Source organism: Mirounga leonina, unplaced genomic scaffold (genome assembly GCF_011800145.1).
Source record: "Mirounga leonina isolate KUSES-001 unplaced genomic scaffold, KU_Mleo_1.0 Mir_53, whole genome shotgun sequence".
Lineage (NCBI taxonomy): Eukaryota > Metazoa > Chordata > Mammalia > Carnivora > Phocidae > Mirounga > Mirounga leonina.
This window is the reverse complement of record NW_023270807.1, coordinates 75,968,163-76,112,341: the sequence shown is the minus strand read 5'-3', so window position 1 is coordinate 76,112,341 and position 144,179 is coordinate 75,968,163. Positions and strand designations below refer to the sequence as shown.

General features: G+C 36.7%; 2 protein-coding genes across 5 annotated transcripts; one reads left to right on the top strand and one right to left on the bottom strand.

Moving 5' to 3' along the window:
* The first annotated feature begins 36,879 nt into the window (after positions 1-36,879).
* SERINC1 (serine incorporator 1) lies at positions 36,880-72,666 on the top strand. 2 transcript variants are annotated; one of them, XM_034990481.1, is made up of 10 exons: positions 36,880-36,996; positions 54,043-54,204; positions 57,261-57,430; positions 64,099-64,178; positions 64,420-64,557; positions 66,530-66,699; positions 66,810-66,900; positions 68,785-68,929; positions 69,039-69,269; positions 71,091-72,666. In XM_034990481.1, exons 1-10 carry the CDS (start codon positions 36,958-36,960, stop codon positions 71,224-71,226), a joined length of 1,362 nt encoding a protein of 453 aa, XP_034846372.1. In that variant the 5' UTR covers positions 36,880-36,957; the 3' UTR covers positions 71,227-72,666. The 2 variants fall into 2 exon arrangements, with proteins under 2 accessions (XP_034846372.1, XP_034846373.1); XM_034990482.1 differs by lacking the exon at positions 36,880-36,996 and adding an exon at positions 55,964-56,004 and having other exon boundaries at positions 54,115-54,204; positions 71,091-71,316.
* A 2,925-nt stretch (positions 72,667-75,591) lies between these two features.
* Positions 75,592-110,589, bottom strand: HSF2 (heat shock transcription factor 2). Of its 3 annotated transcripts, none has more exons than XM_034990479.1 (13): positions 110,394-110,588; positions 96,807-96,915; positions 96,542-96,669; positions 95,614-95,738; positions 93,598-93,673; positions 90,401-90,462; positions 89,387-89,474; positions 87,681-87,829; positions 87,026-87,265; positions 86,311-86,416; positions 81,864-81,917; positions 78,791-78,875; positions 75,592-75,908 (listed from the first exon to the last, which is right to left on the bottom strand). In XM_034990479.1, exons 1-13 carry the CDS (start codon positions 110,484-110,486, stop codon positions 75,904-75,906), a joined length of 1,320 nt encoding a protein of 439 aa, XP_034846370.1. In that variant the 5' UTR covers positions 110,487-110,588; the 3' UTR covers positions 75,592-75,903. The 3 variants fall into 3 exon arrangements, with proteins under 3 accessions (XP_034846370.1, XP_034846371.1, XP_034846369.1); XM_034990480.1 differs by lacking the exon at positions 75,592-75,908 and adding an exon at positions 77,340-78,350 and having other exon boundaries at positions 110,394-110,589; XM_034990478.1 differs by lacking the exons at positions 75,592-75,908; positions 81,864-81,917 and adding an exon at positions 77,340-78,350.
* Between the last annotated feature and the right edge of the window lie 33,590 nt (positions 110,590-144,179).

The window sequence follows — 144,179 nt, the reverse complement described above, 5'->3', positions numbered from 1 at the left end:
CTGCTGAAACATAGAAGATAAAATTAAAAAATGAACCAGTGAAAGAGAAATAAATTTAAAATTAATAAAGACAAATTTATAGATATAGAAGATGAAGAGGGTGGGATCAAGCAACTATGATTGGAACCTTCAAAGAAAAAGCTAAAATAATGAAATATAACAAATAGTTAATCACATAATTTGTAAAAAATGTTATAGTTGTTATTCTGGAATGAACATAGTAATTACTTGAGACTGAGTTTAGGGGGACTAAGATGACTGCAGGACTTTTCATATCTGAAATATGATCCAAAATGATGAAACCAGATCAAGATTTCTTCCATTGCCACAGGAAGAAGTAGCATCATGACTAGACAAAAATAAAGTGCTTTATTTCTAACTTTATATGTTCAATCTATCAGTTACATTTTTATGTGTGTCTCTGAATATATTCTGTCTAGAAGAGAACCATAAACTGGCACTAGAGGTTGCTGCTAGGGAAAGAAATTTGTTGGGGATTTGGAGGACTAAAGTGGAAGAGAGGCTTAATTTTGGTGACCAACATTTACTGCCACACAAAAAAAAGAAAAGGCAAGAAAGATGTAGGGCAATATCCAAACCTTATACTGAATCAATCCATACTGCTCAAGTGTACTCATTTTTAATTCATGATAAAGAAGACATCAACAGATCCAGTTAAGGATTCCATCCTCAGGCACATTTCAGTCAGCTGAGGATTTCTTTCACCACCCTTCAGGTCAGAAACCTGAACTTGTTCTTTTGTTTTAACATTGCCTTTGATGTTTCCGCTATTAACTAACCATTCTCTGCTCTCTTCAGGCTTTGACTTGGAAGTGTGTTAACCACCCCTTCGTTTCTTAATTTGTTTCTTGTTTGCTATGTGCACTTCCCTTGGATTCTAATTTCTGTATTCCAGTCACATACTACTGATTTTATCCTGAATCTTAATCATTCCAGAGAATTTAATGTTGTTGTTATTGCTGATACTTCTGCTTTTTACCTGGAGGATGATGCTACTTTGAAAAATTAGTTTGTTCTAATATTTTAACCCAAACCCCCCAAATAAATACTTTATGGATGACTATCTGTTCTATTTGTAAAGTAAGATTCTAATTTTCCTTTGGGAAATAAATTCAGTGCATAGATTCTTACTTAGAACTCTTATTTATATCCCATGTAATAGATTAATCCAGTTTTCCTATTTTGTCTCATTTTATTCTCAATGGAAATATAAACCACCTAGTTACCATGTTCTGAAAAAGAGTATATTTGAACAGTGTGTCCCCAAGCCTAATCCATGAGATGTGATATATGTTAATTGTTTTGTTTTATTTTGTTTCAGGAGACAGAAAATCCTGAGGTTGTATAAATTAAACACTGGCTTAATAGGTTTAGCACAGGATTTCTCAAAGCCTTTAAAAAATAATGTGTGCTGTGAATCTCTAACAGAGAAAGCACTTATTTGAAAAAGATCTCTTTACTTTGGCCCCCCTTTTATTTCAGTATTCTCCCTTCTTAACAGAACTACATCAAATCTTCCCATAACAATTCCTCAGTATTTTCCAAAAATTAAATCATATGTATTCTTTGAAGTTGTCCATATTCCAAGAATTGATGGGAATGATTCTCAGTTAAGATATAGAGCTGGACTCTGACTTCTAAGGCACAATCCTACATCTTTTAGCAAATACAGGGACTGAACACATGAAATTATTTTATATGATTTAGTTTGTTTGTATCGATTAGGTTTTAGGTATTTGATAAAGGCATTTTTTTTTACCTCAGATATTTATTTAAAAGTGTATGAATATGGGGGGAGGGGCAAGATGGCAGAGGAATAGGAGATCTAAATTTCATCTGGTCCCAGGAATTCAGCTAGATAGTTACCAAACCATTCAGAACACCTACAAACTCAACAGGAGATGGAAGAAAAGAATAGCTGCAATTCTATGAACAGAAAAGCAACCACTTTCTGGAAGGTAGGACGTGGAGAGAAGTTAATCTGAGGCGATATTTGGGAAGATAGACCATGGGGGGAGGGAGCCTCCATCAGGTGGCTACTGGCACATAATAGAACAGCAGAGCACAAAATCAGAATTTTTAGAAGTCTGCTCCGCTGAGGGACGTTGCTCCAGTGGTGAAGCAGGGGGGTGGAATCCTTGCTGGGACAGTGTCTCAGGACCCTCGGGATCACAGAAAGACCTGGGGTGCCTGAGTGTGGCAGAGCTCCCAGGTATCAGAGTAGGGAAGCCAGCTGCAAAGACAGAGCTGAGGAGTAGACTCTCACCTCGGGGTTGCCCTAAACTGTGATTGGGGCACAGTCGGGCCACTACTCTTCGAGCCAGGACCCAACAAGCAGCAGATCCGGGAAGACTCCCCTTCTTCCCCCCGGGAGGAGTGGCGGGAGAGCACACCGCAGGAATCTGCTGGGTTTGGAGACTCCAAACAAGGTTGTGTGCAAAGGCATTTGAGAATCACTGCAACAGGCCCCTCCCCCAGAAGATCAGCAGGAACATCCAGCCAAGACCAAGTTTACTTATCAATGAGAATGGCAAAACCCCAGCACTAGGGGAATATAGCACATAGAATTCATGGCTTTTTTCCCATGGTGCTTTAGTCTTTCAAAGTTAATTTTTAAAATTTTCTTTATTTTTTTCTTTTTCTTTTTTTTAGTTGAATTTTTCTTCTTTCCTTTTTCAACCAACATCTTATCAATTCCATTTTTTTTTTAATTTTATTATGTTATGTTAGTCACCATACAATACATCATTAGTTTTTGATGTGGTGATCCACGATCCATTGTTTTCGTATAACACCCAGTGCTCCATGCAGTACATGCCCTCCTTAATACCCATCACTGGGCTAACCAATCCCTCCTCCCCCCTCCCCTCTAAAACCCTGCTTGTTTCTCAGAGTCCATAGTCTCTCATGGTTCATCTCTCCCTCCAATTCCCACCCCCTCATTTTTCCCTTCCTTCTCCTAATGTCCTCCATGCTATTCCTTATGTTCCACAAATAAGTGAAACCATATGATAATTGACTTTCTCTGCTTGACTTATTTCACTTAGCATAATCTCCTCCAGTCCCATCCATGTTGATGTAAAAGTTGGGTATTCATCCTTTCTGATGGCTGAGTAATATTCCATTGTATATATGGACCACATCTTCTTTATCCATTCATCTGTTGAAGGGCATCTCGGCTCTTTCCACAGTGTGGCTATTGCGGACATTGCTGCTATGAACATTGGGGTGCATATGGCCCTTCTTTTCACTACATCTGTGTCTTTGGGGTAAATATCCAGGAGTGCAATTGCTGGGTCATAGGGTAGCTCTATTTTTAAATTTTTGAGGAACCTCCACACTGTTTTCCAAAGTGGCTGTACCAACTTGCCGTCCCACCAACAGTGGAAGAGGGTTCCCCTTTCTCCACAACCTCTCCAACATTTGTTGTTTCTTTCCCTGTCCATTTTGGCCATTCTAACTGGTGTAAGGTGGTATCTCAGTGTGGTTTTGATTTGGATTTCCCTGATGGCTAATGATGATGAACATTTTTTCATGTGTCTGTTAGCCATTTGTATGACTTCTTCAGAGAACTGTCTGTTCATCTCTTCTGCCCACTTTTTGACTTGATTATTTGTTTTTTGGGTGTTGAGTTTGAGAAGTTCTTTATAGATCTTGGATACCAGCCCTTTATCTGTAGTGTCATTTGCAAATATCTTCTCCCATTCTGTGGGCTGCCTCTCTGTTTTGTTGACTGTTTCCTTTGCTGTGCAGAAGCTTTTTATCTTGATGAAGTCGCAAAAGTTTATGTTTGCTTTTGTTTCACTAGCTTTTGGAGATGTATCTTGAAAGAAGTTGCTGTGGGCAATGTCAAAGAGGTTATTTGCCTATGTTCTCCTATAGGATTTTGATGGATTCCTGTCTCACATTGAGGTCTTTCATCCACTTTGAGTTTATCTTTGTGAATGGTGTTAGAGAATGGTCGAGTTTCATTCTTCTGCATGTGGCTGTCCAATTTTCCCAGCACCATTTATTGAAGAGACTGTCTTTTTTCCATTGCATGTTTTTTCCTGCTTTGTCAAAAATTATTTGACAATAGAGTTGAGGGTCCACATCTGGGTTCTCTATTCTGTTCCATTGGTCTATATGTCTGTTTTTGTGCCAGCACCATGCTGTCTTGGTGATCACAGCTTCGTAATATAGCTTGAAATTGGGCAACGTGATGCCCCCAGCTTTGTTTTTCTTTTTCAACATTTCCTTGGTGATTCGGGGTCTTTTCTGATTCCATACAAATTTTAGGATTGTCTATTCCAGCACTTTGAAAAATGTCATTGGAATTTTGATCGGGATGGCATTGAAGGTATAGATTGCTCTGGGTAGCATAGACATTTTAACAATGTTTATTTTTCCGATCCATGAGCATGGAATATTTTTCCATCTTTTTGTGTCTTCTTCAATTTCTTTCATGAGTGTTTTGTAGTTCCTAGAGTATAGATCTTTTACCTCTTTGGTTAGGTTTATTCCGAGGTATCTTACGGTTTTTGGTGCTATTGTAAATGGAATCGTTTCTCTAATTTCTCTTTCTACAGTTGCATTGTTAGTGTATAAGAAAGCAACTGATTTCTGTGCATTGATTTTGTATCCTGCCACATTACTGAATTGCTGTATGAGTTCTAGTAATTTGGGGGTGGAGTCTTTTGGGTTTTCCACATAAAGTATCATGTCGTCTGCGAAAAGAGAGAGTTTGACTTCTTCTTTGCCAGTTTGAATACCTTTTATTTCTTTTTGTTGTCTGATTGCTGTTGCTAGGACTTCTAGTACTATGTTGAACAACAGTGGTGAGAGTGGGCACCTTTGATGTGTTCCTGATCTTAAGGGAAAGGCTCTCAGCTTTTCCCCATTGAGGATGATATTCGCTGTGGGTTTGTCATAGATGGATTTTATGAGCTTGAGGAATGTTCCCTCTATCCCTATACTCTGGAGAGTTTTAATCAGGAAAGGATGTTGTATTTTGTCAAATGCTTTTTCTGCATCAATTGAGAGGACTATATGGTTCTTCTCTCTCCTCTTATTAATGTGTTCTTTCACATTGATTGATTTGTGAATGTTGAACCACCCTTGCATCCCGGGGATAAATCCCACTTGGTCATGGTGGATGATCCTTTTAATGTATTGTTGGATCCTATTAGCTAGGATTTTGTTGAGGATTTTGGAATCCATATTCATCAGGGATATCGGTCTGAAATTCTCCTTTTTGATAGGATCTTTGCCTAGTTTGGGGATTAAGGTAATGTTGGCCTCACAGAATGAGTTTGGAAGTTTTCCTTCTGTTTCTGTTTTTAGAAACAGCTTCAGTAGAATAGGTATTATTTCTTCTTTGAATGTTTGGTAGAATTCCCCAGGGAATCCATCAGGCCCTGGACTCTTGTTTTTTGGGAGGTTTTTGATCACTGCTTCAATCTCGTTACTGGTTATTGGCCTATTCACGTTGTCAACTTCTTCTTGTTTCAGTCCTGGTAGCTTATAGGTTTCCAGGATGGCCTCCATTACATCCAGATTGCTCAGTTTATTGGCATATAGTTGTTGATAATAATTTCTAATAATTGTTTCTATTTTCTTGGTGTTAGTCATGATCTCTCCCCTGTCATTCATAATTTTATTAATCGGGGTCCTTTCTCTTTTCTTTTGGATAAGTCTGGCCAGTGGTTTATCGATCTTATTAATTCTTTCAAAGAACCAACTTCTAGTTTTGTTGATCTGATCTACTGTGTTTCTGGTTTCCAATTCATTGATTTCTGTTCTAATTTTAATTATTTCTCTTCTAATGCATGGCTTAGGCATCGTTTGTTGCTTTTTCTCTAGTTTTTTAAGGTGTAAAGTTAGTTGGTGAATTCAGGATTTTTCTATTTTTTTGAGTGAGGCTTGGATGGCTATGTATTTCCCCCTTAGGACCGCCTTTGCAGTATCCCATAGGTTTTGGACCAATGTGTTTTCATTCTCATTGATTTCCATGAATTGTTCAAGTTCTTCTTTGATTTCCTGGTTGACCCAAACATTATTGAGCAGAGTGGTCTTTAGCTTCCAAGTGTTTGAATTTCTGCCAAATTTTTTCTTGTGATTGAGTTCCAGTTTTAAAGCATTGTGGTCTGAAAATATGCAGGGAATAATCTCAAACTTTTGGTATTGGTTGAGACCTGATTTGTGACCCAATATGTGGTCTATTCTGGAGAAAGTTCCATGTGCGCTCAAGAAGAATGAGTATTCTGTTGTTTTAGGGTGGAACATTCTGTAAATATCTATGAGGTCCATCTGGTCCAATGTATCATTCAAAGCTCTTGTTTCCTTGTTGATTTTCTGCTTAGATGATCTGTCCATTGCTGAGAGTGGAGTATTGAGGTCTCCTACAATTAACGTATTGTTATCAATATGACTCTTTATTTTGGTTAACAGTTGGCTTATGTAGATGGCTGCTCCCATGTTGGGGGCATAGATATTTACAATTGTTAGATCTTCTTGTTGGATAGACCCTTTAAGAATGATATAGTGTCCTTCTGTGTCTCTAATTACAGACTTTAGTTTAAAATCTAATTTGTCTGATATAAGAATTGCTACCCCAGCTTTCTTTTGAGGTCCGCTGGCATGGAAGATGGATCTCCATCCCTTCACTTTCAGTCTGGATGTACCTTTAGGTTCAAAATGAGTCTCTTGTAGGCAGCATATGGATGGGTCCTGTCTTTTTATCCAATCTGCAACCCTGTGCCATTTTATGGGAGCGTTTAGGCCATTCACGTTGAGAGTGATTATTGAAAGATATGAATTAATTGTCATCATGTTGCCTGTGAAGACATTGTTTTTATAGATTGTCCCTGTAAATTTCTGTTGTATATCACTCTTGGGGTCTTTCTCCTTTTATAGAACCCCCCTTAATATTTCTTTTTTTTTTTCTTTTAAAGATTTATTTATTTATTTGAGAGAGAGAGAATGAGAGACAGAGAGCACGAGAGGGAAGAGGGCAGAGGGAGAAGCAGACCCCCTGCTGAGCAGGGAGCCCGATGCGGGACTCGATCCCGGGACTCCAGGATCATGACCTGAGCCGAAGGCAGTCGCTCAACCGACTGAGCCACCCAGGCGCCCCCCCCTTAATATTTCTTGCAGGGCCGGCTTAGTGGTCACATATTCTTTCAGTTTCTGCCAGTCATGGAAGCTCTGCATCTCTCCGTCCATTCTAAATGATAGCTTTGCCGGATAAAGTATTCTTGGCTGCATGTTCTTCTCATTTAGTACCCTGAATATATCTTGCCAGGCCTTTCTGGCTTGCCAGGTCTCTGTGGATAGGTCTGACATTATTCTGATGTTCCTCCCTCTGTACGTAAGGAATCTCTTCCCCCTAACTGCCCTTAAGATGGTTTCCTTGGGTCTAAGATTTGCAAGTTTTACTATTACATGCCAGGGTGTTGGCCTGTTTTCCTTGATCTTGGGAGGGGTCCTCTCTGCCTCTAGGATGAGAATGTTTGTTTCATTCCCCAGATTAGGGAAGTTCTCAGCCACGATTTGCTCAAATACATCTTCTAGTCCTCTCTCTCTCTCCACTCCCTCCGGGATTCCAATTATTCTGACATTGGAATGCTTCATGGTGTCACTTATTTCTCTGATTCTATTTTCATGGATTCTGAGTTGTTTTTCCCTGGCCTCCTCTTTTCCCTTTTGATCTATTATATTGTCTTCCAGGTTGCTTATTCGCTCTTCTGCCTCAGTTACCCTAGCTGTTAGATTATCTAGATTGGATTGGATCTCATAGCATTTTTAAGTTCTGCCAATTCACCTTTCATTTCTGCCCTTAGAGACTCTATGTTGCCATTAATTGATTTCTCCATTCTAGCCATTGTCTTCACAATTGCTAGCCTGAATTCCATCTCCGACATCTTGGTTATATCTGCATCCATTTGTAAATCTGCAGCATAAGTCATAATCTCTGAGTCTTTTCTATTTTGGGGGCTCCTCCTAGTCATTCTGTTGATGGGTGTTTGAGGGAATGTATAGAGTCCAAATTATTGACCAGAACCCAAATAAGATGCACCTATTTTGTAGGGACCTTAGGGTTGCTGGCCTCTTGTTTTCCCAGCCTGTCTTCTGTAGGAGGGGCCTGCCACGCTGTTACTCAGGCAATCCTGTTTGGGTGGAGTTGCCCTGCCCCCCTGTGGCGGGGGATGGGCTCAGCGGGAATCAGTTTTTGGGGCTTTTGTTCTCTGGCAGCTTTCCCTGGTGGCTTTCCGTGTCTCTTCCATGAGTCAGAGCAGAAGAGACCATTTCCAACCCTCTGCCTCAGAGCAGAGAGACCGCAGTCTGTTCTTCAGTGAGCTCTCCAGGCCACACTGTCTCTGTTTCTGTCCGTGCTGCTATAAACTGCAGCATCCTAGGTTGTGCGCCCCTCCACAGCGCCCCCAGTCCTGCCTCCAGATCAGGGCACGTCTCTACCATTTGTGCTTCTAAAACCACCAGCCGCTCCCCGTTCACCCACGCGACCCCACCACTCTGGGTTTCCACCCCAGTGGCTGCCCTAAAGTCCTTTCCCTGCCGCTACAGTTCTGTGAGTCTATGCCCATCCCCAGCACGTGAGGCTGTCACTCACGGGCGGTGTAGGATCCCCACGGCCAGGCACCCTCCCACTGCCGTTTATCCTCCGATATCTGCCCGCGGAATCATGGCTCCCCACTTCCTACCTCGAAACCAACCGCCTACAATATTCTGCTTGTAGAGATCCAGATCTTCTTACATCTCAGGCTGGTTTCGTGGGTGCTCAGAGTGGTCTGGTAGATATCCAGCTCAATTCCGGGGACCAGTGGAAATAGGGTCCCCTACTCTTCCACCATCTTTCCCCCCTCCATTATCAATTCCATTTTTAAAATCTTTTTTAATTTTCATTTTTACAGTCATATTCTATCTTTCATTGTATTTAACCTTAATTTTGGATATATATGTTTTTCTTTCTTTAAAATTTTGGGATACAGTTTCTTCTAACAAGCCAAAATATACCCTAAATCTAGTGTATGACTTTGTCCTAATCTCCTGCATGATCACATTCTCTGTTTTCTTTTAATATTTTTTCATTCTTTTTTCAACCAACTTTTTGTCAATTCCTTTTTTAAAATCTTTTTAAATTATCATCTTTACAGTCACATTCCATCCCTTCATCCTATTTATCCTTATTTTTGTATATATAAATTTTTCTTTCTTTAAAATTTTGGGAGGCTATTTCTTCTAACAGACCAAAATACACCCAAAATCTAGTGTGTGACTCTGTTCTATTCACCAGCTTGATCATATTCTTTTTTTTTTTTTCCTTTCTTTTCCCCTGTTTTCAGGTCTCTTCTGATTTGTTTAGAAGATTTGTTATTTTTCTGGGATCATTGTTACCCTTTTAGCATCTTGTTCTCTCATTCATCTATTCTCCTCTGGACAAAATGACAAGACAAAAAAACTCACTTCAAAAAAAGAATAAGAGATAGTACCAACTGCCAGGAACCTAATCAATACAGACATTATTAAGATGTCAGCACTAGAGTTCAGAATGATGATTATAAAGACACTAGCTGGCTTGTAAAAAAGCATAGAAGATACTATAGAATCCCTTTTTGGAGAAATAAAAGAACTAAAATCTAACCTAAAGTCAAAATCAAAAAGGCTATTAATGAGGTGCAATAAAAAATGGAGGCTCTAACTGCTAGGATAAATGAGGCAGAAGAGAGAATTAGTGATAATAGAAGACCAAATGATGGAGAATAAAGAAGCTGAGAAAAAGACAGATAAACAACGACTGGATCATGAGAGGAGAATTAGAGAGATAAGTGATACCTTAAAGTGAAACAACATTAGAATAATTGGGATCCCAGAAGAAGAAGAAAGAGAGAGGGGAAGAAGGTATATTGGAGCCAATTATAGCTTAGAATTTCCCTAATTTGGGGAAGAAAACAGGCATCAAAATCCAGGAGGCAAAGAGAAACCCCCTCAAAATCAATAAAAATAGGTCAACACCCCAAGATCTAATAGTAAAACTCACAGGTCTCAGGGACAAAGAAAATTCTGAAAGCAGCTCGGGACAAGAGGTCTGTAACCTACAATGGTAGAACCATTAGATTGGCAGCAGACCTATCCACAGAGACCTGGCAGGCCAGAAAGGACTGGCATGATATATTCAGAGCACTAAACAAGAAAAACATGCAGCCAAGAATACTATATCCAGCTAGGCTGTCATTGAAAATAGAAGGAGAGATAAAAAGCTTCCAGGACAAACAAAAACTAAAGGAATTTGCAAACACAAAACCAGCCCTACAAGAAATATTGAAAGGGGTCCTCTAAGCAAAGAGAGAGCCTAAGAGTAACATAGACCAGAAAGGAACACAGACAATATACAGTAACACTCACCTTACAGGCAATACAAAGGCAGTAGATTCATATCTTTCAATTGTTACCCTGAATGTAAATGGGCTAAATGCCCCAATCAAAAGACACAGGCTATCAGATTGGATAAAAAAAACAAGACCCATCGATATGCTGTCTGCAAGAGACTCATTTTAGACCCAAAGACACCCGCAGATTGAAAGTGAGGGGGTGGAAAACCATTTACCATGCTAAAGGACACCAAAAGAAAGCTGGGGTGGCAATCCTTATATCAGACAAATTAGATTTTAAACCAAGGACTGTAATAAGAGATGAGGAAGGACACTATATCATACTTAAAGGGTCTATCCAACAAGAAGATCTAACAATTGTAAATATCTATGCCCCTAACATGAGAGCAGCCACTTATATAAGCCAATTAATAACAAAAGCAAAGAAACACATTGACAACAATACAATAATAGTGGGGGACTTTAACACCCCCCTCACTGAAATGGTCAGATCATCTTAACAAAAGATCAACAAGGAAATAAAGACTTTAAATGATACACTGGACCAGATGGACTTCACAGATATATTCAGAACATTCCATCCCAAAGCAACAGAATACACATTCTTCTCTAGTGCCCATGGAACATTCTCCAGAATAGATCACATCCTAGGTCACAAATCAGGTCTCAACTGGTACCAAAAGATTGGGATCATTCCCTGCATATTTTCGGACCACAGTGCTTTGAAACTAGAACTCAATCACAAGAGGAAAGTCGGAAAGAACTCAAATACATGGAGGCTAAAGAGCATCCTACTAAAGAATGAATGGGTCAACCAGGAAATTAAAGAAGAATTTAAACATGAAATGAAAACACAACTGTTCACAATCTTTCGGATGCAGCAGAGGTAGTCCTAAGAGGAAAGTATATAGCAATACAAGCCTTTCTCAAGAAACAAGAAAGGTCTCAAATACACAACCTAACACTACACCTAAAGGAGCTGGAGAAAGAAGAGCAAATAAAGCCTAAACCCAGCAGGAGAAGAGAAATAATAAAGATCAGAGCAGAAATCAATGAAATAGAAACCAAAAGAACAGAACAGATCAATGAAACTAGGAACTGGTTCTTCGAAAGAATAAAATTGATAAACCCCTGGCCAGACTTATCAAAAAGAAAAGAGAAAGGACCCAAATAAATAAAATCATGAATGAAAGAGGAGAGATCACAACCAACACCAAAGAAATACAATTATAAGAACATAATATGAGCAACTATATGCCAGCAAATTGGATAATCTGGAAGAAATGGATGCATTGCTAGAGATGTATCAACTACCAAAACTGAACCAGGAAGAAATAGAAAACCTGAACAGACCCATAACCATTAAGGAAATTGAAGCAGTAATCAAAACTCTCCCAACAAACAAAAGCCCAGGGCCAAATGGCTTCGCAGGGGAATTCTACCAAACATTTAAAGAAGAATTAATACCTATTCTTCTGAAACTGTTCCAAAAAATAGAAATGGAAGGAAAACTTCTAAACTCATTTTATGAGACCAGCATTACCTTGATCCCAAAACCAGACAAAGACTCCATCAAAAAGGAGAACTACAGAACAATATCCCTGATGAACATGGATGCAAAAATTCTCACCAAAATACTAGCCAATAGGATCCAATCGTACATTAAAAGGATTATTCACTACGACCAAATGGGATTTATTCCTGGGCTGCAAGGTTGGTTCATTAATAAAAGAAAGAACAAGAACCATATGATCCTTTCAATAGATGCAGAAAAAGCATTTGACAAAGTACAGCATCCTTTCTTAATTAAAACTCTTCACAGTGTAGGGAGAGAGGGTACATACCTCAATATCATAAAAGCCATCTATGAAAAACCCACAGAGAATATCATTCTCAATGGGGAAAAACTGGGAGCTTTTTTGCTAAGGTCAGGAACACAGCGGGAATGTCCACTATCACCACTGCTATTCAACATACTACTGGAAGTCCTAGCCTCAGCAATCAGCAACAAAAAGAAATAAAAGCCATCCGAATCAGCAAAGAAGAAGTCAAACTCTCACTCTTTGCAGATGACATGATACTTTATGTGAAAAACCCAAAAGACTCCACCCCAAAACTGCTAGAACTCATACAGGAATTCAGTCAAGTGGCAGGATATAAAATCAATGCACATAAATCAGTTGCATTTCTACACCAACAAGACAGAAGAAAGAGAAATTAAGGAGTCAATCCTATTTACAATTGCACCCCAAAGCATAAGATACCTAGGAATAAATCTAATCAAAGAGGCAAAGAATCTGTACTCAGAAAACTATAGAATACTCATGAAAGAAATTGAGGAAGACACAAAGAAATGGAAAAACGTGCCATGCTCATGGATTGGAAGAACAAATATTGTAAAAATGTCTATGCTACCTAGAGCAATCTACACATTTAATGCAATCCCTATCAAAATACCATCAACTTTTTTCAAAGAAATGGAACAAATAATCCTAAAATTTGTATGGAACCAAAAAAGACCCCAAATAGCCAGAGGAATGTTGAAAAAGAAAAGCAAAGCTGATAGCATCATAATTCTGGACTTCAAGCTCTATTACAAAGCTGTAATCATCAAGACAATATGGTACTGGCACAAAAACAGACACATAGATCAATGGAACAGAATAGAGAGCCCAGAAATGGACCCTCAACTCTATGGTCAACTCCGACAAAGAAGGAAAGAATGTCCAGTGGAAAAAAGACAGTCTCTTCAACAAATGGTGTTGGGAAAATTGGACAGCCACATGCAGAAGAATGAAATTGGACCATTTCCTTACACCACACACAAAAATAGACTCCAAATGGATGAAAGACCTCAATGTGAGACAGGAATCCATCAAAATCCTAGAGGAGAACAAAGGCAGCAAACTCTTCGACCTCAGCTGTAGCAACTTCTTCCCAGACACATCGCCAAAGGCAAGGGAAGCAAGGGCAAAAATGAACTATTGGGACTTCATCAAGATAAAAAGCTTTTGTACAGCAAAGGAAACAGTCAACAAAACCAAAAGACAACTGACAGAATGGGAGAAAATATTTGCAAATGACATACCAGATAAAGGGCTAGTATCCAAAATCTTTAAAGAACTTATCAAACTCAACACCCAAAGAACAAATAATCCAATCAAGAAATGGGCAGAAGGTATGAGCAGACATTTCTGCAAAGAAGACATCCAAATGTCCAACAGACACATGAAAAAATGTTCAACATCGCTTGGCATCAGGGAAATCCAATCAAAACCTCAATGAGATACCACCTCACACCAGTCAGAATGGCTAAAATTAACAAGTCAGGAAACGACAGATGTTGGCGAGGATATGGAGAAAGCAGAACCCTCCTACACTGTTGGTGGGAATGCAAGCTGGTGCAGCCACTCTGGAAATCAGTATGGAGGTTCCTCAAAAAGTTGAAAATAGAGCTACCCTACGAGCCAGCAATTGCACTACTGGGTATTTACCCCCAAGATACAAATGTAGTCATCCAAAGGGGCACCTGCACCCCAATGTCCACAATAGCCAAACTATGGAAAGAGCCTAGATGTCCATCAACAGATGAATGGATAAAGAAGATGTGGTATATATATATAATGAAATATTATGTAGCCATCAAAAAAGATGAAATCTTGCCATTTGCAATGACGTGGATGGAACTAGAGGGTATTATGCTAAGCAAAATAAGTCAATCAGAGAAAGACAAGTATCATATGATCTCACTGATATGAGGAATTTGAGAAACAAGACAGAGGATCATAGGGGAAAGGAGGGAAAAATGAAACAAGATGAAACTGGAGAGGGAGACAACCCATAAGAGACTCAAGACTTAATCTCAGGAAACAAACTGAGGGTTGCTGGAGTGGAGGGGGGTGGGAGGGATGGGGTTGCTGGATGATGGACACTGGGGAGGGTATATACTATGGTGAGCGTTGTGAATTGTGTAAGACTGGTGAATCACAGACCTGTAACCCTGAAACAAATAATACATTATATGTTAATTTTTAAAAAATGTAAATTAAAAAAATGTATGAATATGTTTGCCACAGAAATGTCATGTGGAAAACATTCAAGGCACAAGGAAATGCATTGATTCATTCAGTAATTATTAACTAAGTCCCTGCTCAGTGTAGGGCACTAAGCTGATGATGGTAGTAAAACTACAAGGAGGATGAGGTGTGTTTCAGAGAGAACCAGTATGAGATAAGGCCCTAGAGAGGAAAGAGTTCAATGTCTCAAGAGAAATAAATAAAAGGGAGAATGTTGTGGTTCTGTGTGGCAGAGGGCCAGGGGCTGTTAAAGAGAAGTTGTGAGTCATGGTACTGTCCATCTTAATCATTTGTTTAAATCTTAAATATTTAAATATTTAAAATTTACCTCAGCCTAGCAATATTCAGTAGATCTTTCTATTTTTATTTTTTAAAGATTTATTTGTTTATTTTAGGGGGCAGGGGGGGAAGGGGGAGAGGGAGAGAAGACGACTCCCCACTGAGTGCAGAGTCCCCTGCAGGGCTTTATCCCGTGACCCTGAGATGCTTAACCTACTGAGCCACCCAGGCCCCAGATCTTTCTCTTTAGATCATAAATACTTGTTTAAGACTGGAAACTTCTTGAAGGTAGAGATAATCTCTTAATCATTTTCAATTCCTCCAAGTACTGGCACATTTAAATCCCAGCCAGTGAACATTCACAACATTGTCTCAACCATATCCTCAGCGGTCTGGGCATGCACTGTTCCTGGTATTAATGTATGTCTGTGAGTAGAGGTCATTTACAGTTCTGAATTTCAATGAAATAAATATAAATCTGACATAAATATAACCATTGAGCACTATTAATGACAGCAGAGTCAAATATGTAGGATCAAATTCTCAATAATAATACAGGATTTATTAACAGGTAAGTAGTTATTTAGTAGCTACCTGAAGTTCTGCCACTTACTAGCTGGGTATCCTTAGGCAAGTCACTTGATTTCTCCAGGCTTCAGATTTCTCATCTGCAAAATATAATACTATTTTCCTTATAGAGTTGTGATAAGGATTAAATGAGTCAATACATGTAAATACTTATAACAGCTTGCATACAGTACAAGTTTTGTATTATTATTATTATTAATGATGGTGATGATGATGATGTTAAGAGTCATGTAGTAACTAGGTGATTATTTTTCCTATCCTGGAATAAATGTCTGTGCCTCCAAACTGAACATGAAACCAATGAACTAACTTGGAAAATGGATAAACAGTCAACTAAAATATTCTTGTTGACTTTTACTTTTTAAATGGAATGTCATTCAAGAGTGTCAGCTCTCTTAAATTGATACTCATGTTTTAAAGTAAATATATATTATAAGTATATCAGAGTCATCAATGGACAAAAAAAAATTGCTTCTGATAATTCAAACACTGCCTAGATAGATTATTAAAAAGAAAACAAATCTGGTAATAATTTAAAACCACAATTCATGTCAAAACTGTAAGATTTTTAAAGTGCATCTATTCTAGAGTACTACATCACCTTGCCTTGGGCAGGACTAAACCTTACTACTGCTGAGAGACAATATACACAATCTCTTTTAAATTGCAGGCTATTTTGCACTCCATATATTTCTCCTCTACCCCAGGACATAATCAATAACCTTATAAAATAAGTCAGGATTCTTAATCTTAAACATTCCGACCCAAGTCCCAACTCTTTCAGTGTGTAGTTTCAAGATAAAATTTAAACATCAATATAGAATAAAACTCTTATTTGGAACTGAAATATTAATTTAAACATAAATATACACAGAATCAATAACCTATTTTTAAAGAGATAGTCAGCTGTTCTACTTTCTCAGACAAAACGTTGGTTATATTTATATAAAAGCAACCATAGTTATTGGTTGGCATAAATAATGCCTACACAAATCTCTCAAGCATTACAATGCCTGCTGTTTATGAAGCCTACATTCTGGCTTTACATACAAAAGCAAGATCAAGCTGTGAAAGTCAAAAGAATTTATGACATTTTTCCACTACTAGAGACTACAGAAGAAGGTATTATTGAAGAAGCACTGAAGAGCTCTTAAAGATTCAAAAATCAATCCATTTGCAGCTAACTGTTGGCTGCAGGCATTTATGGAAGAGGGAACAAATGCACTAGAAAAATCTTATTTTTACTTAGAAGTAAAGACCAAATTAAAAATCCTCTGGTAGTTTGGGGAACAACAAATGACAAATTTTAAAAAATGACAAATAAGATGTGCCTGTAATGATGGAATTATTTGCAATCACACTATAGGTGAGGTGTTTTATTTTTTATTCACTTACATAATACTCACAATCAAACCTTATCCTTTCAGTTCAGTTTGTTTTTCTATTTCTCTCCTCAGTGACTGGAAGCATCTCATGGGTTTTGTTGTTAAAAGCAATCATATTTTCTGTAAGACTTGCTGCCTTCTCCACATCTTTTAATTCCAATTCTCTATGTCAGGACTCATACCACCTGGAAAAGAGGATGAATTGAATGCCGTGAACCTTTAAATTAGCTTGATATTTCTGGGGCGCCTGGGTGGCTCAGTCATTAAGCATCTGCCTTAAGCTCAGGTCATGATCCCGGGGTCCTGGGATCGAGCCCCACATCAGGCTCCCTGCTCAGCGGGAAGCCTGCTTCTCTCTCTCCCACTCCCCCTGCTTGTGTTCCCTCTCTCACTGTGTCTCTCTCTGTCAATAAAATCTTTAAAAAATAAAAAATAAAAAATAAATTAGCTTGATATTTCTAAAAACTAAGAGGAAAAGTTTTTAAATTCTTCAAGGTTGCAAGGTATTTCTTTTTTTTTTTCAAGGTATTCCTTAATTAAAATTCATAGCATACCATATTTCTTGTTTTCTAAATGTTATAATTTGTGGCAACATTTATTTCTGGCTTTTTAAATTAAATTCTAACACAAGCCATCAATTCCAAGTTTTGTTTCCAGGATAGTCACTTATTCTACCCTCTCATGTATAAAAGAGGTCAAATGTTTTCAGGTCCCATTTATTAGACAAGGGAAGTTTTGTTGAGATATTTCATTATAATATATCAGCTTTATTTCTGTAACTGAGGAAGAACAAAATCAAAAACAAAATTTTGCTTTGTGAACTAGAGTTCAGCTTAATATTGTTTTACATTAAAGCCATTATATTACCTGGAATTTGGAGGAAGGGGATAAGAAGTAGGAAGGAAACCCCAAGAGATTTTCTCAATAGATAGTATTATAGATTGCTTTTCTCTAGATTCGTTAATGTTCTAAAATTTAGTAGTTGTTATTCATTTAGGACTGTCAACATACTTGCTTGTCTTTTTTCATAGAAAATAATCATCAATCTGGGAAAAATAAATATGATTTCCAGATTTTGATATTATAGATTATTTCCAAGAAAATAATTTTGAGAAGTATCAGAAATTTTGAGTCTCCTGAAGAAATACTTTCATAGCTGGATCAAAAAAAAGGTGAGGGATGCCTGGGTGGCTCAGATGGTTAAGTGTCTGCCTTCAGCTCAGGTCATGATTCCAGGGTCCTGGGATGGAGTCCCACATGGGCTCCTTGCTCAGCGGGGAGCCCACTTCTCCCTCTCCCTCTGCCTGCCTCTCCCCCTGCTCTGCTCTCTTTCTCTCTCTCTGACAAATAAATAAACAAAATCTTTTTAAAAAGGTGAAAAAGGGACCTTAAGTAACTACTCACAGTCATCCAAATCCTCTTTCACTTATTTCCCCCTGCTATGAAATTCACTCTTAAATTCATTCATTTATAAATATTTACTGAATGTACACTATGTGCAAAGGCATGCCCAGTACCATCAAAGCATATAAAATAATCTATGACCTTATGAAATTTACACTATATGGGGCATTCAAGGAGGGATGAGTCATGGAAAGAAAACCAAAGGGAACTATCAAATTCATTTCACACCAGCTCCATAATTTATTAATTAAAATAACATTTATTTAAAAACACTTCCTATGTAAAAAGCATGCTTTCATTTTGCAAATAGAGTAAATTGCATAGGTATCATGTGATTAAATTTTGAGTATAGTGTTTGAGGCACGGTGAAGACCACACATTATTTAAATGTGGTAACAGTATGCTTCTTCCGAGGTGACCTTAAGGAAACAAACCAGATTATTCATTAAAATTTTCATGTAAATACTTTGCAAATGTGTTATTTATTTTTCAATAAATTAAAAGAGGGCTGCCTGGGTGGCTCAGTCATTAAGAGTCTGCCTTCGGCTCAGGTCATGATCCCAGGGTCCTTGGATCGAGCCCCGCATCGGGCTCCCTGCTCCGTGGGAAGCCTGGTTCTCCCTCTCCCATTCCCCCTGCTTGTGTCCCCTCTCTTGCTGTGTCTCTCTCTGTCAAATAAATAAAATCTTTAAAAAATAATATTAAAATATTTTCTTAAAAGATTAGGTTACTTTCCATAGACAACAATTATAAAAGATTAAGGAGAATAAAAATTCATTAATCAAAAAATGACAAACTCTACAGTTATTGCCAAAATCAGAGCACCTGTGCTAGGCTGAATAGTGGCCCCTCCAAAGAGGGACACATCCTAATTTCTAGAATCTGTGAATATGTCACCTTATAAAGCAAAGGGGACTTTGCAGGTATAATTAAGATAAAGATATAGAAGTGGAAAATTAGCCTGGATTATCCAGGTGGGCTCAATGTAATCACAAGGGTCCTTATAAAATAAAGAGGGAGGCAGAAAAATAAGAAAGAGATATGACAACACAAGCAGAGGTCAAAGTGATAAGCATCTATAGGCCAAAGAATGTGAGTAGCCTCTAAAGCTAGAAAAAGCAAGGAAATGGATTCTCCCCAAAACTTCCAGAAAGAATGCAGTCCTGCCAACACCTTGATTTTAGCCCAAAGAGACTTATTTTGGACTTCTGACCCACAAAACCAGAAGATAATAAATTTGTGTTGCTTTAGGCCACTGGGTTTGTGCTAATTTGCTACAGCAGCAATAGAAAAATAATTATAGCACCTTTTGAGCATTTACTATGTGCAACTACACATTTTAAATGTATTATATCATTTAATCATCCAAAGAGCTCTATAGAGTAGATACTGGAGTGACATCACCAAGGTGGTGTCATAGGTCAATTTTCTCACCAGAATAATAACTATTCAAAAACAAAATACCACTGAGACTATCCTAGAACAGGAAAGTGAGACTCAAGCACCCCTTGCACCGCAGAGACCGAGACAGACTGCATTACAAGGGTAAGAGAAGCAGCTACATGTTGACCACACTGCCCCTACACCAGGCCAGTGCAGCACCACATGAAAATGTCTCTTCTGGGTCTCCAATTCTTTTAGTGGGAAAAGAGAACACACAGGGGACAACCAGCTTCCCCACAACATTGTGGATTGTTTTGTGGGAGCCTCTACTCTGATCTTGCCCCAGGGGGATTGCAGGGGAATTTGCAGGGCTCAATCACTGAGAATTTGACTGTGACAGAGAAGGGAGGATGGGCCTGTAACAACCAGCATAGGGATCTTGGCAGACTGAGTTCATACCTGCAGTGCACAGGTACTAATCCAAACAGTAGTTTTGCTCATCTATAGAACCAAGTCAGGGATACACTCAGATCAAGGAACTCAGTGAGGTGCATATATGCCTGGTTTGGATCCTCAAACAAGAAGTTTTGCTGGCCCTAGAGCCTAGTTTGCCCACACCTAGGCAAAAAGCTGAGTGACACACCACCCACTGTGGAGAGGGTCTCTTGGCCACATCTGACCAGAAGGGCTGATGAGAACACCTGGAATCTGTGTGGCCCCCTGATGCTTGAGATGACAGAAATGTAGGCAGAGCCAATTGTTTTCAGAGCAGACAGTGGGCCTGTTTGGCCAGGGAACTTGGGGCATGAGTCACCTTGAGTTAGGACAACAAAGAGCTTTACCAGCTTTAAAGCTCCTTCTCCCACTGCACTTAAGCAGAGAAACTAATTCATAGCCCCATTCATTACTGACTACGGCCTCAGTCTTCCTGACCAAGGAACCCAACAAAAACATTCAGGAAGCTGTGAAGCCCATTCAACAGCTCTGCTTATAGTAGCACTTAAACAGAAAGCATAGCATGTGACCTTCTCCATCTGCAGAGCAAAACCAGGTGCCTCATCTGGCCAGAGAATTCAATGAACAATCTTGCTTGATTTGGGTCCCCAAACAAAGAGCTGCACAGGCCCTGGGACCTATCCTGCTGTCCTGAAACCCAAATAAGCTGACTTGTGAAGAACTGTTGTTGCCAAAACAAACCTGTAAAATCTAGAAGAGGAACCCAATTACTCAAATGCACAGATAGCAATATAAAGAATCAAGGATCACAAAAAACTAAAAACAAACAAACAAACAAACAACAACAGAAAAACAGGTAAACCATCAAAGGAAACTAACATAGCTCTAATAACTGATCTTAAAGAAATAGAGATCTATGAACTGTCAGACAAAAAATTCCAAATAATCCTCTTAAAGTTTAGTGAACTACAAGAACACACAGACAACTAAATGAAATTAGGAAAACAATGCATGAACAAAACAAGAAGTTCAACAAAGCAACAGAAGCCATCCAAAAAAAAAAAAAACCTAGAAATCCTAGAGTTGAAAAATAAAATAATTGAACTGAAGAATTCAGTAGAGAATTTCAAAAGCAGACTTGACCATGCAGAAGAATAAATCAGTGACCTGGAAATAATACATTAGAAATTACCCAGTCAGAGGAACAAAAAGAAAAAAGGATGAAAAAGAGTGAAGGTCTATGAGACCTATAGGATGTAATAAAAAGAAACAATATTCACATTATGAGAATTCCAGAAGGGAAAGAGAAAGAGAAAGGCACAGAAAGTATATTTGAAGCAATAATGGCTAAAAACTTCCCAAACCTGAGGATAGAAATAAACATCAAGATCCATGAGGCCCAAAGGACTCCAAATAGGTAGAACCTAAATAGGGTTACATTAAGACAAATTATAATTAAATTGTCAAAAGTCAAAGACAAGAAAGACTTTTAAAAGCAGCAAGAGAAAAGAGAAGTTACATACAAGGGAAACCCCACAAGACTATAGGTGGATTTCTCAAAAGAAACATTCCAAGCTAGTAGAGTATAGGATGACATTTTCAATACATTGAAAGAAAAAAATCAAGCAAGAATACTGCAACTGGCAAAGCTTTCTTTCAGAAATGAAGGAGGGATAAAAACTTTCCAGAACAAACAAAAGCCGAGGGAGCTCATTATCACTAGACCTGCCTTTTAAGAAATGCTAAAGGGAGTTCTTTGAGTGGAAATAAAAAGATGCTAATTAACATCATAAAAATATAAAAAGATAATCTTAAACTCACTGGTATCTTAAATATATAGTAAAAATAGATTCTGTAATTTGGTAGTGGTGGCACATAATACACTTACAATCTAGTTTAAAAAATAAACATCACAGGGGTGCATCGGTGGCTCACTCAGTTAAGCATCTGACTTTTGATTTTGGCTCAGATCATGATCTTAGGATTGTGATATTGAGCCCCACATCAGGTTCTGCACTAAGCACAGGGCCTGCTTAAGCTTCTCTCTCTCCCTCTTCTTCTGCCCCTGCTCCCACTTGCACTTGCACTCTCTCTCTCTCTCTCTCCAAGTAAATAAATAAATAAATAAATAAATAAATAAATAAATAAATAAATGTAACCATAACTACAATAATCTTATTATTTACACAATATAAAAAATATGTAAATTGTAACACCAACAGCCTAAAATGTGAGGGGAAGAAGAAGCAAAAGTGTAAAGTTTAGGGACTGTTTTGAAGTTGTTATCAGGTTAAAATAGGGTATCATAATTTTGAGGTGTTTTATGTAAGCCCCATGGTAACCACAAGGGAAAAACCTTTACCAATGACACAAAAGAACATGATAAAGAAGTTAAAGATACTGATACCAAAAGACATCAAAACATGAAAAAAGACAGCAGGATAAAAAACAAGAAAAAATGAATCTACAAAACAACCAGAAAACAATAAAATGGCAATAGTAAGTCCTTATCTACCAATAATTACTTTAATGTAAATAGATTAAATTCTCTAATCAAAAAAGAATGGCTGAGGGGCGCCTGCGTGGCTCAGTCGGTTAAGCATCTGCCTTCAGCTCAAGTCATGATCCTGGGGTCCTGTGATCGAGCCCCACTTCAGGCTCCCTGCTCAGGGGGAGTCTGCTTCTCTCTCTCCTTCCCCTCTGTGTGTGTGCTCTCTCTCTTTCTCTAGTTCTCACTCTCTCTCAAATAAATTAAAAAAAAAAAAACAAAAACAAAAACAGAATGGCTGAGTGAATTAAAAAGAAAAACAAAAAAACCAAGATCCAACCATATGCTGTCTATAGGAGATTCACCTTAGCTTTAAAAGCACACAGACTGAAAGTTAAGGTATAGAAAGTCATTTCAAGCAAATGGTAATAACAACAAAACAGGGTTAGCTATACTTACAACAGACAAATAAACTTTAAACTAAGTATGATAAAAAGAAATAAAGAAGGGCATTATATAATGATAAAGGGTCAATAATAAGACATAACAATGGTAAAAATGTATGTTCCCAATATTGGAGCACCTAAATATATAAAACAAAATTAATAGATCTAAAAGGAAAAATGAATGGTAATACAATAATAGTTGAGGATTTTAATCCCCAACTCTCAACAATGGATAGGTCATACAGACAGAGAATTAATAAAGAAAATAGAAGATCGGAACAACACTATAGACCAAATGGATCTAACAGACATATACAAAACATTCTGTCCAACAATAACAGAATACATATTTTTTTCAAGAACACATGGAACATTTTCTAGGATAGACTATATGTTAGGCCACAAAAACAGGCAAATTCAAGAAGACTGAAATCATACCAAGTATCTTATCTGACCACAATGGCATGAAGCTAGAAATTAACTGCAAGAGAAAAATTGGAAAATACATGAACATAGAAATTATGAATAACTAGTGGATCAAAGAAGAAATTAAAGGGGTAATATAAATGTTTCTTGAGACAAACAAAAATGGAAAACCAACATTTCAGAACTTATGGGATGCAGCAAAAGCAGCTCTAAGAGGGAAGTTCATAGAAATAAGTGCCTACAATAAGAAGCAAAAAAGATCCCAAATAAGGCACCTAACTCTATGCCTTAAGGAACTAGAAAAAGAACAACAACCTGAGCCCAAAGTTAGCAGAAGAAAGGAAATGATAAAGATGAGAATAGAAATAAATTAAATAGAGAACAGAAAAACAATAGAAAAGATTAACCAAACTAAGGGTTAGTTCTTTAAAAAGATAAAATTGAGAAAGCTAGACTAACCAAGGCTAAAAAAAGAAAGGACCTAAATCAATAAACATAAACGAAAAAGGAGACATTACAACTGATACCACAGAAATACAAAGGATCATTAGAGGCTACTATGAACAACTATATACCAACAAACTAGACGATCTAAAAGAAATGGAGGGGCACCTGGGTGGCTCAGTCAGTTAAGCATCCAACTCTTGATTTCTGCTCAGGTCATGATCTCAGAGTCATGAGATTGAGCCCTGCCCTGAGCTCCATGCTGGGTGAGGAGCCTGCTTAAGATTCACTCTCTCGGGCGCCTGGGTGGCTCAGTCGTTAAGCATCTGCCTTCGGCTCAGATCATGATCCCAGGGTCCTGGGATTGAGTCCCACATCAGGCTTCCCACTCTGCGGGAAGCCTGCTTCTCCCTCTCCCACTCCCCCTGCTTGTGTTCCTGCTCTCGCTATGTCTCTCTCTGTTAAATAAATAAAATCTTTAAAAAAAAAAAAAAGATTCACTCTCTCTCTGTCCCCACCCCACACTATCTTCTCTCTCTCTCTAAAAAAAGAAGAAAGAAAGAAAAAGAAAGAAAGAAAGAAAGAAAGAAAGAAAGAAAGAAAGAAAGAAAGAAAGAAAAAAAGAAATGGAAAAGTTCTCAGAAACACATATCACTTACCAAGACTGAATCAGGAAGAAATAGAAAATCTGAATAGACCAATTATACCATTTAACAAGAAATTAACACCAATCTTTCTCAAATTCTCCAAAACAACTGACGAAAAGAATCATATAATTATCACAATAGATACCAAAAAAGCATTTGACAAAATTTAACATCCATTCATGATAAAAAAAAAAAAAACAACTCTTCACAAATTAGGCATAGAAGGAATATATCTCAACATAATGGTCATATAAGACAAACCCATAGCTAAACTCATACTCAATGGTGAAAGGTTGAAAACTTTTCTTCTAAGATCAGGAATAAGACAAGGGTGACCATTCTCATCACTCCTCTTCAACATAGTACTAGAAGTCCTAGCTGGAGCAATCAGCCATGAAAAAGAAATAAAATGTATCAGAATTGGAAAGGAAGAAGTAAAATTTTCTCTATTTGCTGATGACATGATTTTATATGTGGAAAACCTGAAGACTCAGTCAAAAATCTCTTAGATCTAATCAGTGAATTCAGTAATGTTGCAAGATACAAAATTAGCATACAAAATTCAGTAGAAGTTCTAAACACTAACAACAAATTTTATGAAAAAAAAGTTAAGAAACCAATCCCACTTACAATAACATCAAAAACAATAAAATACTTAGAAATAAATTTAACCAAGGAGGTGAAAGATCTCTACTCTGAAAACTACAAGAGACATTAATGAAAGAAATTGAAGAAGACACAAATAAATGAAAAGCTATCCCACGTTCATGGATTGCAAGCATTAATATTGTTAAAATGTCAATTCTACCAAAAGCCATCTATAGATTCAATGTAATAACTTCCAAGATTCCAATGGCATTTTTTTACAGAATTAGAAAAAAACACTCTTAAAATTTATATAGAACCACAAAAGATCCTGAATAGCCAAAGAAATCCTGAGAAAGAAGAACAAAGCAGGAGGCATCACACTTCCTGATTTCAAGCTACTTATCCTATAAAACTATAGCAATTAGAACAGTATAGTTATGTTGTAAAAACAGACAAATATATCAGTGCAACAGAACTGAGAACCTAGAAATAAAACCTAAGCATATGTGGTCAACTAATATTTGACACAGAAGCCAAGAATATTCAATGGAGAAAAGACAGTCTGTTCAATAAATTGTGCTGGGATAACTGGATATACAATGTAAAACAATGAAACTAGATCTTACCTTACACCACTCACAAGAATTAACTTGAAATGGATTAAAGACTTAAATGTAAAATCTAAAATCATGAAACTACTAGAAGAAAACACAGGAATAAAGCTTCTTGACATGGGTCTTGGTAATGATATTTTGGATATGACATCCAAAACACAAACAACAAAGCAAAAAATAAACTACATCAGACTAAAAAGCTTTATACACCAAATAAAACAATCAAAAAAGTGAAAAGACAACCTACAGAATGGGAAAAAATATTTGCAAACCATATATCCAAAATATATAAAGAACTCCTATAACTCAATAACAAAAAAACAAAAAACAAAAACAAAAAATAATCCAATTAAAACATGAGCAAAGGACCTGAACATTTATCCAAAGAAGATATATGAAAGGCCAACAGGTACATTAAAAATTCTCAACATCACTAATCATTAGGAAAATGCAAACTAAAACCACAATGTGATATTACCTCATGCCTAGTAAATGGCCAACATCAAAAGGACAAGGGATAACAAATGCTGGTGTGGATGTGGAACACTTGTGCCGTGTTGGTGGGATTGTAAATTGGTACAGTCACTATGTAAATAGTATGGAGGATCCTCAAAAAATTTAAAAAGTAGAACTATAATCCAGCAATTCTACTTCTGGGAATATATCCAAAGGAAATGAAAACACTAACTCAAAAGATATCTACACCATTCTTACTTACATGGAATCTAAACAAAACAAAACAAACAAACAAACAAAAAACCCACCACACCAAATTCATATGAGTTTCTATGAGATCAGACTTGCAGTTACCAGAGGCAAAGGATTGGGGATGAAGAATTGGAAGAAGTTGGTCAAAAGGTACAGACTTCCAATTATAAAATAAAAAAGTACTAGGGATGTAATGTACAACATGATGACTGTAGCTAACACTGCTGTATGATACATAGGAAAGTTATGAGGATAGTAAATCCTAAGAGTTCTCATCACAAAGAATTTTTTTCTTTCTTTTTTCTTCTCTCTTTCCTTTATATTGTACCTATATAAGATGGTGGGTGTTAGCTGAACTTATTATGGTAATATTGTTTCACAATATATGTAAATCAAACCATCATGCTGTAGGCCTTAAACTTGTATAGTGATGTATGTCAATTATTTCTCAATAAAACTAGAAAAGAGTAGTTACTATAATTATCCCAGTTTCATATATCAGAGGACTAAGGCAAAACTGTTTAAGCAATTTGCCAAAGATACTGAACTCTGAATCATCACTAGGTTTCCTCCTGCCTAAGCAAGATAATATATACACATGAAGGATACCCAAGTAGTAGCAATTTTACTATTGAAGAGTTCTACTAAAGCTAATAGTTTCCTTAAATTTTATTTTGTACCTTGATGAGAATTTTCTAAGTTTATAATATTACAGATTTGAATGATTACTTGAATTTCATAATAAATTAGTGACCTTTCTTTATTTGTGATGACTGTATTCCATTTCTAACATTTTCCATTTGTTTCACTTCTGGGAATTCTCATTTTTTTCATTGAAAACTTTTTCTAGAAATGAAAAAAAAATATTCTCTAGCATATATATTGGTACTCCTGTTTAAATACTAGGTAAACTTTATCAAACATAATATAAAACACCCACAGATTTACCTTCTATTTGTCCATACACAAGTAGAGAAAGTACCTGTGAATATATTAGAAATTATCATTTATAACTAATTATCATACAACATAATTTTGATTATTCCTAACAATAAGTATGTATTTAACTTATTTTATTATATCTTTTATTTGGTTGAACAATAAAATGTGCTTTTATATTTACTATTTATAATATATACTCTATTTAGTACTACCTTCTCTTCAAAACAAAAAAAGAAAGAAAAAAAGAAATATTATATGATGCCCTTTTTCATGTGTCTGTCTTTATTTCCAAAAGGTTTATAGAACAATTAAAAAACCAAGTTCAATGCAGTTTTGCTCATGCATAAATGAGAAAGACATATGTTAGGTTTATATTGCTAAATGTCAGAGATATATTTCCAAAGGAGTTAAAAGTGAAATACTATACCCTTAAACTTGACATTAAGATATCTGATGTTAGATTACATGAAAGTAATAGTTTTTTATATTACTAAAAGGCTAACTTTACCAGTCATATATTGCAGAAAGAATAACAGGATGTTTCTCTTACACTGCAGAATAAGAACTGTCAGCTAAGATCCAATTGCAATAATTATTACTGATGAGGATGCAAAAAACAGAAATAGCATTACTTGCTTACAGATCACAGGTGGATTGTGGGTTACTAGAAGCAACAAAAATTACATTTCCAGGTGAATAGCAAACTTGCTAGGGAAATGTCGCTGAGAAATGAATAGGTTCACTCACTGTAATCTTATTCACACAAAACGATATTGCCTGAGCTGAATTGCTAATTTTTATAGTTATATCTATACATGTAATTATTTATAAACGTTTTAAAAACTAAATTCTAAATGAATGCATTTTTTTATGCTCAGGAATGTTACTGGTCACATATTTTGAGAGTGTTCTCTCTAAATAAAATGTGTATTTATTCATTCAACTAGCTTTATTGATTGTTTATCACAGGCATAACACTTTTTTTAGCCTGAGGATACAAAAATGCCTAAAATAGTCACTGCTCTCAAAGAAGGCTAGTATGGTTGGGAGATAAAAGCACAACAGAATAACAACAAGTAACGCAGGTAACAGTAAGATATATGTAGGCATGCAAAACTGCTCAGGCCACATAGATAGTAGATAAATCGTCATACTTAATATTAGAGATTAGCCAAGGAAAGGAGTGTCTGTCAGGGAGATTTCTTGCAGGAGCTGCACCTGACTATTAGCTGATGAGTTGGTATCAGCTATATAAAAGCTTTTATGAGAAATGGTGCTGGGAATACTTCTGGTAGAAATACGTACAGAAGCAAAGACAGGAAGATAAAAAAGTTCATGGCATGTTGGGTAAACTCCAAGCAGTGTGCAGTGACTTAAGCGTAAAATAAAACACAAGTCACAACAGTGGACTTTCAGTTCTAAGATGGAAGTGGAAATTGACATTTTGCTCATTCTATTCCTGGAAGTCATCCAAATTAAATGAGGAGAAAGAAAAACAAAAATACAATCTAATTCTCAAAGTAAAATCAGGGGACAGCTAAATCCTAGGTGAAACTGAAAAAAAGGCTGACAAAAATTACTAGAGAAGAGATGGGGATACATTCAAGAGGAAGAAAAGAGAGGATGCCTTGGATGTAGATCCCCAAAAGAACCAGCAAAATCCACTTCCCAGTGGATGAGGGCACACTTTGATGTGAAAAACTAAATTCCTTATTTGCAATCATGAAAACCAATAGTAGACAATGGTTATAATGTTTCTCTGGGGCTATTTTGGGTATGAAAAGCAGAGGTAGGGTTATCTAAGGATCATGAAAATAAGGTCATATCTGTAGATAGGAAGCTGTGGTAGCAAAAGAACACAGAAGAAAAATAAAAGAGAAACTTTTGTGGGGTGGTAGGGGATAGAAATAATTTCCCACTGACTAAGGAGAAATAAAATATAAATAACACTCCTCATACTGCCCCCCCCCCCAAAAAAAATCCTAGGTCAAAAGAAAATTTCAGATAGGGTGGAACATGGTGCTGGCCATTTCTCCACATCAATCTCCTTTAATCACCAAGTCCAGGACTAAACTCATCATTTAAAGATGAGAAATTAAAATATTATAAGCATAGGATCTATATAAGAATATTATCAGGAATGATGAGAAAAGGAAGAAGAAAAATAGCAGATGATTATAAACCAGAAAAACAATACCATGCAGCAAATAAAATAGTCAACCATGATCTTAAAGATGCAAACTGACTTCTATGAAGCAATAGATCAAAGCAAGGACAGAGAAAAGAACTCAGGGAAGAAATGAGGAAATAATAGGAAGAGAGAAATGTTAATAGCAGAGGTAAGGCACTAGGTGGTAGAAGCTGAACAACATAAAACAAAGAGTTTAAAATGATTAGAAAGAAGATAATATGTATGGAAGGCAGGCAAGAGAGCCAACATATAAATAATTGGTGTTCCAGTAGAAGAAAAACAAAGTAATGGAAATAAGCAAATAATTTACAATTATATTTCAAGACAACTTTCTTGAAAAAATTAAATCTGAATTTTCCCATGAAAGGTTTCCCCATGCTCCAGAGAAACCTGACTCAGAATGTTCAATACCAAGATATATCCTAATGAAGTCACTGGACTTGGAATTAATAAAACAACACTTTGGAGATGAAGGCTAAAAAAATTAGGTTACTTATAAGAGGAAAAAAAAAATCAGACTGAGTTCAGACTTCTCCACAGAAACATTTAATTAACAATTGATACACACCTAAAAATATCCTTACAAAGAGAGAAAGTGATCCAGTAGTTTTATTTCTAGGCAAACTATTATACAAATACAAAGGCAAAAACAATTTAAAACAAGGAAGAACTCAAGGAATCTTCTTTTGAGAGTCCTTTCTTGGAGAATCCACAGAGAAGAACCTCACTAACTGAAAGATAACTTAAGAAACTACAGCAAAATACTGGAGTGAACACTGACTATATTTTACTATAGAACTAGTATTAAAATAAACAGAGCTGAGGCGGTCAGAAGAGAACATAAATGTTATATGCCCTCATGCCTTAGAAATAGCAAAATAACAAAAACTGAGGCAAGAGGATGAGGGAAGAAGTGTAAGAATGTTGATTGCTTCAGTTAAAACAGCAAATGATATCATTTAAAGCAAATCAAAAGAAAGTAGGAATAGTTATATAAATATCAGAGAAGGTGAATATTGGTATGATACAGCAGAATGAAGAAGGATTCAGTGTAATTAAAAAGTTATAATTGAAAAAGTTAATATAACCATAAACTTGAACATATCAAAGAAATACCTAACCACAAAGTAAAAACTATGAGAAATGCAAGAAAAAAGTGATTTAAAAACTTAATTATGGTGGGAGATTCAGCAGACCCCACTTACAACTGGATTTTTCCAGCAAATAAAAAATAAGGACAAAGGAATTAAATAATAGATATAATAACCCTAACTTAATAGATTTATGGATCTTTAAATTCCTCTAATAGATAATATACTTTTTCCTTTTCATGTCAGTATAACATCTAGAAAAACCAATCAGATGCTTGGTCATAAACTGAAAAAATAAACCAATAACATAAGCCAATAACATTAGAAAAGTTATAAGCCAATAATATTTGAAAAGTCTATTTGGAAACTAAGTAATATCATTACGGCTGAAAACATTCATATCAAAAAGGGAATTTTAAAGGAAATCATAACCTTTATATAATGCAGTGAAAGGGAGAACTTTCATACTATATCTACGAGAAATGGAAAATATTACTCAGGGAAAAATCTATTGCTTTAAATGTCTTCACTATTAAAATAAAATTATGAATAATAAAAGACATGTATTCATACTGGGAAATGTAAAATATTTGTAGAAAGAATAAATAATTGAAAAATGAAGAAATGGAAAGACAGGAGACTGGAGACATAGGCAGATGAGCTACATGGCACCTTCAACTTTATTCTTTAGACCAGGAATAAAAATGCAAATGACTTCAGAGTAATATTCATGCTTGAAGCAAATGCAACACATGAGACATTGTGAAGCCCACCGAGCAGGGGAAATTAAATATCTTTACCTCACCTAAAGATATTTAATTCTTTTGTTTTTCCTAACCACTTTGCAATTGTTTAAGTATTAGATATTATTGGTTATCCATCCAAAAGCCATTGTCTCCATTGTTCTTGACTACAGAGTAGAGCTGCCAGGTCTGACTGTTCAGGATAGGTACCACCATACAGGGGTTCCTCAACTAAGGAGGCATGATTTATAGCATACAAATTTTTATTAATAGGAACATATTTATTGTAGTATAAATATTATTGACTCTAGTGATGAGCAATTTGGATAATTATTTTCTACTATATTCTAATGAAGTATCTTATCCTACTAACTTTGTTTAAACTAATTTCAAATTGATGAGAATAAATGTCTATCTTAACAGAGTTGATATATATTATACTACTTCAATTTATGCAAGAGAAATGTTTCCAATAACTGAATATCCTTGGTGTGACTGCTCTTAAAATACTACATTATATTTAGCACTAGTTCCAAATACCTTTACAGCTTTCAGAATTTTTCTCTATATATTTATACTTATGCAAATATATAAATATATTTATGTAATATTATTTGCCAGTGGAGTCTTCTCAAAATTAAAAATTATTAATGACTAGTTAAGGTGTACAATGTCACAGGAAAGACTTTTGGACCTAGCAATCATTTCTACAGAAAACGAGATTGAAGCAAGTAAGCTTTGGCTCTCAAAAGAATTTTATTTCCTAGAAAAGAAGATGGGTAGTTATTTTATAGAAAATTAGTATCCTGGGGCACCTGGGTGGCTCAGTTAGTTAAGCATCCAACTCTTGATTTCAGCTCAGGTCATGATCTCAGGGTCCTGGGATCAAGCCCTATGTTGTGCTCGTGCTCAGCACAGTCTGCTTGAGATTCTCTTTCTCCCTCTCCCTCCTTCCCCCCTGTCCTCTAAATAAATAAATAAATAAATAAATAAATAAATAAATAAATAAAATATTTTTTAAAAATTTAGTATCCTACTGACTTAAGTTCCTAAATATTGTGAATAAAAATTCACATTTTCTATTTATTTATAGAAAACGGTATTTTAACTTTAATTTTTATTATTGAGAAGTTATACACTGAATTTTAAAAGTTTGCTTGAGAATGAAGCAGCTTCTAGATTTGAGGTGGCTTGGTAACAGAACTTTAATTTTGTTCAGGTTTGATCCAAGGTTATGTTCTTCAGGGCTCTATGTGGGAATGCTGATGAGTAAATCTATCATGGTATCTCCACTTCCTTTCTCAAGAATTGTTTAAAACAATTCTGATCTTGAGGCTGAAGAAGAATCTGATGGCAGGTGGGCAGGGCTTCTGGAAAATGCTTTCCTTCCTTGTCGAAAAGAGATGTTTGGTAAGGTGTAAAAGGAGGGTGCAGAGAATTTCTCTTTCTTTCAAAATTATCATACTTAAGTGCTTAAATCAAGCAATCCTAGAACTGCTCTGCCTCCAGGATAGATTCTAAATGCCTCCATTCTCACCTCCTGAAATGGGGTATTTGGTAAGATTTTAAAAAGAAACAAACATTCTCTTAACAAAATAATGCATGGGAGTTGTACTTTAATAAATTAGGTGAAAATTAAAAAACAGCAACCAAAAAAAAACCTCGGTTAGAATGAAGTCGGGAGGCCAGCAGGGGGGGCTCTTACACCTAGCACCAGTTATCAATTGCACACCCAACAGAAGAGATGGACCTTGCAAGTCCAAACTACTTTACTATCCCATCCAGAGAAAGGAAGATTTCTTCTTGCCCTGGCAACAGCCTAGCCAATGAAAAGCCACGATACTTCAAACTCCCAATTTACTCCAATGGACTTTAGGTTTATAACAGTCCCTCCCAACTATCCCCTTTCCTCTACACTCCTTTCCTTTGTTCTCCATACCTGGCTATGGTTTTGCTGCGGCTTGCTTGTCCTGGATTGCAGTTCTCTGCTATTCCTGAATAAACCCTTCTCTTGCTGACAAAATAACTGCAAGTTTTATTTTCAAGGTTAACAGTTAATACAAATTATAAAAAGGGCCTGTTTTGTCTTGTGGTTATTTACTTAGCAGGACCTGAAGCCCTTACCCTATTCTACCTTCAGTTCTATTGAGGAGAAAATTAGATGGAAACATTTGAGAGCCAGACAGAGGGTTTCAAAGATTAAGACACTATGGGGGTGGGGGGAGTTATTAAAGAAAAAGAAAACAAAAGAACAGTCCCTAATATCTAGAAGTAGTAGCTAATATTTATTTAGCACTTACCATGAGCCTGACACCTTTCTGTGCACTTTGCTTGTTTTCATTTAATTAACACAGCAACATTATGAAGAAGGTACTGTTACTCTCCCATCTTAAAGTTGAGGAATCTAAAGCACAAAAAATGAAATTTGCCCAAGATTACACAGCTAATTTGAGGTGGAGGTAGCATTTAAGCACAGGCATCCTTACTCCAGATTTAAGCATGTCTCTAAACACTTCTCTTTACTGACATTTAATCCAAGGTTGTGTCTATATGGAGATTCAATGGGAAAAGTCCATCTTCTGGACTCTATTTGTATGAGAGAGCTCCCTTTTTAAAGCATAATTTTCATGTTGTTATATTAGCCAACTCTTTGTTTTTCTTACTAAAGACTAACATTTGGGATTGCTGAACTGTGGTGCAGTGTCTAACCATGCCTGAATCAAAGCATTAGCCTAAATAATTATAAGAACTTAACAATTACCCTTCTTACAGTCTCTCAGATTTGATTTTTATGCAAAAATAATTAGATGAAACCAATTCAATGTCTGAAGTAAATTATAAACGTGGCTCACCTTATATTTCTGTTGGAAAGTGATGATTTAAACATTGCCTTAATAACATATTTAATAAGAATTCAAAAATCTGATAAATGCCTAAATAGAAATAGTTGGCCCCTTTCTACAGCATAATAACATTTTTTGGTGAATGATTGCTTGATTTTAATAGTTCTTCAATATATGATAACATTGTATTTTATCAACTCCTATGTGAGGTCAATAAATCCTTAACATATTTTAGCTAATTGTCCTTCAGAAGCAAAATGTTTTAGAAATGTCATTAGCCTTTCTTCAAGTAGTCACTCTAAATGATTATAAAATAGTATATTAAACACTGGAAACATTTTAATTCTCTACCCACTTCATTATTTACATGGTGAATATTTGCTTTTTTCCCTTGAATTTATATATGTTCTGCCTGAAATAAATATTATACTTTTGTATTCATCTACTTCACTGGTATAGACATATCTGGTTGTCATGGGAATTACCAATTTACATTTGGGGGAAAAAAAAACCTGTGTGGAAAGAAAATTGTTCATAGACTATCTTAATATTAAGGTAATAAATTAGGAGAATGTTTTACCTTTATTGTATATTGATTTTTATTTAAAAAAATCAAAATCTGTCTTCACTAACAAAAGCATGTCTTTAAGCAGGATACGGCCTCTTCCAATTCTAAGTTTATACTGACCCCTATAGGTATTTTGTCCTAATCTTTTCCTGGCTTATTCTTATAGAACATATGTTAAAATATTTAAACATGTTTACATTTAGAATTTAATTATGTTAGGATTAAAGTCATAACATACTTTTCATAGATCCTTTCTCTCCTTGTATTGTACAATATAAACTATGCATAAATTTTATTCATCCTTTAAGACAATCTATTTTGGGGGAAACTAGCTCGTATTGATTGTCTACAATAGGCTTACACTGTGCTATAATTTATAGGACCATGTGATATTATTTAATCCTCTCAACTCTTTAAGGTTGAAATATTACTAACAAGGATTCTGAGATTCTGAGAAGTCAAGTACCTTACTAAAGGTATTTTCACAACTTAGATTGAAAGCAGAATTTAAAATGCAGAACTTGAAAGGACAGGTGTGTCTATGACATTAACAATCGAAGTGAGAAGTTAAAAACTAAGTCAATAGTTTCTCCCCACTTGATAATTTTTCCAGTGTTAAGTTTTTTAGATCCATATTAAGGACTTGTAATTCTACAACATTTCTCTTTGGATATCTACCTCAATCGTATATCTTTGTTAAAATGACTTAAGTAGAACCATTTTAAAATGGAGCCAGAGCAGCCATTTCAGGGGAAATGGTTTTCACATCCAGTTTCTTGAAACTTTGAACTTGGCCAAACCATCAACATTCAAGAAGTCAGCAAGCAGGAGAATATTCTGTTTAGAAAAAGTGAACTTTTGCCTAGTGATCACTTCACCTGACCAATCAATGAGTGCAAATCCAGCCCTACTCGTCAGCACCAATGAACTTTTCTTTAAAACTATTTACCCAATCTTCCTCTTTTTTTCCCCATGAAAATCCTGTCAACCTCCTGAAATCTGGACACTATTTGGGATTCTACTTAAAACTGTGTACCTGAATTGCAATTCTTTGATTCCAGTTAAACGCTTTGCTTCTTGAACTAGTTTCTTGTTTTCAGGCTGACATCTTCAACTCCAACGGCAATGTAAGTTACTTTAAATTTTGCATCTCATCACTCTTGGTTTTTAAGCTTGCATTTTCACGTGCTGAGGGGTAACATTTCTGAGACTTCAAGTTCAACATGTCCAAACTAAACCCACTGTCTTTTACTGAATTCCATTCCTTCATTTTTGCTACTTACCATTTAATGGTCACAGTTCTAGATTCCTAGGTGTTACCTCACCTTCACCCATCTAATTTTTGTAAACTTAAATTATTAATGACAATGACTATTTCTAAGTTATTTCTGTGCACCAAACTGTTCTCCCAGAATATCTTTTATAAAAGAACTACAAGTTTGTGTACATTCCCTGGAGATGATCATTATCACTTAATTTGCAAGGATTCCAAATGTCTCCTGAACAGCTCATAACGTTCAATAAAACCAATGCTATATTTAAGTTTTTATAATCAGTATGTCTTTTTTACCTAATTAAAATTTTTTAACGTGCAAACTTCCCGTAACATCTTAATTGGGCAAGAAATGAAAATGCGTGTCAACAACAAAGAAGTGATAAAAAGAACTGTAAGTACCCAAACGAATGGAAATACCCCAATAAACTTGTCCCAGGCAGTGGCCTACAGGAATACCTGGGAATGTAAGTGGGGTGGAAAAGGACGCAAAAGTGTAAAAACGAGAAGTAAGTGGATGAACGGATGAACATTGAGAAAAAGAAGGCAATCCTCCAAAGCCGTCAGAAATTCTTCTAATAGACGAGGACAAAATCATCAACCACCACCTCAGCCTCTACTAAACCCAAATTCTAATAAACATTAAGTAATGGTGAGTTTTTCTCACATCGTTTCCTTAATGTGGCAAACTACGGTCAGGCTGCATTAGCCAGAAATTTCCGCCGGGGTGTTAGAGAGCTCCGCTCCGAAACCTGCCTCAAATTCCAAGAACGCGCACGCGCAATCTCAACACGACACCCTCCCCCACCCCACCCAACATGGGCCTCAAAGGAAGTGACGCAAAGCTGAGGGGCGGGGTGGGCTATGCGCCGGAAGTGGCTCGCAGATAGTAAATAAGGCCCGAAAGGGTGGAGAGGTGCTGTCTCCATCTTGTCGCCAGCGGCTGCTCCTGCGACGTTGCCGAGATGGGGAACGTCTTGGGACTGTGCTCCATGGCGAGCTGGGTAAGGAGGTTTTTAGTGACCTTCAGGGTGCTAAGCATAGGAGGCGAAGGAGAAGGGAACCCGAGCCGGGCTGGATGCAGTGCGTCGGTAACTTGGTACCCCACCCAACAGGGAGTGCCTTCCGTCCCCATTTTCTCCCTATCTCCCGTGGTCATGCCAACTCAGCTTTAGGGCCCTGAGTCTTGCTAAGAGCTGACAGCCGTGGCCGTGAGGAGCAGTGGAGATGGAAAGAAAACCCTGATGGGAGAAGCAAAGACAAGACAGCTGTAGTTTCCCTCCCCCAACCGTGTTTCGTGAGTAGCTTTCGTGAAAGCTACTCCATATTCTTCCAAGTCCCTTTTTGTTGTTGTTTTTTTCCTGTGTCTGCGTAGGCCGTCTCTAGAGAGGTTTTAGGCCCATTCCGTGGAGTACCCCATCTCTTCTCGTCCTGTTGCCAGCGACCTCAGAGTCTGCAGCACTGTCATCCTGGGAGGCATGTTGGCCTCTTTGTTCTGTCGGGCTGACTGCACTTAAACGCCCGCTATTTGGGACAGCCTGGCGGTAATATTTACTAATATTAGTAAATATTAGCTCTGTGGCTGGGTCCTCGACCTTCATGCTATGAAGAAATTACTGTATTTCTCAAGCAATAATATATGTATCTGTAAAAGCTGGTCAGTTCAATGGTATTACAAATCTTGTATCTTGACAAAAGTATGCTTCTGTAAACTGAAATTTCATGTTTAATTAGGTGTAGGTTGCATTTTAATTAGATAGCGTCTTTAGAGTGATACCATTTTTCATTATAGTGGTACAATTTCTTTATTCAGGTGGTGCAAATAAACTTCAGTTTAAGATAAGCCCCCCAAAATAGACAACATATTAACATTACAGTTAATAAAGTTATTTGTAATTTTGGGCGAGGTATTTGGGTTAAAATCATATTTCTTTAATCCATGATTTATAAATTCCACTTCTAACGCTTGTCTGATTTCCCAAATGACTCCATCATATACAGGAGTCAGAATTTTTATTATTTTACATACCTCACTTTTTTTAGAAAGTTCTGATATTGCTTGAACTGTGTTAAATTTTAATAAAATAATACCTGGAGGTTGTTACTTCAGAGATCATTCTCTTGATTATATCTCTTCTTGTAGTTGGACATGGAAACCAAGTATTTTTAATCTCAGTAAGAAAGTGGAGAATCCACTTGAGTCTGTTTAATACAAAAGAGGCACAGTGTAATAAATGTATTACAAAATAATAAATGTTAAAACATTGCTTTCATTTTTTTGGGGGGGAATGTGTGATTTGTGAAGTCAGATTTTGTCCATTTATCAAGTAGGCATGTTCTTTGTATATAGTAAAGACTTAAAAGGAGGGATTCATGTTTCCAGTTTTGTTCTCTCCAGAACCATGGTGAACACCTTTTTTGCCACAAGAATAATTATGGCTGGGGGGGAGAGGGTGTTAAGGATTTTTTAAATATATATGTGTTTTTTTATTTATTATTATTTTTTAAAGATTTTATTTATTTGTCAGCACAAGCAGGGGGAGCGGCAGGCAGAGCAGGCAGAGGGAGAAGCAGGCTCCCCGCTGAGCTAGGAGCCCGATGCAGGACAGGATTCCAGGACCCTGGGATCATGACCTGAGCTGAAGGCAGACATTTAACTGACTGAGCCACCCAGGCATCCCTATATTTATGTGTTTTAAATCAGAAAATCGCTTTAGTGAACAATATGGAAAATTATATTCCTATTAAAGTTCTTACAACTTAGTTCTTCAGCTTTATTAATAGACTAGAAAACTGATCAAATTGACACTGCATTTTAGTCACTGTTAATAACAAGGTATATTGGAAAGGTAGTAACAAGGAGGCAATTTTCTTATCCTCCAATAATTAGATCTCTGGCAGATAGACTAGGTGGCCAAGGTTGATCTTGTGTGCTAGATTATTGTGGCCGGTCTAGGAATTGACTCTGTAGTATGCAGTTCTAGTCATATTTTCCCCTTTCCTTCTTGGTACTTCTGTCTCCGTGAACTGTTCGATTTTGGTGTAGTTTGTTAGCAGCTGAAGGGGACGTTGCCTTGTAATATATGTCCATTTTTTCAACAGTCTTAATAGTCAGTATGTTTATTTACTTAAAGGTTTTGACAAATTCAAAACTTACTCAAATTTTCAAAAGTATTCAAGTCATTAAATTAGAACAGTTAAACCACATTTAAACAAATCTTATTTTTTACTCAGGTTTTTTGAGGCTTAATCTATTTCTGTAAAGTTTTTTTTCTGATTTATAAAACAGCTGTAGAAAATTTCTGAACTAGGAAAACACATAAAAGAAAAAATACATGTAGTACTGTTGTGCATTGGAGTTTTAATTTTTGAGCTTCTTTGCTAAGTGGCCTAGAATTAGATTGATCATAAATCTTGGTTCATGCGGCTGTCTCTTTGATCAGTGATTACATTAACCACTTAAATATCTGGATCTCCCACCTAATCCTGTAACTACATTACCAGAAATTTATGCCTACTTCAGTGCTTTCACCCCAATCTCAACAATGATATTAATTACTAGAATTGATTTTTTTGAATTATTGGGCTTTATATACAATAACTATCCCCTTTTTTTTGTCCAAGATACTTAATATACTTAAGAAGAAAGAGCTAGTGATTACTGCCTACCTATTTTGTGTCAGCCTCTGCTAGATTTTTATTTTTTAGTACAATGACTTGTCTTTGCAGAAATGATTCATAGGCACTGAACAGTCAAGCATAGCAGAGTACAAAGTTAAAATGTCACAAAAAAAATGCCACCACCAATAACATTCCTTCTCTCAATGTATATATACATGCATGGATGAATGGACAAAAATATATTTTAGGAATGGTAGCATGCTAAACATGTATTTTTAAACAAAGCATTAAATCTATTTTTTCCTGAGTTTAACAAAAGGAAAATAAAAATAAAGGAGCTGTTGAATGTTAAACATTTCTTCATCAGGAGAGTTTCCTAAAAAGATTCATCTAAGGAGATGTTTCTATAGCAGTGGTTCTCAACTGGGCACATTTGGCAATGTCTGCAGGCATTTTTTGCTGTCCATTTTGGGGTAAGAGGTGCTAATAGCATCTAGTAAGTAAAGGCCAGAGATACTACTAAACATTTTACACTGTACAGGATGGCCCCCAGCAACAAAGAATTTTTTGATCCAAGATGTCAGTAGTGCCAGGCTTGAGAAATTCTACTTCATCCTCTTCAATTGGCCAGAGCAAAAAATGAATGAAATAGTCTTATATATAATAGAGTAGACTGTTATATATATAATATGTAATAGACTGCTATAAATAGCAGTCTTAACTGCTCTTTAAAAAAGCTTTTAACGAATTCTATCTTTATCTCTACCTTCTGCCTCAGGGAGGCTACCTGGTGCCACCAGTTCTTGATCTGTTTGGGAATTCTACAAATTTTATTGCTTAACTTTTCCTTTGATGGCTTATAATTCAACTTTTTAGGCCTTAAAAGGTCAAAAAGAACAGGAGAAAAAATCCAGAAGTCTGACCTTTTAAGTTTATTCCTAAGTTTGTTCATTTTAAGTGTACTCCTAATTCCTTTATTTTTTTTTATTTTATTGGGAGCGTGGGTAAATTCACATATTTAGTCTGCCATCTTTAACCAGAATCTCTTTGTATATGTGTTATTTTTTATATGTGACCATTGTGTTTTATAACCATAATTATTCTAGTTGTTTAGTCTTAGAACTAAACAAGTCATTCTTGAAGTGTGTTTCATGGACCCTGTAGCATCAGCATACCAGGAGACTTACTGGAAACACTGACTAAGGCCCAGCACTCTGTTTTAATAAGCCCTCCAGGGGCGCCTGGGTGGCTCAGTCGTTAAGCGTCTGCCTTCAGCTCAGGTCATGATCCCAGGGTCCTGGGATCGAGTCCTGCTCCGGTCTCCCTGCTCCGTGGGAAGACTGCTGTTCCCTCTCCGACTCCCCCTGCTTGTGTTCCTGCTCTCGCTATCTCTCAGTCTGTCAAATAAATAAACTCTTGGAAAAAAAAAAAAAAAAAAAGCCCTCCAAGTGATTCCGATACCCGCTACATTTTGAGAACCACTGCTCTACACTTTAAGTGGTTTCAAACCTCAAAGCACTTTTTATTTTTTTTATTTTATTATTATTATTATTTTTTAAAGATTTTATTTATTTATTTGACAGAGAGAGACACAGCGAGAGAGGGAACACAAGCAGGGGGAGTGGGAGAGGGAGAAGCAGGCTTCCCGCGGAGCAGGGAGCCCGACGCGGGGCTCGATCCCAGGACCCTGGGACCATGACCTGAGCAGAAGGCAGACACTTAACGACTGAGCCACCCAGGCACCCCCTCAAAGCACTTTTTAACCATGGCTTCTCCCAGTTTTTTTTTTTTTTTTTAACTTAATGTCCTCTCCTAATTGACTAAGTTTTATAATCCTGATAGATTTTTGAAGAATTCATGGATGCTGAAATATTTATAAATTCTTTTATATATAAAACTATCTTTTACATTTCTGAGAGGCATTGTTTACCAGTTTAATAATATACCCATTTCCTTCAGAACTTAATAGTCTTTTCTATGAATCCTGTTTTGTCTAACACTGTGGTATCCACTCCCTCCCAACACATCTCACATGTTCTATTGACTTGTTTCCTCTGCCTGGATATCTGAAGAGTTTTTACTTCTCTTTGAAATTAACCAAATATGTCTGACTTTAAATCTTTTATCACATTTTTCATCTTTTGGGGCACCTGGGTTAAGTGTCTGCCTTTTGCTCAGGTCATGAGCCCAGGGTCCTGGGATTGGGCCCGGTGTCGGGCTCCCTGCTCGGTGGGGAGTCTGCTTCTCCCTCTGCCTCTCCCCTGGCTTGTGCCTCTCTCACTCACTCTCTCTCAAATAAATAAAATCTTTAAAAAACAAAAAAGAAAGAAAGAAAATAGTGTTCTTTTAGAAATACAGATTCACTTCTTCCTCTAAGGAAGTTTTTCTTGGATTCTATCTTTGAATGTCCTTTTTGTTTATTTAGAGGATTCTCTATTTTAAGGACACCAGTTAACCTTCATAATACATTGTCTTTGTTTTCCTTACATATTATTTTTCCATATTTTTGTCATTTTTTTAGTTGATATAATTTACCTGAAATTCACACTTTGTAATATACAGGTCTGTGAATTTTGAGAAATCCTTTAGTTATGTAACAGCTACAGAACAGTTAGCACCTTAAATTATGTCATCCTAATTCTTGGCAACCCCTGTTTTTTCTGTCTCCAGGGTTCGTTCTTTCCAGAAAGGCATATGAATAAATCATACAAAATATGGCCTTTTGAGTTTGGCTTTTTTTACTGAATATAATTCATTGAGATTTATTCATGTTGTGTGTATTAGTGGTTTGTTCCTTTTTATTTTTGTATAGTATTCCATTGCTTGGATAAACCACAACTTACTATCCATGCATCAGGTGAAGGGCATTTCCAGATTTTGGTGATAAAAATAGCTATAAGCATTCCATAAAGGTACCACAAAGGTTTTTTGTGTGACTCTTAAGTTCTCTTTTGCTTAGGTAAAATATCTAGCAGTGGAATTGCTGAGTAATATGACAAGCATACATTTGACTTGTAAGAAACTAGCAAGCTGGTTTCCAAGATAGCTGTACCAGTTTTCAATCCCAACAAAGAGAGTTGTTAGTACTTGGTATTATGAGTTTATTTGATTTTAGCCATTCTAACGTGTGTGTGGTGGTTATCTCATTATGCTTTCAGTGTGCATTTCCTTAGTAACTGATGATATTGAGCACTTTTTCATGCACTTATTTGCCATCCATATATTTTCTTTCTTAAAATGTTCAAATAATTTGCCCAGTTTTTATTTTGGTTGGTTGGTTTTCTTAAGTTTTAAAAATTCCTTATATATTCTCAGTACAAATCATTTATCAGCTACCTGATTCCCATATATTTTTTTCAAGTCTGTGGCTTATCTTAATTCTCTTCAGGGTGTCTTTCAAATTGCAGAAGTTCTTAATTTTGATGGGACCTAGTTTATCAATTTTCTTTCTTCTGTGGGTCATGCTTTTCATATTGTATCTAAGAAATCCTCAGTTAATTTTGATATATGGTTTGATTGTGGCTTAAGGTTCTTTTTTTTTTTTTTTTTTAAGATTTTATTATTTTATTAGATAGCAGGAGTATGGGAGAGGGAGATGCTGAGCAGGGAGCCTGACCTGGGGCTCGATCCCAGGACTCTGGGATCATGACCTAAGCCAAATGTAGACGCTTAACCTACTGAGCCACCCAGGCGCCCCTTAGGGTTCTTCCAGTTATTTCAGTACTGTTTATTAAAGAGATTGTCCTTCCCATGTTGATTTGCTTTGGCACTTTAATCAAAAACCCTTTTACCATATTTATGTAAGTCTATTCTGAACTTTATTCTGTTTCATCTATTTGTGCCTATACTGTTGCCTAAACCCACCCTATTTTGATTACTGTGGCTTTAAAATTAATCTTGAAGTTAGGTAGTGTTGTCTTCCAGTATTGTTGTTTTTCAAAATTCTTTGGGCTATTCTAGTTCCCTCACCTTTCCATATAAATTTTTAAAGCAACTGGTTTATTTCTACCAGCCTCCTACTGGGATTGTGATTGGAATGTGGTTGACTCTATAGACAAGTTTGGAAAGAATTGACATCTTAAAATATTGAGTATTCAATTTATGAGCTCAGTTTTCCTTGCCATTTAAGTCTGATTTGTTTCATCATTGTTTTCTAATTTTCATCATTTGGGATCTAGTACATATTTTGTTAGATTTATACTTTAGTATTTTTGTTGGTTTAATTTCTTTTTTGTTGGTATGCAGGATTATGATTAATATGTGTATAATGACTTTGTATCCTGGGACCTTGTTAAACTCCCTTGTAAATCTAGTAGCATTTTGTAAGTTTTTTGGCATTTTCCATGTAAACAATTATTTGTGAATGGAAAAGTTAACTTTTCCCCTTGCTGTGTATATTTCTTTTCTTTTTCTTGTCTTGTTGTATTGACTAGAATCTCTAGTGTGAAGTTAAGTATCTGTGATGAGAGCAGATATCTTTGCCTTATTTTGAATCTTAGGGGAAATAGACTTTAACCATGAAGTATGGACGGCAGCTGTAGATTTCTTGTAAATGCACTTTATCAAGTTGAGGATAATTGTGTTCTTTCTTTGCAGAAAGTTTTGTTAGATTTATCATGAATGGCTATCGAATTTTGTCAAGTGATTTTCCAGCATCCGTTGAGATGACTGTAAATGATTTTTCTTTAGTCTGTGAATATGGTGAATTGCATTGGTTGATTTTCAAAAGTTCAATCAGCCTTACTTTCCCTGACTAAGCCCTACTTGGTCACAGTGTTTTATATCCTTTTATTTTATTTTATTTTATTTTATTTATCTGTAAGAGAGCAAGCGCACAAGCAGGGGGAGCTGCAGGCAGAGGGAGAAGCAGGCTTCCTGCTGAGCAAGGAGCCCAATGGGGGACTCCATCGCAGACCCTGGGACCTTGAGCTGAGCCAAAAGCAGACGCTTAACCAACTGAGCCATCCAGGCATCCCATATAGCCTTTATTTTTAAAGGCTTTTTTTTAGGGGACCTGGGTGGCTCAACTGTCTGACTCTTGATTTCTGCTCAGGTCATGATCTCAGGGTCATGAGATTGAGCCCCATGTGGGGCTCTGCACTAAGCATGGAGTCTGCTTAAGATTCTGTCCCTCTCCCTCTGTCCCTCCCCCCCCCCCACTTGAACACTCATGTTCTCTCACTTAAAAAGGGGGGGGGGGCTTTCTTTAGAGTAGTTTTAGGTTCATAGAGAATTGAAAGATAACAAAGATTTCCCATATATCCCCTGAATCTACACATGGATAGTCTCCTTCCTTATCAACATCCCCCACTAGAGTGGTACATTTGTTACAATTAATGAACCTGTGTTGACACATCATAATCATCCAAAGTCTGTAGGTTACATTATGGTTCACTCTTGGTGTTGGACATTCTGTGAGTTTGGGCAAGTGTATAATGACATGTAGCCACCATTATAGTAGCATACAGAATATTTTCACTGCCCTTTTTACTCTGTGCCTTGCCTATTCATTCCTGTACCCACTCCAGCCACTGATCTTACTGTCTCCACAGTTTTGCCTTTTCCAGAATTTCATAGTCAAAATCATACAAGATGTAGTCTTTTCACATTGCCTTCTTTCAGTTAGTAATACCCATTTAAGGTTTCTCCATGTCTTTTCATGGCCTGAGAACTCCTTTGTTTTCAGCACTAATGTACCATTATTTAGATGTACCACAGTTTATTTGTTCATTCACCTACTAAAGGACATCTTGGTTGCTTCCAAGTTTGGGCAGTTAGGAATAAAGCTGCTATAAACATCCATGTGCAGGCTTTTTGTGTATATGAGTTTTAATATGCATTTTCCATATGCATATGAAATATGTGGAACAGTTTTTCATATGCTTATTTGCCGTCTATATATCGAATTTGGTGAGGTGTCTGTTGACCCATTTTTTAATCTGATTGTTTCTTATTGTGTTTTAAGAGTTCTCTGTGTGTTTTGGATAACAGTCCTTTATGATCAGGTGTGTTTTTTGCAAATATTTTCACACAGTCGGCCTTCCTTTTCATTATTTTGATGTTGACCTTTGCAGAGCAGAATTTTTTAAATTTTAATGAATATCAGTTTATCAGTTATATTTTTGTGAATCATGCTTTTGATGTTGTATCTGAAAAGTCATTGCCACACCCAAAGTCATTTAGATTTTTTCCTGTGTTATCTTGTACTGGTTTATGGTTTTAGGATTTACATTTAGGTTTAAAATCCATTTCGAATTAACTTTGGGAAAGGGTGTGAGATCTGTGTCTGTATGTCTAGATTCATTTTTCTGCATATGAATGCTCAGTTGTTAACAGTACTATTTGTTCAAAAGACCATCTTTGTTTCATTGAATTGCCTTTGCACCTTTGTCAAAGATTAGTTGATGGCATTTATGTGGGGGCTATTTGTGGGCTCACTATTCTTTCTGTTCCTTTGATTTGTCTTTTCTTTTTGACAGTACCATAGTGACCTGTTATTGTTGCTTTATAAGTCTGAAGTCCAGGGACACCTGGGTGGCTCAGTTGGTTAAGCGTCTGCCTTCGGCTCAGGTCATGTTCCCAGCGTCCTGAGATCGAGTCCCACATCGGGTTCCTAGCTCAGTGGGAAGCCTGCTTCTCTCTCTGCCTGCTGCTCTCCCTGCTTGTGCACTCACACGCTCTCTCTGTCTCTCTCTCTCTCTCTCGCAAATAAATAAAATCTTTTACTGAGGGTTGCTGGAGTGGGGGGTGGGGTGGGAGGGATGGGGTGACTGGGTGATAGACACTGGGGAGGGTAGGTGCTCTGGTAAGCGCTGTGAATTGTGCAAGACTGTTGAATCTCAGATCTGTACCTCTGAAACAAATAATGCAATATATGTTAAGAAAAAAAAAAAGAAGAAGAAGGTAGCGGGAGGGGAAGAATGAAGCGGGGGAAATTGGAGGGGTAGACGAACCATGATAGACGATGGACTCTGAAAAACAAACTGAGGGTTCTAGAGGGGAGGGGGGTGGGAGGATGGGTTAGCCTGGTGGTGGGTATTGAGGAGGGCACATTCTGCATGGAGCACTGGGTGTTATGCACAAACAATGAATCATGGAACACTTCATCTAAAACTAATGATGTAATGTATGGGGATTAACATAAGAATAAAAAAATTTAAAAAAAAATAAAATAAAATATTTTAAAAAAAAGTCTTAAGTCTGATAGTGTCAATCCTTCAACTTTGTTCTTCTTCAATATCATATTGGCTATTCTGGGTCTTTTGTCTCTCCATATGAATTTTAGAATCAGTGTCAATATCTACACAATAACTTGCTGGGGTTTTGATTGGGATTGCATTGAATCTATAGGTCAGGCTTGAGGGATTGACATCTTAACAACACTGAGTCTTCCTAATCCATGAATGTGGAATATCTGTTCATTTATTTAGTTCTTTTTTTTTTTTTTAAGATTTTATTTATATTTGTCAGAGAGAGCTCAAGCAGGAGGAGTGGTAGACAGAGGGAGAAGCAGGCTCTCTGATGAGCCAAGAGACCGATGCAGGACTCGATCTCAGGACCTGGGATCATGACCTGGGCTGAAGACAAACACTTAACTGACTGAGCCACCCAGGCATCCCTGTTTAGTTCTTTTATTTTGCTTATCAGAATTTTGTGTTTTTTCTCATATTGATCTTGTATGTACTCTGTTAAATTGATACTTAAGTATTTTGGGGTTTTTGTTTGTTTTTGGATGCTAACATAAATGGTAATGTATTTTTAATTTCAAGTTTTACTTTTTCATTGCTGATGTATAGGAAAGCAGTTGACTTCTGTCTGTTAACCTTGTATCCTGCAGCCCTGCTATAATTACTTATTAGTTCTAAGATTTTGTGGGGGTTGTTTTGGTCACTTCTTTTGAAATTTCCATGTAGATGATAATGCCATCTGTGAATGAAGATAATTTTATTTCTTCCTTCCCAATGCATATACCTTTTATTTTCTTTTCTTGTCTTAGTGCAGTAGCTAGAACTTCCAGTACAGTGTTGAAAAGGAAGGATGAGAGGAAACATCCTTGCTTTGTACCTGATATTAATTGGGAAGGCTTCAAGTTTCTCACCATTAAATGTGATAACTGTAGGTGTTTTGTTGGTTTTATTAATCAAGTTGAGGGAGTTCCCCTCTATTCCTAGTTTGAGAGTTTTTATCATGAATGAGGTTGGATTTTGTCAAATATGTTTTCTGGGCATCTACTGATATCATCTTTGTGGACATTAACTGATTTTTTGAATGTTGAACCATTCTTGTATATCAGGGATAAAACCTACTTGGTCATAGTATATAATTTTCATATATTGTTGGATTTGATATGCTAGTATTTCGTTGAGGATTTATGCATCTGTGTTTATGAGAGCTGTTGATTTGTAGTTTTCATTTTTTATAATGTCTTTGGTCTAGTTATATTGTTAAAAGTAATGCTGGTCTCATAAAATGAGTTAGGCAGTCTTCTCTGCTTCTGTCCTCTGAAAGAGATTTCAGAGCACCGGTATTTTGTTTCTTTAAATGTTTAGTAGAGTTCACCAGTGAACTCATCTGGGTCTGGTGCTTTCTGTTTTGGAAGGTTATTAATTATTGACTCAATTTCTTCAACAGATACTGGCTTATTCACATTGCCTATTTCTTGTTGTGTGAGTTTTGGCAGCTTGTGTCTCTCAAGGAATTGATTCGTTTTATCTAGGTTTTCAAATCTGTGGACTGTTGACAATATTGTTTTATTATCCTTTTGATAATAACGTTGTGGTGAGGTATTGAGAAAGGAGAAGTGTTCCACAACCCTATGATTAGGTCTTAGTCATTTATTGAACCTGTGTCTCTGGACTGTGAACTCACAAGTGTCTCTCGGGCTTTTTTTTCCTCCTAGGTGGAAGAGGATGGCTAATTTGGGCTGGAATTGAGTATTTCCCTTTCCCTGCATTATTGTGACACTGATAATACCCCAGCAGGTTAGGGTCTGCTTAACTAGTTTCTCCTTAGCGTAGGCATTGTAAAGAACAGAGTGTTCTGGGTATATTTTTAAATGGTTCCTTTTCCCCTCTGCTGCAAGAAGCATGAAGGAATTTCCACAGTAAGTTCCAGCAATTCTTCAGTTAAAGTTTAGGTTCTCCTTCCTGGGCGTTGGTTCCTAAGTTGACTTCCACTTGGGATTCTCTGCTCTGGTAAGGCACGGCTCCCTGTATTTGCCTATCTGTCTCCAGTCTGGGGGCAGTGATTTACCCCGTATCCTAATCTCTCCTATGGATCCTAAAAGAGTTTTTGATATTTTACTCTGTTCAGCTTTTTACAGGTGAGGACAAGAGTGGTGACTGCCATGCTTCTTGCATGGGCAAACATGTACTAGAAGTCTTCATATATTTTTTACGTTATTGATTTTGAATTGACAAGATACTAGAAAATTATGTTCATGAAGGATATTGGTCTGTTCTTCTATAATGTTTTTGGCTGTAGTGTCAAAGTAATTCTGGCCCACTAGAAAAGAGTTCTGAAGTGTTTTGCCTCTTCAGTTTTAAGTGCTTAATAGAACTCACCCAGTGAAACCATCTATGCCTGGGAAGGTTTGTAACTACAAATTTAATTTTTTAAAATAGTTATAGGGCTACTCTGTGTGATATATATATATATATATATATATATATATATTTTTTTTTTTTTTTAAGATTTTATTTTTAAGTAATCTTTACACCCAACATGGAGCTTGAACTCACAACCCTGAGATCAAGAGTCACATGCTTTACCGACTGAGCCAACCAGGCTCCAACATTATATATATTTTTTATTGAATGATTTCTGGCAGTGTGGGTTTTTCATAGAGTTTGTCCATTTTACCTAAGGAATTAAATAAAATTGTTCATACTTATCCCTTACAGTTTTTTAATGCTTCTAGGATCTGTATTGGTGTCTCTTCACATTTCCATAATTCATGATTGTGTGTTTACTCTTGCTCTTTTGCACTTTTATATCCTGATCAGTCTCTTTCTCAGTTGTAATGGTCTTCTAAAACTGGTTTCACTGATTTTCTTGTTCTGCTTTTTACTTCCTTGATTTCTCTTCTTTGTTATTTTCTTTATTTTTTGTTTAATTTGCTTATTTGATTTTTTTAAGGTAGAAGTTCAGATTGTTGATTTGAAATCTTTATTTTTGTCTAATCATTTGATACTGTAAATTTCACAAATGTGACATTATTTTCATTTTGTATAATTTCCTTTTGATATCTTTTCCCTGTGGATTGATTAGAAGTCTGTTAAAATTTAGTTTCCAGATGTTTTTTCTGTTACTGATGTCTAAATTCCATTGTGGGCCAAGAATACATGGTGGTCGTTTGATTTGAGACATTTTGTATGTTTATTGCAATTTGAGATTTGTCTTATGGCCAAGAATATGGTCTGTTTTGGTTAAGTGTTCTGTGCATTCTGGAAAACAGTTTGTGCTCTGCTCTGTTTAGATTGAGTATTCCCTAAATGTCACTTAGGCACAATTAATTGATAATATACAAATTTTCTATATCCTTACTGATTTTTGTTTTGCTACTTAATGAGAGAATATAAATGTGAATTTGTTATATTCAGTTTTATTAGTTTCCCCTAATGCATTTTGAAGTTCTCTTACTAAATGTAGAAACATTTAGGATTATAGGTCTCCTCCATGAATATCTCCATGTATGTCCCCTTTTCATTATGAAGTGTTCCTCCTTAACCCTAGTAGAATTCTTTGCTCTGAAATCTATTTTGTCTGGTACTGCTATAGCATGGTATTTGTTTTTTCTTTCTTTCACTTTTAACCTATTTGCATTTTTTTTTTCCTATTTATTTATTTGACAGAGAGAGACACAGTGAAAGAGGGAACACAAGCAGGGGGAGAGGGAGAGGGAGAAGCAGACTCCCAGCTGAGCAGGGAGCCCAGTGCGGGGCTCGATCCCAGGACCCTGGGATCATGACCTGAGCCGAAGGCAGACGCCTAACGACTGAGCCACCCAGGCGCCCCAACCTATTTGCATTTTTATGTTTAAGTAGGATTCTTGTAGAAGAGATAGAATTGGATTTATCTAACAGTCTCTGCCTTTTCATTGGAAGTGTTTATGCCATTTACATTTAGTGTGATTATTACGTTTGGGCTTAAATCAACCATCTTTCTATTTTCTGTTTGTCCTATTATCCCTTTTGTGTAGTTTTTTTTCCCCCCTTATTTTGCATTAATTGGCCATTTTTAGTATTCTTTTATTTCCATTGGCTTACTAGCTATACTTCTTGAGTTTCTCAGAGGTCACTTTAGGGTGTATAGTATTCATTTTTAACTTACTACAATCTGTCTTCATGTCCAGTCATACCACTTATTTATAATATTAGAACCTCGCATTAGTGTATAGTTGAATGTCTTCAATGTCTCCTCTTACATACTATTTGCAATCACCATATTTTTTTTCCACCTTCGTTATAACATAGGCCCACAATACATTGCTATTATTTTTGCTTTAAAAGGATAATTATCAGAAGGGCACGTGTTGTGATGAGCACTGGGTGTTATATGCAACTAATGAATGATTGAACACTACATCAAAAACTAATGATTTACTATACAGTGGCTAAGTGAACATAATAAAAAAAGGATAATTATCCTTTAAAGGATTTCCTTATATTTTGCCATTTCCATTGTTCTTCATTCCGTTTGTATAGATAGCTGTCTGGTATAACCTTCCTTCTGTTTGAAGGATTTCCTTCTAACATTTCTGGTAGTTTAGGTCTGCTAGTTTGGGATTCTTGTGTTCTTTTTATGTCTGAAAATGGTTTTATTTTGCATTAGTTTTTGAAAGAGACTTTCACTGAGCATAAAATTTTATCATTTGGGTTTTTTTAAGTGCTTACTTTTGGCTTGCAGTTTTTTAATTAAAATTGATACCTTTCCTTGTTTCTTTTTATATAATATGCCTTAATATTTCTGCCTGCTTTTTAAAGATTTTTCTGCTTATGGTTGTTTTTAAGCAGTTTGTGATGTGAGTTGGTGTGGTTTCCATGTTTTTTTTTGCTAGAATTTCATTGAGCTTCTTGAATCTGGGAATTTATAACCTTGATTAAATATGGGAACATTTTGACAATTATTTCCTCAGTAGGACTCTTCTGGTCATCTCCTCTTTTGAGAGTTCCAATTTCATTTACATTAGGCTGCTTCAAATTGTCTACACTGATCTTCTGTTCATTTTTGTCCTAGCATTTTTGTCGCATTTCTTTTGCTGTGTTTTTGGGCTCATTAATCTTTTTTGCGGTGTCTTAGTATTTTTTGGTTTAGTTACTTTATTTTTCATTTCTACAGGTTTGGTATAGATCTTTTATGTTAATCTTCCATGGCTCTCCTTAACATGCTGATGGTTTTTTTTAATCTTGAGAGTATGAAATATAGTTAAAATAACACTTTTATGCCATTATCTGTAATTAAGTCATCTGTGTTATTGGGTTGATTTTGATTTATTTTTCCATTAAAGCTTGTATTTTTCTACTTTCTTGCATAACTATCAAATTTTTATTAGATGTCAGACATTGTAAATTTTACCTTGATGGATGTATTTTAAAAAGATGATATTCTTGGGCAAAGGTGAGTTACTTGAAGAAAATTTGACCTTTTTGATGTTTCCTTTATGTTTTGTTAAGTGAGGCTGGAGCAGCCTTTAATCTTATGGCTGATTTTTTTTCTAAGCAATAGCCTATAACTCACTGCCTCCTGGATTACAAGGTTTTTCCACTATGGCTGGTGGCAATACCAACTCTTCCTACTCCTTGGGTATTTTATTCAAATGCTTGCCATGATCAGTGCTTTGCTGAAGATTCAAGTTGAAGCCTCTGCAGATTTCCAGAGCTCACTTTGTAGCTTTCTTCTCTCCAGGATTCTGCCCTGTAAACTCTAGCTGCCTTTACTTCTCTCAGTGACCAACTCTGTTCCAGCTCCCAGCTATCTCCTTAATTCGGGTGGACTGCTGGCCTTTGCTTAGATCCTCTCCCTATATTGGAAGCTCTCCCCAGGCAGAAAGATGGGTCAGTCATGGAGCTCACATCGTTTCCTCTCTCAGAAATTACTGTCCTGCATTTCCTGTTGTTAATTGTCTGAAAAACCATTGTTTTGTTTAATTTTTTTCATTGATGAAGGCAGTAGGATATGTCTGGTCACTATTAACTGCATCTTGACCTAAGTTTATAATAATTATCTCAAGCTTTTTTCTGTTAGTAGTTTTATTTTCAGCCGTGTCTGTTTTGTTCCTTGATAATTATTAAGTTTGACTTTCTCTTTTCATTATCTTATTTTATTCTTTTCCCATTTCATTTTTTAACTTTTCATTTGCTTTTTGTTATATTTCTGTAGTTCAGGTGAAGCACTTGTACAGAATTTCCTTTTCTTACTGAGTTATGTTTTGTTTCAGACTGGATTCTTCAAATGTCTCTTCCTCACCCTTTTTTTTTTTTTCCTTCCCTCTGAGGGTTGTGCTCGCTTATTTATTTATTTATCTATTTATTATTTATTTATTATGCATGCTAGAGTTATGTTTGCATAGTTGCCATGACTTTTTTTCTTTCTTTCTTAAGTTTAGTATAAACAGCTTTGTTCCTGTAGTATATTGGTTACTATGGTGTGTATGACTGCTACCATACTCCCTTCCCTTGGTTTCTGAGACTTTTCCCCCAGAGCTATCACTGTAAGACTGGAATATCCTAGTCTGTCCAGCTTTCTGAAGTCTGACAGTATGAGGGAGCTCAGCCTAGGTTATGGTGAGTCCTTGTGAGAACCTTAACGCTTAACCTTTCTGAACTATTGGCAGATTGCTTTATCAACGTTCATCTCTCCTGGTGAGGGAATTATCTTGTTCCCCTAGTGTAGTTTACTGTGGAGTTCCACTGGAGAAAGTTAGCTAGCCTGAGTTTTTCACTTTTTTCACTACCACCATCTCAGAAGAGGAAAAGATAAGGATGCCAGTTCCCTTCTTTTTCTCTTCTGGGGTGTTTGAGAATTCTCAGAATTTTGTGAATTCACCAGTATCATATTTGGGGGCTAAAGGACAGGAGCCAGAGATGGGCTTGTTATTATTCCAAGGTTTTTTCTTTGTTTGTTTTTGCTGAACTCTTTGCTGCTGGTAATTTTTTTTTTTTACTTTGTTATTTTAACTGATTTGATTTATTTTAACTGATTTAGAGGTCAAGCGCTTTTATGTTTGACTTTGGTCCATCTTTACACAGAAAGTACTAAGTTTTATTTGTGAATAATTATTGTGAACCAAATAGATTTTGTTCCTTGGTAATTGCTTTAACTTCAGTCCTGGGTTGTTTGTTTTGTTTTGTTTTGTTTTGTTTGAGTGGATGAAACAAATTTTCAGTATCATTTTAAACTATACTGATTTTTAATACTCTTTTTCCCAGATTCCATGTTTATGTGGCAGTGCCCCATGTTTGCTGTGTCGATGCTGTCCTAGTGGAAACAACTCTACTGTAACTAGATTGATCTATGCACTTTTCCTGCTTGTTGGAGTGTGTGTAGCTTGTGTAATGTTGATACCGGGAATGGAAGAACAACTGAATAAGGTTAGTTTTGTTTTTGTTTTTTTTTTTAATTGATCAACTGAACCTATAATGAGTATGCTTAAAACCGATTGTTGGGTTTTGGAAATTGTAATGTACAAAGTAAGATAACATGTAATTCCAGTTTTAGTAATCCTCATAATCTTTTAGGAAAGAAAGAATATAAGACTTACATAAGCTTAACTTTTCTGATGGTGGTACAGATAATATGCTGTGGTAATGAAAAATAAGTAATTCTAACCAGTTAAATGTCAGAACTCAGTAGGTCTCATGGAAAAAGCAACATTCTAAGAATGAGTAGAATTTTTGTATGCAGAGATTGAAAAATAGGAAGCAAAATGAGGATAAAGAGCTTGTTGAGCGGAATACGTATGCTTTAGGAAGACTGATCTGATAATTAGAAGTCAAGTAGTTAAATGTGGAGGCTCTTTTAATCGTGTAATCAAGAACTGTATAGGGGGCCTGCAATAACTTTTCTGAATATAGAATTAACTGAATCTGGATTTAAATATTGGCAGTGATAGAATCATACATAATACCCAGGTTCTGGTTTTAGACAATTAGCAGGAAACTGTTACTGTTAACCGGGGAGGGGAGGTGTTTTATTTTTTAAAAAAAAATTTCAGGGAGTCAGGTTGTAAAAGGAGATGGATGATTCATTTAGTTTATAAAACATTGACTTAGGGATAGTGCACTACATACATGTGTGAGAAAGTGTGTGTATCTAACAGGAAGTAGAAAACACGGTATGTAACAAAAAAGAAATCCTAGCTAGAGGTGTTTTGGGAATGGAGATGAAAGTTGAAACCATGGCAGCATATGCTGAAGAAGACCATTCAAAGTGTGAAGACTGTAACTTTGACAAAAGCTGTTATTGAAAGGGGTTGCTAGAGAAAAGGGAACCTCAGAAGGAACAATGAAAAAGGGTGAAACAAGTGAATGCCCTATTGTGCAGACCTTAGGAAGAAAGTATTTGACAGCCAGTACATCATTAGTGTCTTGAAAAAGTGATTTCTTTAGAGTGCTGGGATCAGAAGTAGGAGAATCAAACAACCGTGAGGAAATGTATCCAGTAGGTATAAACTGCTGATTTGAGAATTTATGTAACAAAGATGGTAGTCTTAGAGGGCAGCTGAGTTAAGGAAAGGATTTTTTAGGATGAGATTTAATCATTTATATTTTGAGAGGGGTTAAAGATATGGGCTTTAATCTGTATGAGGGAGGGAGGGAGAAGGTGATCAAGAGAAGGTATAGAAGTTGGCTTTCCACCAAGACAAAACAAATGACAACAGATAATTTGAGATTGAGAAAGAATATGGCAGTTGACTTCCATTTTAAAGCACAGTATCTGCTCGATGTTGGCTTTGGGGTAAGGAAAATGAGATTATTATGATTGTGAAAGTAACTGGCATTGCACATGGTAGTTGTGGATGACCAGTTAATGTTACTCAAGTCCTTGGGTATAAGCAAAAGACATACTTGTATGGTTTTGTCATGGATCCAGTTGACCATGGTTATAAATAGTTTAGTTGGTGGATATTAATTCTCAACACCAAATATTTCTGCTTCTCTGCTTTCTGAAGGTCATCAATGGTTTGCATTTCCTAAAGTGCTGTGAGATGTAGGGCCATGTCTCTAGTACTTACTGATCAGTGATTTGTGAGTTGAAGAAATACACATCAGCGTCTGCTTACTGATACAAAATTTCCTTTTTTATCTGTCACAACATGTACATCATTTGAAATGGTGGCTTCCCCAACAGCCTGGACTCCTGAAATGACTATCAGAATCAGTTCTGTACAGGTACAACAGGAAGAACTATGCCTTCGCTGTTTTAAGCCACTGATATTTGGGGGTTGTTACTGAACTAGCCTAACCTGACTAAACTAGGTGGTTGAATTAACTTAATGATGGGAATTCTCCAGGTGTGTCCTGCTCTCATACAAGGGAGTGGGATAATTAAGGATGCCTAGTTGAGTACATGTTGCAAGTGAGTATAGGTAAGTACATACTGCCATAGGGCTTAAACTGGGTTGGAAAGGTGAGATTTAAGTGAGACCAGGAAAGGGTTATAGACCATGTAGGAACTAGCAGAAGGAAGTAGTGCCTCCCCATTAGCTTAAATACAATTGTAAGTTCTTGGTTTTAAAGGCACAAATTGTCATATTTTGGCATATCTGTTTGCTTTAACATTTTCTAGAGGAAATAATTCATCCTCATATGTAGGAGTAGTGTATGTAGTTCTGAGGACTACTCCCATTTGTTTCACTAAAGGTTTTTTGTTTTGTCTTGTTTTGTTTTTTTGTGTTCTGATTCCAGTGTGACTTTCTGTAATGGCCATCAGTCTTTTTCAGATTTGTAAGTTAAAAATAAAATCAGTGCCAGCTATTTGTTAATCCAAATCCATTCATTATCAGAAATAACACTTGTAGGGATGCCTGGGTGGCTCAGTCAGTTAAGCATCTGCCTTCAGCTCAGGTCATGATCCCAGGGTCCTGGGATGGAGTCCCACATCCGGCTCCTTGCTCAGAGGGGAGCCTGCTTCTCCCTCTCCATCTGCCTCTTCCCTCTGCTCATTCTCTCTCTCTCTGACATACATAAATTCTTAAAAAAAAAAAAAAAATAACACTTGTAGAATAAGACCTCAAAACTCAAAATATATTTAGGTCACATTGGCTTTGAGAAGCCATCATTGTCCTCTTCAGTATTTAGAAGCTGACTTACTATGTAATTTCTTAAGCTTTTATTGATTGTATTTCTCTCTTATACAGGTAATTCAGCATATCACAGGAGAATGCAAGTTTTAGAAAATTTAGAATAAGTCTGCAGGTCAGAATAAACATCCAGTTTTGGATCAGCATTTGTAGTTTATCATGGGCTCAAAGTAAAAAGAGAGTTAAATGTCTATCTGAGGAAAATGTTCCAGACTTACCTTGCTTACATATTCAGCATAAACTGTAAAGCAAATTTCTGTTTTCTAAACCTTAAACTATTTGATTACCTAGAACTTTCATTTTTACTTGAAAAAATTCTACATCATAAACTCTCTGTTTTTCTAGATTCCTGGATTTTGTGAAAATGAAAAAGGCATTGTTCCTTGTAATATTTTGGTTGGCTATAAAGCTGTGTACCGTCTGTGCTTTGGCTTGGCTATGTTCTATCTTCTCCTCTCTCTCCTAATGATCAAAGTGAAGAGCAGCAGTGATCCAAGAGCTGCAGTGCATAATGGGTATGTCTTTGAATAATACAAAAGTCTGGGTAGCCTTTTCTCCGTTATTTTGAGTTTGTCTAAAGAAACTAAAATAGTTACGCAATTTGCAGGTTTATTTTGTTATTCATGAATGACCAGGTAAAAATATAGTCTTGTCTCTACTGAGAATATCAGATTTTAGAAATATAAATATTAAATAGTAGCCTTGGGTTACTTATTGGTATAATCTCTGGTGCATGATGTTTTATAGTTCATCATAAAAAGAGGATCAACCGGGGCACCTGAGCGCCACAGTCAGTTGAGCATCCAACTCTTGGTTTTGGCGCAGGTCATGATCTCAGGGTGAGATTTAGCCCCACCTCGGGCTCCACACTCAGTGTGGAGTCTGCTTGAGATTCTCTCTCCCTCTCGCTCTGTCCATCCTGCTTGTGCATTCTCTCTAAATAAATTAATTTAAAAAAAAGGGTCTACCATATCTGTTAACTAATAACGAGGAACTCATTCCTCCTCCTCTTAGCTCTTGGTAGATCAGTCTTACTACATGAAACTGAACTTGGTTACTTAGACCCACAGTGCAACCAAAATGAATAACTAATCCTCAGCAGGGTGATTGATTGTCTAAATGGTTGGTTGTACTAGACAATCTAGAAAGAAACTTCAGGGTCCCTTTTATTAATATCCCTTAATGTAGAGCATCACTTCTGGTACTTAATTTGAATGTTCTGAGTTTTATCTGTTCTTTTTTCCCCATAATTAAATAAAATTTTTTTTGAGTATCTGCTATTGCTTATTTATTATTATGCTACCGAAGACAGGAAGGATGAACAAGTCAAATACAAATATTAGTGAAAAATATGCTGTGACCAGTTGATTTGTTTTGTCCTTGTAGTCATTGGTATTTGTTTATTTGCACTTTTACAAATATATTTATTAAATGTATTTTTAAACACTTCTCAAAATGCATCACAGAATGACTGTGACAATTATTCCCTGAGATAACACTCTAGTCAAAGTAGCATGCATGTAGCACTCTTAAGCACACATGTAACATCTTCGTTACATGTGTTTTCTTTTTAATTGAGATAAAATTAACATATAACATTGTAGATTTAGCATATACAAAGTGTTGATTTCATACATTTGTATATTGCAGTGTGATCGCCATTGTAGGGGAAGCCAACACCTCAGTCATGTCACATAGTTATTATTTCTTTCTTGTGATGAGAATAGTTAGCAACTTTGAAGTCTGTAGTACAGTTTTGCTGCTTATAATCACTCTGCTGTGCATTAGATCTCCAGGACTTATTTACTGGTTGCAAGTTTGTTCCTCTTAATGACATCTTCCAGTTCCGCCCCCCCCCCATGTACCCCATACTCTGGTAACCATTTTATTCTCAATTTTTACAAGCTTGGCTTTTTTAGATTGCACATATGAGTGATACCATACGGTATTTGTTTTTCTTTGTCTGGCTTATCTCAGCGCAATGCTTTTGCAGTTCATCTATGTCCTTGCAAATGGCAGGGTTTGCTTCTTTCTCGTGGCTGTATAACATTCCATTGTGTATCTGTACCACAGTTTCTTCATTCATTGACACACACTTAGGTGGTTTTCATATCTTGTGTATTGTGAATAATGCTGTAGTAAACATGGGAGAGCAGGCATCTTTCTGGTATCCTGTTTCCATTTCCTTTGGATATAAAACTAGAAGTGGAACTGCTAGATCATATGATAGTTTCTATTTTTAATTTTTTGAGGAACCTTTATACTGTTTTTCATAGTGGCTGAACTAGTTTCCATTCCCACCAACCGTGCACAAGGGTTTCCTTTTCACGCATCCTTGTCAACCCTTGTTACTTCTTGTCTTCTTAATGATAGCCATTTCATTTTAATAGGTGTGAGATGATACCTCATAATGGCTTTGATTTACATTTCCTAGATGATTAGTGATATTGAGCACCTTTTCATATACCTGTTGGCCATTCGTATGACTTCTCTGGAAAAATATCTGAGTTCCTTTGCCCATCTTTTAATTGGATTTTCTGTTTCTTCTTGATTTAGTCTTGATAGGTTGTACGTTTTTAAGAATTTATCCTTATCTTCTGGTTATCCAATTTGTTGACATACAATCCTTCAAGCAGTTTCTTATGAATGTATATATTTTCATAGTATCAGTTGTAATGTCTTCTCTTTTGTTTCTGATTTTGAGTATTCTTTTTTTTTTTTTTAGTCTAGCCAAAGGTTTGTCAGTTTTGTTTATCTTTTTGAAATACCAGCTCTTAGTTTCATTGATCTATGTTTTTTCTGTTCTGAAGCATGTTTATTTCCACTCTGATCTTTGTTATTTCCCTGCTTCTGCTAACTTTGGCCCTCTTTTTTCTGGTCTTTGAGGTATACAGTTAAGGTTATTAGAGATCTTTCTGTTTTCTTAATATATGCATTTATCACTATATATACTTCCTCTAAGAACTGCTTTTGCAGCGTCCTGTATGTTTTATTTATTACGTTGTGTTTCTGTTTTCATTTGTTTAAGAGATAATTTCTCTTTTGATTTCTTTGATCTCTTGGTTTTGCAGGAATGGGTTGTTTAGTTTCCACATGCTTGGAAATTTTCCAGGTTTCCTTTTGTTGATTCTAGTTTCATTCTGTTGTAGTTGGAAAAAATACTTGGTATGATTTCAGTCTTCTTAAATTTGAAAAGACTTTTTTGGGTCCTATCATATAATCTGTTCATACTGGAGAGTGCACTTAAGAAGAATGTATATTCTGTTGCTGTTGGATGGAATGTTCTATATATGTGTTAGGTCCATTTGGCCTAACATATGGTTCAAATCCAGCATTTCCTTGTTGATTTTCTGTCTGGAGGATTTATCCATTGCTGAAAGTGTGGGGTACTGAAGTCTACTACTGTTTAACATCTGTTAGTATTTGCTTAATATATTTCAGCGTTCCGATGTTGGGTTATATTTACAATTTATGTATTTACGATTGTTGTATCTTTGTGGAGAATTGAGTTGGCCCCTTTATCATTATATAACAGCTTTCTTTGTCTCTTGTTACCTTTTTTTTTTTTTTTTTAAGATTTTATTTATTTGTCAGAGCACAAGCAGGCAGAGCAGGCAGAGGGAGAAGCAGGCTTCCCGCTGAGCAGGGAGCCTGATGCAGGGCTCGATCCCAGGACGCTGGGATCATGACCTGAGCCAAAGGTAGACACTTAACCGGCTGAGCCACCCAGGCATCCCATTGTTACCTTTTTTGTCTTAAAGTTTTTTTTGTTTGATATAGGTATGCTAACCCCACTTTCTTTTGCTTTCCAATTGCATGGAATATCCTTTATTATCCCTTCATTTAGAGCCTGTGAGTGTCCTTAAATCTGAAGTGGGTCTTGTATGCAGCATATAGTTGGGTCTTGGTTTTTTATCCATCTAGCCACACCATGCCTTTTGATTGGTAAATTTAGTATATACACATTTAGGGTAATTATTGATATGTAAGGCCTTAGTAATGTTCTTATTCATTGCTTTCTGGTGGTTCTGTATTTCCATTGTTTCTTTTTTCCTCCATTTCTGCCTGCTTTTGTAAATTGGTGTTCTCTGGTTCTTTTGTTTCCCTTTTTTCTTTTGTGAATCTACTGTAGGTTTTTACTTTGTGGTTACTGTGAGGCTTACATAAAACATCTTTTAGATAAAACAGTCCATTTTAAGCTGATAGCAACTTAACTCCAATTGTATACAAAAGCTCTTATCCATTTACTCCTTCCCTTTTGTAGTTTTGATGTCACAGTTTACCACTTTTTATATTATGTATTAACCTAGTATAGTTTTTTAATACTTCTTATTAAGCTTTATAGTTAAATATTAACATGTCATCATATTATAGAATTAGTTTCCTAGATCTTACTGTATATTTTCACCAGTCTGTTACATACTTTCATACGTTTTCATGTTACTAATTAGCATCTTTTCATTCAAGCTTGAACTTTGACCATTTTTTGCAAGGTAGGTCTATTAGTGGTGAACTCAGCTTTTATTTATCTGGGAAAGTCTTTATTTCTCTTTCATATCTGAAGGATGACTCTGGTAAATAGAGTATTCTTGGCTGGCAGTTTTTTTCTTCCACAACTTGGAATGTGTCATTCCCCTCTCTCCTGGCCTGTAGAATTTCTGCTGAGAAATCCACTGATAGCTTAGTGGGAGATCATTTGTAGATTAAGATCCTTTTTTCTCTGGCTGCTTTTAAGATTCTCTCTTTTTCTTCCATCTTTCACAGTTTGTGTTTTAGAGAAGGTCTTTTGCATGGAGATAATAGCATAATCTATTTAGAGTTGTGAACTCAGGTGTATAATACTTCCCAAGCTTGGGAAATTCTCCGTTATTTCTTTAAATAAACTTTGCCCCCTTCTTTCTTTCTCTCTCCTCTGGAACGCTAATTATTCTAATGTTCAGATACCATAGATCAAATGGGCTTTCTTCACTCTTTTTCATTCTTTTTTCCTCTGTTCACTGCTATCGGGTTATTTCAAAATTTGTGTTCTCTAGGTTGCTGATTCTGTCCTACATTTGATCTACCCTGCTGCAAGTGCTCGTTTGCATTTTTCATTTCTTTCATCAAATTCTTCGGCTCCAGATGTTGGTTCATTTTTTATGGTTTCTGGCTTTGCTAAATTTCTTGTTTTGTTCATGTATTTTTTTTTTCCCGATTTTGTCTTTTTGTGTTTTCTGGTAGCTCATTGAGTTTCCTTAAAGCAGCTGTTTTCTTTATTCACTAGATTGCAAGATTCCGTGCTTTTGAGCTCAGTTGTTGGATTATCATCTTTTGGTGTTGGAATGTTTTCTTGTTTTCATGTTCCCTGTAGTTTTGTGTTGTTGCTTGAGGTAGCAGATATCTCAGGTCTCTACTGGTTGCCCTCAGATGGGGTATACTCTTCTTGATCCTATTAATATATGTCTGGGGTTCTCTTTGATCTTGTATTTATACACTTGCTGCACACTTCTTGCTCCCTTTTGTGGAAGAAATCTTAAGATTTTATGACTTCTCTGCTTCTTAAAACTCACCTTACTGGCTACTGGAACTCTTTTTGTTTCCAGGTGGCGGCAGTACGGCTCAAGTTTGTGGTTTCTCCCTTATCTACAGATCATGGAGCACTCTTATTACTGGATTGGCTCTTTCTGCCACACTTGGGAGCACAAAGAACTGGCGGCCCAGTGGGAGGTGTGGGTTTAGTACTCCAGGTGTTTGGGGTCCCACATAGCCAGCGGAGATATCCTTCGCTGAGGATCTCCCAGAGACTTGTGAACATACTTCCTGCTTAAGTCCTGAATGTAGTTGGCAGAAACTGTGTTCCTTTAATGCTTTTTGACATTCTTAGCTGCTGCTTTCTGCATCTCCTATCTCCCCTTAGTCATGGAGGTCCTGCCTCAGTAATCTGGGTACTTCTGGAAAGAAATGGGTTTCTCCAGAATTGTCCCACAGAGTTGGGGTAGCTGTCACTCACAGCTCTCATTTTGCCCCATGGGAGAGGTTGCTGCCAGATTGTGTCCATACTGTATTGCCGTGGTGTAGGGGCAGTGCTGACAGAGTTCCTCTTCTCTCTGCTGACTGAAACTCATCTCCCCACCCCAACCCCCGATACACACACACGCCATGCAGGAATCTTACCTCAGAAGGGCTAGACTTCTATAAAGTGTCTCCAGTTCATGGGTATTTGCCCACGTCGGCACTGTAGGTTTTCCCCAACTGGGAGAGTCTGGGAGGGGTTAGGGAAGTTTATTGGTTCTGCAGCCCATACCAAAGTCTGTCTGCCTATCACCAAATACACAGGTGTGGAAGACTTTTCCTGGGTCTCTTGGCAAATGTTTCTGGATCTCACATCTTCCACAGAGGCACTTCTGTTGATGGATGCCTAATTAGTTGTTAAAAACAGGGGAACCAAAAAATAGGGACTTTCGCCATCAAGCTGCTGATGTCCTAAAAGCTGGGTTTTTTGTTATCATCACAGTTTTTTTTTTTTTTTTTAGATTTTATTTATTTATTTGAGAGAGCGAGAATGAGAGAGAGTACATGAGAGGGGGAGGGTTATCATCACAGTTTTGGATGGAGCATTTATCATGTGTTTGTAAAACTATTCATTTGTACAGTGCACCTTATATTGTCACATATTACCCCATTCTTATTTTTAATTTCTTCTTATTCATGTAAAATTGACATACAGTGTGTTAACATTAGTTTCAGGTGTACAATATAATGATACAACAATTCTTTATATTTCTCAGCATTCATCAAGAGACGTGTACTCTTAATCCCTTTTATCTATTTCACCCACCTCCCCTCTGGCATCCACTAGTTTGTTCTCTGTATTTAAAGTCTGGGGGTTTTTTTTGTTTGTCTTTTCTTTGTTCATTTGTTTTCTTCCTTAAATTCCACATATGAGTGAAATCATATGGTATTTGTGTTTCTCTGACTTATTTCACTTAGCATTATACCCATTCATTATTTAAAATCAACCTGTGAATAGAGAACTGATATTCTCATTTTCTCATAGTGAATTAGTTATAAATCTGTCTTTTCCTAAAACTGTCCTAAACAGTCACATAAACTGTGTTTTTTCAGATGCTCTTAAATGATTTCATATATGAAACTATTTGTTGAGTGAATATTTATTAGTAAACTATATTTCTATTTCTTTTAGATTTTGGTTCTTTAAATTTGCTGCAGCGATTGCTATTATTATTGGGGCTTTCTTCATTCCAGAAGGAACTTTTACAACTGGTAATAAATCTTTTCTTAATTGTGTGATGTTGATGTTTTATAAAGAAACCGACATAATTGTTACCTGGGACTGTAACACTACTTGTTTTATTTTGTTTTATTATTATTATTTTTTTTAACCGCAGTTGGCAAAATCAAGGCATTTGTGTAAAACTACTCTCCCTTTCATGTATTGTATGAAGATGAAGTAATAAAAAGTGAACCAGCCACTCAATTGTATGTGTTTTTTTCTTTCTTTCAGTGTGGTTTTATGTAGGCATGGCAGGTGCCTTTTGCTTCATCCTCATACAGCTAGTCTTACTTATTGATTTTGCCCATTCATGGAATGAATCATGGGTTGAAAAAATGGAAGAAGGGAACTCAAGATGTTGGTATGCAGGTAAGCTTTTGTCTTACAAAGCATCTTCAAGATAGATGAACTCTGAAGGTGAGAACATATATGTAGACTATAGGGAAATCAAGATTTTTATGATGTAAGTTTTTGTGAAGAGGTGTTTACTTGAAAAGTTTGTGAGTGGCATCTTATCACATTGTGTCAACAACTTTACTTGTTGAGATAGCTTTTAGGGAATCAATTAGAACATACCCAAGAGCCAGGAAATAATCCAAAATACCTTGAATGGCTAAAACAGATGTTGCAAAGGCTACTGCTGACAGTATGTACTTTTTACAGCCTAATTTCCTATTCTAGAGCAGGTTAAAAATATTAAAGGGACTAGGACTGCTAGAAATAAACAGTGGCATTCATAAACATCAGCATGCAGAAAAAATATGAAAAGCAACTCTAGAACATTTCATTTTATATAAGTAGAAAGATGCCTTTTTGTGTCAGTAACACATAAGGGGATTCTTGTAGTAGTGTGACTGTTTGATTTGTATGATGAGCTTGAGTCCAGTGGTTATACTGCAGAACAGGGATCAGAATTCATTGGCTTGCCCCAGATGATGAAAAGGAGGGAAGAGACTTGGGTTAAGTGCATAGTCAGTCCTTGTGCAAACAGAACTGTAATGAAGACCCTAATTAAGGTGTGCATAGCTGCTGCTCAGTTTCATATAGTAGTTGCCTTGTGGAAATGTGGGCTCAGTATTGCTTAAATTTTTTTCTGATTTCTTTCAAAAGAAGCCATAAATCTAAATTTTTATGTGAAATGATCTGAGTTTCAGCTAAATATTTTCAATCAGATTGAAAGGTATATCCATTGTTATCTGCTAGTCTGGTATTTCTCTCACAGCTAGTTTGTGGTATTTGATCTCGGTGGTTAAAATAGAGTTTAGTATTCAGGGCGCCTGGGTGGCTCAGATGGTTGAGCGTCTGCCTTCGGCTCAGGTCATGATCCCAGGGTCCTGGGATCGAGTCCCGCATCGGGCTTCCCGCTCCTTGGGAGCCTGCTTCTCCCTCTGTTTCTCTCTGTCTCTCATGAATAAATAAATAAAATCTTTAAAAAAAAAAAGAAAGAAAAGAAAAATAACACTAAAAAAAAAAAAAATAGAGTTTAGTATTCAAAGAAATAAGCTTTAGTCATTTGGGAAATTCACTTTTATAGAACACCTCGTTCTTTAATGCACATCTAATGCAAGAGTTTCTGTTTTGTTCCCTGCTGTATCACCAGTGCTTAGAACTTTGTAGGCATTTAATAAATATTTGTTGGGTGGATCCCGTCAGGCACATCTGCATAAACACCTGTATACTGAGCACATATTAGCACAAAAACAAACACATTGTATGTGTTTTAATTTACCTAGAAGAAACTTGGGTTGTCTTATTAAATAATAATGATTTACTGTTACATAATAAGATATTTTTAAAAGATAATTAGTTAAGGGGTGCCTGGGTGGCTCATTCAGCTATGCGTTGGGACTCTTGATCTCATCTCAGGTCTTGATCTCGTGGTTGTGAGTTCAAGCCCTGTGTTGGGCTCCACACTAGGCATGGAGACTACTTAAAAAAAATATTTTTAAATAAAAAATAAAGATAATTAGTTAATGCAGAAAAGCATTGTTTAGTGGGCTTAGCATTAAGTAAGTTTCCTTTTATTTTTCTGTATTTTGAAAATTATGGCTAATGTATGTGAATGTGTTTGTAATGGAGCTGTTACTATTAATAAAATATTTAATATGTCACCTAACTTACTGTCCTTGAAAATACTATAGTGAGCTATGTGTGAAGACTATAAAATCACTGTGATAAAGTTCAGAAATATTCTTCTCTGCTTTTATAGCCTGCATAATGCTGACAATGGTAGTTGCTTAAAATACATTTTGAATAAAATGATTGTTTTTAAAATGGGCCCTATGCCTAATTCCTAATATTCGTGATAAATTCTAATTGTCCAATTATATTTCTTTCACAGCATTGTTATCAGCTACAGCTCTGAATTATCTGCTGTCTTTAGTTGCTATCGTCCTGTTCTTTGTTTATTATACTCATCCAGCCAGTTGTTCAGAAAATAAAGCATTCATCAGTGTCAACATGCTCCTCTGCCTTGGTGCCTCTGTAATGTCTATACTGCCAAAAATCCAAGTATGATCTTTATAGCATTAGTTTTTATGAAACTTCCATTTTTCTAAGTTTTCCCTAAATCTTGAATGATGTCAGAATATTTATTCGTCTTGCTTAATTTTTCTTTGTAGGAATCACAACCAAGATCTGGTTTGTTACAGTCTTCAGTAATCACAGTCTACACAATGTATTTGACATGGTCTGCCATGACCAATGAACCGGGTATGTTTTGTTTGCTTGGGTTCTTTTTAATGAATTCTACAACTTTTTTTTTTTCAAAGATGGTCATTTTGAGAAATTAAGCTATTTAAAAAATAAGCCTCTAGGGGTGCCTGGGTGGCTTAGTGGGTTAAGCATCTGGCTCTTGATTATGGCTCAGGTCATTGATCTCATGGATCCTGAGATCATCCCTGGTCACTCAGCAGAGAGTCTGCTTAAGATCCTTTCTCTCCCTCGGATCCTCTCCCCCCCCCACCCCCACCTCCCACCCAATGCTCTCTTGCTCTTGCTTTCTTTTCTAAAGTAAATCTTTAAAAAAGAAAAATAAGCCTCTAGAGGAATAAACAGTATGGAAATAATACCATTTTCATGTTTGATGTACTGCTATGTATTTTTTCACTTTGTTTCTTTCACTAATAAATTATAAGAAATTAATGTGAAAGTTATAACAAATACACCTAATTTGTACAGTCGTATTTATGATAGTATATATAGAAAGAAAAGCTATTAAAATGCTCCTTGATTCATTGTTAAGCAGTATAGTTTGTTTTTGTTTTTGTTTTTTTACTAATTAAGATATTTTTGTCTGTGAGTACCTTGCAAGTGAACGTAATTGGGCTTTCTAATGAATCTGTAGGCCAGTTACACTGCATTCCATGAGATTAGAAGCCAATATATATCATTTGGGGTGAAACAAATTAGCGAGAAATTACTGATTTTGAAAAGAAAATGTTCCCTTTCACTTAAGAAAATTATGAAATGTCATCTGAATCTGATTTCAAGTTTATAAACTCAGTAGGTACTTTATGAATAGTTGGAGGAAAGCTGTTTTTATTTTTTTTTATTTTTATTTATTTTTTTTAAAGATTTTATTTATTTGAGAGAGAGAGAATGAGAGACAGAGAGCATGAGAGGGAGGAGGGTCAGAGGGAGAAGCAGACTCCCTGCCAAGCAGGGAGCCCGACGCAGGACTCGATCCCGGGACTCCAGGATCATGACCCGAGCCAAAGGCAGTCGCTTAACCAACTGAGCCACCCAGGCGCCCCAGGAAAGCTGTTTTTAGTATTAAATAAAGATTATTTTTGTTCAGGTGTTAAGTGGTTAGAAAAAAAAAATTTTATTAATTTGCTTTAGAGCTTACTCTTAATCTGAATAGCTCTAAGATAAGAATCATTTTTTTTTTCTTGTTTGTTTTTTCCCCTAATTAAGGATCGTTTCATTAATAAGATGGTAGTTGATATATCTGGCTTTGTGGGAGAGAAAAACATTTGGGTACTTCAGTGAATACAAACCTTACTTTTTCTTACGAAAGTTAAACAATACGGATTCGGTCATTAAGAGTTATTTGGACATTTCCACAAAGCATTTGTTAAAATTCTAGTAACTGGTAATTTTATGTATAAGCTACCTTGCTTACATAGCAACATACTTTGACAAGTTTATAAATTTCGTAAAGTCACTGTTGTTCTCTTACAACGTATATTAGGAAAAGCCACTGTATTTTCGTTTAGAACACCTGAATTTTATTCCTAAGTGTACTAGAGTTTTATTATACTTAGGAGAGCTCATCTAAATTTCACCTATTTCTTGATCAGTAGAAAGCTTAATAATATCTCAGTTCTCGAGGTTTAAAATGACATTACTTGTTTTTTCTGGGCACTTCTATAAAATTAGCAGTATGATGTTTAAAAGGTCTCATTATCAATAAATACAGGTTGTTTCAAAGTATTTTTTTCTTATATTTGTACCTTTTTCCTGGAAAATTTTTTGAATATGCAAGGCCATAAAGAGTTAAAAAAAAAAAAAAAAAACTAACTAGGCCCCCCAAAATAAATTATTTTTTATACTAGTTCTCACATTTTAATTTGACCTTAATTTACATTACAGAAACAAACTGCAACCCAAGTCTACTAAGCATAATTGGGTACAATACAACAAGCACTGTTCCAAAGGAGGGGCAGTCTGTCCAGTGGTGGCATGCTCAAGGAATTATAGGACTGATCCTCTTTTTATTGTGTGTGTTTTATTCAAGGTAAGAAAAATTGTGGATTTTTTTTTTTAACAAGAAATCTAGCCATTCATTTAAAAATCATTTTTTTTAAATACCCTTTTTCTTTCTTCCTTAACTGTCTTTTATGCAGCATCCGTACTTCGAACAACAGTCAGGTTAATAAATTGACTCTAACAAGTGATGAATCAACATTAATAGAAGATGGTGGAGCCAGAAGTGATGGATCACTGGAGGATGGAGATGATGCTCATCGAGCTGTAGATAATGAAAGGGATGGTGTTACTTATAGTTATTCCTTCTTTCACTTCATGCTTTTCTTGGCTTCACTCTATATCATGATGACCCTTACCAACTGGTACAGGTAATTATATTTCATGTGCATGTGGAAATTTTGATGCTTTTCATGATTGCATTGCAAAGCATGTGGTATGAAGTACTTTTTATCCTCCAGTGTATTCCAAAATTTACATCTAAATGAATAATGAGATCAGTATGAGAAATGCAGACTTTCCTTCCTTGCTTTGGCATTAATATTGAAATACTTCCAAATCTTGAAGAAATTAAAATCGGAAGCTTCATGAAATTAACACATTTTTTACAGAAATACCATGTTAATAGTTGATTGAACACAATGCTTTATTTTTTTGACACTGTAACCAATCCCTGACATGGTGTAAGATAAATTATCTTTTTCTCTGTTTTGTTCAAACTATTGTTAAAAGCACTTAAGTTTTCAGAATTGAGAAATACATTAATGTAGATTAATATAAAGAATATGGCTACTCTAAAATTGGATCCTTAGAACTCTCCATAGCTGTAATTTATGCTTTTTTATCACTTTACAATTTATAAATCTTTTTCTGGTAATAGGAAAGTAGTTATTTTGTTTTCAAAAAATTTCTAATTTTGTCAAAATGGTTACTGAGAGATCCAATTTAAGATTCAAGTTGAACTATATGGTTTGGAAAGTTCTGTTTTTAATAATTTTTAAGCAGAATACCCTTCACAACTTGTAAGAGGACTTTGAATATCAGAAAAAGATGTAGAAAAAAGATTATTCTTCATTTTAAGAGCAGACTTTACTGGCATTTACTATTGAAAAATAAGTATTTTTTAAAATTCCTACACTGCAGCATATTAAGTGATAAGAATCCATGTAGTGTTCAGTAATTCACAGCTTTGGCTGTCAGATAATATTAAACGTTAAGACTTCAGATTGGGGCACCTGGCTGGCTCAGAGGAGCATGTGACTCTTGATCTCAGGGTTGTGAGTTTGAGCCCCATGGTGGGTATAAAGATTACTTAAAAACCTTAAAAAAAAAAACCCAAAACTTTAGATGAAAAATATTTTTGGTATGTTTCATTTGCACAAAAAGTAGGTAAATTTGGGATGTATTCTGAATCTCTTAAATCTGAAAAGGCTGAAGGTGGGAGAGCAGTTCCCATATATATACACTTTGAACAGATTATACTTTCTAGAGAGGATAGGATTGAGAAGTCTTTTTCAATCCCTTTTCCCCGGGGGGGAGAAGCAGGCTCCCTGCTGAGGAAGGAGCCCGATGCGGGACTCGATCCCAGGACCCTGGGATCATGACCTGAGCCGAAGGCAGACGTTTAACCGACTGAGCCACCCAGGCGTCCCTAGGATTGATAAGTCTTTTTATAACAGTATCTTACTTATCCAGGCATCACACTCCATTTCTCTGCTATCTCTGACTACTAAGCCAAAAATACAGGTTCCCCCCTACTTTGTTATAGTTTGTATTACGCTACTTCATTTTTCTGACTTATATTAGTACCTGCTTTTGTTAACTGAAGAAACCCAAAGAGAAATTTTGCTTTTAAGAAAAAAGCCATTTACCTTACTCACGTAGGTATTTTGTAAAAGCAGAGTGGCCTAACAAACTTTCAGAAAGTGAGGACCTGTACATAAAGAGCCTCTGAGTATTAGTAAAAGGGCTACTTCAGAGGCCAATGTCCTTTACTCTTTTAAAGGAAACTGATTTTTACCTTCACATTAGCTATTAAAGTAGTATGGCAAGTAGGGCAACAGATTAGCTCAGCAATTGTGTATCTGTAATCACAAACTGTATACAAAGAACACCTTTGAAGTAAAGCTAAATAAGTAGCATGATAGCTGATAATCCAACCCTTTCCCTTTCATTTTTTTCTTAAATTTTAGGTACGAGCCTTCTCGTGAGATGAAGAGTCAGTGGACAGCGGTGTGGGTGAAAATCTCTTCTAGCTGGATTGGCATTGTGCTGTATGTTTGGACACTAGTGGCACCACTTGTTCTTACAAATCGTGATTTTGATTGAACGGGACTTCTGGCATGAAAGTCCCACTTTGATCATTGCTTGAGATTAACAGTATTCCCAACTTTTGTAAAGTTGTGTATGTGTGTGCTTCCCATGTAACTTCTCCAGTGTTCTGGCATGAATTAGATTTTATCGCTTGCCATTTTATTCATTGTATTCTTGCCATGCACATTGATACGTGTGTTAGAATGAATTACAAAGGGAGAGATTTAGGAGTCTGGTGGTGAGTTAGGAAAAGTGGACATTGTTAGGTTTATCCTTAGCTCTGTGCCTGTGAAATTAAGAGTAAAAACAAAACTGACAGTTTGATTTTTAAATTGTGCTAGTCCCTAAGCTGTTTTAGAAAGTATAAAAGGAAATGTATGGCTGCCTTTTGAAATATTTGATGCCTTGCCCTACAAGAGACTGCAAAGAACATGGCTGTTGTAAAATTGTATAAACAAGTTGTCTGAAAAATCTTTTCAGGTTTTTCCCTTGATGTGAAGATAAGGAATGTATACAGGTAGGGAGTGTTTGATGGACAACAGTGTAAATTATGATGGAGATTAAGAGACAGAGGCTTCATAGAAAGATTGGTGGTGGTGGGTTACTAATTTGAATACCCAGTTAGGCTGTAATCTTCCCTGGGTAGGGATGGCCTTTCATACCAACATACCAACTTTGTTTTAGCCGTTACAAACACTTGCAAAAGTATAGGTTCAATGGAGATGTTAGGAACTCTGAAGGATTTAGACAAAGCTTTTGAAAAATTCAGGTAATCATGGGTTAGAAGGGGCACTTTGAAAGTTCATTTTGAAAATCAAAGGTGGTAAACTTGACAGGACGAAACTGTAATATACTAAGCCTCAGGAGATACTTAGGTAAAATCTAGTCCAATCCTTCATTTTAAAAATGAAGAAAACTGTAGCTAATCAGTGACCAACCTGGGAAATCCCAAGTTTCCCCAAAATAGCTGGCATTCTTTTGGCATTCTAACTTATATTCAAAATCCATGCATAATAGGTTATACACCTCATTAGTGGTGGATAATTTGTTATGTGATTTGCTGGTGTCCAGCTTGCCTTCTACCCATAAACTGAGGCCAGGAGAATGATGGAATGCTATAGAATATAAACTGCTTATAGTACACTCTACAGTTCAGAAGAGGTTTAAAATGCTTTTGTATTTGCTGCCATCTAATTGAAATATAGTTTATTATAATTACAATTGTTCAACCTGAAAATCAAGCAGTATGACAGTTAACTTAGAAACTTAGTTACTTGTACATGTTATTAGTGTCTTAATCTTAAAAATCTACATTTGCTTCTTTTAAGGTATTTATTAATGTAAATGAGAACAATTCAACTTAAACTTAATTCCCCAACTTTATTCTGTGTGTTGATACTGTGTTCCATCATTTTGAATGGCTGTTCTATCTCCAAATAAATGAATTGAGAGAAAGTGTGTGGTGTATTAATTCTTTAGCAACTCAAATTTAGGTGGCTGTAATACTCAGACCTACTTTTTTTCTCTGTGTATGAAAGAACCTGCTGAAACAGGGTTAACTGTCCATTTGTGTGCTGAAAACCTGAATTGTTTTAAAGGTGGCAGTTACACCCTTTTGGTCCTCTGTAAGTAACCCCTGAAATTGGATCTCAGGTAATTAAAGTGACGTTGTCCTAAAGAGCCTTTAGTAGATGGGCCAGTTTAGTTTGGAGAATATTTTTAATTCATTTGATAAATATTCTATATCTGTGTCCTGTAGGCATTTTTCCTAAGTTGCAAATGGATGCTTTCTGACACAAGATGACATAAAAAAGTCCCTTAACAACAAAAAGTAGTAATGAAGTACTCTATTCCATATGAGTTAGCAAGGGTTAGTGTACTTTATTCAATAATTTAAAATGGTATGATTTCTCCAATATTACAGGCAAGACAATGGCTATGGGCATTTACTCAGAAAAGTCTTATGTTTACACAATCTGTACAAGAACGTTCATTGCTTTATTTGCAATAGCCCAAGCTGGAAACATCCCAAAAGTCCTTCAACTGGTGAATGTTTAAACACACAGTGGTACATCTATACCATGGACTACTAAACAATAAAAGAATGAACTTTTGGTACACAAACAACTTGACTGGATCTCCAAGGAAGTATGCAACTGTATTAAAAAGCCAATCCCAAAAGGTCACATAGAGTATCATTACATTTATTATAATATGCTTTCAGTGATGAAAATAAAGAATCAGTGGTTCTTTGGAACCAGGGATTAGAAGAATCCTTGTGGGTGGGTTAAATGATTAGTTCTGTAAGAAACTGCCATCTTCCAGTGTTTTCACACTATCAATGTATGAACCATTTGGTTTCTTTGCATCCTTGCCAGCATTTGGGGTCACTAATTTTAGCAATTCTGATAGGAATACTGTGTTACCTCATTCTGGTTTTATTTTTTTTTTAAGCAGAGCAGGAAGTAAAGACGGGGGCGGGGAGAGGGAGAAGCAGGCTTCCCACTGAGGAAGGAGCCCGATGCAGGGATCGATCCCAGGACCCCGAGATCATGACCTGAGCTGAAGGCAGACCCCCCTCATTGTGGTTTTAATTTGCCTTTCCCAAATGGCTAATGATGTTGAGTATCTCTTCATTTGCTTTTTTGCCATCTATAGGTCCTCAGTAAAATATCCGTGCCTTTTGGCAATTTTGTAACTGGATGGTTTTTTATTGTAATTTGTTGAGTTTTGAGTTAATATATTCTAGATACACATCTTTTATCAGATAAATGGTTTGCAAATATTTTCTCCTAGTCTATCTTTGTCTTTCCATCTGAACAGGGTCTTTTGCAGAGCAAAAGTGCTTAATTTTGATGAGCTTCAATTTATCAATTTTTAAAAGACCTAACGTTTTTTCTCTGTTGTAGTTCCTTTATATTAAACTTGTCACTACTTGGCCAGCTCAACACACTTTTTAGTACTGCCCTGTAACAGCTCTGAAAGCATCCCCATTTACTGGGCAGATGCTCCATTCTTACACCCTTGATATTCTGTGTTCTAAGATGTAAAATAAAGAGAAATTTTTGTTCCTTACTAGGATTCTCCAGAGAAAAAACCAGTAGGATAAATAAATGGTGAAAATGGCACTTCACCCCTGTGGTCTTTCTTACCCCAAACCCATTAACTCCTGTCTAATCATGGGAAAACATGAAATCCAAATGAAGGTCACTCTACAAAATATGATGCCAGTACTCAGGACTGTAAAGGTCTGGTTTATTTGTATTGTAGTTAGTCTGTTTGATACCAATTTCATGAAATTTGTTCATTTTATGGCCTAATATACAACCAATTCTCAAAAAATATTTCATATGTGCTTGAAATGAATATTTAGGCTCTTAATTTTTTTTTTTAATTTGAAGATTTTTATTTATTTGAGAGAGAGAGCATGAGATGGGGGAGGGTCAGAGGGAGAAGCAGACTCCCTGCTGAGCAGGGAGCTCGACGTGGGACTCGATCCTGGAACTCCAGAATCATGACCTGAGCTGAAGGCAGTCACTTAACTGACTGAGCCACCCAGGCACCCTAGGCTCTAATTCTTAAACGTAACATTCTATGTATGTTCATCACAATGAATATCATTTTGTCATCTTCCCAGTCTGAAGACTTTTCACATTTAAGCCTTTTATCACTTGAGTATACCATCCCTATGAAAAACAAGGTGACACACCCTAAGGGAACATACAGCTGTCCTACGTGATTTCTGGTGGCAATACTTATAACCGCCCCCCCCCTTAAGTGAAAGAAAGTTATAAAGCGGATGAAGATGGGGGAGCAGTCTCAAAATTAATGGTCTTCATACTGTGGTACTTGTTTTCCAGACAGTACAGAGACTTCCTCTGGTAAACAAGAGTTTTTAGAGATATCAGTTTCCAGATCTTCAATTTCCTTATTACTCCTTCCTGAACTTGGATCTGCCTGAAAAGATGCCTTAAGGACATCAAGGCATCGTCCCTCTTAGCAATTACTTCCCACATTTAACAAAGATGTACCTCTTACACATTCTAAATCTTATCAAGGCACTTCGGATAAAATCTCCAACACCCAATAAAGACAAAATTTTAAATACTGGTGAGAAAGAATGACACTAGGGGGAAAAAAATCCTGTTGCAATTTAGGTAGTTTCTATTTTTTCACTTTCAAGGAATCAAAAGATGATCTAATTAAGTCACCAGCTGGTAAGTCATTAAAAAATAAAATAGTTCTAGTATATAATTCTGAAGGAGTTCAAAGGACTGAGTGATAGTGCTGTAACAAAATTCCATTTTTTTTTAATTATAAAGTTTTTAAGAGTTGTACACTTATGAAAACAAAAAGGAATGAAACTGATGCTCTTACAGTGATAACCTTCACCCTCAGATACAAAAAAATTGGAGAAGTACTCTTCCCCCTGCACCGAGACCTGTTCACTAAAAATGTTATTTCTGATAAAATTTTACTGTTTAATGTCTGCTAGAATTTGAGTATTAGCGAACACTAAGATCAACCCCCCAAAAAAAAAAAATCCAAAGGCAGAACATAGTTTATTCTCCACTCACCTGAAGTCTACAATAGGTGTCCAAGATTGATGGTGGCTCTCTTCTAAGCAGTGATTCGGGAAGCCAAATTTCTTCCTTCTTGTGTGTATACTCAGAAGCCACATACTCCTCTGCATCAGGCTAGTGGAGGGGTAAAAGAGCAAGGAGGATTGCAGAGGGGAGGTTTTCACAGACCAGACCTGGAAGTTCTGTACATCACTTCCAATTTATTTATCAGAATTCAGTTACACAGCCACCCTGTTTACGAGTAGAAATAATCTAACTGCATGACAGAGAAAATGGTTTGGATAATTATACTGTTTTGATGAACTGTGTGTAATTGGCCACAAACTTCTTTAATGCTTAGAATCTTAAGGTTATAGGAAACAATTTCAAATTTAGTTGCAGAGAAGTGTGACAGTATCTTTGATGTATAACTTTCACACATAATAAAAGTAGGATAAAATTCTTGGGAGAAGTGGAATGGATGATGACGGATATCAAATCAATATGGTATTTAGATTCCTTTAGATACATTTTAAAAAGCATATAACTATTTTTAAACTAACAATTTTATTTTTAAGTGGTAGTATTAACAATACCCTAAATTCCTTCCAACTAAAGATGAAAATTTTTAAATTCAACTTAAAAAAGTACTAGAAGGTATTAAATTTTTCAAGATTTTTACAAGACTTCTAAAGCCCCAAAATGTCCCCCAGGAGAAGAAACTTAATCATATTCCACCACACTGAAGAAGAGAAGGGAATAATCTCTAAAGTTCTCTCTCTCAGCCTCTAAATTCTTGTTCTCACTTTAACAACCTCTAGGAAAGTGACCTCTATAGCTTATGTAGAAACTAACTTCTGGGGACTTGAATTAGTTCACCAAGATGCCACTGTCAGAGCCAAATGTTTTAAGATCTGCGAAGGAAGGGTTTCCTCTCTCTCTCTCTCTCTCTCTCTCTCTCTCTGCTAGGCTTTACTTTGAATATTTACATCATAGTAAGAGAAATTCCAGGATATAGAGAGACAGAATATGGCCAAGAGGAAGGCAAAATTTGTAATTACTCATTAAATGGCCCTATAAAATATTCAGATATAAACTGCTCTGCTTCCAGCCTTCTGCCTGAAGGTAGAATTCAACTTGATAAAAGAGGGGCCTGCCTTGCATTATGCCTCTATAAGCCTACTGAGCAACTATTCCAAAGGGAGGAAGTGTTACTGTTTCATCTTCTCTAGGGGCAAAAATTACAGGTCTCTGGGCGGCATCCAATGATAATGTTATCTCATTTGGGACAATGAGAGGCATACTTCTCTTAGTCCTTTATTAGAAATATAGAAAGCAAGCCAATATAATTTTTAACACAGAAGAACTTTAAAACACATTAAGTTTAGAGACCTCTATGTTCCTTCCTTCTTGTAATACACAGTCTATCTTGAGATGAGGCACAAAGATCTTGATGTGACTCAATAATGGACAACAGACAGTTTACAATTAAAGTCTACTTCCTATAAAAAGGAAAAATTTTTACATGTGGTGTCACCTCTAAAGAAGACACATAACAGACACTAGTACGCAACATTCATTATATTTATTTTACTAAATAGTATGGTTCAAAAAAAACACAAACAAATCAGAAAACTTTTACTTAAAACTAGTCCAACGAGATGGATGGGGCTGACACCATCCCATCCCCCTTCTTTTTATGTGTATGGAGCTGGAGCCCTATCTGACAGCAAGCACTCATGTATACTTTGCCTTTCCTTTGAACATGAATGAACTTCTCTAAACAAGAGAGACAAATGAAGTTTTACAAGATACAGGCACTTTATGTTCCCAGTTTTAAAAATAAGCCAAGTGAAAAATATTTGATAAAAGTAACTGGAACAGACAAAGGTTTAAGAGTTTTACCATTAGTTCTAGTGACTTACACTCAATGCAAACAGACAGCATCAAACAAGTAAAACAAACAAAAGTTTAACTGGGGTTAATGGGCATATATGTAAAAAAGAAATCCAAGTTACTACAACTGGAGAAAAATGGCCATTTGAAGCCAACTTAAAGATAATGCCAACAATGTGCATTAAATTCTGTGTACCTACGTAGCCGAGTAACATCTGAAAGCTTTGCAAGAGTGTGTAAGTGAGAAAAGCAAAAGGTGCTTTTGATTCCACAGTATCTGATTAAACAAAACAAAGCAATTTACAAAAAAAAGTACCAAATGATACTTTAAAATAAATAGTTCATCATTTTGATGAATATATACATGTAGAGTCCACTTCTTGGGGATTTAGCTATCTAAAAGTGGCATATCACTATCCAGAGGTGCAGGAGCAAGTTCACATAAATAAAACAGTGTGGCTTCACTAGCTTCGGCTTCAGTCAATGGCTCCAGGCGAACAAGCTTACTCTGGGTTGGCTCTGGATCTAGGCTGCTATCCAGAAGCTCATCAACTTCTATGGGTTTATCTACAGAGGACATAACTTCTGATGATGCTGTACTCCCCTGTTCAACAGTAGAAGCAGGGTTCCCATCGAGGAATGCAAGAAGTGGAAAGGCAGTGTACTGGATAAGCTGCTTATCTATAATAAAGATTAGAAAAATGCTCTTTTATCACCAGCTTTTACAGAGTTCAAGCTGAAGGTGGAAAAAATGGAAACAGCTGTGCATATATGCAATCACGACCCTTATACACCCAAACAAGAGATATGATACTTTGTGTCAGTAAATTTTAAAATGTACTAGTCAGAAGAGTTAAGTCTTTTATTCAACAACTAAGAGAGTTCTTTCAGTTCTCCTAAAGTTAAATTAAAAAAAAAAAAAAAACTTAAAGAACTAGTACCTCACCAATTTAATTTTTTCTATAAGCTGAAACCTTGATACATTATGCATAGAACTGAGAACAGTACATTCTGTGTTCAATTGTTAAGTATGGCAAAGACTTTTCTTGGCTCACATTAGTTTCTATGTAGTACTCTTAATTTTAAAAATCTGTAAAAGCTAATACTACATTTATACCTACCTGTTTTGGGTTTAGATTTTCTTCCCTCTTCTGAAACTGGCTGAACTACATTGTTCTTGGTAGTTTCTAATCCTTTATTCTCAGACTAAAAGAGAAAAAATAATATAAAAAATACTTGTTTCACATTTTATATATTCCTAAAAATAGCAAAAAATTAAAAAAAAAAAACTGGTACAGTATGTGAATATTGGTATATTATCTGAAATAAAGGGGAAAGGGGAGCACCAGGAAAGATGAACTAGAGAGAGAAAGAGATTTGAATAGGTAAGACTGGTTAAGACCGGTTAAGAAAACTATTGCTATCATCAGTGGCTGAAACAAAGAACCTAAACTAGGATGACAGTTAAATATGAAAAGAGGGGGCATTTCAAAAGAACAGACAGAATTTGTTACAGGTAAAAGATGGGAATGAATCAAAGATGGCTGGTTTCAATCTTTAATCAATTAAACGCAAACAGTTTTGATTAAAAGTGTGTATTATTCATTTCTCTTCACTCACAAACAGAATACTTAGCATAAGTGAACATATTTAGAGTAGCTCAGGATGACATGGTGATATCCTTAAAACTATTATTTCTGTATTTGGAAGCCTCAAAGTGGAGGTGAAGTTTCTTCAATTCCTTTTTGAGACCCTTTCAAGTTCTTTTCTGTCATTTAAATTGCTTCTTTGAACCAGTCTTCTCTCCTCACATCTGATTGTAAAGGGGATTAAACCTTTAATGCTGTTTAGTTCTTCAGTGCTCTTTTCAAAGATGTTCAAACTGAGGTGCTGAGGTTCACAATTTTCCCTAAATAGCTTTAAGTCCCAGACACTTGCATGCTCGTTAAGTATATACGGTGTAAAAAACATACTAATTCCTATGATTCCCCTGATATTCATCATAAAATGAAGCAGTGCAAGTTTCCAGATTCAGAAATAATGGCCCCAAGATATAATAAACTAAACCTTTCCAAAAATGTACATAAAAACATTTCTGATTTAGCAATCGCAATAAACAAACATTAATGCAATAATACCATCATTATTTTTTACTTTTTAAAATAGGCAGTTTTCAAGGATGCCACTGTTATTCTAAAACATATGAGAACCAGGATGACAAAGGGGATTCATCTCCCGTACAAATTCTTATTCATTAGTAGTGACCACTTAGATGGCTCTACTACTAAAGAGTACAAGTATCCTGATTTATTAGAAAAAAAGTGTTGTAATCTATGTTAATACAATACTTGTCATGAGCAAGGGAATGACAGCTGATGTGCCAATTATTTGAAAACATTAATCTAGATTTTAGAACTATAATGAAAAGTCATTTTCTTTTTATAGCACTATAGAACAATATGCAATTTGCTGTTTAACTGCTATTCCTGAAAACTGTAATAATTAAGCTATTGGTTTTGGAATAGAGAGGATAATCCAAGAATAAAGAATGATTCAATGTGTAGCAATAAACAGTGTAGCACATTCACTAAATGAATGCATGATATGGGTTCATTTACCTTAAGACCTAACATTTAATAATACCATATTTACTGAAACCCAGTGTGTTGAGGTGATCCATAGAAACTTACAATATAAATCCAGGCAAACTGTGGTCCACACGCCAAATTCAGCATGCTGCCTGTTTTTGTAAATAAAGTTTTACTGAAGCACAGCCACACTCGTTCTTTTACGTATTGTCTACGGCTGCTGTTGCACTACAATTACAGTGTTAAGTAGCTGTGACAGAGAACATATGGCCTGCAAAACTCAAAGTGTTTACCAACTGGCCTTTTTATAAAAAGTATGCTAACCCGATAAAAATTATCCAAATATTCGGGTCGCCTGGGTGGCTCAGTCGTTAAGCGTCTGCTTTCGGCTCAGGTCATGATCCCAGGGTCCTGGGATCGAGCCCCGCATCGGGCTCCCCGCTCTGCAGGAGGCCTGCTTCTCCCTCTCCCACTCCCCCGCTTGTGTTCCCTCTCTCGCTGTGTCTCTCTCTGTCAAATAAATAAATAAAATCTTAAAAAAAAAAATTTCAGGTGTTATTTACTTAAAAAAAAAATCCAAATATTCAATGTATAATCAACTTGTTAATTCAAAAACTCACAAATTCTTTCAACTCTAAGTTACCCAGGCTGGAAATTTGAGTATGTAGAAAATCTGGTCAGGCTATCCTCACACATGACATTAGAAAAATTCTACCCCCTCACTCTAATCACTTATATCTAAGTGTTCATTTTTAGACAACAAAGAACAAAAACCAAAATAAAATTTTAAATTCACTAATCTAGAACCTGTACAAATTTCAGAGGACTTGATTTACACCTTTGTATTCAATAAAAAAATAGGATTGAACAGTTTGGTATAAATGCAAGATAAACAGAGTATACACCTATTGTAAAAACACCTATCGTATAAGCTATATACAAAGTAATAGAATGATTCTAATCACTTGCTCTTAACAATGTCAGATTGTCCTTATTACTCATTAAAAACCAGTTCTAAAGAATTTCCTGTCAACATTTGCTAATCCCAACTGGAACTAGGAAAATAACAAAACCATTACTTTAAAAAAAAAAAGTCCAAAATCCATACTTCATCATTTCAACTTGCCGTACCTACAATTAGTACAAATTAGTTCAAATCCCTGAGCTTTTATGGCATGCTAATAAAATGAAGGAACTTATTTAAGAATATGGGTACCAGTGAATTTCCAATAAAAAATGCTGAGCTGCTTATCGAAGGAGTAAGAATGTAAACTGAAGCACATAAAACATGAAGAAATAATATTTTAATAATTTATTTCAGTGATACACCTGAACATGCCAAGTTTAAGTCAGCTGATCTCCCAGCACTTTGAGGGCTCATTTCGTACTGATAGTTAATCAAACAGTTGCCTGAAGAACTGGGCAATGACTCACCCCATAACCAAAAGCTATTTTTTCATCTAGAATTTTACTATCTTGATCACACATATAAGGTAAGAATACAAAATGCTTTTTGTAACTGGGAGTGATACTGCTCTCTACTTACTAGGACTTTTTTTCAGATTCTTACAGCTATGGGTCCTGAGCAACATGAATTAAAACTTACTTTTGTATTATTGATGTAATCTGTGGGATTCATCTGCACAGAACTAGTGAAAAGCTGAAAGACCAAACAAGAAAGATGATAAGTTTAAAAAATATTAAAAAAGAATTAACTGTGTGTTCAAAATTTTTATACAGCCATGTTGGGTGAAGAGATGTAGCTCCTGCACTAGGAAGTTTTCATACAGTAAAACAGTTTGAAAGAGAAAAGCAGGAAAGCAGAAAGAAAAACATACAAAAGCGGAGCAAGCTAGCCCATGCATCAGCTGCTGAAAGAATTTCTCTATAAAACACTGAGGCAAATCACTTAAGACAAAGAGTGGTTTGCCCAACTTCTCCTCTCCTTCATTTCCTTATTATTTCCTCTCTAAATGCCTTTGGCTTTAAGTGGCACCCAGGACCAAGTTCCTAGCCCTGACAGTAAGCCTTCACTGCTAATTATGTGAGAAATTTATAGAATCTGCTCTATGACGGTGGCTCCTAAATTACACCTCAAACAGAGCCCTCTGACCAAATGGCATACCTCCTTGTTGGTTTTCACCTCACCTAGCAACAGAAGACGTAAATGCTAAGACCACTGCTTACTGCATGCCTCAGTCCAGCCAGTTTACAGACATAACTTTTAAGTCATAAGCTTCATTCATTCCGTAAGGATTTATTGAGCATCTAAGAAATAACTGATATCATGAAGAATACAAGATGAAGACACTATTCCTGCTCTCTAGGAGCTTACAATCTAAAAGAAAAGAACAATACCAAATAGCAGTATATCAGATACAATCCATTATTATAATACTAATGGATGGTGGGCGTCAAAAGTACTAAGAAGAAAAAGGAGAAAATCGTGTGTGTGCATGGATGCACGCGCACGCACACGCACACACACAAAGATGAAACAAAAAGTCTTGATGAAGCTATCCAACACATATCAGTCACTGAAGAATGGTTAGGACTTGGAAAGGAGAGAATGGAGGGAAGAATAAGTTATAACATTAGCAATAATAGAGAAGGAATGATTGGGGGGAGGGGAGGTAAGTTCTAGCAGTAGACAAGATGATCAGTCCAAATAACATAAAAGTTCTGAGTTGAATAGTAAGTTATATGTGTAAAGTTCAAGAAGTAAAGCCAAGGCCGGTCAGAGCATAAGGCCACATTCTGTCAGCAGTAAGAGCCTTGGAAAAGGCCTGAGCAAGGAAATACAGTGATGAAAGCATTTTAGGAGAATGAACACACCAAATGGTTACCAGGCTAGAACGAAATGCAGATAGATCACTCCTCCACAGTCTCTAGACATTTGATTCCTCTCCTTAAAGTTCCATTTTCAAAAAAAAAAGTTCCACTTTCATGATAGCCCTAAAAATATCCCCAGCTCTTTTCTTTTGTTAATTTCCCCCCTTTCATACTATCTACTAATCCATGAAAAGGAAGAGACTCAGATCCTTTAGAGTAGATAGCTTACATGACCGCCAATCTAATCTCTGCCAAGTTCAGCTTGTCACTGCCTCTGAGACCTGACCAGATTTTGTCCCTACTGAAAGTGGTATCTGTAGAGTATAAGCTCCTCACTCCTTCTTTGCCCCATCCAATGTCACCCACTAAATCAGGGATAATGGGGCGCCTGGGTGGCTCAGTCGTTAAGCATCTGCCTTTGGCTCGGGTCATGATCCCAGAGTTCTGGGATCGAGCCTTCCATCGGGCTCCCTGCTCGGCGGGAGGCCTGCTTCTCCTTCTCCCACTCCCCCTGCTTGTGTTCCCTCTCTCGCTGGGTCTCTCTCTGTCAAATAAATAAATAAAATCTTTAAAAAACAGTAATAATAAATCAGGGATACCTTCACAGAAGATGCACAGTGTGAAGCAGAAAAAAGTAGACCATACATGAGGAGTTGACACAGTTGGTTGAATCCTAAAGCCAGGCCTCTCCTGCTGACTCTACAGTCACTTAGAACTGAACTCTGCAGAGAACCCATGAACTCAGCATACCTATTCATGTTCTTACCATCTTTGCCATCTCAGAGAACAAGGCAACCTATGGGTGATTTTTACAATCAGCATAATTCAAGGATGAAATAATGAAGGTCTTAGATGAGGGAGGCAACAGAAAGGGATGATCTGTGAGTGCTATTTTTGAAAATACACAGGACTTGATGAACAGTGAGCTAAAGATAAGGAAACCAAAATGACTCAGTGATTACCCTCCTGGAAGTCTGATACCACTACAGAAAATAAGAAAGCTGAGAAGTGTAGCTCATTTAGAGAACAAAGAGAAGTTTGGGGTTAAACACAAATAATCTAAGGCAAGATCTTAACTGATGATCCCAAAGGCATGGAATTAGAATTCAAGCGAAGTTTACTTTAAAAAACTATTAAGAGCTGGAGATATAAATTTGAGAGCAATCCTATAAGCCAAAATCCCTTCACAGAGGAAGGATAGAAAAAGAAGAGACATAGAATAAAAAGATAAAAGAATGGGTACCTTGGGGGGGTACTCACAGATAGGAAACAGGAAAAAGAAAAGCTCTTAGAGTAAACAGAGAATAGTTAGGAAGACAGGAAAAAAAACAAAGAAGTTCAGTGCCTCTAAAATCAACAGAAGTTCCACTGTCAAAAATAACCAGTATTAAAAATAATAGCACTAATTATTTATAATCCCCACAAGAGCCCTTCATATTAGGTATTAGCCACATTTAACAAATGGGGAAACTAGGCAAGAGAAGTGAACTTTCCCAAGGTTAAATAGCTAGTAAGTGACATGAGCCAAATGAAACCCAAATCTGTCAATTCAAAACAAACCTACTAGCCCAACGGCTTGATTTTTTAAAAAACTGTAGCCTACTCACTATGGATAAACCAAGGCAGCACAGGCTTACAGTAAATAAGCAAGACAATGCAGGGTTTCAAAAGAAATATAGAGTAAAAATAAACTAACAAAGCCACTCATTCCTAAAGTTTTGTAGTACAAGAATTAGAGAAGCAAAATGGTAAATGATCAGAGCAACACATCAAATGTTTAAGATGGAGATCTGTATTCACTGAAGCGAGATGGGAAAGGTCAAGGACAGAGACAGAAAAACAGAGAGGCAGAGGGCAGGTGTACAAATAAGCTTAAAAGAGAAAGTAAGCACTTCCTCTAAGAAAAAAGAAGATGAGATTCCACAGCTTATGAGAAAACCAGGGCATGGTGATTATCCTCTGTGAATAGGGAAGAGTGGGCTAGATCAGGTCTTGAGGACAGACAAGTATAAATGTTCCAAGGTTAAATTAAAATAATCTAATTGAAGACTGAAAGGATTTGTAGAGGATCAGAATTACAGAATTTTATTTCCTTCTTATGACCTAAGGGACAGCTATTCTAAAAGGTCCCTCAATTCAGGGTGGGGACAAAGACTGACAGAATCAAGAAGGGCTGACGAATTACTATTAACAAATTAAAGTAGGTCATTAACATGGATGTTGAATTCACTTAGGATGATAACATAGGCCAGTATGGAAAGGAAATCTTCAAAGAAAGTGAAATACATCCTGTAATATACTGATGATTTGGAAAGGATAATCAAATCATGGATATTGACAAAGACTGAGAGGCAGATGGGTAAGGTGGTAAATAAGACTGAAGAGTAGGAAAGGACTAATTCCTTTTAGCCTCACTGAGAAGCTCTTAAAAGGACAAGACTACAGAATATTTTGATGTGAGAGAGCTGCATTTTAAGGCAGAAAATGCAAAAAAAAAAAAAAAAAAAAAAAGGAGCAACAAAACTTTTCAGGATAGAGAAACATATTTACAACAGAAAATGGAAATCATGGAGAGAACAATATTCATCTGGATGGGACCATTCATCTGGATGGGACTAAGCCACATAAGGGAGAGAGGAGTGGTAGGAGCAAGAGGGAAGAGAGCAAGAAAGATAGTGCCAGAAATGGCAGATAAGGATTCACAGTGCAGATTAACACTGGAGTCATGTTCATGTAGGTGGTGGTGGGGACTGGAACAGAATAACCTTAGGACTCAGGACATAAAACTTTTAAAAATATAGCAAATATAATAAAATATAATTCATTTGAGTGGAAAACATTAATTCCCAAAGTATCAAAAAGTGTCTCCATGCTGTTTCCTGCCCAAGTAACTCTATTACTTAATTTCCACCAATTTCTATTCAGTGACAATTTATTCTAGAGCAAAACAAATACGGCAACAAGTCCAGAGAAGACCTGGATTTAGTAGTAGTGTTGAACAGAATTGATACGTTGCTATAGGAGGATTAACTGAATTGCTATTCAGAAATGGGTAGTGATCACTGTCCTGAACCCATCTGCTCATTGTTTCTGATAAACAAAATCATTTAAAAAAAGAAAATGCAAAAACATGAGAATACAAAAAATGATGTACTGATTTATAAACAATATACGTAAATACACAAACTGCCAGTACAGCAAAGATTATTCAAAGTACCTACATCAACCAGGAGATCTGGGTCTATGCTAAACTGTCTTCCTGACAGCATGGCTTGGAAGTCCTCTAAGCTGCAATCAATACTGTCAAGATAATCCAACAGCTCAACCCTGAGGAAAATAAGATTAAAAAAATATATCAAATATTAGGTTTCCTTGTTTTTACATTTAAAATCACATTACAAAATTCTTAACCTTAAGAGATCCTATTCAGTATTTGAGATTCCTGAAAATGTGGTTAACTGAGAACTCACAGCCTTTATACAAAACTTTAGTATTTATAGAAAATAGATTGTGCAACACGGTCTGATTTATCTTTTCTCCTCTACACTATAAATTATAAAATGTTTAACTTATTACTGATTAATGCTACTAATTTCTGGTTTCCTTATCCTATAAAGTAAGTCCCTTAGTGGAGATTATGTTATTCCACAGTCCTGATAAAAACACAAAATACACATACACACACGCTTTATGGACATTTAAAACAAGTATCTCATTAAAGAAATCTAAGGAATTGCCAAGAAAATCTCAAGACTGCTCCTGGGATGATTAAATCCTTCTCAAAAAAACATTTGCAGAGCTCAGCCCTGACCAAAAGAAAGAAAGATAGATTACATGGGTTCATAACCTGAAAGGAAGATCATTCAAAGAGAACAGAACATGTGAAGTAAACAAAGAAAGCAAATAAACTCAGATAACATCTACATGAGCACTCACTTTCCCAGAAGATTGATGTTATCATTTAAAATGGAATCCATCATGGTCACAGGATCTTCTGTGGTCAGACTAGATGAGCCATTTAGCTGGACAGCACTAGACATAAGAGGACTGGTGCCATCACTGCCTGAACTTAGGGATTCTCTGGCTGGTTCATTCTGATCTCCACTCTGAATGACAGGTGCATACTCATCTTCATTGTCATCTTCAACAATGACAATATCAGGGTACTGGCTACAGCTAAATCAGCAATATGAGAAAGAACCAATTACATTTTCAAATGCATTCAATAAATTCATTCTGTCCATTCATTCTCCATGGAAGCTTTCTCCCCAAAACGCATATTAAAAAGCTTAAATTTCCTTGGGTGAGTAGCTTAACCACAAATATTGATTCATCCTGTGATACGAGACCACAAAGGATGAATTAAAGATGTTTAACTCCAAAACTAAAAAATCAGAATTCTCATTACTTTTTGTTGGAAGTCTTTTTGCTGAGGGGAGAACATCTGGTTAAATAATTTGGCTTTTTCAGTTTAATAATCCAAATATGAGTTACAGAGTAGTTTATCATACAGTGAAGTGGTTTTGAACTTAGCTCTTTGATAACAAAAGTAACCAATATTTTCACAAATTTTACTTCATAATTTCCTTACTTGGAGGGATCAGATATAACATCCTCATTAGTTTCTGGAATAACTGGGATATTTTCTTCATCTGCGTTATCATCAGTTACATCATAAATAATGATGTCATCTGAAATCCGCTCCCTTGCCTTTAAACCTTCAGTCCTACTGTGTGGAACCTAAAAAAAATCAGAGAAAAAATATATCAAAAATTGAAATTATACTGACTACCAAACAATATACCATTTAAAAAGTGCTAATTGGAGACCCATAGTTTACTAAATGTTAAGGAAACAATTTAGCTATGTCCTCTGCCCTAAGAGGACTCACAGTAATTGGTATTCGTATGAATTCACAAAGGTATGAGGTGTGTTGCTTTATTCTACTTAACTATTTCTTTTACTGTAAGGAATCTTGAAGGTGGCATGCCTCAGAATGATTCCATGGAAAGATCTTCACATTTTAAAGTATTTTTTATATCCAAAGGGTTAAAAAAAAAAAGTCTTAAAACTTCACCAGGAATTTCATGCATAACCAGATGGCCACTGTGCTGATGAGAATAAACCGTATGTCAAATAGTGAAGCTACTCTATTTGACATATGGTTTATTCTTTCTTATTAAATGCTTTCATTAATAGGAAATGCTTTCATTAATAGAAAAAAAAACTATTACAAGTATTCCACAGTTAAAAGTCAGCCTGAATTTTTAGCAATAATTTTTTTTTATTCTGCCACAGATATATTCAGATCATAGGTACCTAAATAAAAAAATATTCAATTCGCTAAAGCAAATTAAACTATTATAATGCAAAAATCCATAAATCTCAACAGTAGATAAATCTGAGGTAAAATATGTAAAGGACTTAAAAATATATAAATCCAGTTAAATTAAGAAATCTTCACCCATTTACATTGAGTCTTCAATCCTAAAAACACAATAGTTAGGTAAACTTACTTAGAAACAGTAGTGGGAAGAAAAACCTGGTATTAACTCTGATTTGCTCAAGAAAAAAATCTTGGTACTTTAATAACAAATCTGAAGCAGTATTTGGAATGTAGCAATGACAATCATCTATTAAAAGAAGTGTAGACTCTGGACTGAACTGATTTGCCAACTGTGTAAGTTTGACAAATGATCCAGAGAGTCCACGACAAAAATAAAGGTAAACAAAAATGTTTTGCAACTGCTAAAAAGTCTAAGTCTACGCAGTTTATAATAAAAGTTGGAAACAACTTAAAATAACCAATGGAAAAATGCGTAGTTACATTATCATAATATTCAATTGATATCAGGTAGTAGTTCAGATGATCTAAATCTGTTTAAATCTCAAAAGCAAAACCAAATGAAAAAGTCACAATGCAAAATGGTATCACTTATATGAAGTATGAGATACACAGAAAACAATACAAATACTGTTCATGAATTCACACATATAAAATGACCATGGGGATGATAAATACTAATTCAAGATAATGATTATCTAGGAGAGACTGAAGAGGCAAAAAACAAACTTGGGAACAGGCAACTAAAACAATTATATTTGTAATAGTTTATTTCTTAAAATAATCTAAAGCAAATAATAAAATGTCATGATTAGATAAAACTGGAGCATGAGCACTTAGATTATTATTCACTGAACTTTGAATGCAAATTTTGAATGCATGAAATACTGCATATTGTAATAAAAACTGGTCTGAGATAACAAATATAAAATAGAATTTAAACAAAAAATTACTTTATGATGGTGATTATCAGCTGGTTCTTTGACTATATGCTGAAACAGATTCTTCTTTTGGGCTCCATTAGTGTTTAGAAGTAGAGGCCTGAAAATCAGAATATATTCATGAAATTCAGTGAAGCAAACATAAGAAATTTCAACTGCTTCTAATATTTTACCCTCCCACGAACATACACACTTTAATAATAAAAGATTTCAGTTAGTGATACACAATGAACTCTTAAAAATGGTCACATCTTAGGAACAGAAACTAGGAGATGACTGTGTCTGGGGCTTTGATTTCACCATTCTTTTGTACTATTTTTGTTAAAATAAATACAATAAACTACTCTCTCTGGATATACTTCATTGCTGACTGAACTGTATCACTCTTTATGAACTGTACTTACATAGTAAAAAGTAAGTAGATGATATAAGAACTAGTTTGTGGAAGCTGACTTAAGGCCATAGCATAAGGTGTAACCATAACCAAGCTTTGCTACAACTTTAGTCTTACAAGATAAGTTTTTTCTCCCTCCAACTATTCCTTTGTCCACTATCCTTCTTAAGCTTTAGTTGTGACAATGGCAGTTACTAACACTTTCCGGTATCACAAGCCATAGTCAATAGATAGGTTTTTAAATTCCTTATTAGTGGATTAAACATGAGAGATCAAGTAAAAAGTTTTTGATTTTTTTCAATATATGACCTTCTTTTAAGAGTTTCCCTCACACAAGCCTTCTAATGTTACATTAAACTGCTATTGTGAATAAAAATGGATTCCTTATTAACTACGTATGTGTCTGTAAAGTGACCATTTAGGCTATCCTTGTCTCTGAAAAACATTAGCAAGATGACAGCAGGAAGAAATAACACTACTTTTGAAATGCTGAGAGTATAATTTAACAAGGAAGGACTGTTCATCTGGGACAACAGACATACTAAGCAAATGTAGGCCATGCATGGTTAAACACTAAAATGTTTAGTTGTCCATGAATAGGTCAAACGAAGTGTTTTACAACAAAAACTTACCTTTTACGTTTTAAACTCACAAGTTGGTTATTCTGAACCAATGTAACAATAAACTGGACAATCTAAAAGGAAAATATAAACAAAAAATTTTCCATCATAGACTCCTCTAATTCTTTAGTCCATATTACAAGTCTTAAAAAATTAATTCAAATACTACATATTTTCTATTCTAAGTCACATAATTTCTCACACGTTAACAAATTTGCAATCTCGGTGCATCTTACAATTGTTATATAAAGAAATAATCAGTTTCCAGGCAGAAGAATAACCTGTCATAAAATAAAAGTTGCAGCTACCTAGGATACCAAGATGCCTAAGACATTCATCTATCCATCCACCCACCCATCCATATATCTACCCAATACTCAGCTCAGTTACTTGTTTTGATGCTAAGAATCAAGCATGCCCGGATACAGATCCCAAGTATGTACCAAAAAGAAAGAAAAAAAAAAAAAAGTGACAGGCAACATTTTTCTTAACCCAGGTAATACAATTTGAGGCAAAAGAGACTGCCAGCTCTTTCAGAAGAGAGCATAAAATTTTCAAGCTAGGAAAAGCTTCTTGGCTTATTCTAGAAAAATTATTGCTTAATAAAAATACTGTCATGGGTGGCTCAGTTGGTTAAACACCTGCCTTCAGCTCAGGTCATGATCCCAGGATCCTAGGATCGAGTCCACGTTGGGCTCCTTGCTCAGCGGAGAGTCTACCTCTGCCCCTCCCCCTGGCTCACTCTCTCTCCCTGTCTCTCTGACAAATAAATAAAAGTTTTAAAAAAGAATATTGTCATGAAATATTTAATTATACAGCAACAGAAATAAACCCCAAAATATAGTAACTAGAGGTTATCCAAAAATAAATTCACAATTTTAAAGTTAGAATACATATACTTTTTTCAAATAAACAATGAACAGATTTTGTTTTGGATGGTTTTGCTCTTAAACATCCAAGATACCCATGCGGCCAATCAAGAGAAGCTGGTTTAATCTTCAGAGCTGGATTAAATTTAAAAGGAAAGAACTACTAAGCTGATCAAGACATGCAAACAATCTTTCATATTTTATGTATTTCATATTAAGTGTTTCTTAAAGTGTGGTCCATGGACCAGCAGTATTAGCCCAGGAACATATTAGACACACAAATTCTCAACCCCACTCTGGAATTGCTGAATCTGAAATTCTGAGGACAGGATCCAGCAATGTATGTTTAGCAAGTCCTCCAGGTGATATTGATGTGAATGTGAGAATCACTGGCTTAGGGTATGCCTTGAAATTTATTGTCATCTTTCTGAAGAAGCTAAAAAGGTGAGGATCATATGGTGAACTATGAAAAGCAGTATATCACTGAGAGGCTATAAATAAAGACCAAAAGGGACTGGAGGACTATTTAGGCTCTTTGCAGAAAAGTCAAACAGCATTAGAGTCATGAAAAGGAAATTAGCCACTAAACTGTTTATTCAAAAGAAAACGTTGACTGACGGCTGATGAAAAGACAAATTTAAGCTTAAAGGTATCTATGAAATAATTTGGCTTCAGTTACTTTTGTTAATTTATAAATGTTACAGAAAAATTCTAAAAACATTAGTGGTTGAATTTATAAGAACATGAAGCACTGGCTAAATTTCTCCTGAAATTTGTTCTACATATTAGTTCTCTTATGACAATTCTGCATCACGCTATACAAAGCTTCCTTCCTGAAGGAAAAGATAAGACCTCTAACATTTACGGCATCTAACTTCTGGACCTGACAAGTTCTATTAACAGGTACTATTATCCTATCCTGTAACAAGTACCTATACTAGGTAACTCACATACACTATTCCAACTAATCCAAGGCCAAGGAGTAAAATGACAGACGTATGAAGCAATTCCAGGAATAGAGAAAAGATCATCAGCTATCACTATGCATTATAAAAATCCCTAGAGCTCCACCAAACCACATATATTCAAACTCAAATTTGAACAGACAGAATGTTAGCTTTCATGAAAAACTGAAATGTTATATAAGTATTTTACCAACTTTTTTTGCTTTTAGGAAAAAAATTATATAGTATTATAAGTCAATATTTAACTATAAAACATTGTTTTCTGGAAAAGTTGAGAAGACTTTTTTAAAATAAAGTACAGGTTTAATAAAGTACACCTATCGTTTTAAATCAGGTATTCTTAACAGGGCTGCATGCTAGAATCAGCTCTGGAAGTTGTGAAAATACATGCACTTGGACTAAACACTTAGAACTGAATTCTACATTCAACCTTCACTTGCATACTGATTTGAAAAGGAAAAAAAAAAAAAAAAAACAGTATATCTATTTTGACTACAGGCCAAAGACTGCAACCATTCATCTCTGTTCTAAGCCTGCTCCACTAGACCCAGATCCTGTCATAACCCTATTTTTAGCTAAAGGCATCTCAGCACAAACCAAGTGAAGTACTCCCACCCTTCCTCCCCCCACAAAAACCTGTTGCTTAAACTTAAGAGTCTAGTTTACTCATGAGCAAAAAATAGCTGCCTTAATTACTTTTATGTTTCAAGTCTTATTAACATATGAAAGCTGATATGAAAAGACTAAATCACAAGGACACAAGGCAACTGAGAGATTTTCAGTTCCCCAGTAATTTTCAGCTCAGATACTAAAATCTACAATTTATTTTACAACACACTACTTTAACTGCTTTTCCGTAGAGACTAATAATGGCATACACTGATAACTAATCTTTTTGAACTCATAATTTGGTCAACTGATTTGAAAATTTTAGTCATTTGTCTTCCAAGACCATATCTATGCCTTTTCAAGTAAAAAAAAAAAATAGTAAAAACAATAACAACAAACCCACACAGTAAGGCTGTCATTCATAGTAAAAAATGTAAAGAAACTGGTAGTTTTCTTTCTATTATGTTCCTAAAAATAAAGCATCTTTAAAGTTGTTGTATCAGGCTAAAGGTCACTTACTAAAAGCTAATGAGACTCAAGCTGAGAGTACGGAATAACAATATTTAGCTAATGAGAAATGTTTCTTATTAAAAAGAAAATACAACGGTTGACCTAATTTGTTTGATTTCATAGTTTCACTACTATATGTAAACCTAATATCTAATATATAATAGCTCAATCACTATTCAACAGAGGCTTTTTTGGGTCACAAATGGTACACAAATTAAACAAAGGCAGATTATGGTCATGAGGGAAAAAAGCTTACCTTTCGAATAACTTGTTGCTGTTGTGCGTGTTTTGCTCGTAATTCTGACACCTCCTTCCATAGAGACTCATTCTCACTATGTTATCATTTTTTAAAAAACAAAATAAAATTTAGTCAGAAAGCCAGACCTCAATAACTTTAATTAAGAATACCAGAGAACTTTGCTATATATTTTCATGAAATTGGAAAAACTCTGGTTCAATTACATAAAATGACAACTATCTTGATACAACTCCAGAATCATCCCTTCATAACTACAGTACTTTCTACTCATGGCAATATAAACACAAAAATGTAAAACTCATGCCTATATCCATATAGTAGCAAGCAATTTACTTCTCTGACAATGTGGTTCATTACTTCTTGTTTAAAAAATAAACACCTTTCAACTATGGCTACCAAGTAAATTTAGGACTTGCGCTTAGAAAAGAATTCTTAAAGGAAGTGACATTTACCCAGCACTACCTATGCTCCAGGGATTATGCTAAGCATTTTATGTGTATTTCTTATTTAAACTTCTATAAAATCAGTCAAGAAAGGAATTATTTATTTTATAGAGGAGGACAATGAGACCCAAGAATTGAGAGGACTTGCCTAAGATCACACGGATTATTTGTAGTAAGTGTTGAAGTCGATCTAAAAGTCGATCAGGTCCTAAAACTGTCTATCTTAAAATCTGTTTCAAACATACAAAAACACTAAAAAAAGTTTTTTAAAGCATGTCTAAATATATGACAAACCAATAACTTGCCTAGTAATAACAGTTTCTTTTCCTTCATTAACTTTAATTGAAATTGCACTGTTATTAAATGTTAGCAGCAACGATAACACTGAGAAGGCATGAAAGATAATTCACCTATCAAATACTTTAATTTTTGCTCTTGTTAATTTCCATAATATCCATCTTCCTCAAGCCAAACTCTTACAAAAGGGACTTCTGTATCTTACACATAGAAGATCTTGAAAATAAAACTTTAATACTTACTGAATAACTAGGGTATTTTCTCTGACTCAGATATTGAAAGATAATACTATCATCTGCCTACTAAACATTAAGTAGAATGGTTACCTCTAAAACTTACAGGATGAATCTGGGATCCCATTCCTTAAGGGCTAAACCTGAGATTCAAGGAATTGGGTCAAAGGGCACCTCAGGAGACACAAGATACATACAGTAAACTGGCATAAGTGATTACATAAAATATGCAAAATGGGACAGCTTAAAATTAAGCCTTATTCAAAAAGGGAATCAAAGTTCAAGGTTACTCTTTTAATGAAGACACTTAAGACAGCTAAACTAATGTCCCACATTTGAAATGGGAGAGAGAATCCATAAAATAACTACTCTCAAGACCTCAGCCCCTATTAGGATAAGAGAAAATCCCAACTACTTACTAAGAAAAGTACACATCTACTCTGTATACAAGTTGTTACTGTCTCAACTAATGGTGCCGAGAACTGCAATAAAGCAAAAGCATGTTTCTATAATAAAAGTTTTGAATAACACTTTACCACATCTAGGTAAGATAAATACCAAGTAAGGCAAGTCTCTTGCATCCTTTTTCCCTATTTTTTATGTCCTATTTTTTCCTAAGAGATAGGTCACATAGAAAAGTTTTATAAAACCACCATAAAGAATATATGAGTAACATATGTAGTGTTTTTTAATGGCTTGTATGCCCTCATGTGTGTGAACATTGTATGAAAGCTAACCTAAGTAGAATCGTATTTTCTACATTGATTTAAAGATCTATTGTTTCATCAGTGGGACTTGTGCATCAAACTGTTTTAACTGCCCAGATTTATAAATTCTTTTGAATACTGTCAAGAAAATATAATACTGAGCTAAAGTCAAGGGCTACAAATCAAAACTAAAGGGAACCAATACTTAGAGAAAAATGACCTTTTACCTTGGCTTCAACAATGTAATCTAAGTACTTAAAGCACTAACCTTCAACCCCCAACACACACATACCAACCCCTATATTAAGATTATATTTGGAAATAATATTTTACCTTTTTAATTCAGAAAGCCTGGACTCAATAGTTTCTTGTTTTATTTGAACCTTCTGAGCACTACTTATAATTTTTGTTAAATCTTCCTGACGAATCTTATTTTCTTCTGGTTTTGAAGATGAAACCTTTTGAAAGCAAATTTAGGAAATCAAATACTAAACACCAAGTTTTTAATTCAAAATTTCCCTATTGTGTTTTGTAGCCCATTCAGGAACTCAGATTTAGTTCCAAAAAGCCTAGGACAGGATTCTATAAAAAGAATAAACTTCAAGACAGAATAAGAAATAATCTTTTTTTTTTTTTTTTTTTTTTTAATGTGGAGAAGTTTACACAAGCAGGAACAACTTAGGGACTTTTTTTCATTCTCTTTCACCAAACTCACTGTAATTTCCCCAAGCTTCTTTATTATCACATTCCACGTTTAATTAAATTTATGCAGTAACAGCTGCACACTAGGCCGTTTTCTTTCATGGCCCATTACTCTTTTATCCCCTTTTTGTGGATTTAGTAAAAATACTTTATTTCAGCAAAAGATACCATTCATTAAAAAATGTATTATTAAATGCTTACTATATGCAAGGGACTTATTCTCAGTATCGGATATTCAGCAGTGAACTACAGAAAAAGCCCTCCAAGGGAGTCAACATTCTAACAGGAGCTAATATTTTTTAAGCTAAATTGGAAGGAGTGAGCCATCCCAATATGGATGATTCCTCACCCTCAGTCAGAATGTAAACATTTTCCTTCCCTCTAGGAAAGAAAAAATATAAAATAGAAGGACATAATTAAAGCTTTATTAGTCTAAGTCATCCCAACAGGGAATACCTGTGTATTTCTGTACATTCTTAATTTCAACAGGTGAAATATTGTGTTGGCCAAGTATGCTATATGGTAATGCCTTAAATAAATCACATTAATAATAGCTCACCTTCCTTTTAATGTTCTCCAACAAGTCATCCTGGCCTTGTTTGAAGTAAGGATGCTGAAATTCAACAGGACCATCTCGTTCCTGCTTTACAATTCCGGAGTCAATATGCACAACCTTACGGAAACCATCTGAAAAAGATTAAAAATTTAGATGACTAAAACAGACAAAAAGCAAAAGTTTCCCTTTTCTTTATCAACCTAATGGGAAACATGGTTTAATCAGTGGCTGATAACCGTACTCCAAATAAACTATTGCCCGTACTCACACATATTCAGTTGCCTCACAAAGCTTGCCATATTATTGTGCTTGAAATATTTGGGAAGAATTTCTTTTGCAAATCTTTGTTCATCCAAAACCAGAAAACTCTGGCCATTCTGAAAAAGAGAGAAAAAGTCAACTGAAGTCCTCTTAGGTGATACAATATGAACCCCAAAACTGGGCAGTCTTTCCATGATACTTTTAGATCCACATTTTATTCCTATTAACAGCAACAAGAAACAAACTATAATTAATTGCCAAACTGTAATTAAGCTTTTTGATGTCAACCTCAGAAGTTCAGAAGTATGTCTAAAACCAAAAGCTGCATCATACACTATGGTGAAATATTAGAATTTCCATTAAATCAGAAACAAGAAAAGAAATACTGTAAGTAAGCAACATAATTATTTAACACTGTTTTAAAACCAATGCAATTAGACAAAAATAGACAAAATTTAAGAGGAAGTTATATTTATCATTATTTGCAACAGACATATCTTTGCACAATCAACTGAAAAACTAAAAAAAAGTTTCAATAAAATATCAGGTTAATAATTAATATTTAAAGTCACTAGTGTTTTTCCTATAAAAAAAAATTTGAAACTTACTATAATACAGTATCAAAACAGCATGGTACTGGCATAAACACAGAGAGACAGACCAATGGAACAGAATAAAGAACCGCCAAATACACCCTTACACAGAAGGTCCAAAGATTTTTGACAAGAGTACCAAGACCATTCAAAGGGGAAAGGAGAGTTTTCAACAAACAATGCTGGGAAAAATGGATTCTCACATGCAAAGGAACAAAATTTACCTTACACCATATATAAAAATTAATTCAAAATGGGTCAAAGACCTAAACGTAAATGCTAAAATTATAAAAATAGTAGAAGAAAACATAAGGAGGAAAAGCTTCATGACACTGGATTTGGCAATGATTTCTTCGTTAACATCAAAGGCACAGGCAACAAAAGCAAAAACAGACCACTGATGCTACCTCAAACTTAAAAACTTGTGCAAAGAACACTATCAATAGAGTGAAAAGGCAACCCACAGAATAAGAGAAAATATTTGCAAACTGTTTAACTGATAAGGGGTTAATATCCATAATAAAGAACTTCTACAACTCAACAACAAAAAAGAAACAACCCAATAAGAAATGGGCAAAGGACTTAAACATTTTTCCAAAGAACATATACAAATGGCTAATAAACGCATTAAAAATGCCTAACATATCACTAACCATTAGGGAAATGAAAACCAAAACCACAATCACCACTTTATACCCCTTAGGATGGGAATTATTATTATTTTTTTTAAAGATTTTATTTATTTATTTGAGACAGAGAGAATGAGAGAGACAGAGAGCACATGAGAGGGGGGAGGGTCAGAGGGAGAAGCAGGCTCCCCGCCGAGCAGGGAGCCTGATGTGGGACTCGATCCCGGGACTCCAGGATCATGACCTGAGCCGAAGGCAGTCGCTTAACCAACTGAGCCACCCAGGCGCCCGGATGGGAATTATTTTTAAAAAACACCAAATAAATTGAAAATAAGTGTTGGAGGAATTGGAGAAATTAGAACATTGCTGGTGGAAATGTAAAAAATAGTGCAGCTGCTATGGAAAACAGTATGGTGGTTCCTCAAAAAACTAAACACGGAATTACTATATAATCCTGCAATTCTATTTCTATGTATAATCCCAGAGAACTGGGCAGGTACTCAAAAAAATATTTGTATACCTATGTTCATAGTAGCATTATCTGCAATAGTCAAAAAGTGGAAGCAACACAAATGTCCACTGACAGATGAACAGATAAACAAAATTTGGAATATACACACAATGAGTACTCAACCTTAAAAAGAAAGGAAATTCTGTCAGGTGCTACAACATGGATGAACTTTAAAGACATTATGCTAGGTGAAATACACTAGCCACAAAAGGACAAATACTGCACTATTCTACTTATATGAGGTATTTAGAATAGTCTAATTCACAGAGACAGAAACAGAATGGTTATTAGGGGCTAGGAGGAAGGAGGACTTGGAAGCTATTGTCTAATGAGTATGAGATTTCAGTATGGAAAGGTGCAAAACATTTTGGAGAGAGATGGTAGCGATGGCTGCATAATAATGTAAATGTACCTAATGCCACTGAACTGTATACTTAAAACTGGGTAAAATGGTTAATTTTATGTTAGGCATATTTTACCATAACAATTTAAAACTAAAGTAGAATAAAAGATTCCAATAATAGAAAAAATATCACATATCTAAAGATAAATCTTAAAAATATACAGGACATTTAAGAGAATATTAAACTATAGAGGGACAAATATAGTACTGTAAAGCTGTCAATTCTAATTAACCAATATATTCACAATAAATTCTCAATCAAAAAAATTTCTGGACAGGAGGTGAAGAGATGCTAACACAACCAAATATTAGGGATCAAGTGTAGTATCTGTTCTTATCAGTTTAAAGCTCACTTGTAAAATAATTATGTAACAATAGGCAAGAAAATACTAAAAATGAAAAAAGAGGTGTTAACCCTATCCTATAAAAGTGGTAAAATTATAGTGTTTACAAAGTTTCGTACTAAAGAAGGGATAGTAAAAAATAAATAGATTAGAGAGGCAGAAGCAGCAGCAAATCTATTTGAGAATTTTTAACAGGTAATAAGTACATGTAACATTCAAATCAAGGGGGAAAATGAGGAGAAAAAAGATTATTAGTTCATGAACTCTCCATTTGGAAAGCAAAAAGCAAAAGCTCAATGCTAACTCACTGCTCAATCACTCTTTACAACCGACCTTTGGAAGTATGACGTAAACCTAGAAGTCATACTGGTAAGTGGTAAGAATTTATATTTATTCATGGAAGCTGCTAGCTGCCTACCCTATTTCCAAATTCCTCTACTTACCTTTTTTATTTTTGTAATTTTAAAACTAAAATAGCGTATTTTATTTTATTTTTTTAAAGATTTTATTTATTTTTTAGAGAGCGAGCGAGAGAGAAACAGCATGAGAGGGGAGAGGGTCAGAGGGAGAAGCAGGCTCCCCGCTGAGCCGGGAGCCGGATGTGGGACTCGATCCCAGGACCCCGGGATCACGACCTGAGCCGAAGGCAGACGCTTAACCATCTGAGCCACCCAGGCGCCCTAAAATAGCGTATTTTAAAGGTGTACAGCATGATTTAATATATTTACATAAAGGACTACTACAGTCAAGCTAATTAACATTCCATCTCCATCAAGCTAAAAAGCTTCTGTAGAGCAAAGAAAACAACAAAATAAAAAGAAAACCTAACAGAATAAGACTATTTGCAAGCAATATATCGAATAAGGGATTAATAATCCAAATATGTAAGGAACACATACAACTCAACAGCCAGAAAAAAAAAAAAAAAAAAGACACCGATTAAAAAAGAACCCAAATATGGGGCGCCTGGGTGGCTCAGTTGGTTAAGCGACTGCCTTCAGCTCAGGTCATGGTCCCAGAGTTCTGGGATCGAGCCCCGCATCCGGCTCCCTGCTCGGCAGGAAGCCTGCTTCTCTCTTTCCCACTCCCCCTGCTTGTGTTCCCTCTCACTGTCTCTCTCTCTCTGTCAAATAAATAAATAAAATCTTTAAAAAAAAAAAAAAAAAGAACCCAAATAGACATTTTTCCAAAGATACAGAAATGGCCAACAGGTGTATGAAAAGGTGCTCAACATCACTAATCATCAGGGAAATGGAAATCAAAACCACAATGAGGTACTCACTTCATATCTGTTAGGATGGCAATTATTAAAAAAATAAAAAATAACAAGTGTTGGCGAGGATGTAGGGAAAAGGGAACTTTCATATACTGTTTGTGGTAATGTAAATCAGTATAGCCCTTACGGAAAACAGCATAAGGTTCCTCAAAAAAATAAAAAATAGAACTACCACATGATCCAGCTACCCCTTTCTTGGGTATACATCCAAAGGAAATGAAATCAGTATTTCACAGAGGTATCTATGCTCCCATGTTCATTGCAGCATGATTCACAATAGCCAAGATATGAAAACAACCTAAGTGTCCCTCAATGGAAGAATAAAGAAACTGTGATACACAAACACACAATGGAACATCATTTAGCCTTAAAAACAAAGAGATCCATTTGCAAAAACTTTCTTACTAACAGAACCACAATTCTGTTTGATGCTGCAACTACATTTCTCAGTCCCCCTAACAGAGGCAGCCGAAAACACACCTGGCAATTAAGATATAAATAGAATGGACCGAGTAGGGCTTCCAGAAAAGCTTCTAAAAGGGTAAAGATCCAAATTTCAAACCCCTATATCCCATATCCCTACTTGGAACTTGAAGCTAATGAGTAGAACTTCAACCACCACTGATGTGGAGAAACTAAGTATGGCTGCAAAGACCAAAACATATCTTCAGACTTAAAAAGAAAATACATCTCTATTCTATTTAAACCATTGTTTGGATTTCTTTTTTTTTTTAAGATTTTATTATTTCACAGAGAGAAAGAGAGAGAACAAGCAGGGGGAGCAGCAGGCAGAAGGAGAAGCAGACTCCCCGCTGAGCAGGGAGCCCGATGCAATACATGGCCTGATCCCAGGGTCCCCAGATCATGACCTGAGCCAAAGGCAGATGATTAACCAACTGAGCCACGCAGGTGCCCCTATTGTTTGGAATTCTATTATTTGTGTCTGAAACTAAACCTAACTCAGAGTTATTACAAAAATTCAATTAAGTCAATTAACATAAAAATATTTTAAATATTTATGACAACTGCAGTAATTAAAAATTTTTAACAAATCAGTAAGATGAAAAACCCAATGTAAAATTTAGAAGAGGCCCAATCTCATTATAATTGAATGTTCAGAAAAAAACAAAAACAAATAACGATTTTCACTTATTTAGGCTGGAAAAATTTTAAGTCTGATGATAATCAGAGTTGGTTAGTAGGTAATAACTATTAAAATTTAAAATGTATGTTTTTCCTATCTTAAAAAAAACCGTCCCTTTATCTTACTTCCCTCTCAATCTACCCACCCCATTTGTCTTTTCCTTCGCTGCAAAATTTAACAAATATTTCAAAGCCCCCTTCTCTAATTTAGTACCATCTACATATTCTTGCTAAAAATTGGGTTTCGTTCTCCCTCAGTCTACTCAAACCGTTTTTCTCTAAAATGTCAAATGCTAAATTCAATGCCTTCTTTTCAGTCCTGATCTTCCCACACCTCTCTGTGGCATTTCATTTGGCACTACTGACAATCCCCTCCCTAAATACTGTTTTGGCTCTGAAACTATATACTATTGGGTCTCTTTCTCATATTTTCTTCCAATTGTATTCATCTATTAAGAGGTAGTGTTTTTTAGATTTCTATCCTTGATCATGACACCTTATACACTCTTTCCTTAGGCAATCTCATCCACACCAGTGTATCTAACTACTGACTGTATTACGTATGATGATTTATTATCTATGATCACATCTACATCCCTGCCCTGACCATCGCAAATTTCACATTTAAATTTTTCAATTGTTAACATTTTTACATAATGTTATTTAATTCACTATGTTCTCAACTATTGTCTATTTCAAATCCACCTTCCTACTCACCAAAGTCAACTTTTTTCCTGTATCCTCTCTCCTGGCATGCCGTCTCCCCTCTAACTATGACACCAACAAGAAAAAGATAAATTTAAAAAACTCTCAATTTTAACAGCTGATAACTTAAGGGGGAAATATGAAAAAATTCCTTTTAAAAATAAGAAAAAGGGATCCCATGATCACTACTTCAATTTGACACCCTGAGGGCTTAGCCACTGCAGAAAAAAAAAAAAAAGGTATAAAGTTCTGAAAGAACAGAACTATCATTCACAAATGCACGGATGTACACTTAGACACCCCAAATCAGTAAAATGATTGGTTCACTGCTTTATCATCAACATACAAATGTTATTTGTATTTCTAACTACCAGCTACAGCCAGAAATGTGATTTTAACTAACGGATACCACTTACAACATCTTAAGATACCTAGGAAGAAAATCTAACAAACGTGCAAGACCTAATTACCAAAAAAATATAAAACTTTGTTAAACAAATTGAATTTAAAAACATGCCTCATTTATGGGAATATTCAACATCATAAAGACATCCATTTTCCCTAATCTGATTTATAATTTCAATGCAATTCCAATTAAAATCCCAGTAAGTTTTTTTAATGGAATTTGATTTTAAAACATATACAGAAGAGCAAAGACCAACAATAGTCAAGGTATTCCTGAAGGATAAGCTGTCCTCCCAAAAGCAAGACATTATAAAGCTGCAGTAATTAGGACATATGATAAGGGCAAAAAAAACAAAAACAAAACTGTTCAGTGGAATGCAATAGAGAACCTAGAAACAAAAATCGAAACATCTACCTGTAATTTTGCTGTAAGACAGAGGGAGCAATACACATCACCATGTAAAGAAGGAAGCATTCAATGAAGGAGCTAGGACAACTGAATATTTATATGGAAAACAATGAAACTGGATTCCTCACACCACACACAAAAATCAATTCCAGATGAATTAAAGACTTACACATAAAATGCAAACTTTTAAAACTTTCAGAAAAAAAGAAGAGAAATAGAAAAGTATTTTTCTCTCCCTGGGGAAGAGGTAAAACATCCTGAAGAAACAAAAAGCATAAACAAAAAAGATGAATATATTATACTAAAATTAAAAACTTGTATTAATCAAAAGGAAAAGGTAAGTCTCAAACTGGGAGAAGACATAAGCAATACACAGACCCAAAGAACGGATATACAGAATATAAAAGGAATTCCTACAAATATTAAAAGACAAAGCCACCCAATAGAAAAATGGCCAAATATTTCACAGAATAGGAAACACATATGGCGAATAAATACGAAAAGATGTTTGAACACATTACTAATCAGGGAAATATAAATTAACACCTCACTGAGATAATACTTTACATCTACTAGATTGGTAAAAAATTAAGAAGAATGGTAATATCAAGTTTTGAAGATGTGGATTAATGGAAAATCTCATGCTTGGCTAACAGGAGTATAAAATCATTTAATCTCTTTGGAAAACAATTTGAACTATCTTCAGGCTGAACAGTTCATACCCTATTTTCCAGCAAGTCCAATCTTCAATGTAAGTATATAGACCTTAAATTCCTGCTTATATACACCAGGAGAAGTATATAAGAATATTCGTAACAGCAGTTGACACAGTTTATCATCTTCTATTTTTTGAACCATTTTTTTCCATTAACTTCTATGACCTCACTCCCCTCTTTTTCCTCCTGTTGCATTGTTTCTTCTCAGTCTCCTTTGCTAGCTTTTTCTTATTCTCATATGCCCTCTAAAAATCAGACTGGCCTGTCTTTCAGCTTCTTCTATCTTCATTTGTCTCCCTAGATGATCTCATCCAGTCCCATGGCTTTACCACTCATAAGCTCCAAACTCCACCCTGAATGCCAGTGTCTTATATGCAAACATCCTGTTCAACATTTCCACTTGGATGTCTTGGGAGTGTAGAAGTCATTCAGGCTGTTCAAAAATATTCCTGTTCTCCTTCCTAGCACTGAACTTCCCCACTTCCTCTGAAATTAGGCATAGTCATTTGACCAAGTGTGGTCAATGAAACGTAAGCTAAACAAAACAATTTTCAAGTAACACTACTGTCCACTGTAATCTCAAAGTTAATATAGGCCAAACAATCTCCACCTGAATTTCTCTGAATACTCCCCCATCTGAGCAACTGGTGTCATCATTTATTTTGTTGTTCAGGCCAAATCTGAGTCATTCTTAATTCTTCTGTCTTTCCTGCAACTCCAGACAATTTATTAGTAAGTTCTACTGCTTTACCTTTAAAGTAAATATCAAATCCAACAACTTTTCATCATCTCCATTGCAAATACACTAGTCTCAGCCACACTATTTTCAATAACATAGTGGAAAACTGTGATAATCTACAAACTAGTTCCCTAGATTTCCAGTCTCCTTACCACAGCCCTAAGGCCCTACACCATCTGCTCCTGCCCACTCTGACCTCAATCTTACATTCTCCAGATACTCTAACCACATGGGCCTTCCCCAATCACATGAACATGCCATGTTCAAGGCCTTTACATTTGCCATTCCCCCTTGCCTGGCCCATCCTTTCAAATTGTTCAGATCTCTGCTCAAACATCTCCTCAGAGAGGCTTTCCTTATCACTCCACCTAAAATACCCACAAATCCCAGTCATTTTATGTGCTAGTTCATCAATTTATTGCTCCAAATTCATTCCTCATTGTCTGCTTTGCAAATATAGAGCTGGGTCCCTTAAATATCTTTTTCTAGATGGCATGGTGATAAGCTTTGTCAACAGAAGACACTAGAGAGATATTACAAGAGAAGGGGGTTCTCCTTCCTATTTCCTGGTTCTTTAACAATGGCCAGGTTCCTACAGTGCAGGCAGGTTCTCCAGCACCTAGCTCTTGCAGTACGGAAGGTCAGCAGCGCAAGGCCAACATTCTCTCTCCCTTTGGAAGTTTCAAATCAGAGTATATCTGACAAGACATGTCCCCATGAACAACTATCAAGGGTGCTCTAGAACAAGGGCTGATAAACCTTTTCTTAAGGCATTAGACAGTAAATACTTTGGGCTTGCAGATCATAAGGTCATAATACTGCCATTGTAGCAAGAAAGCAGTTATAAACAATATATAAATAGATTGTGCATTTATTTACTTATTTATTTTAAACTTTATTTACAGAACAGATGACTGGCCCCTGGGCCATGGTTTGCCAATCCCTGCCTTAGAAGGTATATTTCTCCACAAGCTCTGAAGGATGAACTTCCATAAGTTCCACCAGTGTGGCACCAGTGCCTTCTTTGCCATTAAGTGAGATGTGATCTTACTTTTTATAACTGCCAGTCTTATCTATATTCTTTTTTTTTTTTTTAAGATTTTATTTATTTATTTGAGAGAGAGAGAATGAGAGACAGAGAGCATGAGAGGGAGGAGGGTCAGAGGGAGAAGCAGACTCCCTGCCGAGCAGGGAGCCCGATGTGGGACTCGATCCCGGGACTCCAGGATCATGACCTGAGCCGAAAGCAGTCGCTTAACCAACTGAGCCACCCAGGCGCCCCTGTGTTTGCTTACTTTTTAATTACCAGTGTCCTCCTCTAGAATATAAGCTCTATGAAGCCACTCTGTTCACTACTGAATGAATTCCTAGTACCTCGGACACAACATATTCATGATAAATACCTGTGAGTGATCAAATAAATGAACTGTTGGCCACAGTGGACCAAAATATCTTTTTAGAAGTTCAACTCTTGAATTATATCAAATGAAATGATGAATGCCCCTTGCTTATATCTGCACATGCTCTCCCTCTTATACAACCCCCATTCACTCATATTCTGTGTCTCTGCTTATAGTTTCCTTCAGTCTCCACTCTAAAATTAGTAGATAACCTCTGAGTGCAAAAATTCCACCTTACTGCCATTTAAACCTGTGAGGCTCAAGCAATACAATACAGAACTCTCCCAACACATTCCACAAGGAGCAGAAAGCCACTACTGAGTGAGGTGGGAGAGATGGGTAGCTTCTTTTTAGGTTTTACCCATAAAGGTTGGCAAGCTTCCAAATAGTAACAGTTGTTACTGCTTGAACTGGTAGTAAGTTAAAAACATCCAAAATAATCTTACTAATAATTTTTTCAGTCCCATTACTTTAAAACATTTTTCATAATAGAAATCTGTTACTTTTTTTAAAACAGTCCATAACTTCTTAATGTTCACCAATCATTCCTTCTGAGTCTCTCATTCTCTCTTATGTATACAAATAAAAAATACTAGTCGTCAATGAATCTTTCAACATTTCTGTAGGCTCATCTAAGGTGGATTTTACTCCTATTCTGCCACAGTTGTGGCTTGTTTTTACTTGAGAATAGTGTAATAATGCAATGGTTGCTGGGAAGTTCAAAATGATACCCAAATACCAAGTTCTGGATGCTCAAATTCATCCAGAATAGCTAGAAAGCACTAGACCAATACTGGTTTTGCTCCATTTCCTTATTTCCTGATTTGTCTCTGCTGATTTCAGAGGGATAGAGAAATAGAAAATGTCAAAGGGCATAAAAAGGTGGACCAGATAGGTATGAGGTCTTTTTTTTTTTTTTAAGATTTTATATATTTATTTGTCCGAGAGAGAGAGAACATGGGCAGGGGAGTGGCCAGCAGAGGGAGAAGCAGGCTCCCTGCTGAGCAAGGAGCCTGATGTGGGACTCAATCCCAGGACCCTGGGATCATGACCTGAGCCAAAGGCAGCTGCTTAACCAACTGAACCACCCAGGCATCCCCCTTTTTTTTTTAAGTAGGCCCCACGCCCAGGATGGAGTTCAGTGTGCAGCTTGAACTCACAACCCTAAGATGAAGACCTGAACTGAGATCAAGAGTTGGATGCTTAACCGACGGAGCCACCCAGGCAGCCAGTATGAGGTCTTTAGTGGAAATCATTTCTTGGTCTTCTCAATCTGAAGAACAGAGACAAAGGTAATAACACTAACAAAACAATGACCTCCAGTTCTTTCCTGCTTTTGTAACTACTTAACTTCAACATACACTATCAAATTTCAGTTAACAGTAAAGGCTGTTCCTCACTATCAATGGCAAGAACTTGCAACTTCCACAACCTCTTGTTCCTGAATATCAGGTTTCTGCAGTTGCTTCCAAGTTAAACTGGTACCTTCTGTTTAGGACTCGGTTACACTTAAAACAGCTTTAGGTAGTCCAACAGTATTCTCTCTGTCCCTGATTCTGGCAATTGACTGCCTACCAGAGCCAAAGTAGCTATAGGAAATGTAAAAACAAAAAAGAAAGAAAAAGAAACTTTTCAGGGGAGAATATGGGAAAAAAATAAAATATGTACAAATGTTTTAAAGACACTCTGGATCTAAAGACATTTCTGTTGTTTGAATCAATAACATATTTAGTATAATTTTGATTGCTCAGAATATTACATTTCTATAATCATGAGAATGGGGGTGTTATTTCATTTTTCTTCATTTTTGTCATACTACAGGTTTCAAGAAAAACTAGTCATATAAGTAAGTCTTCAGGAATATTAAGCCAAGATTTTCAAACTGCAGTTGGTTTTTTCCCCTTACCCTACACTCAAGCTAGAGGAGTAAATTATTTTCCACAAGTGAAAAAAAAAAAAAAAATTGCATAAAAAATTGCCTGGTTTCCAAAACATCTGCTGCTTCTAAAAGGTCTTAATATGATTTTCACTCAGATAGTATAAATGCTAAATTACCTCAACAGAAATTCAGCAAAATCTATTTGAAGGAAACCAGAAACAACCATAAATAGCAACTTCTAAAAGATGACAGTAACTTGCTTTGTTTTTTCCATTTAACATCATTGTTTAATATTTAGAATTTTACCTTTCATTTCATTGTTAACACTGCTTCTGGAAAAATCTGTGGGAAAGTAATAGAGACAGACTTCCTAAGCAACCAAGCTAAGCCCTAGACAACATTAATCCAGAACTGTTCACAGACTTGCAAAAGGGTAACATTTTGATATAACACTAAATATTGTACCATCCTATATTAAGTGAAGTGCTGATGACGGAAGACTGATCTGGGAGGTCTGAAATTTACGTTAACATGCGTCCCACCTCCAATAATGGCTAGCTTTGTAATTATGGATAAGAAATCTAACCTAAGCCTCAAATCCTCATCTATACAATGATGAGGCTAAAGTGGATTATCTCTAAGATTCTTTTCAGGCATAATTCTTTATCATTCCCACCATTTCCATTACATATTCTAAGGATTTCATTGATTCATCAGACATTTATTAAATACCTACTGTGTCCTTGGCACAGGCATGGTATCCGCCCTCAATGAAGTTATATTTCAACTGTCCCATTATGTAGTAGAAAATGAGTAAAACATAAGCTTAGACTGAATAATAGGATAAAAAAGAATTATTTTTAAATGGCCATACAAGCCAAAAAGGTATGATAAAATCAGCTTGGGTGGGGGAGAGACTCTCAGTCCAATCTCTAACATGAATACAAGGCTGAGTAACAGCAGACTGTGCTGATCCATCCCTGTCAACTTTTAATCCTTCTGACTGATGAAAAGCATGAGACATCTGTTTATTTTTAAGTGTATGCTGGCGGCTGGCTTATTTTCACTTTTCTTTGTACAACTGTACAGAATTCATCAAACGCTTACTACACACCATCCAGCTGATGATACTGACCTTCAAGAAAATTAAGTCCTAGGAGGGGTATAAAAAAATGAACAAATGACAGTAATATGAGAAAGAATATGGTGTTACAGTTGCCGAAAACTTCATGTACTCAATACAGTGCTCCCTCTTAAGATTAAAAGTAAGTAAAACTGAGAGCTCCTACAACAGGAAAGGAAGCGAAAAGAAAGGGAGAAAGAGAGGAGGTAACATTTACTCAGCACTTAACAGGTGCCAGGCACTGTGAGGGTAGTTTTCACTTACTCTTCTCCAGCCCTCTAAACAAGAAAATATCCCAAACAGATGATCATCTACAGTAAGAAAAATCCACCCCACTTCACAAAATGATTCCAACAGCCTGAGAGTGCATTTGAATGCAAATGCACTGTTTATGTAATAACTATTCTGCTTAGAATCTTAGTATTTGGAACTAGAGGAGTCTTGGATCACCCAGGCAACCCATTCATCTTAAGGACGATGAAACTCAGGGGAGACAAGATAAGGAGCTTGACCGAAGTCATCCCTGTTTAGTGGCAGAGTTGGGATCAAACCAATAATCGAGGCATCATATACCACTCTCCCAGCACCTGTTCAGTGAAATTTAGTGATTCATTTTGGCTTCTAAGTTACTGAACACCTATTAGAGCACTTTTATTAAAATAATCATAAAAATCCGTTTCTACAAATGGCTCAGCATTTCCAAAGAATGATGTACCATATTCTACATAAAATTCCGAGACCTATTGGTAACCAGTAACCTGCGTTTCCTGCGTTTGAACATTTCCCAAATTCCTGACTGCTCTCCTCATAAAGATTCAGGTGCAAAGCGGAGTGTGTTTTTTAGAGAATCAGGTCGCTGAGGTAAAGGTTTCCCAGACAAACCCCCGCGCCCAAGGCTGCCTAAGCACTCAGCGATTCGTAAGCCGCGAGCCCGGAGGGAGGACGAAGAATGAGTGTGCAGTAACGTGGCTCCCCGTGCCCTCGGCTCGTCGGCCGCCTTCGTCCTGCCGGGCCGGTTCCGAACGCCCACGGGGCCGGACCGTTACGGGCCCTCCCGGGCCGCGGGGCCCGGTGCGGACCGCCCCTCCCCCACCGCGGCCTGAGCCAGCGCCGCTGGCCGGGACCCCCGCGGCTCCCCGCGCGAACAATACAAGGAGTCCCTAGCGAGCCTGAACGCCGGGGCCCGCGCCACCCCGCCACCCCGCGCCGCGGGCCTCGCAGAAGGCATCAAGTCGCAGGCCGCGAGAGACAACCCCACGGGAGCGAGAGAGAAGGCGGTTAGTCAGGGGGTTCGGAGGCCGCCGTGCCCTCACCCGTACCTGACTCCAGGTGATGAACTCGTTAGTGTGGGTTTCCTCCACAAGCGTCCACAGCTTGCTGAGGAAAGCCGGCACGTTCGAACTCTGCTTCATTGTTAACGAGACGCAGGGATTCCAAATTCTACACCCGAACACGGCGGCGGCGGTGGCGGCGGCGCTGGCGACGGCGGCGGCGGCGGCGGCGGCGGCAGCTGCTGCTCCGGGAGAACGCCCACAACGCAGGCGCAGGAGCAATCGGGCCCCGCCCCCCCAGGCTCGCCGAGCGCGCAGCGAGGCGGGGTGGACCGGCGGCCGCACATGATGGACAAGTCTCGGCGTTCGGCCCGTGCGCGCTCGTCCCGCGCTGGTTCCGTTTCCGACCAATCCCAGGCGCGGACCGCACGACAAAGAGAAGCGATAGGATGCTGCGACGAGGTGGGGGTGGGAGCAAAGGGGGCGCTGCCTTCTCATTCGCCTTTTATACAGGAGCCGTCACTGTAGCGGACCTTGGGCTTAGTGGACTGTGTTTGGTTGTTTCACGTGGAAACCGCTTTGGGTTTCTGAGCTGTGGCTGGGGGGCTACAGAAAGTCCTCAGGGGTATTTCAGCCATCAGTTTGGCAGGCAAAGTGTGGTTTGGGCCAGTCAGGAGGAAGTATAATAATTCACATGGAGGGTGGGAGGAGGGTAGGGAAGCAGCTTTCAAACATGATGCTAGGCCCCAATTTGAAACTGTCTTAAAAATAGTAAACCCTGCCCTTAAATTTTCATTAGGAGAAAATGGTTCCATTACAATACGTTTATCAAAAAGAGGAATTTAAATATTAACTCACTCTTAAGTATGTACTACAGTGAACCAGGAACGGCAATAGGCACCTTACACGCTGTTTTTAATTCAACAGTGAATGCCAACTGTATGCCTAGCATAAAAAGACATAGTTTCACTTGCACTCTTTTAATAAATTAAAAAAATTATTTGTGCATATACTTAACAAGTATATTCTTGTTTCCCAGAGATTGTCTGATATAGTGGGGGGAAAAATTGGACAAGGAGTCAGCATATCTGAATTTAAACCCAGCTTCAAGGACACTTCAGTGGATATTAAATTACACTGGTTCTGTGTAATTTAGAGTAATCCCTTATTCTGTCTGTGTAATCCCTTCCCTATTTCCTCATTGGGAATAAGACTATCCCTCTTTTTACCCATGTAAGATAATATTAATAGGTGTAGCAATATAAAATATTGTACAAAATTAAACTTTTTTTTTTTGCAAAAGTCAGCATGTGAATGCAAGAATTTACAAAGAAGTCAGAGATAACATTTTATACAAAATTCACCACAGGATTGGTTTATTTCCTGGGTGCATGTAAAATAATAAATAAAAAAATTAAATACAGGCAATTTCCAGTGAGCAAATATTTATTGAATAGTGACATCGTGTTCAGCCCTCGTCTGCTTGCTGAAGCAAAATCAGATATATGGCAGGATACATCCAATATATCTGCATTGAAGAACTAATATTTGAGAGCACTTATATATGTCTAGGGTTTTATATATATTATCTCTCCTAATTCTCGCAACAACCCAACAAAGCTGATCTTATCATCCCATTTTTCCAGTGAAGATTCTGAGGCCCAAAAGTGAATTAATTTACCTGTAATGCAGCTAGTAAATGAGAGAGGGAATTTACACCCAGGGTTTATTAAGCTCAAAAGCCTGTGCTCTTTCCATTGCGTGATGATGACACCACCTCAATGTTTAAGATGTTTATATTCTAACTCGAGAAACAAGATAAACACAATGACCAGCAATTATTAATTTTTTTAGAAAAAGCTAAATTGACGCATTAAAAATACTAGGAAAGTTTAGAAAGGGTTAAGTAAATTAAGGTAGTAAGAGAAGACGTCTTGGAGGATGGTGACCTTAAGTTGGGTCTTGAAGTACAGTTGCATTGGGATAGCTGAAAGGAAGACAACAGTGAGCAGAAATGGGAGGCTAATGAGCATGATCTGTCTATGGAGGGTAACAGCTCAGAAGGTAAGATTGGTAGTGTCTGAGGGGAAAATATGGCCTACTTTCATGGCATTGTATTATTTCCATCTAAAAAAAAAAAAAAAAGATGTGTTTAGATACAAGGAGAAACTACTCTTTGGGCACTGGACCTGTGCAGTTGTAGGCTCTTGAGTTAGTAGGGCTCTGTACCTCAAACGCTTGGTTTAACTGCTCTTCTGTCACTGTCTTGAAATTCTTCATTTTTCAACAAGGCACACTGCATTTTAATTCTGCATTGAGCACTGCAAGTTCTGCAGCTGGTCTGCTTTCAGTATATTGCATCTCATAGACCAATGGTTCTCAAACTTAAACATGCATCCAAGTCACTTGGAGGGGGGACACTGTCAGTATAAAAGATAAACAGGTATCATGTAGATAGTATTTATCCACTCATGAAGCCAGCTAAGGGGATAAGTTATTAACCAGGAAACCCGGTGATGTGACGAGGAAATAGATGGTGTGTCTAAAATCACATGGCTTTGGAATTGAAACCATGTTTTTTGTACTCGGAAACAGACATTTTTCCCCTTATACCAGTGTGCCTCAAACTTTAGCCTATGTCAGAATTGCCGGGAGGGCTTCTGAAAAAACAGATTTCTGCTTTTCTTCCCACTGCGCTCAGTAGGTCTGGGGTTCAGGCTAAGAATATGTATTTCTCACAAGTTCCCAGATGATGCAGATACTGCTGACCCTGAGAACCACCGTTCTAGAGAAAAAATTAGTAAACTGACCTTCCTTTGCTAACGTGTACAGACTTGTTACTCACCCTTCACCTCTTAACACAATCCAGATGTTCCAGAATAATTTAAACTACTGTGTTTTCTTTTGCGTGAACTTAATTCTTAATATTTATTGTAATTATTAAACTTTTTGAAAACTTTAAGTACTGACTAGAGACATTTTGGGGGGAAGAGAAAATTATTATTGACCCATTTGCACTTGTATGGCGCTCAGTTATAAAACTGAGAAGGGAGGAAAACCAAATCAAACTAACTCACAGTTATTTGCCACCTACAAATCCCATAAATATAGGAAGAAACAGATTTGACCCGATGCCCACAATTTTGAAATGTTTACAATATTAGAGGATAAAAATGTCACTTTCTTAAAGTGAATTGCCTCCTGTTGACTCCAAATTTTAAAAGTTAAAACATTTCCATGGCTCATTTCCAGCCTGAGTGTAAGATTTAGAAGATCTAGAATAACATTAGAAAATATGAGTGACCTAGGCTTTTACTTAGGAAACAGAAAAGCATATTGTGGAACACTTTGATGCTTCAAAGCCTCTGATTCAGATTGTACAAATTCTATCTGATCAATTATGCAAAACTAGTTGGAATCAGCAGTACAAGCAGAACACTATTTTTTTTTTTTTTTAAAGATTTTATTTATTTATTTGAGACAGAGAGAATGAGAGACAGAGAGCATGAGAGAGAGGAGGGTCAGAGGGAGAAGCAGACTCCCCGCCGAGCAGGGAGCCCGATGCGGGACTCGATCCCGGGACTCCAGGATCATGACCTGAGCCAAAGGCAGTCGCTTAACCAACTGAGCCACCCAGGCGCCCAGAACACTAACTTTTAAAGATTATTTTCAGAATAGCCTGATAGAAACCAAAGGTGAACTGCACAGAGGTTTTCATCTACGTCCTATCTGGACAAAGTGTTGAGTTTCTTCAATTTTGGAATGACCCAGGCGTCCTTAGGCAAAATTACTAGACACCTCCAAGTCCTAGAGGCTTATACATAAAATGTGAGTGAAAATACCTGTTATACACCTTCACAGAGTGGTTTTGAGGATCAGATAAATTACTTCTTCCTCCAGCCCGCCTCATAATCTTGAGATATATTTCTGAAGCAAAAATCTGAAAAGGTTACTTCCTGACTTAAAAACAGTCAGTAGCTTCCCATAAATTTCAAAATAAATTCAAACTCCTTAAGATGGCATAAAAGACCTTTTATGCTCTGATGCCACCTATCATTCCAGTCATTGGCTACCACTCTTCACCTTACTCCTACCCTTCGCCACACCCAACTGCTTGATACCCTACTGGTCATGTTCTTTCACACTTCTACATATTTCCACAAGCTGTCGCTTCTGTGTGGAAGCAAATTCTTCTACCCCATTATACCTCACATTTCTCCTTAACCTTCAAGGTCAAGTACAATTCCATACAGAAGTCATCTCTTTTATGAAACTTCCTGGAGACCTTTATTATAGCACTTATTACATCATATTGTAATTATTTACATGTATTTTTTCACACTAGACAATGAAACTTCAACATAAAGACTATGTCCTCTTTATATTTATTTTCATCTGCAATGGCTATCACAGTGTCTTGTACATGTTCAACTCTCAATAAATATTTGTTGAGTTAATCAATGAATACATGAACAGATGAGTGTTAAGACCATTTAGTTTTCCATGGTTCCCAAATTTGGGGTTAGTTGCTCCTCTCATATGCTTCCATAGCATATGGAACTTGGCCCTCATGGTTAGACCACACTGCTATTGCTCATTTACTTCTGAGCAGCTCTCACTGGCCTGGAAGATTGTGCTTACAATGTTCACTGTTGTATCCTTAGCAGCAAACATAGTCCTAATAATATAGGAACTGTTCAATAAATATTTGCTAAGTGAGTAATTTTAGCTTTTGAAACCCTTTGGATAGAATGTACTCTACCTAATAGTAAGGAGACTCCTTAAAACTTATTAGGTCTCAGTCCGTGTGAACTTCTTAGTTGTTAAGAGAAGAAAATGAAGAGAAGGACAACTTAAGGATAGCTCAACTGAGAGGCATGTGATTGAGGAGCTATTAGTGGAGCAAATATCAGAATCCTGAAAATGCCAGACATTAATGGAATGTTATAGTCCCAGGCTTGAGGTCATTTGTCTTTGAAACAAACAACACTTTGGTAACAATGGCAAAATGCTTAAAGACCATATAGTAGGCTTTTGAATAAGTAGAGAGCTAAAAAAAAATTTGTGAAAGTTAATTTCTTAAAATTTTTAAGTAGATCAAAGAAGAAACTTCTTTTTTTGAAGGCTACAGCTTAGGTGCCCAGACCCTGACTGAATAAGCCTTTTAAGTAGGATGTGTGTTAGTACCACTTGTAGCAGACTGGGGCTAGGACTGCTCTACATGAAACTTCCACTGTATGCCATATTTGCTAAAATCTGACCCATCACCCCACAAAGGTGGTAAGTCCAGGTTTGCACAGGACTTTCCACTTTAGTACTGAAAGTCCTAAGCCACAGGTACTCCCTCAGGCCCAGGCAAACCAGGATTGTTGGTCACGCTAACTCTAGCCTCTTCCAGTTATTGACGTTGGACGGGAAGCAGGGATGGACTCATCAAGCTAAGCCAAATAACTTAGATAGCAGCCAGTGCAGATGAATGATCTCAAATTTGAATGCAGTTCTTACTTAGCCTTTCTGGAAGCAGGGTGACAGTACTATTTCACAGGTATCCCAACAGCTAGGTGGTAAATAGAAGGACTCAGGTATTCCGCAAATCAATATCCCAATGGAGGCCCACACCCTGAAGAGAGACATTGATAGGAAAGAAAACTTAAGGCCAGAAAACTTAAAAAGACTAGAAGCAATAGAAAAATGTAGTAGATTAGCAACATGGTCTGTGATAGAAGAAGCCTTCCATTATTTCTAATAGCGTCATGCCAGGGCTCCATTCCCATTCCCCTGGGACTGGTCTTGCTCCAAGTAGAAGTAGTGGCTCAGATGGGTGTTTGGACTTCATCTTTCTAGACAACGGGGTTTAAATGATCATTGCATTCAGATCATTTGATGGTAGAGATCGAGCCCCTTCAACAATTCGATGAGCTGGGTTATATGGCTTGAGTATGGAAATCTACTCATACCTAGGCTTCAGTTAGGAGGTGACCACTGTCATGGATATGTACCATGATCTGAGAGGTGTGTAGGGAGAGGTGGCAATGACTGGAACACTTCTAACCTCTTTAACGTTTAGCCGAGTACTATGAGCAGCATCCAGGGACCAGCTGAAAAGGGAGAATTCTTTTCTAGTGTATGTGCTCACAGTGTGGTTAGAATAGATAGAATTGGAATGACTTCAGACCTTCAAGAGAAAAATCTGGCGTTGTTTGAATCAAGGACTTGCAAGAACACATTGAAGAACTGCTAATTAATGGCAGGACTCTTACTTATAAAGATCTTATATATGAGGATTATCACATTTGCTATAATTTACTTTAAAATACTGCTGTTTAAAAAGGGGTCTATAGTGTGATGATTCATTGTAATCTAACCCTAGGGGCAGTTAGTTAGCATTTAAAATACCCTAATTAGGAATGCATACTCCAAGGGTGGTTAGTTAGCACTTGAAAGACCAATCAAAAGCCTACTCCCTGAAGACTTTGTCTTAATTTTATTTTTTTCTTCTACACCACACATTTTGTTAATTAGGCTAACGGATGTGGAAGTGATTTTTCCTTGGTAAAATGAAGTTCAGGATATGTGTACTGGCTAGATACAGTGTATTGGCTTTCTCCACTCTTGACTAACCTAGGCTTGGGGATATCTTGAGCCAGAGCCTATGCCCTTCTCTAGGTACCCTAATCTTAGGATTCTCATAGGTCCTGTATTCAGAGGGCTTTCCTGGTCAGTCCTGGAGATTTGGGTAGCCTGGGTCAAAGTAAAAATGGAGGACCACACACATATTTTAGAACACTTAAAGATCACACATCAAGTTAACAAACTGTTAAATATGTTCTCTCTTCCTACCCTGATGAACATCTTCATAATAACAAATTTGAAAGATATGTATAAAGCTATAGTTTTATAAGACACTAAGTTGACAAAATATCCAAAAAGACCAAATTTAATTATTATTGTCTGGCATTCTGTTGGTTGGGAAGTGGTGTCTTAGATGACCAATAAAATAAATACATAGATAATTCAAAATTATCATATGCTTATACTATAAAATTGTGTTTTCTTGCCTTTATTTCACCAGAATCATTGGTTAGGTTGCTATCAAGACTTGCACATGATCAGTGTTCTATTGATGGTAATGATCAAAGTATTAAAAATATAATCATTTTCAAAGAACAATTATAGCTAAAATCCAAATTTGAATATATTTCATAAAATATTATTTAAAATAAGTGTAAAAATTGAAAAATTAAACTTATATTAATATATTTAGGTTATAAAATACTAAGAATTATATAATAAAATTTAAAATTAAATATAAGCTAAAATTAATACATTTTAAATTTTAAATGGTTCCCCCTTTTGGCTATTGTAACACTGCTGTGAACATTGCTGCACATACATAATTTTATGCATTTTGCTTTTCTGGCTTGACAATGCACGTTGGAAATTCTTTCAAGTCTACTGAGGTAGCTATAATTTACTTCTTTTAGTGACTCCATAGTATTCCGTGGTGTGTGTGAAGCACAATATATTCAGCCATTCTGCTACTTACTGGTGGGCATCCGCTTTGTTTCAAGCCCTTCATTTATTTATTTATTTCATTCTGAAAGATGCTGCAAAAAAAAAAAAAAATCCTTAAACATGTCTTTAAATACTCATGCTTTTATTTTCCAGATTAGTGAATACAGATTTTCCTATATAATTTGCATGGTAAATCTACACTTCCTATTATTGTACTGGTATATAAAAAGAAAGTCCTGCTGATTAAAAAGCCCCGCGTTTGAGCTAACAGAATGCTATTGTGTATGTATCCAACACTATGACGCTTCCTAGCAACCAGAAATGTAAACATCATGCTTCTATGGCAATAGAAAACGTTTAAGCTTTATAGAGAAGGATCTAATATTTGGTGCTACCGGGAGTTTTGACTATTAGATAGAAGTTAAAGGAGTACCTTTATTCTTTGGTATTTTCACAATAAATTAATGCAAAGCCAGAAAACTATACATTTTATTACACATGATTTTACAGGCACTGGTGGCTGAAGATATGCTGCTTCTGGGCTTGTTTAGTTCTAGTTTACTTTGCACTGGATTAAACTCATCATTGTCAGTAATGATCTCCTCTAGTCCTTGTCAGCTATGCAGAAAGAGTAAAGGAAAGGAACTAGTGTCATGAAGGTATTTACTGAAATGGAGACCTAGAGAGGTTTGATCACATTTTCATACGTTCACAATCCGTATGATACATATTCAGCTGTTTGATTTGGAACTTTGTTTACTTTACAGCATATGTCTTTCCACCACCTTGTTTAGGATTTACCCTTTGAGGACCCTAAAGGAATTCAAACCAAATGCGGTATCCCAAGTCTCCTACCTGGTGTGCCTGGAGTGAGTGCTTGGCTTTTCCAATCAATAGTGACAGTCTTCCCTTTTGACTCTCTGTACTCCTCTAGACCCTATAACTGGGATTCAGCCATAGTTTCCTGATTTGCACTCCAGTTCTGATGCTAGGTCCAGGGCCCTGGCTTGAATGCCCACCATGTAGGCTGGGCTGCTCCCTTAGTCCTCAAAGTAAGACTCAATGATAATAAGTAAAGAAAGTGCAATCAAGGTCTGCATTTCCCATGATGACTGCTTTGATTCTTTTTGAAAATACAAAAATCTGCAATAAATAAAACAAGCACAAGCAAAAACATGTTTGGTTCTCCTACTTTGCCTAGTGCTTAGTTGCATCATTGGGTGCTCTGGTCCCAAGCCTTGCTTCAACCAGATAGATCGTTTAGATCTTGATGCTAGGTGTTATGGTCTGGATTGTGTCCTCCCTCCCTCCCCTACCTCAGGCCACACAATTTGTATGTTGAAATTTTAACTCCCAGTACTTCAGAATGTGACTGTTTGGAGATTGGGCCCTTAAAGAGGTAACTAATGAAGTCATGTGGATGGTTCCTAATCCAGTATGACTGGTGTCCTTATAACAAGGGATTAGGACACAGACAACACATAGGGAGAGGAGCAAGCATTTGAGGACATAGTGAGAAGGTGGCCATCTGCAACTCTAGGAGAGAGGTCTCAGAAGAAACCAACCCCACAGCATTGCTCTTGCATTTCTTGCCTCCAGAACTGTGAGAAAATTAATTTCTGTTGCTTAAGATCTTTAGTCTGTGACATTTTCTTATGGCAGCCTTAACAAACTAATATCTAGGTGAGCATTGCAGCAGACCAGCTATTCCTTGGCTTCCCTTTTTTGGGCATCAGTGCCGGCCTATGTAGGGAAGAAATTCACCGTACCCATTGAATACTGTGATAAGATCTGTTGACTAGCCACTCCCATCTGGGCCTCAGCCAGGCTCCCTGTCCTGCCATGATTCTACCTATCCACCCCTCCTCCCTTGCACACTGGCATTGTTGGAAGTCTTGCAACTGAGATGCTAATGTGCTCTCTGCCTGAGATTTGTAAACTTTAGCTGCACCGAAAACGCAGGTCATCCAAAAAATCCAACCATTCTGCATATTAAAGCAATGTTAATCAAAATATTTACTAACCTAGTTGATTTATTACTGGATACACTGATACATACATTTTAAAGGCTATTAATATTTTTATCTTAATATCAAAACTCTGTGATGATATAATAAGGTATTACTCTAAGCCTAGGTGAATAGATAATTATTTCTCTCTATTAGAATTATAGTTTAGTCCATGATATTTATCATTAACTAGAAAAGTTTTAAGGAATATGCCATTTTTAATATCTAAGAAGAAAAAAATTAATCATCAGTATTTTAAAAGTAGTCAAATCATTTTTACCCTTTGCTAGCCTCCTTACTTTTAAATTATTTTTAAATAGTTTTTATATGGCTTTATGCTATTTATTTTTAACTGCAAATATACATCAAAACATGTTACTACTCTGCTCAAAATTCTGCAAAGGCTTCCTCTCTCCCTTTAAGTAAAAGCCAACAAGCTCAGGGCACCTGGGTGGCTTAGTTGGCTAAGCATCTGACACTTGATTTTGGCTTAGGTCATGATCTTAGGGTCCTGGGATCCAGCAGGGAGCCTGCTTGTCTCTCTCTCCCTCTGCCCTTCCCCCTGCTCTCTCTTTCTCTCCCTCTCTCTCTCTCTCTCTCTCACTCTCAAATAAACAAATCTAAAAAAAAAAAAAAAGCCAACAAGCTCATCTCTTACTACTCTCATTTCTTTCCAGATGTACTGGACTCCTTACTGCTCTTCAAACACATCAGGAACACTTTGCCTCAGGGTCTTTGCACAAACAGCTTCTTTGCCTGGAATGCATTTTCCTCAGTATCTCAGAGCTAACTCCCTACTCTCAAGTATTTGCTCAAAGGCCGTCTTTTCTATGAGGACCATCCTGACCAGCCTATTTAAAATTGCAACAATTTCTTACCACCACCCTTTCATGCATCCTTAATCCCTTTTATTAGGGCAAGGATTTTTTTTTTCCTATTCTTTCCTTATTTGCAAGGGCAAGGATCTTTGCTTTCTCACTGATATATCCCAAGATCCTAGAGGAATGCCTGGCACATTATAGGTACTCAGTAAAAATTTATGAAAAATGAATAAATGAATGCATTAGAGGAACAAATTTTTAGATAACACTCTATCAACTAAGTTAATAACCAGAGCTGGCTAAAGGACTTGACATAAAGGCAAACTCTGTTTAATGATGCCTTAACCCTACTCCAAGTTATTAAAGAAATGGCTCACTCATGGGGTCAAGAAAAAATATAGGCTGATCCTTAAAAACAGGAAATAAAAATCAAAGTACCTTATTGTTCTCATGAACTTTGTTCCCTCAATAAATATGTGTCCAACATTTTCCATACCATCTGTAAAATAAAAGTATTTGTCTCATTATTGAAGACTTAGAATATTAATATGTTTTGAGACTTTGCAATAAACTTGCAGGAATCAAAACTTTTATATCAATTAAATTTTTTATTATTATTTATTTATTTGACAAAGAGAGACACAGCGAGAGAGGGAACACAAGCAGGGGGAGTGGGAGAGGGAGAAGCAGGCTTCCCGCCGAGCAGGGAGCCCGATGCGGGGCTGGATCCCAGGATCCCGGGATCATGACCTGAGCCAAAGGCAGATGCTTAACGACTGAACCACCCAGGCGTCCCAAATCAATTAAATTTCGACATTATATAGTTCTTGCTAGCTTTCCTTGGATGACTCTAGAAATATGCCTTTTGATTTTTTATTCTTACTTTATTTGTATCTCCATAATTGTTTAGTCGAAAAATAACATTTTTTCTCCATTTATCTTACTTCTATAACTAAAGATGTTATAGAAGAAAGATTCTTGAACAATGTGGGGGTTGGGGGACTGACCCCCTGTGTAGTCGAAAATCCATGTATAACTTTGACTCCACAAAGCTTAACTACTACTAGCCTACTGTTGACTAAAAGCCTTACCAATAATGGAAACAGTTGATTAATACATATTTTGTATGTTATATGTATTATATACTGTATTCTTACAGTAAAGTAAGCTAGAGAAAAGAAAATGTTATTAAGAAAATCAAAAGGATGGGCACCTGGGTGGCTCAGTCGTTAAGCGTCTGCCTTTGGCTCAGGTCATGATCCCAGCAAGTGGGGGATTGAGTCCTGCATCCTCTGTCCTCCAGGTCCCTGCTCAGCGGGGAACCTGCTTCTCCCTCTCCCACTCCCCCGGCTTGTGTTCCCTCTCTCGCTGTCTCTGTCAAATAAATAAATAAAAAATCTTAAAAAAAAAAAAAGAAAATCAAAGGGAGAGAAAATATATGTACAGTACTGTACTGTACTGAAAAAAATTTGCTTGTAAGTGGGGCCGTGTAGTTCAAATCCACGTTAAGGGTCAATTGTACTTGGAATTTTGTAGACACGGATCTGGACCCTAGCTCTGTCATTATTATTGACATGGATCTCTTTGAGCCTCAATCATTTAAAAGATCTCATAAGGTTGTTGTGAGAATTTAGTTAAATAATGAATTCATTGTGGTTAAATTGGTATGTAATAGTAAATGTCCAAGAAATGTCCCCTGATACTGTCAAATAACTCCCAAAGAGTAAAATACAGTTTGTTTTTTTGAGCAGTTCTTAGATATCTCCCAAGCTTATTTATAATTTTCAATTTCCACTAACAAATGAGCAGGCTTATATTTCATACTAGTTACTTATTCACTTGTAAGATACGGAATGCATTGATTAGTTTAGCTAATGTTTCTTTGAGTCTTATTAGGTGTCCTCAATCATATTAGTTCCGTAAAGCAAGCAAGTATACAAAGCTTTGTGATCACACAAAATGAAAATACACAAAGTAATTACAGAGTAATTAAATATTAACTAGGTAACACGAACAAGGAGTACAGTGAAGTAAAAGATCAGAGAGGGTTGGAGAGATTAGAAAAAACTTCATGGAAAGAGTACAGGGCATTTGAGTTGTCCTCAATTAACCCTTAATATAACAAAAACACCAACAAGAAGAAACACTTTTACAGCACTTAATATGTTTCAGGAACAGTTATAAGTACTTTACATTTATTAACTCATTTAATTCTCACAACCCAATGAATTGAGTACTCTTTTTACCTATTTTACAACAGAAAAAAGATAAAAAAGGATGAGAATTGGTAATTGCGATATTCAGTCTTTCCCATCGAGAATACAGAAAGGTGGGAGAGGTTTACCAAAAGGCGGAGCCTATTATGAATATTGCAGAGGGACCACTTTATTGTCTGACAAATAACGTACAAAATTCCCAGCTATTCTTTTACATACCCCCCCACGATTAAATCATTCCCTCTTTCACCTCATGTTATTGTTCATAACAATATGAATTGTTACACTCCTCAGTGACACTCATTGATACCCTTCCATTCCTCAAGACTCCTCACAGAGGCTGTCTCCTTATAAAGAGTTTCACATTAATCCTGTATCCCCAGAGAAAAATATTATATTTTTCTGATGGTACTGATATTACACTGCTTTCTTTTTTTTTTATTATGTTATGTTAATCACCATACATTACATCATTAGTTTTTGATGGAGTTTTCCATGATTCATTGTTTGCGTATAACACCCAGTGCTCCATGCAGTGCGTGCCCTCCTTAATACCCATTACCGGGTTAACCTGTCCCCCACCCCCTCCCCTCTAGAACCCTCAGTTTGTTTTTCAGGGTCCATCGTCTCTCATGGTTCATCTCCCCCTCCGATTTCCCCCCTGCTTTCATATTTATTTGTGTCTATTATTATGTCATGGGCAACAGAAGAGAGGAATCATGTTTTTTTTTTTTTTTTTCATTTTCATCTTCCTTATTCATTCCTCCTTGCCACCCCCCCCCCCCAGGTGCCTTGTAAGTGTCTTATATAGTGTAGGCATCTGTCAAGCATTTATAAAATAAGTAAACTAGTGAAAAAAGTCACAGATACTGTTCTTCCTGCAACACAGAAGTGGAAAAGAGGTAGCTTTGTAATAAATGTGAAAAAAGAGAGAGAAAAAAAATTTCTTGAGAAGATGGCTAAGATTATAGAATAAGGGAATTTTATGGATGGAAAAAAACCAGATGAGTGAGAAAAAATTATTAAAAAGAAATGAAAAAGCAATAAAAACAGAAGTTGAAATAAAATGTGATTGGAGCAAGAGATAGAGTAAAACTAGGCAAGAATAATTGGGAGACATTTGGAGAGAAGTTGTAGAAATGAAAGAAAAATGGAAGTAAAATTCAAAGAAAAGAAAATATATGAAAAAAATAAGCGAGAAAAACATGAGACAGTAGGAAAGAGATAGTGAAAAGGAATTTAAACATGGCTTCATTTGTGGGAGTAAGTCTGTAACTGGGCCACCCTAAAAACTCTTTGTAGAAGTCAGATTTGTTTTGGCTTAATTCCCTACCCCAGACAGAAAATCTTCAGGTAAAGAGCCCTGAATCTTTGCACTAATTGATGGTACTCATACCAGGAATTATAGAGGTGCTGAAATATTTGAAAATGGTGTTTCCAGAGTATTTAAAAAATAAATTGACAATAAGATCTTTCCTTCATTACATTTGTCCCAGAAATAATATTTGGCAACAATAGGCACCATTAAAGACAGTTGACCTTTTTATACTACTTTTAAGAAATCTCCCAATTATTTCGAATGAATATGCTTTGCACACCCTCATGGTGCAGAGTTTTTGCATATGCATGCTTCTGAGAAGTTCAAGCGGGGTTAGGCTGTGGTGAAATTAGCTAGACTCTCTGACGCTAACCTTCTGGCCTGCCCCTTCAGCTCCCTCTGCTGTTCACGCTGCGTTACTGCTGGACCTGTAGATGCATGCACTATTTTTGGACGCTGAGCTAAAAACAAAGACCACAGAAAGAGACCGCACTTATAAAAAAATATATCTACTAGAGAAATTTGAATCTCATCTTAAGAAGCCCCCAACTGGTGTTTAATATGATTAATTTCTTAAGTTCCACTCTCCCAGCACTAGAATTTCTTATTCTTAGCAAAACTCTATCACTGAATATACTTCAGAGTTGTATTCCCGAGGATCAGATTTTTTTCCCCTTGGTTAATATAAGTTTTCTTTTCTTTTCTTTCTTTTTTAAATAAAAATGAAGGATAGTTAACATATTATGTCAGTTTTCTTTAAATTAATGATAAGAAATGAATGCACAGTAAATGATTTTATTGGCGATATGATTTTTTTTTGAAGTGTCTAGATGATGTTAAAGGCATATGATTTCTCTGAGTTATTTCAATGACTCATTGGGAACAATAGAATTTTGGAACACTTTTATAGTATGGTTCATATTTATTTAAATATTTCTAAAAAGTTATTTTCTTAAATTTAAAAAGTGTGGTCATTTCTGAGTTCTTAGGAAACCATTTCAGCATTATATTTATAATAATGAATACATTGTATTTATGACATGTATTACAATAATGACTACGTTATAGAGATCAACAAATTTTGATTTCTGAAATATCTATGTTCATGGTCACCAAGCCACTGAGTATGAAATACCTCCAACAGGGATAAGCAAGCACTGTAGGGCCATAGCATACTAAAGCTTAGGCAGGGCAACTAGTACAAAGGGAGAGAAGAAAATAAAAGAGAAAAAGAGATGGGGGAGGGGCGGGAATGAAAGAAAGTGAAGGAGAAAAAGAAAGGAACAATCATGTACCAGAGCAAAGAGGAGTAGAGCACCCAAACACTGTTGCCCAAAAAATCACAGAAGGATGAGAATTTGGCTTGATAGCACTCACATTAATCCTTTAATTCAATTTGACCTTATCTAGGTTTTTACTAGTTTATAGCAAAGCTTAAAAATTCATTGTGTAAGTTTAAATTTGGCATCTCGAAGCTTTGGAATTGGATTTATTTAATGGTAAAACATGATTTTTAAAGTTATTTGAACAAGTAATTTTTTGTTATCGAAGCAGTAAATATCCTTGTTAAAAGAAGTAAAATAAAGGATAAATATGAAAATTAAGAGCCCTATGGTTCCTGTCCCCATCTCCAACGGATGGTATTAGTCATCAAAAGCATCAAATATGTATTTATTCACTTGTATGTGGCACTCACAAGGTATTATAAGGGATTTACATATATTAGCTCACATAATCCTCACCACAAACACCATGAAATACCATTATCATTCTCATTTTACAGATGAGGAAATAGGCACTGTGGGGTTAAGGAACTTAGCTCTCTCACAGCTAGTAAATCTCTAAGATATCTCCAAAGTGTGCTTTATTCCTAAATGTGTCAGTTTTAGATATTCTTTATTGACTTCTTGCAATGATAGCTGAGAATTTAGCTTATTTTTACCAAACTTTCCAACATCTGCCTGTCTCCAAATGTATTTTTATCAAGAATTTGATCTTCTATGCCATAGCTTTAGTTTAGTTGAGGTAGTATAACTTTTTTTTACTACCTTTATTTGTTGTTTCTCCAACTATAGAGAGTATCTTTTGTCTCCATTCTGTAAAACATAGGCAGTAGCCCTCTTCATTCCTTCAATTCTATTTTCCCTTCCATCTTCACCCTTTGTCACTGTAATTTTGCTTTTATTGAAGTTCACACCTCTTACATTCTACCCTAAAACCATAATACTTTCATACATTATCCGTAAGTTGATTCTACAATATGAAATTCAATAGACACTGAAAATGCTATTGTGATTGTGTAAATACTGATCCCTGGAAAGTCAAATTAAGCATTACATTTATATTTCTTTTAAGTGGTTTCCTCCTTCCTTCCTTCCTTCCTTCCTTCCTTCCTTCCTTCCTTCCTTCCTTCCTTCTTTCCTTCCTTCCTTCCTTCTTTCCTTCCTTCCTTCCTTCTTTCCTTCCTTCCTTCCTTCCTTCCTTCCTTCCTTCCTTCCTTCCTTCCTTCCTTCCTTCCTAAAGATTTTATTTATTTGACAGTGAGAGAGAGACAGCGAGAGAGGGAACACAAGCAAGGGGAGTGGGAGAGAGAGAAGCAGGCTTCCTGCTGAGCAGGTAGCCCAATGCAGGGCTCTATCCCAGGACTCTGGGATCATGACCTGAGCCGAAGGCAGACGCTTAACGACTGAGCCACCCAGGCACCCCCAAGTAGTTTCTTTCTTGTGGAATTTCTAATTGGTGTCTTTTTTTCCTTGAATCATTTGTCATTATTACGTATTAAATTTTGTTCAAACTTCCTATCATACAGCCTATGATATTGTGGACCTTTTTACCACCGAGTTCTTTTGCTTGGAGCTCTTCTTCCTGTATGACTTGCTGTTCTGGTCATCCTGGAACTCACCTTCACTGCTCTTCTGAGTAGGATTCACTGTTTCCTAGCATTTTCTTCTTTCTTGGCTTTTCCTTCCTTTCTTTTGTTGGGAGTATATCCTAAAGGAATTTCATCAGAAAGCTCCATGGTAGCTAAACTTTCTGGTGGCTTATATGTCTGAAAATATTTCTTTTTTCTACCCTCACATTTGATGACTGGTTTTACTCTACACAGATTTTTAGGTGGAAAATCATTTTCCGTCAGAATTTTGAAAGCATTCTATTGTTTTCTATCATCTAGTACTGTGATAATTTTGATGGTAGTTTGTATTTTGTTCCTTTTTAAGGAACTTGCTTTTATTTTCACACTGGAAAATTTAAATATATTGTTTTTATTTATTGTTTTGTTATACAATGATATGGCTCAGCGTATATCTTTCTTTTATTTATTGAGCCAGACACATCATGCACTCTTTCAATTTGACTTTCACTGAAATATTTCAGCTGTAGAAGATTTTTTCTATGATGATGATTATTATTTATTACTATTATTCCCTCCCTTCCATAATCTCTGTTCCCTCTAAGGTCAGACATCTTAGAGTAATCATCTCTGATATTTTCCACTTCTTATCTTGTAGTTGTTATTCCATAAAATTTTTAGTGTTCATATTTTAATTTGGCACATATTTTAATTTAACACATTTGATTTCTGGTTTTTAATTTTTAATGCCATCCTGTTCTTGTTTGTTTGTTTTTTTAAAGATTTATTTACTTATTTTGGTGGGGGTGGGAGGCCTGGCAGAGGGAAAGAATCTCAAGCAGACTCCCTGCTGAGTGAGGAGCCCCATGATGCAGGGTTCAATCCTACGACCCTAAGATCATGACCCTGAGATGACGACCTGAGCCAAAATCAAGAGTCCGGACAGTCAACCCATTGAGCCACCTGGGCGCCCCTTATATTATATAGTATCTTCTTGAATGTCTCTGAATATCTTCTTGAATATCTGAAGATACACTAAGTAGTATTGTTTAAAGATCCCTCTGTTGATGAGTTACCTATATTTTTCCTGGAGTCATTTTTGCTTATTTTGATCTTTCTTATTCGTATTGCAGGTTTTTCCTCAGAAAAGGTTTTTCCTTGCCTGTCCATTTACTTTTCTGAGGTAATAGAAAAGCTGAGTGAGTGACTGCCAGAGGCAGTGACTGCATGGGCAAGCTTTGTTTTAAGGTGTGTGGGTGGGGAACTGAACATTGTAATTTGGGACTCTTAAATGTCAGAGTTCCAACTCCCACACAAGCTGCCTTACTTCTTCCCAAGCAATGTTTTCAATTATTATAGAGAGGAATGGCTGCTTTTACTCCTCCCTTCCTTCCTTCCTCCCTCCCTCCTTCCCTCCCTTCCTTCCTTCCTTCCTTCTTTCTTTCCTCCTTTCCTTCCTCCCTCTCTCCTTCCCTCCCCATTCTTTCTTTCTTTTTTCCTTTCTTTCACCCAGAGCTGTGATGAAGGAAAATGCTAGGTGTGGGACCTTCTGAGAAAGATGTTGGGTGACAGAGAAAGGTATGGATGGAGAAAACATGTTTTGTCTGAACTCTTTCAATGAATCTCTCCATTTTTAACCTGTGCCTCACTTCTACTCTTCCTTGTAGTTGGCACTTCAGAGTTAGTTCTCAGTCCTCTGGATTCCACTGGGCAGATTAACTTCCTATGTAGCCCTTTCAGTGTGTATACTTTATAGCATCTTTCTTTACTTTATCAGTCACTGGTTCATTATCTGCTTTCAGTCTTCCCCAAATTTGTTGAAATCATTTGTGGATTGTCCTGCTTTCATTCTCTTTTTCATTGTTTCTTTATACCATTTCTGTATATACCTCTACTATTATTTTCACTGAGTCTTGAGCAAGAGAGGAGATAAACATTGTCTTTCATCTGATTTTTTTTTCTTGTAATGAAGATAGAAAGGGCCATTGTCATTCATGACTTCATTTGCTCATCCAATAAATATTTATTAAGTCCTTATTAATTCTATGCCATGCACTGAAAATAGAATGATAAGCAAGACCAGAGTTTTTCTGTGCTCATGGGGATGCCAAAGGGGGCGGATAAGAGGGGGCCTGGCCTAATCTCAGGGGGCAGTTTCCTTGAGAAAGTGAGTTTGAATTGAGATGTAAGGGGTAACTGAGAATGAGATATATTACAATAGAGTGGGAGGAATAATGTTCTTGGAAGAAAGCATCTTTTATACAAAGTTCCAGGGTTGGAAAAGAGAATGGTGCTTAGAAGAACTGAGAGAATTCGGGTGGCTACAGCATGGAGGACAAAGAGCACGGAAGAGCCAGGTTATGAGAGGGGTAAGCAGGTACTGGCCATATGAGATGGAAGAATCGGGGCCTTCTTAGGTAGCCTCAGAGCTGGAGCCTCCATCCCTAGGAGCACTGGGAAGGCAATGAAGGTTTTAAGAGGGTTTGGGGGAGGGGGTGGGAACAATGTGAAAAAAAATGGTCTGGCTGTTGTGTGTTGAACCGAGTATAGGCATTAGTGATGAAGGGAGATGAGCTTGGAAATTATGATAATTGCCCAAGCCAGAAATGTTGGCTGTTTGAAGATAGAATTGCAGGAGTGGAGATGGACAGGAGTAAACAGATTGGAGAGTCATTTAGAGGCTAAATCAATGGTCTGGACAATGGATTAGATTTGGAAAGAGAGGGAGAGGCAGTTTTCAAAGATAACTTTCAAATTTCATGGTGCCTTAGCCCAAACCAAGGAGAACTGCAGGAGAAGCAAGTTTGGCGGTAAAGAATATAATGGCTCTGAACATGCTGAGTTGAAATGTCCTTGAGACGGACAAATAGAAATTCTGATTTGGCTTTTGAATATATAGATGTGAGAGCTGTATTACAGGTATTACCTTGGAGTCAATGGCATTTAACTATTAACTAAGACTTTATTATTGAATGAGACTAATTAGGAAGAAAGATCATATAGGGAGAAGAAACGAAGGCATAGAGTTTTAGTTCTGATTAAGTGCTTTCAATATAGGATTTTAAGAGTAAGGAGCCTCTTCCCATTTAAAAAAAAATGTATTTGTAAGTCATAGAAACAATTATTTTTAGAAAATAAGTAGAATATCTGCTATATAGAGTTGTATATTAAAAATACTTATTCATAGAAGGTAGTGTAACTATTAATTCAGCTTACTCAGCTACAATAATGCTATGAGACCCAGAAAGATATTTGGTAAACATTTTGGTGATGAGGTTCAATTCTTTCCCCTTCTCTTTTGGTAATAAAACATTTAGGTTTGAAAGTTTTTATAATCTACCTTTCAGTTGCCCTTTTAGGAATACAGATTTTTTTTTTTTTTTTAATTGAGAACTAAAGAGAGAGGTTTTTCCTTGTTGTTTAAGCTACTCTTTGGTAACACAGTGTTAACATTTAATTTAATTTAATTTTTAAAAATTTTTTATTTTTTAAAGATTTTATTTACTTATTTGACAGAGAGAGAGACAGCGAGAGAGGGAACACAAGCAGGGGGAGTGGGAGAAGGAGAAGCAGGCTTCCTGCTGAGCAAGGAGCCTGATGTGGGACTCGATCCCAGGACACTGGGATCATGACCTGAGCAGAAGGCAGATGCTTAACCAACTGAGCCACCCAGGTCCCCCTCCCTTTTTAAAAAGATTTTATTTATTTATTGTGTTACATTTAATTTTAAATAAATAGGCTTGGTTTAATGTTAAAGAAGATCTAGCTTTAGGCTCTCTAATTTACTAAGAGAAATTGGAGTTTAAATTATATTCAAGAAAAAATTTTAAGTAATTGCAAGTATAAATATCCATGCTAGATTCCAACTGGCATCTGACTTCATCATTGGAAGTCACGACTACTGAAAATCATCTCAGGCAGGTGAAAATAGTTTCTATTTTATAATTCATGGTGAGACTGTTCAATGGGAGTGTTTATGTTCAGGATAAATTTTACATATTTCCTCTAGGTGGTGCACAAGGCACAGTTATGTTGAAAAATCAATAGGAACTACCTAAAGCCTTTCTATTTTATCCTGCATTTGAATAAAATCAAATCTCTTTTGTTTACCTACTATAATTTAATAATTGAGATGATATTGTTTCATATTTTTGAGATATTGACATGTATACAATAATTGCTTGAAGTACAATAAAACTCAGGTGTGATTTTTTTCTTGATATTGGAATAAAATTATTTTTTAGCCTTTAATGAAGAAAATTTTGATATATCATATCTATTTCTTTTAGTTATTTCAAGTGAAGGATAAATATCCAAATATCAAAACCATCATCAACCATACAACTAGCAACGTAGAATGAAAAATAGGTCTACATCCAAGTACTTCAGATTAGCTATTGGAGGTTATGTACTGCTGCCATGCCTTCATATACATCAAACAATTCCCATTTCTTCCCTAACATCAATGAAAGGAACAGGAAATCTGAATGCAGTGGCATAATACATTTTGGATTATCTTTCCCCTTGTTTGTGGCATAGGACAGAAGTCACCACAAGAGTGCAGGGCAGGCTTTTTGTAGGAAATAGTATGGCAGTGGATTGATAAGCACTGGTCTGGTATAGCTGGACAGTATCATTTTCTAGGGGTTCATTTGAGTTTTAATAGTCTTTAAAACTTAGATTGCTTTTCTAAAATAAGTAGTCATGTTCAAATAACCCTGAAGTCTTCCTTTATTACATCTGAGTAATTATTTAAGGTTGTATTTTTTTCTTCTAAATCGCTAATTGACTTAGAAGTTTAAGACTATAATTAAAGCCCATGTTTCTCAAACTATTATCTTCTTTCTTCTTCTCTTCATAATGGTAGATAATGCAGTGCATTTTTAGCAAATATAAGGTATCAGTATTAGCATGATAAACATTTCTTGGGAACCCTGCGATTTCAGGATCTAGTATTTCAAGAAAGGCTTTTCTAAAGCCCAAATATGTAGTGTAGACAGTAAGTAAAATACCTCTGGAGTTCAGAGTTTTGTTGAGACCTCATGTAAGAAGGAAGGTCTTAACCTGGGCCTTGAAAAACAGGATGAACAAAGGCTCAGAGGAAGAAATTCCTCTTTTCCCCTTCAGTTTCTTCCTCTTTATTATCTTCTGAATCAATTTTAAATTACAAAAAGAAATGCATACTAATACAAAAGAAAGTCAAAAATTAAAAAATGTGTAGTGTAAAAAAGAAAATTCCCCCTCCTTGTCCCCAGATCTCTCTAACACATTCTCTAGAGGCAGTCATTATTAACAGTTAGGTGTGGACATAGGGATATTTTAATCCATAAATATTTATATATTTTGCATCAATGAGATTTAACCACATGTCTATTCTGCAAATTGTCCTTTTTTATTTTTGCTATTTACAAAAAGATTTATTAAGGCTCTAGGGGTTCTGGGAGAGGATCCTTCCTTGCCTCATCCAGATTCTGGTGTCTCCTGGAGTTTCTTGGGGCTACTTCATGCCAATCTCTGGCTGTGTCTTCCTGTGGTCTTCTCCTCTTCCCCCTGTGTCTTCTGTGCTTCTGTTTCCTATAAGGAGACCTGTTACTGGATTTAGGGCCCACCTGGACAATCCAGGAGGATCTCTTGAGATCCTTAATTATATCTGCAATAACCCATCTCCTAAGTAAGGAAAAAAAATGAGACTACAGGGTTACGTTAGCATGTTATAACAATTCTACTCTTCTTTATACAACATCTGTAGCCTTCTTAAACTTCTAACATCATTCAATCTTCTAGTAAGAGCTGCATAATCTTTATATTCGATATTGCTTTTTCTGTGAATGAAGAGAGAATACTTATGTTTTAAAAAATCTTTTTATTTTGAAATAATTATATATTCATGAGAAATGGTAAAGATATGTACAGGGATGTTCCCTGCATCCTTCACCCACCATTCCCCAAAGTTAACATCTATAGTACAGTATCAAACCAGGAGATTGCATTGGTACAATCCACAGAACTAATTCCGATTTTAACAGTTACATATGCACTGAGATGTGTGAGTATGCGTGTGTACTTCGTGCAATTTGACCATGTGTATCTGCCTGTAGTTCCTACCACAATAAGATTAGAACTGTTCCATTACCACAAGACTCCCTCATGCTACTCTCTTTACAGCTACAACCCCAATCCCTAACTCCTGGCAATCACTAATCTGCTCTTCAACTCTATAATTTTATTTTTTCATAATGTTATATAAATGGAATTAAATAGTATGTAACCTTTTAAGATTGTCTTTTTAAAAACTCAGCATAATTCCCTTGAGATTCATTGAAGTTAGTGCAACAATTGATTTTTGCACTTAACATTATATCAGAAACATCTGTTAATACATACAGATGAATCATATATATTTACACACATATGTACACAATACATATATTTACAAAAGCACAGTATGCCATTGTATAGATGCATCATACTTTATTTAGCTGGTTACTTATTTCTTGTTTGACATTTGGGTTGTTTCTTAGGTATTATTTTTAATAGCACAACAATGTTTAATAAATAAATTTGTATGTATATATATATTTGCTTACTTGTGTTAGAGTATCTATAACACAAGTGCTTAGAGTTACAAGGGATGATTTTTATATATTTTTTTAAAGATTTATTTATTTATTTTAGGGGCAGGAGAGGCAGAGAGAGAGAGGGAACGACAGTCTTAAGCAGACTCTGTGCTGAGTGTGGAGCCCGACCCCGGGGCTCAATGGGCTCGATCTCATGACCCTGAGATCATGACCTGAGCCAAAATCAGGAGTGGCGTTCAGCCAACTGCACCACCCAGGCACCCTGCCTTTTACATTTTTTGATAGAAATAGCCCTCCAAACACTGAAGTACTTTTTGTTGTTAAGGAATTAGAGCACCTATTTTCCCATGTTTTTATTAACACCTTAAAATTTTGTCTTTGCTTATCTGCTGGATTAAAAATTGTATTTCACTGTTTAAATTAATATACCTTTAATTGTGAGTAAAGATAAGCCCATTTTAAAAATACTATTGGTTGTTTGTATTTCACATACAAGAAAAAAATGTGAACGTATATTCAGGGAGTGATGAGCAAGCAGTTTGTCTGGAGCTGAGTCTTTGGGGATTAGAGATGTAGGGGTCAGATTGTGACATAAAAATGTGGAATTTAGTCTAAAGACTGATGAATCATTGAGGAGTTTGTGAAAAGTCAGTATGTAGTGTGTCAAAATTGGGTAACTAAAAATGGGAATTCACTTAAGGTATTACTGTGGTACTTCAAAGTCTAAAATGTTGAGGGCCTATGCTAGGCATGATAGTAGTCCTGAAAAGATTAAGGAGAGGGACATTTTCAAGGAAGAAAAAACAGGAGATACTCACTGAACAGATTCTGCAAGAGAGTGAACTCCCAGATTGATGTTGTGATCTAGTGTGTATGTGTAAAATGATACACTTTATAGAAGAAAGAAAATGTAGATGCTAAGGACTGGGTGGAGGTATTTTATGTTAGACATTATAAGTGAAATAAGCAAATACTACTTGTAGCGCTCACCACGTGCTAGCACCACAGACATGAGTTTATATATGGTGATGCTCTAAGTACTTTAAGATTACTGGTATTTTGTACTATGTCTAAAGTAATTGGAATTTTGGAGAGGGTGATGGGAGAAAAGGGTAAGATATGGCTGTCATGGATTAAATAAGATACGAGAAAGGTAAGGGTTCCCAAGTCAGGCAGGCCTAGGTTTCAGTTCCGACTTGACATCTTTTCAGTTTTGTGATCTCAAGCAATGTTTAACTCCTAAGCTTTAGAGGTCTTCTCTCTAAAACAGACCTACAGTCGACCCTTTGAACTGCACATGTCCATTTACACGTGGCTTTTGAAATACGTTTCTTTTGTTGCTGTTGTTGTTTTGCTGTAAAAAGCTTTATTTCCATTTGGTCCAGGGCCTGAAAGAAGGCTCCAGGGTCATTAAAAAGCTGCTCAGTGGCTGAAGGGAGAGGCTCAGGCAGAAGCCCTACCACCAGGGGAATGCCAGAGGCGCCCCTCAAGGCCCGCTGGGCTCTGGCGGCTCCTAATTCCTGCTCGACGACCGTGAGCCGACGGAGAGAGACCGGCCCAGGCCAGCCTCAGGGCAGACTGGGGCGGCCGCCATCTTCCTGACGCTTTTCACCTCTCATCCGGAAGTGGCTCTTCCGGAAGTCCGGCGTGGGGTCTGGCTGCCTCGGCAGAAGCCAGGGACGGGTTCTTGTCCAGGACCGTGGCGGCTGCCGGGCGTCCTGGGTTTTACCCACTCGTCTTGGGGCGGCTTCTGCACGCCCGGGAAGAGGGCGCGGTTTCCCAGCTGGTTTTGCATTTCGGGAGAGCCGAGAGGCCTCCCGTTTCTCCTCAGTCAACTCCGGAGGAAGCGGCCGGCGACCTCCAGAGCCACATGATCACGCTGCAAACCGAGGCCCAGAGAGAGGTAGGGGTAGGAGCCCCGCAGGTGCGTGTTGTCGCTGGAATAATTCCCATGAATCTGGGGCGCATGGTCGATGGCAATGAGGAGCTAAGCGCACAAAAACAGAACAAAACCCAAAACCAAAAACCAGTGTTGGCTGGTCCTAGAGGCGGGGGATGGCTGCGAGGATGGCTTTGGAGGTTGGGCCTGGAAAGGTTGGAGGGTGGTCCGAGGCTGGAAGAAGGGGTGGCCTCGGGTTTGTTCCGTCCAAACACTGTTAAAGCAAGAGACAGATCTGTGGGCCCACGGGTTGCACTGCCTTTATGTGGATTTTTTACAATACAGTACTGTAAATGAATTTTCCTTATGATTTTCTTAGTAACATTTTCTTTTTCTAGCTTAAGAATAACAGTATATAATACATATAACATATAAAACGTGTTAATCGATTCTTTAGGTTATTGGTAAGGCTTCCCATCAACAGTAGCCTATTAGCAAATTTTTGGGGAATCAAAAGTTATGCATGGATTTTTGTCTGCATGTGGTGGGTGCCCCTAACCCCTGTGTTGTTCAGGGGTCAACTGTAATAACAGTGATAGTAATTATCTCAAAGAACTGGTACATCAAATGAAATAGCCTGTGTAAGAGTGCTCAGCATCGGTCCTTGCATGTAGTAAACACTCAATATCTTAATTATTATGTTTATTATTATAATTATGATTGGACAAAATTGTGTAAGTGTTTTCAGTCCTACCCCTCCAATATCCCCTGAAGAGGATTTTGGTTGTGTTCACTTAGCTTCCTTGCCTTTACCACCTTTCAGAGGAATTTGGACATTTCCAGAAAGGATATTACATTTTCGTAATGTCAAGTGAGGACAGTAGGTACAGATATGGAAAGGAAAAAGCCAGTGGGCTGATCCATAGGGAAAAAAGTCATGGATGTTCCAGATGACATCCCTCAGGAAGTCGCAGTCTGTGGGGGAAGGTTTGGAACATCAGGTGCAAAGGCAAATAAAAAGAGAACCAAGAGTGAGAGGAGGCAGGAAAAAAAAAAATCTTGGGTTAAGAAACTGGGGGTTTGGGGACTGAGAGTTTCTGGAAATCTGGTGGGAGCAGTGAAATTGAGAAGAAGAAAGGGATTCTACTTTATTATTGTATATATGCATTTGGATCTTCTTTTCATGTTCTTTGATGGATTAAAGTAAAATATTTAAGCCAGAAACTTACATTCTGTTGTACACTGTGTCCCACTGATGTTACTATTAGTGCTGCCAGGCAGGAGACAGTAGGGTAATTGGCAGAGACCTTCCTCCATGCCCTTTCTTTGTGTATGTTAACTCAGAACATAGCTCCTGGCACATAGGATGTACCAAGTAAGTGCTTGTAAAGCTGAAAAAGTAGTGACATCAGGCTGAGCTCTGCTTTCACACTGGTTTTTGTTTTTTTTTTTTTTAACAGCAACACCATCATTTTTCAGATTCCTCTCCTGCCCCCCAAAATAAAATGTTTGGTGTCATCTGTGAAGTTTTCTTCCTTTTACCAACCTGGTACCAATCATCACCCAATCCTATCCACACTTATTCGGTAAACTCTTCTTTAATCCACCTATGTTAATGCTTTTCCAGGGGTCACACTCAAATATCTGCTTGGGTTAGGAGGGTAACAGAGCTGTCTGGTGTGAGGCAACAGGGTGTTGGTTGGGCTTTTAGAGCCAGAGTTTGGGGTTTGGAGAAGAGCAGTATGTAACATCAATCTGAATCTTTCCTTTGAATTCCGATTCAATTGAGATAGACAAAGAAGTCTAGCTGAGGAGGATCTAAATGTTAGTTTTATTATTGCCAGAATTGTTAGGACACTTGGGTAATGTGGCAGAGTTACTGAACTCCATCAATACCGAATCCCATAAATACACAGACTTTCCCACCCACAGGCCTGTCTGGATTCTGGCAGGCCTCTTCCGCTGGGGCAGAGTTGTAACATTTCAGTTGTGTTAAGGATAGAGGATAATGTGTACTCTCTGCAGGCAAATTGTTCCCGTAAAGGAGGAGGGGCAGGGAAGGATCTCAGCTCTGCTTGATTTCAGCTCTGCTTTTCTGGTTCCTGTTCCCAAATTCATCAATGAATACATGGAGTTTCCTGTTACCTCTATTTGCCAAATTCCATGGAGTCATTGTTTTTGTTGCTTTTAACCCTTGGGTTTAACCATTAAGCCTTCTATGGTCAGTCAGGATTGTGGCCCTCCTTTCTAGGGGACCAGATAAGCTTTTGAGACAGCTTCCCTTTTTATGAGGCCACTCCCTTCCTACCAATTGCTGTGCCTCCTCTACCATACTAGTTATCGGTGTAGATTTAGCACCTGAAATAAATTGGACCAGTGCAATAATTAAAGTAACATTTTGTAACCAAGGCTGACCATAATGTCCAAAATCACTTGTCAGTTTTGCGATAAGATTGAATGCAAACATTAAGACACTTTGGTAATAAACTGCCATCAGCACAAAGATGTCCCAAACTTGAATATAAATGTCTTCCAATTACAATATTTCAGGGAGATTCCAACGACTTGAAATCTCAAATCAAATTATATTGCTAAAATTTAATTAAAATCAAAGGACTTTAAGTCTTCCCAAATTTCAGATTCTCTCTCTCTGGTGCCTGGTTAGAGTCAGGTTCTTTTAGCTTCTGTGGTCAGTTTTTCACTAAAATGCAGGTAGTTCCTTCAGTTGTGTTACTTACCATTGCTTTTAAAAAAAGTGTCCAAAGATTTAATAGAACAAGAGATGATCTGAACACCAACCCCACACCCACCTAATTTAGAAAATAGGTCAATTCCAATCTCGCAGAGCAGAAATCCCAATGAAAGTGTGTTCTCAGGACCCTGTATTTAGTGTTGCTAAAGTTTCAGTAGTATTTGAGAGAAAGAAGTTAGGTGGAGGTATTTTTCTCAGTTCAGACTTGCTGTGATTCCCATCCATGATTACAGTTTCAGATCTATGATCAGGGAATTTGAGAGCCTGAGAGCTCTCCTAGCAAGAGTTAATTTTGGCATTATCCGATGACCAGAATCGGGGAGGGGAAGCTATCCGTGTACTCTGTATTTATTTCCTGTATGCTTAGAAATGGGTGGTGGCCCATGGGTCTCATCTGAGGTGTTTTCCTTTTCCTTTTGCATATTTATACCCTTTCAATTTCCAATTTAATTTTTCTCTTTGAATCTTTTGCTTCTGGCACTCAAGAGCTTAATGAGTGTGGACTCTGTCTATAGACATAGCCATCCAGTATCTTGTGAGCAGGCATTTTTAACCCTGTACCTGTTCTTTTCTTTTTCTTTTTTTTTTCTTTTTTAAGATTTTATTTATTTATTTGACAGAGAGAGACACAGTGAGAGAGGGAACACAAGCCCGGGAGTGGGAGAGGGAGAAGGAGGCTCCCCGCAGAGCAGGGAGCCCGATGCGGGACTCGATCCCAGGACCCTGAGATCATGACCTGAGCTGAAGGCAGTCGCTTAACCAACTGAGCCACCCAGGCGCCCTGTTCTTTTCTTTTAATATGAAGTGCCTAATACCAGGAACTTGCTGTAAGGAAGTTACTCCTTAGCACCTACCTGAGAGTCGCTCTAATAGATTTCTGAACCAAAGTTCCCTTTGGTAATTCTGAAAACTGTGTCCCTAGGGGCCTGCTCTTTAAGGCATTGTTCTTGGTTTTTAAATGTTCCAGGTCTTAAGTAGCATTATTTTCTCCCACATCATTTTCTGTAGCTGTAGGATATTTGTCTCTACCTTCACTTTTCTCTACTGTCCTGTTAAATCTTTAGAGAAGCTCAACTGAATTTTTAATCAGCTTTTTAAATTGTTTCCTTTCCTTCTTTTAGCACCGTTTGCTTGCTATAAATGCTTTTTCCCCCTTTAATTTATTCTTTGTATTTCTACCCATTCCTCCAGATTATGTGTAGATGCTGATAGTGGGATAATGGGATTCTGGGACTATTAAAACCGTTGCTTGTCAAATGTATCTTGTCCAATTTATACATTTTTTAAAAAAAGATTTTATTTATTTATTTGACAGATAGAGACACAGCGAGAGAGGGAACACAAGCAGGGGGAGTGGGAGAGGGAGAAGCAGGCTTCCCACTGAGCAGGGAGCCCAATGAGGGGCTCGATCCCAGGACCCTGGGATCATGACCTGAGCTGAAGGCAGACGCTTAATGACTGAGCCACCCAGGCGCCCCCCAATTTATACATTTTGAATTGGATAATCCCATCTGGGAGATACTCTACTTTCAGAGCAAGTATCACTCTGAAACTCACTTAATAATTCTTGTTGTACTTTTATGATGATCCTGACTTTCTCCCCTCAAATCTATGCAGATTTTTATTTTAACAACTTAGTATTGCTTTCCTAAGCTTAGGAAGTTGTTTAGGGTTGTTTCCCAACTACTTTGACAGTGGACTATATATTTGCAGTTTGAGAAGCCGCCTGTTGATAGTTTCCAGGATCCTGGTCTCCGTAGGGGAATCATTTCTTTTGGTTTTTGAGATTTTACCTCTGTCTTCCTCTCTCAGATGTTGTTAGGCCCTAGTAGCCATTAGATCTCTCTCTCTATTTCTCCTCTTTTATTTTTTCCTAATGCATTCTTTAACAACAAACAATCCTGGATCCTGGATGCGTGTTTTTTTTTTTTTTTTTCCCTTTTTATGTTTCTATTGTGGCCTTCAGAATCTCGTTTTCTCCATTATATTTGTCTATCCTTTTTTTCTGTATTTCAGTTTTCGCTGGTGAAGATGTCTCTCTTCCTCTAGCTTAGATTGTCTCTTCTTTTATTTGTGTCCAATTTTCTTTTTTTTTTTTTTAAAGATTTTATTTATTTGACAGAGAGAGACACAGCGAGAGAGGGAACACAAGCAGGGGGAGTGGGAGAGGGAGAAGCAGGCTTCCCGCTGAGCAGGGAGCCCGATGCGGGGCTCCATCCCAGGACCCTGGGATCATGACCTGAGCCGAAGGCAGACGCTTAACGACTGAGCCACCCAGGTGCCCCTGTGTCCAATTTTCTACCAGAAGAATGAGTTTGAAGAGGCAAATTTGAGTCAGATTTTAGAAGGCCTTGAATATAAATCCTGTTCTATAGATTAATGTGGCTGCATATTAGAATTACCTGGGGAACCTTATTTTTATTTTTTAATTTTTTTTAAAGATTTTATTTATTTATTTGACAGAGAGAGACACAACGAGAGAGGGAACACAAGCAGGGGGAGTGGGAGAGGGAGAAGCAGGCTTCCCACTGAGCAGGGAGCCCGACGTGGGGCTCGATCCCAGGACCCCGGGACCATGACCTGAGCTGAAGGCAGACGCTTAACGACTGAGCCACCCAGGCGCCCCTACCTGGGGAACTTTAAAAAATCCAATATTCAGACCCTGTGGGCACCTCAGTCATGGAGCAGCCTTTGGCGGTCTCCTCTGCCAATGGGCTCTGTGACCCAGTGTCCCTGTTCCTGCCACCTGTGATCACGCCCCGAGGCCTGTGGGGGGTGGGGGGTGTCACCGGTGAGGTTGCCACCAGGCCACAAGTGACACCACAGCAGCCATCCCCTCCAGAGGTTCACTCTAGCACTGCCTGGGTTCCACTCCCAGTAACAGTTCCTGCGGAAGTGCAGAGTACCCTGGGGAAGCCATCCCTCACCACCCTGTCTCCCCAAGGCCCTCTGGGGTCATGGGTGGGCACGCTTCTTTTTGGGGAAGTCTACTGTCCCATCATGGCTACAGTGTTGGGAGTCCGCAGAACTCTTGGAATCTTCCCAGGCCACCAGAGGCACGGTCGGTCACCTGTGACTTGGCTCTGGAAGCTATGAGGAAGCAGCCTGGTGACCTGCCTGGCAAAGCCAGCACCAGGCCCCAATCCTAAGTGGCCACTACCTGGCTTCAGTAAGTGCTAGGCTTGCCTGAGCTCCTCCCCTCTGCCACCCCCGCCCTCCCTGTAGACCAGGCAGGCTGCAGCAAGCAGAAGCAGTGGGGCTCTTTTATATCAAAACAGCAAAACACCAACAAGGAAGTTGAGAGAACTCCACTCTTTACTATCCAAGCCACACGCAAGCCTTCTTGACACCCTGTAACCGTGTGTCATACCAAGTGGAAAATAAACTCCAAGCAGCCAGTAAAACAGAACAAAACAAAACAACACAACAACGTTTAGGGCACCCTGTCAGAGATTCTGACTTAATTGATATGATGGAGACTGGACATGGGTGTTTTTAAATTCTAATTCTCAAGAACTGTGAAGGGTTTGAAATTTTACTCTGATAGCTAAAAAGTTAGTTTCAAGGATGCTGGTATAAAACCTGAGATTCCTTTGTCAGAGAGAGAGGACAGTTTATGACTCAGAGAATATCAGAAGCCAGAGTATCAGCATTTTTTTTTGCTGATTCCTTGAGTTCTCATTCCCATAAGGTGATACAAATGACATCTGTACACATAGCAGGTTTCATTATGGGAGAGGATTAATGAATTTAGGGGACCAGAATATTCTATACTGGAAAGTAGCATGCCTCCCTTTTGCTCCAGAGGGAGAGACACTGTATCTATCTTCTATGTAAACATCCTTGAAAATAATAATCTAAAACAAAGGGAGTCAGTGCTTTGTTTCACACCATGAGCAAAATGTGATAGGCCTATGGGAAATTGACTCCCAAAAGAGTTGAGACTGTTTCTGTAGACAAAGGGGAATCCTAAAATTGTTTTAAGCAGGTAAATAAAGGAAGTGCTTTAAAAAATACAGAAATTTTTACCAGGAAAGAATTAAAGCAGAGTAACAGCTTGGAAACTGTTATACTAATTCATGCAAAAGTTGAAAAAGGCTTTGTCCAGGTGGTGGTAGAAGACAGGGACTGAAATTTTAAAGAAAAATTGATAAGCATGGATTATTGATTATATACAAGGGGAGAAAGATAGTGACAGTGGAAACAGTTTTCTTTGTGGAAAAGTTAATTTTTATTTCTTTAATAGGCTGTTCAGGTTGTCAATTTCTTCTTAAGTGAGCTTTGGTAGTTTCTATTTTTTAAGGAATTTATCCATTTCATCTAATTTGTTGAATTTATGAGCATAAAGTTGTTCATTAGCCAGACAGATGTGTGTATAAAAATCATTGTACATTGGTTTTAAACCGATGAAAATATAAAAGATTTCTCTTCCCACTAATAATACTCTTTTTCTTTTCCCTTTCTTCTTTCCTTTTTTTCTCTCTTTTGCTCTTCTTTCTTGTCTTCCCACATCTCCCTATGCATAGGGGGGCATAGGGAAAAGTGCCTTCAACTTTGGAATTGTTCTGACTTCCCATCAACAATTATTTATTGAACACCTACTGTGTGCTTGGCACTGTTTTGGAGCTGAGGGTACATTAGTGAATTATATGGTCTGCCCTGATTGAGATAATATTCAAGTGAATGAAGATATTATTTGATCTCTGAACTCAGGTTTCCTCATTTCTAAAATGGAACTTTCCTAAAATCAGGGTATTGTTACTTAATGAGGTAATGAATGTTAAGTTCCTGGCACATAATATGTACTCATGAAATGTTACCTATTATTATTATCATTATATTCTTTTTGGTCTGTAAGCTTTTGCGTTTTTTTTTTTTTTGAAATTTGCTAAATTCCAGGTAGAGTGGCCAGCAGTCTGAAGTTCCTTGGTAACATATACAGTTGTATGCTGCTCATTAGTTGCTTATTTTTTTATAAATATTTTATTTATTCATTATTCATTTGAAAGAGAGAAAGAGAGTACAAGTGGAGGGGAGAAGCAAAGGGAGAGGGAAAAACAGACTCCTCTCTGAGCAGGGAGCCCGACACAGGCCTTTCCCAGGACCTGGAGATCATAACCTGAGCTGAAGGCAGATGCTTAACCGTCTGAGCCACCCAGGCGTCCCTCATTAGTTACTTTCTTGAGCTTCCCAAGCAGGAGACTCAAAATCACCTGTTGAAAATTGGTTAGCCTTTTCTAAGAAGTTCTTTGAGGATGACATTTTTCTTCTGAATGTATGAAAAACACATTTCCCTCTCTTTACCTCAATGTATGCTTGGCCTTTTTGCCTCATTTGTCACCTTTGACAATGTGTCTGGTTTCTGTAGGTAATGTACTTGGTAGAGTAGCCACTGGGTACAAGCTGCAAAATTTCTGTTTTAAGCCAGAGAATTTTATATGTGGTTTCTATCCTGTGGTACATTCAAACCAAAGGGTGTTGTGAACATGAGGAGAAGGCACAGGAAGAGGTTAGCATGTTGCAGATTTTTCTTTATTCGTCTATATTAATTTCACTGCATAATAGCAATATGAATGCCAAACAAAATAATTTCTGTTGATTTATGCAGTTCTTATGAATCACTTTGCTTTTGGTCTGGAGCCCTACAACAGCTACCTGAGGTATGGTCTATGATAACCACTCAGAAATGTGCTGCCTAGCAGGCTGCCATGCTTAAATAATCTAGTTTTGTTATTTTACTCAGCAGTAATGTGGCTTTGAGGGATATTAATCCAGTGCCAAACACTCTTTTCTAAACTAAAGCAAAGTTCAGAGTCTTAAAGGAGTAGACATCTCACTTTAAGAGGCTTCTGATTATTGAATGTTATGTGGATTATTGCTGTCTCTATATGATAA

Excerpts from the sequence above, each read along its gene's own strand:
- SERINC1 (XM_034990481.1), top strand. The coding sequence starts at position 36,958 with ATGGGGAACGTCTTGGGACTGTGCTCCATGGCGAGCTGG. Across the intron at positions 54,205-57,260 it reads TGGAAGAACAACTGAATAAG|ATTCCTGGATTTTGTGAAAA; the intron begins GTTAGTTTTGTT and ends CTGTTTTTCTAG. Across the intron at positions 64,558-66,529 it reads CTCAAGATGTTGGTATGCAG|CATTGTTATCAGCTACAGCT; the intron begins GTAAGCTTTTGT and ends TTTCTTTCACAG.
- HSF2 (XM_034990480.1), bottom strand. The coding sequence starts at position 110,486 with ATGAAGCAGAGTTCGAACGTGCCGGCTTTCCTCAGCAAGCTGTGGACG. Across the intron at positions 95,739-96,541 it reads TGGAGAACATTAAAAGGAAG|GTTTCATCTTCAAAACCAGA; the intron begins GTGAGCTATTAT and ends TGCTTTCAAAAG. Across the intron at positions 89,475-90,400 it reads GTGAGTTTAAAACGTAAAAG|GCCTCTACTTCTAAACACTA; the intron begins GTAAGTTTTTGT and ends TCTGATTTTCAG.